General features: G+C 53.4%; 2 protein-coding genes and 1 long non-coding RNA gene across 3 annotated transcripts; 2 read left to right on the forward strand and 1 right to left on the reverse strand.

The window, feature by feature from the left end:
- The first annotated feature begins 5,289 nt into the window (after positions 1-5,289).
- Positions 5,290-102,855, forward strand: DNAH9 (dynein axonemal heavy chain 9). The gene is made up of 75 exons (XM_061577056.1): positions 5,290-5,431; positions 9,221-9,708; positions 13,659-13,852; positions 15,475-15,633; positions 15,954-16,084; positions 16,873-17,084; positions 17,936-18,190; positions 18,958-19,125; positions 20,761-20,877; positions 21,233-21,383; positions 22,591-22,705; positions 23,857-23,925; positions 25,102-25,228; positions 25,816-26,000; positions 27,066-27,217; positions 28,002-28,243; positions 29,868-30,003; positions 30,839-31,038; positions 31,601-31,815; positions 32,239-32,484; positions 32,812-33,034; positions 33,833-33,999; positions 34,948-35,377; positions 36,042-36,296; positions 38,513-38,698; positions 39,600-39,730; positions 40,520-40,646; positions 42,295-42,447; positions 43,598-43,723; positions 44,170-44,409; positions 45,210-45,370; positions 45,747-45,903; positions 47,092-47,196; positions 52,858-53,015; positions 53,606-53,744; positions 54,731-55,018; positions 56,184-56,394; positions 57,632-57,759; positions 57,915-58,023; positions 59,299-59,446; positions 59,732-59,906; positions 61,245-61,418; positions 61,895-62,102; positions 63,098-63,263; positions 63,927-64,029; positions 66,008-66,247; positions 66,642-66,803; positions 67,658-67,854; positions 68,743-68,905; positions 69,817-69,940; positions 70,526-70,668; positions 71,533-71,694; positions 73,074-73,307; positions 73,751-74,011; positions 74,724-74,954; positions 75,965-76,159; positions 77,208-77,327; positions 77,441-77,629; positions 79,386-79,621; positions 80,682-80,804; positions 81,672-81,876; positions 83,292-83,456; positions 84,419-84,559; positions 87,283-87,453; positions 88,498-88,620; positions 90,882-91,075; positions 91,536-91,684; positions 92,556-92,683; positions 93,119-93,349; positions 94,128-94,319; positions 95,322-95,513; positions 96,454-96,624; positions 98,337-98,519; positions 99,176-99,565; positions 100,285-102,855. The coding sequence occupies exons 2-75, from the start codon at positions 9,280-9,282 to the stop codon at positions 100,510-100,512; spliced, it is 13,614 nt and encodes a 4,537-aa protein (XP_061433040.1). The 5' UTR covers positions 5,290-5,431; positions 9,221-9,279; the 3' UTR covers positions 100,513-102,855.
- Positions 102,856-111,469: 8,614 nt separating this feature from the next.
- Positions 111,470-113,792, forward strand: LOC133358761 (uncharacterized). Its single transcript, XR_009757120.1, has 3 exons — positions 111,470-111,671; positions 113,320-113,434; positions 113,679-113,792. It is a non-coding gene; the product is annotated as an uncharacterized LOC133358761 (long non-coding RNA).
- Positions 113,793-117,276: 3,484 nt separating this feature from the next.
- LOC133358694 (uncharacterized) lies at positions 117,277-121,331 on the reverse strand. The gene is made up of 3 exons (XM_061577123.1): positions 121,196-121,331; positions 119,889-120,325; positions 117,277-119,572 (listed from the first exon to the last, which is right to left on the reverse strand). Exons 1-3 carry the CDS (start codon positions 121,308-121,310, stop codon positions 118,673-118,675), a joined length of 1,452 nt encoding a protein of 483 aa, XP_061433107.1. The 5' UTR covers positions 121,311-121,331; the 3' UTR covers positions 117,277-118,672.
- Between the last annotated feature and the right edge of the window lie 5,453 nt (positions 121,332-126,784).

Here is a 126,784-nt window from a genome sequence, read left to right on the forward strand (position 1 = left end):
TCTGGGTCCTCTGGGTTTCCCCCTCCACATTTAGTTGTTTTGGCTGCTAAAAATGCCAACACGATGATAAGCCACTTCGTGGAGCAATCATTTGTGATGGACACACAGCTCAGTGGCGGCCTTACTTGGTTGGCTTAAAAAATTGTTACTAAAATAAAATCCACTTGCCGCAATTGCCATCATACTCACCGCCCTGCGGGGTTATCAAGTGTGGCGAGTTACAGTAAATATGAACTTGGCAAGAGGGCAGTCGTTTTACACGATACGAAATAAAAACGTGAGCTCGATTGACGTGCGGTTGTACACTCTCTGCAGATTATGCAACAGGCGTGGGCCTGAGTGTGGGTGCAGGCCTCATCAAGTAGTAACCTCAGAAGCAACCCTGTGGCATCATCATCATCTTCTTACAGTTAGGTGTTTTCGGTAAAGTCACGTAGGTAAAAATAAAAATGATAATAGAAATAAAATAATAAATCACGACGTTTCGGAGGCAACACAAGTCTCCGTCATCAGATGGGACCGTCACAGCTAAATTTACTGTATCAAGTGAGGAAAAAATCCAAGAGGCAAGCTCTTAAATACAAGTTAAGTGGGAGGGGGCTTATCTGAATGTGAATGGAACAGTGGGGGAGCGGAGCTTGGAGTTGCGGCCGATTGTTGGCTGACAACTAAAAAATACAAAAAAGCAGCACTGTTAAACACTCGGTAAAGTAGAATAGTACCTGTCAAATAATACGGTACAAACATGTGTAGTTAAATCTTTTTCACATAGTTAATAACATCTTTCTAATGATTACTCAGTTTGTACCCATCATCCCGGTTGAAGTGATGTCTGTGTTTGTATATCTGGATGGCCTCGTGCACAAACCTTTCATGGTAGCCAGAAGGTTTGCAGAGCACCTTGGTCTCGGAAAAAACAATATCATGAGAAGCTTCAAATCTAGAATCTTCTTACAGGGCTGCTCGTTGCCACAGGGTGGTGCACTGCTTACTCACCAGGATTTCCAATCGGAGTATCTACATCTAACGATGAAGAAATGAAAGAGGTTGTTTTTTCGTCGTTGTTTTGACTCGACGTGCCCCACCAAGACTGATGCTAACAGCTGTAGAATGTTATTGGGATGCGGAATATGAATGGATTTGTTGTGTTTGTTTAAAATATCAACTCGGAGCAAGCTGAACCCTGCGCCGTATGTCACCGCTGATCAAGGTCAAGAAGCCATCATTGGGCGAAGCTGCTGATGCCAACGCATGGAACTAGATGATGTTTAACGCGGATTTCAGACGCTCTTCAACGCAGCGCTGAGCTGAAACGACGACACCATTATATATACGGGGTGGTATTTCTTGTGATCTCTCATTTACTTGATACAGCTGTCGTGGCTGTGACGGTTCCACCTGAACACGGAGGCTTGTGTTGCTTCCGAAACGTCGTGATTTTTATTTTGTTTTATTTTACTTTTATTAATTTACATTTTTTACCTACGTGACTTTACCGAAAAAACCTAAGAATATGAATCCTTGCAGTCACGAAAGCTTGAAATCTAGATATGATTGAGATTGGTTTTTTTGGGTCAGATCGCATCCTGAGTACAATGTGTATTGTACACCCTCAGCCACCTGACACGGCCAGTTATTTTTTGAAAGTTTACTTTTGTTTTACCAGGTAAGGCTCACTGAGCTATTTAGCTCTTTTTCAGAAGCGGCCTGACCACAAATGATGGCTCAACGAGTTGGCTTATCATCACGTAGGGAATGTATAGCAGCCAAATAGTCTAAATGCACGTTGATTCTAAATGTGGAGGGGAAAATTGGAGTAACCGGAGAGAGAGACACGCAAACTCCAAATATACAGCAGCAGGCGTCAGGGTTGGATCGAACCCACGACCTCCTGGATACCGGGCGAGGTAGTTAACATCTCCTAGCCACCGTGATGATGATGAGAGAGACACGCAAACTCCAAATATACAGCGGGAGGTGTCAGGGTTGGGATCGAACCCACGACCTCCTGGATACCCAGCGAGGTAGTTAACATCTCGCCACCGTGGCACCCTAATGAGGTTAATCAAGTTGTTACGTGCCGAGCAAATGTGGCCAATTTATTACAGCTTCAGCAGCACCATCGGTTTCCAGAAGTGTGAAAACATCCTTCAGTCTTGAGCCTTAAATAGGTGGCGTGATGGCGTGGTCATTTCGCACTTGCACACGTGACATTTTAATTTGTTTGGCCGTGTCAGGTGGTGGAGGGCTCTCAAGGAGATGAACATTTGGTCAGATCATCACGCGGCCTAACCCAAAAAGATCACTTACGAATCAAATGTGGTCGAGCATTTGAGCAAAAGGGAATGTTAAAAGTCATGCAATTTGTCAGCTGCTGTGGAGTTATGCTGGGATAACCGGCTGTGATGTGTGGAATTGGATAATTATGTCTTTTAAAAATTTGGCAGCACAACTTTTTTCTCTTGTATGTAAGGGAAAAAAAATCCACGAGTTATTAATTTGTCAATATCTCAGTTAATCTGCAAATCAGATACATCGCATGCTGATATTCGTGTCTGCTGTACATTAACATTCTTTTTTCTGTGTCACCTTTGATCCCAATCGCAGTTATGGCAACGGGTTACTTATTTATATATAATTCAACTTAACATTTCTTTTTTACAAATTAACAGCACTCGCTTTAATAAACAAAATATTAACGTGCATTGGAAACTAAAGGGATTCCGCGTGTTTCTCACAATCGTGGGTGAGTGCTGCCACCTTCTGGCCTAACCAACTTACTGGCAAAGTTGTCACTAAACTACATTACTGGTAGGAACCTCCTGGTTACACCAGCCCACAGGGGATTATTGTGTCCGTCCGTCGTGCAGGGAGGGGCTGGCTGGGGAGGGGCTGGGTGGGGAGGGGAGGGTGGGTGGGGGGTGGGAGGGGTGGGGCTAGGTGGGGGGGGGCTGGGTGGGGGCTGGGTGGGGAGGGGCTGGTCACTCCGTGGTGCCCTTATAAAACTCAACGTTTAACCTACTCACGCCGGCTTGTGCCTGTCCTCACAGTCGGGCATATTTGCGGAATATACCACGCCGCCGTTGACCCTGGCCATTGACCGAGCAGCCCAACGTTTCTACCAGCTCCCTCCACAGGACTGTGTTGCATAGATACGCGTAGGGAATGGTAGATTTATATTTAAGACAAGACACAGTAGTGCAATTGTGGTCATATGATCAAAACCATGGGCTATAGAATATATCCATACAGACGCATACGAGACTCATTGAGATACAGAGACCCACATATATACACAGGGACCCAATAAAATACATAGCCACTCGTAAGAGACCCATGTAGATACACAAATTACTTCTTTCGCACCGTACGTAGCCAACCGTGCTACACTACAGGCACGCACAAAGACAAAGATCCCCCGTGTAGCCTTAACAGACTGTAGGGGCAAGTGCTGTTTGCGAGCACCTATGAAGGCCGGAACGGTACACGAGGGGGTGGGTGGCCAGCACGACGCCCGACCGCCTTTGTCTCCCTCGTGGCGACGTTTACACACCGCACAAGGTACTCATTTGAGGCTGAGTCGACCTAGGGGAGGCCCAGGACCGGTTCAAATGATCTTCAACTTGTGTTGGCCGTGAGCGGGAATCGAACTCGGGTCGCCAGGTTCGTAGTGCAGCGAAGCGCTAACTGCTACACCACCGCTCCCCATCACACACACACAGACACACACAGATACACTGACACACACAGACACACAGATACACTGACATACACAAACACACAGATACACTGACACACACAGACACACTGACACACAGACAGACATACTGACACACTGACACACACAGACATACTGATACACACAGACACACACACAGACACACCAGACACATACACACTGACTCACTGACACAGAAATACTGACACACAGACGCACACTCTGACACACAGACACACACTGACACACTAACACAGACACACACACTGACTCACTGACACAGAAATAGTGACACACAGACGCACACTCTGACACACAGACACACACTGACACACTAACACACAGACACACTAACACAGACACACGCTGACTCACAGACACATACACACTAACACACAGACACACTAACACACAACAACAACCGCCATTCGCCACTAAGTGGCGTTGACGTCACCACGACGCTTGTGCCAGGCCATGTGCACCTTGAGGCTACCACGTGAAGTGTCGAACGCCCGCTGGCAGGAGGTCACGGGGCAGACCCAGCAGGTGCCACGGGTCGACTGACCGAGATGAGTGGCTGATGCACCACCTGTGCCCCCCACTGTGCCAACTTGCTGTGCTTTAGCCACCCGGCACACAGACGCACACACAGACACACACACAGACACACACACACACAGACACACGCACAGACACACACACAGATACACAGACACACACAGACACACACACAGACACACAGACACACACACAGACACACGCACAGACACACGCACAGACACACACACAGATACACAGACACACACACAGACACACACACAGACACACACACAGACACATACACACACAGACACACGCACAGACACACGCACAGACACACACAGACACACACACACAGACACACACAGACACACGCACAGACACACAGACACACGCACAGACACACACACAGATACACAGACACACACAGACACACGCACAGACACACGCACAGACACACACACAGATACACAGACACACACAGACACACGTGGGTGAGTTCCCTACAGACGCCACCAACCCCCACCACCAAAGCTATTCACCGCGTAACGTTATTCACAGACGACGGTTGGTGGTTGTTGTTCGTGGTTGATGGTTATTGCTGTTGTTGTTGGTGATTGTTGTTGGTTGTTATTAGTGGTGGTTGTTGTTGTTCGTGGTTGATGGTTATTGTTGTTGTTGGTGATTGTTGTTGGTTATTATTAGTTGTGGTTGATGCTGTTGGTTGTTGTTGGTTGTTGGTGGTTATTAGTTGTGGTTGTTGTTGTTCGTGGTTGATGGTTATTATTGTTGTTGGTGATTGTCGTTGGTGGGTTGTTGTAGTAAGTGGTGGTGGTGGTTACTGCTAGTGGTGGCGGTTGGTAGTGGTAGTTGTTAGTTGTTGGTGGTGGTTGGTCGTTGTCGTTGACTGTTGGTGATTGGTGCAAGTTTGTAGGTGGTGGTGGGGGGGGGGTGGTGGGGGGGGAGGTGGTTGCCCGTTGCCATAGCGACTCGCCCGTGAACACAACCCAGTCGCATGCAACAACCCCCACCACGCACAACCCCCTCAGGCCGACCGCCTCTGCTGCCGTTGCCTAGGCCACGGCTGATACAACAACGCTCACTTCAACCACAACCACCACCACCACAACCACCACCACCACTACCACGGCTCCTGCGGAAGAAGTTGTTCAGGTGGGAAGCTGCTTGCTGATGCTGGCTACTCGCTAACAGCACTTGCCCTAACAGTCTGTAAGGCTGTATGGGGGATCTTTGTCTTTGTGTGTGCTACTCGCTAACAGCACTTGCCCTAACAGTCTGTAAGACTGTATGGGGGATCTTTGTCTTTATGTGTGCTACTCGCTAACAGCACTTGCCCCTAGCAGCCTTACAGGCTGTATGGGGGATCTTTGTCTTTGTGTGTGCTACTCGCTAACAGCACTTGCCCTAACAGTCTGTAAGGCTGTATGGGGGATCTTTGTCTTTGTGTGTGCTACTCGCTAACAGCACTTGCCCTAACAGTCTGTAAGGCTGTATGGGGGATCTTTGTCTTTGTGTGTGCTACTCGCTAACAGCACTTGCCCTAACAGTCTGTAAGGCTGTATGGGGGATCTTTGTCTTTGTGTGTGCTACTCGCTAACAGCACTTGCCCTAACAGTCTGTAAGACTGTATGGGGGATCTTTGTCTTTATGTGTGCTACTCGCTAACAGCACTTGCCCCTAGCAGCCTTACAGGCTGTATGGGGGATCTTTGTCTTTGTGTGTGCTACTCGCTCACAGCACTTGCCCTAACAGTCTGTAAGACTGTAGGGGGATCTTTGTCTTTGTGTGCTACTCGCTAACAGCACTTGCCCTAACAGTCTGTAAGGCTGTATGGGGGATCTTTGTCTTTGTGTGCTACTCGCTAACAGCACTTGCCCTAACAGTCTGTAAGGCTGTATGGGGGATCTTTGTCTTTGTGTGTGCTACTCGCTACCAGCACTTGCCCCCACAGTCTAACTAAGACTCTACATCAGCCCTAGCTAAGACTCTACATCAGCCCTAGCTAAGACTCTACATCAGCCCTAGCTAAGACTCTACATCAGCCCTAGCTAGAACTCTACATTAGCCCTAGCTAAGACTCTACATCAGCCCTAGCTAAGACTCTACATTAGCCCTAGCTAAGACTCTACATTAGCCCTAGCTAAGACTCTACATCAGCCCTAACTAAGACTCTACATCAGCCCTAGCTAAGACTCTACATTAGCCCTAGCTAAGACTCTACATCAGCCCTAGCTAAGACTCTACATTAGCCCTAGCTAAGACTCTACATTAGCCCTAGCTAAGACTCTACATCAGCCCTAGCTAAGACTCTACATTAGCCCTAGCTAAGACTCTACATCAGCCCTAGCTAAGACTCTACATTAGCCCTAGCTAGAACTCTACATTAGCCCTAGCTAAGACTCTACATCAGCCCTAGCTAAGACTCTACATTAGCCCTAGCTAAGACTCTACATTAGCCCTAGCTAAGACTCTACATCAGCCCTAGCTAAGCCTCTACATCAGCCCTAGCTAAGACTCTACATCAGCCCTAGCTAAGACTCTACATTAGCCCTAGCTAAGACTCTACATTAGCCCTAGCTAGAACTCTACATTAGCCCTAGCTAAGACTCTACATTAGCCCTAGCTAAGACTCTACATTAGCCCTAGCTAGAACTCTACATTAGCCCTAGCTAAGACTCTACATTAGCCCTAGCTAGAACTCTACATTAGCCCTAGCGAAGACTCTGCATTAGCCCTAAGACTCTACATTAGCCCTAGCTAGAACTCTACATTAGCCCTAGCTAAGACTCTACATCAGCCCTAGCTAAGACTCTACATTAGCCCTAGCTAGAACTCTACATTAGCCCTAGCGAAGACTCTACATTAGCCCTAAGACTCTACATTAGCCCTAGCTAGAACTCTACATTAGCCCTAGCTAAGACTCTACATCAGCCCTAGCTAAGACTCTACATTAGCCCTAGCTAGAACTCTACATTAGCCCTAGCTAGAACTCTACATTAGCCCTAGCTAAGACTCTACATCAGCCCTAGCTAAGACTCTACATCAGCTCTAGCTAAGACTCTACATCAGCCCTAGCTAAGACTCTACATCAGCCCTAGCTAAGACTCTACATCAGCTCTAGCTAAGACTCTACATCAGCTCTAGCTAAGACTCTACATCAGCCCTAGCTAAGACTCTACATCAGCCCTAGCTAAGACTCTACATCAGCTCTAGCTAAGACTCTACATTAGCCCTAGCTAAGACTCTAGCCCTAGCTAAGACTCTACATTAGCCCTAGCTAAGACTCTACATCAGCCCTAGCTAAGACTCTACATCAGCCCTAGCTAAGACTCTACATCAGCCCTAGCTAAGACTCTACATCAGCCCTAGCTAAGACTCTACATTAGCCCTAGCTAAGACTCTACATCAGCCCTAGCTAAGACTCTACATCAGCCCTAGCTAAGACTCTACATCAGCCCTAGCTAAGACTCTACATCAGCCCTAGCTAAGACTCTACATTAGCCCTAGCTAAGACTCTACATTAGCCCTAGCTAAGACTCTACATCAGCCCTAGCTAAGACTCTACATCAGCCCTAGCTAAGACTCTACATCAGCCCTAGCTAAGACTCTACATCAGCCCTAGCTAAGACTCTACATCAGCCCTAGCTAAGACTCTACATTAGCCCCAGCTAAGACTCTACATCAGCCCTAGCTAAGACTCTACATTAGCCCTAGCTAAGACTCTACATCAGCCCTAGCTAAGACTCTACATCAGCCCTAGCTAAGACTCTACATCAGCCCTAGCTAAGACTCTACATCAGCCCTAGCTAAGACTCTACATCAGCCCTAGCTAAGACTCTACATTAGCCCTAGCTAAGACTCTACATCAGCCCTAGCTAAGACTCTACATCAGCCCTAGCTAAGACTCTACATCAGCCCTAGCTAAGACTCTACATTAGCCCTAGCTAAGACTCTACATCAGCCCTAGCTAAGACTCTACATCAGCCCTAGCTAAGACTCTACATCAGCCCTAGCTAAGACTCTACATCAGCCCTAGCTAAGACTCTACATTAGCCCTAGCTAAGACTCTACATCAGCCCTAGCTAAGACTCTACATCAGCCCTAGCTAAGACTCTACATCAGCCCTAGCTAAGACTCTACATCAGCCCTAGCTAAGACTCTACATCAGCCCTAGCTAAGACTCTACATCAGCCCTAGCTAAGACTCTACATCAGCCCTAGCTAAGACTCTACATTAGCCCTAGCTAAGACTCTACATCAGCCCTAGCTAAGACTCTACATCAGCCCTAGCTAAGACTCTACATCAGCCCTAGCTAAGACTCTACATCAGCCCTAGCTAAGACTCTACATTAGCCCTAGCTAAGACTCTACATCAGCCCTAGCTAAGACTCTACATCAGCCCTAGCTAAGACTCTACATCAGCCCTAGCTAAGACTCTACATCAGCCCTAGCTAAGACTCTACATCAGCCCTAGCTAAGACTCTACATCAGCCCTAGCTAAGACTCTACATCAGCCCTAGCTAAGACTCTACATTAGCCATAGCTAAGACTCTACACCAGGGGTGGGCAAACTTTTTCACTCGAGGTCCACAATGGGTTCTAAAATTTGACAGAGGGGCCTGGTCAGGAACAGATGGATGGAGTGTTTGTGTGAACTAATATAAATGAATTACTCAAAGTGCGCCATCTAATTGGGAAATGGGGGCATTATAGGAGGAAGGTAAAATTTAATTTAATAATAATATTTGGACAAGTTCGGCGTGCCGGATTAAAAAGCCCAACGGGTCGTATACGGCCCGCGGGCCGTACTTTGCCATGTCTGCTCTACACTCTACATTAGCGCGCGTGCCAGGCTAGGTGCACCTTGACGCCAGGCACCCTGGAGCGCGTTCGTAAGTCGCACTTTGTTGTTGTTGTTGTTTGTTTGTCAATGTTTTGAAAGACATCAACCGGTCGACAACACCCCCCACCGCCCCGAAACAAGCACGTAAGGCGAGTACGATGGAGGACAGCTCCGGCGACGCCCGCCTGGCCTTCCTCGAGGCGTACACCCTCAAGACGTTCCGCATCAAGGCGGACCGGTGGCAGAAGTGCGTGGCCGTCGAGGACTGCCGGCGTCTCCTGCTCGACTTCCTCGACAACCGAGGAGCCGACCACTCGCCCCTGCTGGTCATCTCGCTCACGCCCGCGGGGCTTCTGCAGCCCTCGTTGGGCTTCCCACCGCCGTCGGGGTCAGCGGCCAAGACGGCTGGGGCCAGCAGCGCGGCGAAAGCGGTCTTTTTCGCCAAGAAGTCGGCGGACACGTCCGGTGGCGGTGGTGGTGGTGGCGGTGGCTTCCCACCCATCTCCGCCGAGACGATCCGCAAGGCGCTGCTGTGCGGAGACCTCAGCTACGCGCCCCTGGAGCAGTTTGCCGCTCTGGTGGAGGAGGTGAGGGGCGAAACGTCGTCCGCTACGTCCGCTCCGCGCGGATCGTTCGGCGTCGATTGTGGTTTTTTTGTGTTACTTGCGGGTTTAGTTTTCGCGTCGCTGTTAACTCCTTTATCAGTAAACATCCCCCTCTACCCACCAATTCAGACCCGGTTGGTCACCCCCCATGCCCCTTTAAACATCGCAACGTTCATCCTGCAAAGTGCCCATCACAAGCGAGAATCACAAATATTATTATTTTTTGCCATATTGAAACGGCTGTAGTACTCCGTATGGATCTAGAAACTGAAGTTCCCTGTACAAGAATGCGGGTAAACCGTGTGGCTTGACAGGTTTGAGTTCGACGGTTAAAGCCCCCCTCCCCATCTCTCTTACCACCCCCCCCCCCCACGGCGTGACACCTTACCCCGTATTCTTGTACAGAGAAATTGACTTTCAGGTCCATACGGAGTGCAGCCGTTTCATGATGGGACTTTGTAGGATTAACGCTGAGATTTGTAGGGGACACGGGGCGACCAATAATGTCTGAATTGGTCTGTAATAAGATAGGCACTGATAAGGGGTTGACAGGTTTGATATACACTACACTATGCACTACGCTACTATACACAATATACTACCATACCGTGTCAACCCACACGGTTTACCCCGTAGTCTTGTACAGGGGAATTGAGCCGTCAGTTCCATACGGCGTACAGCCGTTTCAATACGGGCAAAAAAATAAGAATTGTGTCTATTTGTTTGTGTTTCTCCCTTGTGATGGGACTTTGTAGGATGAACGTTAAGATGTATAAGGGGCACGGGGTGACCAATAAGGTCTGGTTTGGTCTGTAATAAGGTAGGGGCACTGATAAGGGCTTGACAGGTATGCGTAACGAGGGTAAATAACAACAAAAAAGTTAACGAGGTAGTCTGGGGGTGTGGTTATAACTTCCCGAGGGCCTGTCGGTGTTTTTTTTGTTCCACTGAAAGTTGGCGGAGTCCGCTTACTGGTTGCCTTGGACCACCCTCACCGCCGAATTCATTCTGTGGCGGTATTTGGGGAGAGGTCCCCGGGTGAAGGTGGCAGCACCTTGAATGTGCCTATCGCTCCAACGTCACCGCCAGCCGAAAGACGTCCGCGCCTCTGATTAGTACGGTGCGAAAGAAGTTCAACGCGGTACTAACTGGAGAAGCCACTGTAGCTACTCCGAAGCCGCTGGAGATATTAGGAAGCGAATGGAGTTATGCACTTTTAAATCAAGATTGAAAACGAATTTCTTTAGAGCTGCTTTTTGTGTTCCGTTTGTTATCCTTCCCCCCGCACGTCTGAGGAGCACGGTTGGCTACGTATGGTGCGAAAGAAGTTCAACATACGCACACACCAGAGCAGTGGTGGCCAATACCCGGATCGCGAACCACGATCCACAGAAAGATTTGTGTGGCTCTCAGGACAAATCGGGACGAAAAAGCTAACTTAATCAGACAGTTATCGTCACGGCTGGTTAACAAATATAAATTAAATCCCGGACTAAGAATGGATACGTGAAAAACAACAATACATACAAAAAGCGCGATCGAGGCCGCCCACGCTGCCGGAGGACAGGGTAGGAAGGAAGGCCTTGGTGGAGTTGCTGCCCCCGTGACCCAATTCAGTTCAGAAAAGCGGACCGATTTTGATTGATTGATTGCGTACAAATACCATTGGAACCTCATTTGCCAGTAAAAAATATGATAATTGGTTTTTTACCCTTTTATCTGGCAACAAAACTGACACCTTTTTTTTACAAGGAGTCATGTTTGCATAGACCACAATACCTGCAGTCATAATGTTAACAAAAAACATAACTCTGATAATATATGCACTGTTCTTGAAGTTGATTGGTCCACACCCGAGACAGCTTTCCTTAGAACCTAGTCTCACATGGGTTGGACCAGATAGAAGGGTAAAAAACCAATTATCATGCGTACAAATAGATTGTGCGAGTACTTTATGTCTATACCCTGCTGTTATAGTGGTGATTGTTGGTCAATTAGATCTCACCAGAATGGGTCACAGTGCTTGGTGTATTGGCCAGCAATGCACTCGAATGACCTCTGGAGAGGGCCCTGCAGATGGCATTTAATATCACGGTTTAAAAAAAAAATGTGGTAAGGTTTTTGCTGTCCTCTGCCGAACATTATCTCCTGCAGGTATTTTGTCCGCTCTTCCACACTGGCAGTGTACATTACGTGGAAAGCACACGGAAAATCATGGAATTGTCTTAGCCGTGTCGGATTTCTCTGACATGTAGGTAAGGGTTTAGAATTTCAGAATGGCCTCAGTGGAGTTCGTAATAATAGCCGTGTCAGAGACACTAAGAATGCGAGAATCTGGGTTTTATTCACTTGAGATTGATCAAGTTTCTTAAGCGGAGTGAGGTGATAGTCTTAGTTGGTTCACCAATGTGAAGAAATAAGTGTTATAGGTAGACTATAAAAACTAAAATTTTTTTTTTATAAAAAAAACATTCACCAGGTAAGGCGCAATGAGCTAAATAACTTTTTTTCAGAAGCGACATGACTATCGTTAATTGATAGTTCAACGAAGTGGCTTATCGCGTGGACTTTTTATAGCAGCCAAACATTCTAAACGCACGTTGATTCGAAATGTGGAGGGAAAAACCCAAGGACCCGGAGAAAAATTGCCGTGACCACGGGGAGAGAGACACGCAAACTCCATATATATTTTATTTTATACCTACATGACTTTACCGAAAAAAACCAAAGACTATCCATATATACTGGTGTCAAGGCGAGGTAGTTAACATCTTGCCTGGATAGTTCAGTGGATTTCATAGTGGCCGTAACCAGAGACAATCTTTGTTTCAGCCATGAGGCGGTGTTCTCAAGTAAAGTGAGTTTGATGGCTCTCGCTGGGTCATCAGTGCAAACCATCATCACATTAACATTGGTTTGCTGACTTAATTAGGCTCACTCACACCTTAAATGTGTTTTATTGACGCCGTACAACATCAGCATTGTAGATCAAACGTGTTGCTCTTTATTTTTAAGTTCAGCTTTTTACAATCTGTTGTCTGTCTCTTGAGTTCATCATGTTGTTTCCGGTTAGCCTTCAATAACTTCCCTCGGTAAACATAGTCCTGTTATAAAGGACCGTGTGGCAAACTCCGTTGTTGTACCTTACTTCTGTGCTCCCATGTCTGTCTACGCTCCCCGCTTGGTGAAGTATGGTCACACGGCAAGCGCAGGCCCTCATCCTGCAGTGGATTTTGCATTAACGTCTGTACGTGTGAACGTGGGAGAAATGTGCAACAGCTTATGTAAAGAGATAGAATTGTGTGACCGTCAGCCCAATGTCTGCAGCTGTAGCCATTAGCTGCGTGGGTGTCACATGTCATTAAAATAGTAATGCACATTTACATATGAATCAGCTCTATCAGCCCAATTGTTTCGTCTGCCACCAGTAACACTTTTGATGCATCGTATTAACTTACTGGCTACATTATTTGTGCAAATGGTCCCTTTGATGGACATACAGCCGTATTGAATGGCTAAAGTATTAAGTTGGCACCCACAAAGTTTGCCAGTTTGGCAAACGCACAGAACCATTTCTTTTTCCCCTGCGTGTCTCCATCCGTTCACCGAATCAACATCTTCCTATTGGCTCGACGATACATTTGTTAGAGTATACCCCCTCCACCACCCCCAAACCTGGTTCTCCACCCTTGTGACTGTGACCGTGTTTTGTGGCGGCGAAGCGAGAGGCTAGCTTTCGGGTTGAGCCGCGCGTTGTCAGGGCACGGCGGTCCGGCGTTTGCCTCCGCGCGCTGGTTCTTTCCTCGTTCGATCTACTGAAGCTCCCCAGCGAGTGGCAACGAACCGTTCGGACCTCGTGCCGGAGAGGCTTAACGGCGGCGCAACCGCGACAACCGGATCCCCAGGAGTAAATCTCCGACGTCGGCGCGCAGGTGATCGTGCCGATCCTGGGCAACGAGAAAAATCACGGAGGGTGGCCAGCGGTGGTGGCGCAGGACCTGCGGCGGCACCTGGGCAGCCTGCAGAGCAGCGTGTTCGTCGTGTCGGGGCAGGTCAAGGGCAAGACGCTGCTGCCCATCCCGGCCGGTGCCGAGCGTGTGGTTGACGCTGACCGTCCGCTCAAAGAGTGAGTTTCGGATAAAAGCAAAACAGCAACGGCGCTCGCTTAAGTAATGCCCGAGCAACTCAGAGTGGCACGCGTCACGTCTCAAGCGTTCCAGTGCTCTGCTTTTTGGACTTTAGTTTGTTGTCTTTCCACGCACCTCCGATTGAGCACGGTTGGCTATGTGCGGTGCGAAAAAAGTTCAACATACATACATACGACTGTACACTGCATTACTATACACTACTGCAGACTCCGATTAGTACGGTTGGTTACGTACGGTCCGAAAGAAGTTTAACGTGCGCACGTACATACGGGTGAGTCAGCGGTAGAGCAATCCTGGTTGGGGGTTTGACTCAGCCAATCATCCTTCTGGGGTCGATAAAGTGAGTGCCGCTTTGTGGGGAAGTCAAAAGTGATTATCTAATGGATGGACTGGCTCCCGTCATAGGAATGTGCTCACAGGGCTGTGAGAAGGAGAAGTGAGCACCAATGCCTCATTTGAGCAGCATATCACTTTGGCTTGACTAACTTGAGGCCCTTATACCCTGTTCAGTTCCAGGTTCAACGCCTCCCTCCGTCGGTCAGAGCGTTGAGGCTGAGATGCTGGGTTTTGAACACAACGTGATTAAAGCGCTTTTTTCAAAGTGCAGCCGGGAATATTGGCTCGGCTTGGTCACCGACGATTGCATAGAAAAGAACCTCATCATATTGAAGTGGTCTTTTTCACTTAATTACGGATAGATTTCACCACTGATAATTAAAACATATTCTGTTTGACGGCCGCAACGTTGTTGGAAAATTGGCAGGCCGTATGTGTTGGCGTCACGATCCATATTTTTCCAACCATGAAAAGTACTGCACTTGCAAATGTATTATTAACATGATGCCAAATAGTAACATTACCCCCTCCCAGTGCCACGTTATCCTAGTAGCAAAAGTAGCAAATGCTACGGGCCCCGCACTTTCAAGGGCCTCGCGCTAAATGATTTCAAGCTATCAACTCTGGTTCAGTGATTCTGCACTTGCTCTATTACTATAGTACTATAACGCCGTTAACTTTATGAACGACCGGGTGTTTAAGGTGAGCGATTTGTCGTATTATCCAGCTGTATAGCAAATGAAAAATACAATTACTTTACTGTGCAAGTAAAAAATGTACGTGTTTTAATATTTACGTGTTTTTTTAATTTACGGCCCCTTTATAACATATGCTACAGGCCCCGCACTAGGTTAATCCGGCACTGCCCCCTCCTGTGCAACGACCGCAGAATGTAAACTCCAGTGAAACATAACTCCCTTTGCGTTAGCCTTGCTAGCCATTCCCCATTCATTCAATCCATTCATCATCATCATCGTCATCATTTACCGTCATCAATTTTGCTTTAACCGATTTCACGCATCATCACAGATTCACCCATTGTTCCCTCTCATCTATTTCATTCACCATTACATTCATATGCTGTTGTACCGCTGTTAATTCTTCGTAAAGCGCCTTGTTTAAGGCGCCATATTAATTCCGTTAAGCTACGATAAGAATGGCGCGAACACCAAGCGCGCTGAACGATTGCCATTTGTTGAGCCTTAGCCAGCCAAGTTTGTAAAAAAAATCACACGGCGGGTCATGGGCGGTGCCGCGTGCGCAGTGAGGACAGCGTGGACCGCTCGGTGGTGCACGCCATCGAGTCGGTGGTCATCGAGTGGAGCCACCAGATCCAGGAGGTGCTGAAGAAGGACTCATCCAGGCCTCTGATGGAGGGACTCAACCCCAACCCCAGCGCCGAGCTGGAGTTCTGGCAAAGCAGGCGAGTGCAGCGCTCACCGCGTGATTGCTAGCGAATGCAAAGGGGTGAAGGAGCCGCCCTGCAATTCCCTGCTTATGCCACTGCTGCCGGAAGGGTAGAGGTCGCAACTGGGTACCCGATACCCGTACCCTACCCGATACCCGGCTACCCGTACCCGGCCGGGTACGGGTACGGGTAGCCGTTTGCGACCCTGGTGCGGCCGGGTACGGGTACGGGTAAGGAATCAAAACCCGTTTGCGACCTCTGCGGAAGGGCCTCCACAACCGCGAAAAAACCTTCATGGTAAAATGAACGTCCGCTTGCCGACTGCACTCCACCAGATACGCGGACTTGGAGTGCATCCACGAGCAGCTGCAGTCCCGGCGCGTGTGCTCCATGGGCGACCTCTTGGAGAAGACACAGAGCACCTACTTCCCGGCCTTCAAGGCCATGATACAGGACGTGGTCACAGGTGGGAGCCCTGGGTTACATGTCGCCGCGGTGGCGAGATGTTAACTACCTCGCCTGTTATACAGGAGGTCGTGGGTTTGATCCCGACTCTGATTTCTGTTGTGTATTTGAAGTTTGCTGTCTCTCTCTCTCCGTGGTCACGTGGATTTTTCTTGGGGTCCTCCGGTTTTCCTTCCATATTTAAAATCAATGTGTTTCGAGTATTTGGCTGCTATAAATGTCTACATGATGATAAGCCATCTTCTTGGTTCTTTCGGTAAAGTCACGTAGAAGGGAAACAATGAAATAATAAAAATAAACATAATAAAATACAATTCTCACGACGTTTCGGCCACAACGCAAGCAGCTGTCCTCAGGTGAAGACCAGGTCTGTCCGGGAGTCATTCAGACGCTGTCTCCCCGACAGACCTGGTCTTCACCTGAGGACGGCTGCTTGCGTTGTGGCCGAAACGTCGTGAGAATTATTTTATTATGTTTTATTTTTATTATTTTATTACTTCCCTTCTACGTGACTTTACCGAAAGAACCAAGAAGATGAATCCCTGCAGTCACGAAAGCTTTAAAATCATTTTATTATGTTTTATTTTTATTATTTTATTATTTCCCTTCTACGTGACTTTACCGAAAGAACCAAGAAGATGAATCCCTGCAGTCACGAAAGCTTTAAATCGAGATGATAAGCCACTTCGTTGAGCTATAATTTGTTACGGCCAGGTCGCTGGGCCTTACGTGGTAAAATAAAAAAGACAGTTTATCGTTTTGAAAGTTTTCCTCTCCTCCTGCCCACAGCCCTGGAGGAGGCGCGCAACATCAACAGCAACCTGAAGCCACTGAAGCGCACGATGGAGGACGTGGAGGGTGCCGAGCTGAACGAGGCCGGACCGCTGCTGGCTCCGCTGATGCGCGTCGTCGCCCTCGTGTGGCGCAACTCGCGTTTCTACCGAACGCCCGAGCGCATCGTGGTGCTGCTGCAGGAGATTTGCAACCTCCTCATCCAGCAGGTGGGGCGTGGGGACGCGGGGCAGGACCCTCCCCAGAACCCCCCACCCCTCCACCGCGGATATTACTGCGTTCCTTCAGGGGAGGCAACGGTTTGTTTCCGCCGGCGAACGTTTGCTGCGTTAGGCTTCATGGGTAGGGGTTGATCTTCCTGGCTCTTTCGGTAAAGTCACGTAGAAGGGAAATAATAAAGTAATAAAAATAAAACGTAATGAAATACAGACAGACCTGTTCTTCACCTGAGGACGGCTGCTTGCGTTGTGGCCGAAACGTCGTGAGAATTATTTTATTATGTTGTATTTTTATTATTTTATTATTTCCCTTCTACGTGACTTTACCGAAAGAACCAAGAAGATGAATCCCTGTAGTCACGAAAGCTTTAAATCGAAATTTAGGGTAGGGGTTGGTTTTGGGGCGCCACGGTGGCACGATGTTAACTACCTCGCCTGGCATGCAAGGAGGTCGTGGGTTCCATCCAGACCCTGACGCCTGCTGTATATTTGAAGTTTGCGTGTCTCTCTCCCCTTGGTCGCGTGTGTTTCGAGTACTTGCCTGCAATGACATTTCCACGCAAATAAGCCACTTCGTTGGCCTATCACTTGCGACAGGCAGATCGCTGTTGAAAAAGAGCTATACGGCTCAGCAGGCCCTACCTGTTTTATTTTTATTATTTTATTACTTCCCTTCTACGTGACTTTACCGAAAGAACCAAGAAGATGAGGCCCTACCTGGTAAAATAAAAAGTAGTTTATAGCTTTAGCTTAAGCGGTGAACGGCGCAGAGGGTGACGTACCGGCAGGGGCCTTACCTGGTAAAACGAAAAACAACAACAACAAGATATCACTGCGCGTAGGCCCGCACGTTCATCAACGCTGAGGAGGTGCTGAAGGGCGAGGCGGAGGAGAACCTGGCCCGAGTGCGCGAGGCCCTCTCCATCCTGCGCCTCTTCCGCTCCGTCTACGAGGAGGAGAGGGCGGCCCTGCCCTCCCTGCGCAAGGGCAGCGATGACGATGGCGGCGATGACGGCGGCGACGACGGCTGGGATTTCCCGCCCAACGCCGTCTTCTCACGCCTCGACCGCTTCACGGAGAGAGTCACCGACGTGGAGGTGAGATTCCAACATTTCCGTCCTCCCCATCATCTCTAACTTCTCCCGGTGGCGGTGAGAGCCGAGCGCCGAAATCCACGGCGCAAGTGAGCCTGGGGTGGGTCCTGGCAGTCGCCACGTCGTTATTGTGGGGGTAGTTGGGGCTACAGGCGGCGGTGATGGTGGTAGTAGTTGGTAACGGGAAACATCTGTAGCTGCGGACTTGCCTCCTCCATAACAGATCGGCGTCTGTTGTGGAGGAGGCTCGTGAAGGACGCTACTGGGCAGCTGGATGCAATGGTGTGTGTACGTATGTTGATGCTTCTTTCGCGCCGTACGTAGCCAACCGTGCGGGGGAAGGACAACCAGCTAAACATAAAACGCCGTTGATTTTGTGGTTGTGGCGGTCGTGTTGGTGAGAGTGGGCATGGTGGTATGTGTGGGTGAGCGGTAGTGTAACGGTTAGCACGTTACCCTACGAACCCGGCTACCTGAGTACCATTCCCACTCGCGGCCAACACCAAGTGACGATTATCTGAACCGGTCCAGGGCCTCCCCAAGGTCGACTCAGCCTCAAATGAGTACCTGGTGCGGAGTGTAAATATCGCCACTAGGGAGACAAAGGTGGTCGGGCGTGGTGCTGGCCACTCACCCTCTCGTGTGCCGTGCAGGCCTTCATAGGTTCTACTCTCGAACAGTACTTGCCCCAATAGTCTTTGTCTTCGTGGTATGCGTGCGGATGTGTCGATGGTGCATCCACCCCGTCCATTTCCCCGCCACCCTGACAGGAGCTGCTGGTGACGGCCGTGGACATGTTCAAGCTGGAGAAGATTGAGATTGGGGGCCTCCGTGGCCGGGTGTTGAGCCAACGCATCTGCGACATCCACCAGCAGTTCCAGGAGCTGTTTGGGCAGTTTTCCGAGAAAACTTACGACTCCTTGGACGTGACAAACCAGGTTTGCGAATCCGTGGTGGCAAGGAGATGTTAACTACCTCGCCTCGCATGCAGGAGGTCGTGGGTTCGGTCCCGACCCTGACGCCTGCTGCTGTATATTTGGAGTTTGCGTGTCTCTCTCTCTCATCATCATCACGGTGGCTAGGAGATGTTAACTACCTTGCCTGGTATGCAGGAGGTCGTGGGTTCGGTCCCGACCCTGACGCCTGCTGCTGTATATTTGGAGTTTGCGTGTCTCTCTCTCTCATCATCATCACGGTGGCTATGAGATGTTAACTACCTCGCCTGGTATGCAGGAGGTCGTGGGTTCGGTCCCGACCCTGACGCCTGCTGCTGTATATTTGGAGTTTGCGTGTCTCTCTCTCTCATCATCATCACGGTGGCTAGGAGATGTTAACTACCTCGCCTGGTATGCAGGAAGTCGTGGGTTCGATCCTGACCCTGACGCCTGCTGCTGTATATTTGGAGTTTGCGTGTTTTTCTTGTGGTTACGTGGACTTTTTTCGGGGTCCTCCAGTCTTTTTCCCTATACATTTTAGAAAGAACACGCATTTTAGAGTTGTTGGCTGCTATACATTTCCACGTGATAAGCCGCTTGGTTGAGCTATCGTTTGTGGCCAGGCCGCTTCTGAAAAAGAGCTATAAAGTTCAGTGGGCCTTACCTGGTGAAATAAAAAAAAGTTTTTAGTTTAATTCTGGTATTGTTTGTGAGAATCAACGGCGAGCTGAAACGTACGTATGTTGAAGTTCTTTCGCACCGTACGTAGCCAACCGTGCTTATCTGAGGTGCGGGGGAAGGACAACAAACTAAACACAAAAAATCAGTTCTAAGGAACTAAGTTTTCAATCGAGCTCCCAGTGACTTCCTGATATCAGAAGGAAGGATGTTCCAGACGGCCGCAGAAGTGCATATGAAATGATCGCAAATGGCACGCTAAACAACACCTGTGCACGTGACGATTTAATTTACTTAGCCGTACCGAGGGTGGTGGAGGGGTCTTCACACAAACCTGGCCCCACCCTTTGGCCGTGACAACCTACGTGTTTTCGGTTAGACCAGTGTTCTTCACTAATTTTCAGAGGGGGTGTGGGGGCACTTTTGCCGATAAGACATCATCGGTGTGTGCGGGCCACCACACATTTGAAACCATTGGGGGTTTGACAGCACGACGACAATGATAATAGGGGGCATAATGCACGGGCATAATATGACTTTAAACCCCCCGCCCACCTCCTACGCATTTCACAAGTAGTACTAATCCCATATCTGCATTTCCCATAAATATGCTAAATTCCTCTTGATATGCAAATTATTTTGTCAAGGCACTCTTCCCCCTCCAACCCAGCTTAAATAGACGCTCCAAGCCTGGGGTGTTTCATTCAGACTCTGTCTTCTCGACAGACCTGTTCTTCACCTGAGGACGGCTGCTTGCGTTTTGGCCGAAACGTCGTGCGAATTATCCATTCTACGTGACTTTACCGAAAGAACCAAGAAGATGATAGGGGGCGTTTTCACATTTGTGTAAAGTTGGGGGTGTCGCACTAAAGGCCACCAGATGGCCGTCAGTGGCCCGCGGACCTTGCAATGAAGGACCCTGTGTTAGATGTTGTCTCTGACCACGCTGTCCTTGCGCAGGAGTTTGAAAAGGACGTACGGAACTTCAAGATTCAGGTTGAAGACAGCGACCGGCAGCTCGGAGCGATTTTCTGCCAAGCTTTCGCCGACGCACTGAGCGTGGAGCACGCCTTCAAGGTATCTGGCGCACACGCAGCGCCCCGTTTGTCGATCCGCTGCTGGATGACGAGGGCCTCTGTGCGCCTGTGACCTCTCACCATGACCTCCAGGAGCTCTCTTTGGTCAGATTGACGACAATAACCCTACGGCAGCTCGGACGTCAAACAAGATGTACATTTTATTTCATGTCACCCTCCTCCACCCGCCTGCTCTGATGAGTCCGGTGTGCCTGCTTGGTACCGTCGATGCCCATGCTACTACCGCCCGGAAAGGCAGAATGTTGCAATGTATGATGTTATGATAAAAAATTACACGTGAAAGAAATACATTTCATGTCAAGTACTTTGACCTTGGGTGTTGTTTCCCCGCGCAGCTCATTGACATGTTCGGCTCTCTGCTGGAGAGGCCTCTGATTGCGGAAGACGCCAACGTACACCTGCCGCGCCTCGTGACCATGTTCGACCACGACCTGGACAGCGCCAAGGTCATCTACAACCGACACATCGCCACGGAGAAGGACCTGGGTGCGTGCTCCTAGCTCTGCCTGGCGGGCCTTGTGTGCCTCGCCGGCCTCAACGGGCGCTCGCTAACAGCGCTCGTAAAAGCACAGGAGCTCGGCGGATCGTTTACGTTTGCGGGATCCTGAGAGAGGGCAACAGCTTGGGGTCGTTCCATCCAGCAGTGGATTGAGGCGACAGAGAGCACTTGCCCTGGCCGGTCTGTAACAGCTGTGAGGGTGATATTTGTCTTTTGTTGCGTCCGTGCCCTCTGATGCGCTCCAGTCTTTCTCTCGCTGCTGTTCAGTCACTGCCTTGTTTCTCTTTGAACGCTGCCACCATGGTCGTCGCTCTGGTGAACCTCCTCGCCTTTATAACTCCCAGCCACACTGCGTTCAGCCACCACGCGGTGGGATAAAACGCATCTCCTGCTGCCTCTTTTGTCTTAAATGCTCGAATTTGCAACTCCCTCCCGTCCATCATCCCTTATCCACCAAGTGTCCCTAACCTTTCTGCGGTCAAAAAACGACACGTTTGTTCTCGCCCGCTACACAACGATTAGCGCTCTAAGTTGCTCGCCACTTTGCGTCTGCGACGAAGCACGCGCGCAGCCATAGCGGATGGCGTCCGTCGCGTAGTGCGATCCATCTTCATTGTGTTTGTGCCTTGTGGGTTGATTTTTTGTGTTTTCCTTCAATTAGAAATGAAATCAACACACTCGTGAATAACAGTGGCCCTTCCTCACAGCACAGAGAGAGAGAGGGCTGGAGTGAATAGGAGTTGTGTAAAGTATTTAAAACACCTCAAGACAAAGACAAAGATCCCCGTATAGCCTTGAACAGACGGTTGGGGCAAGTGCTGTTCGCGAGTGGCAGCACCTATGAAAGCCGGCACGGCACACGAGCGCGTGGGTGACCAGCACCACGCCAGGCCGCCTTTGTCTCCACGGTGGCGATGTTTGCGCACTGCACCAGGTACTAATTTTAGGCTGAGTCGACCTAGGGAAGGCCCAGGACTGGTTCAGATAATCGTCACTTGGTGTTGGCCGTGAGCGGGAATGGAACCCGGGTTCGTAGGGCAGCGCGCTTACAGCTCGGGGCCTTTATATTCCTCGGAACTGTGCACACACACACTCAGACATATATTAAAAAAACGTTGACTTCTATTATATTGTAGCGTGGCCCTCGCGAAACGAAACGCGATCGAATGAACCCCTCCGACGTTGCACCCGCAGGCCGGCCGCCCGTCAGTAAGAACATGCCCTACGTGGCGGGAGGCCTGCGTTGGGCCCAGCTGCTGGAAGGGAGGATCGAGGTTCCCTACAGGAATTTCAAGCACTTCTCCCACCGGTACGTCACCCTCTGCTCCAGTTCACCGCCTAAATGAAAACTTTCGATTTAAAGCTTTCGTGACTGCAGGGATTCATCTTCTTGGTTCTTTCGGTAAAGTCACGTAGAAGGGAAATAATAAAATAATAAAAAGAAAACATGATAAATGTATTTTATTCCCTTCTACGTGACTTTACCGAAAGAACCAAGAAGATAAACGAAAGTTGTAAACTATTTTTTTTATTTTACCAGGTAAGGCCCGCTGAGCCGTATAGCTCTCACAAATGATAGCTAATCGAAGTGGCTTATCATCACGTGGAAATGTATGGCAGCCGAATAATCTAAAAGCACGTTCATTCTAAATATAGAGGGAAAAACCAAGGGACCCGGCGAAAAATCCACGTGACCACGGGGAGAGAGAGAAAGAGATGTGCGTGGCGGTTGCCTCTGTCCATTTAGCCCCACCACACACGTGGCCTACAAATCGGCTAACCGTGGGTGTACCCATTTCAGCGCGTCAAGTGCCTTGCAGAAATGCGCTTTTTAAAGTCTTAGGTTGTTTATTAGCAGGAGATCATCACGCTTGGGTATAAAGGTAAAGGTGCAGCCCTGCAATTGCTTGATCACGCCACTGCTGATGGACGGGCGTCCACTGCGAGGGAACTCTAGAGGGTGTGTGACCCACTCGTTCTGCTGCGCTGGCCAAATGACTTCGAGGGAGGTGGGAGTTACCCACACTTTACCCCACCACACGTAACTTGCCAACTGGCTGACGGTGGTTAGCCCATTTCTACCGCTGGATGGACAGAGGTAGCGCTGCGATGGGGTGGGTGGGGGGGGGTGGGTTATAAGAAAGATGCTTCCACCCCCCCCCCCCCCCCCATCGTATCAAGTGCCGCACCAGGGTATGGAATCTACTGGACATCTGTGAAACTGCTGGACGTCTTTTGAAAAAGAGCGTCATGGCTCACCAGATTCCTCCAGTATAAACGAATATTCTGAAAAAAAAAATATTTTGAAAAATTCTGAGATGGAATCGAACCGGTGGCACTCTGGACAGCTGGTCCCCCCCCCACCCCCCCACCCCCCCAACCCCCCACCCCCCCGTCGCTGGATGCAAGTCTGACTTGCGGCTCGCTGCCTTGTGCCCCGTTACGCCGGTGCCGGTGCAGGTGCATGGAGACGGTCGAGGCGCACAGCATGATGCAGAAGTACGAGGAGATGATCGAGCTGCTCAATAGGTGAGAGGTGAAATGGGCGTCAACGGCCGAGGCGGACCCCTTTTTAAATCCTTTATATTAAGTTCACTTGCTTGCTTGCTTGCGCCAATCGAGCTGACATTTTGCACACAGACTCGTTGTGCGTGACAATTTCTTTTCGTGAAAAAAAAATTCCAAAATTTTACACTTTTTAGGTAAAAAAAAATTACATTTAATTACCAATTGCTTAATGGTGGCAGGCAATCATCTGACCCATAGGTGGCAGCCATCTCAAGCCAGAGGACGAGAGGACTCTAGCCGCCCGTTTCAAAGACCAATGTGGGCTGGGTTGTGGCCCATTGAACACGCATATAAAGGATTTATAGTGAAAAACTTTGTTTTTCCGGGTTAATTTTTTTGTGCCTTGGCAGGGGAGGTGGAGAACAAACCGGGAGGAATGGCCGTGTGTTCAGATTACTCAACTATAAACTTTCTTTTCTACTTGAGAAGTGAAACTGGCCACAAATTATACAGCTCCGTGAATTGGCTTATTTCTAGATTTGAAATTTTCGTGACTGCAAGGATCCATGCTCTTTGGTTCTGTCGGTTAAAGTCACGTCGGTGAAAAATAAAAATAATAAAATGAAAACAACTAAATTAAATCACGACGTTTCGGAGGCAACACAAGCCTCCGTCATCAGGTGGAACCGTCACAGCAAAATTTGATTTAATTTATTTAAATTTTTTACCTACGTGACTTTACCGAAAAAACCAAACAGTATGAATCCTTGCAGTCATGAAAACTTCAAATCTAGAATTGACCATTTCACCTCGTCCACTCTGTGTTCAACCACCACCACCAACGCCACCGCCACCACCACCGCCACCACCACGACCACCACGGCCGCCACCCTGTAGGTCACCCTGACTTCTCTTTCTGCTTCTTCCATTCCACTTCTCCCCTTTTTGAATTCCCTCTCCCATCGTCTCTGTTGCTCAGTCAAAACGATTTACACCTTCAACGGTGCTGTTTGCTGCCTTGCGTTTTTTTTCTTTCCCCGCCTTCGGGCCTGCCATCGGCGAAAATCTCGAAACTGAGCGAGCCTCACTCGATTCCCATTGCCCTTCCGATGTCGACACGGTGCGCCCCCCGCCGTGCAGCTGTTGAGCCGAAGGAGTTTCGAGCCGACGGTGTCTGTCGGCGCGTGCGCAACTCAGGTACAAGGAGCGTCTCTTTGCCGAGTGGGCCCAGTCCGTGGGCGAGAGGTCGGAATTCAACCTGTCCCAGCCGCTCATCTGCCGGGACCCTGAGACTCGCCTCATATCGGTCAACTTCAACCCTCAGGCATGTGATCCCACACCAGCATGATTGAAAATTTTTTTAGCAAACAAGCGATCGAACTGCCACGCCAGGCCATTAAGGGAGCCTCTGTTTTGTGAGTGGGGGGGGGGGGACCCTCAGTGTCAGCCGTCCCTGCGCAGTACAAGGCGAACGCAGCTGCGGGAATGAATTGGCAAGTAGGGAGCAATGTTGCCATGTGGCTTTGCCCGATTAAGTGATCTTTTAGGTAATCATTGATCACATTCGGCAAATTATGGCTCGTTCCGAGCTGGTGTCTTCCACTTCGAAGCAGGCGGTGCGGGGTACTTTGTCGTTAACCAGGGCGGCCGCTTGGGCTCGAACCCGCGAGCTCCTACCGACAGGACGGCAGGCACGCGACCGCTGGGGTCGCGTCGCCGCCCCTCGCAGAGTGTTGTTGAGGCCCTGCCTCCATTCCGCAGCATAAACAAATGGTGCTTTTTTTGGAAGATTTAATTGCGTACATTACATTTTATTGTTTGTTGCGGTTGCACCCGAATCAAGAGCCGAATGGCTTACAGGGTTATTCCAAATAACTGAAACTGAAAAACTGAAACTGTGTGCCTCCACAGCTGGTGGCCGTGCTGCGGGAGGTGCGGTACCTGGAGTTGTTGGCCCGTGGCGGTGGCGGCGGCAGTGGCGGTGGCAGCGCTGGCAGCGTCGGTGGTAGTTTGGCAGGGGAGCAAGATTTTGGCGGACTCAAGTCCGTGCCGGAGGAGGCGCAGAGACTGTACGCGGGGCGGGAGGATTTGCGGCGGTGAGTTGCGGCCCGATGCCTGTCCAGCGACAGCAAAGAGAAAGATCCCCCGTGTAGCCTTATCAGACTGTTGGGGAAAGTGTTGTCCGCGAGTGGCACCTATGAAGGCCGGCACGGCACGCGAGTGGGATGTGTGGTTAGCAGCATCATGCCCGGCCGCCTTTGTCTCCCGAGTGGCGATGTTTACACACTGCACGAGGTACTCATTTGAGGCTGAGTCTACCTAACGGGAGAGTCAGGAACGGTTCAGATAATCGTGACTTGTGGTGGCCGTGAGCTGGAAATTGAATTTGGGTTTGCCAGGTTCTTCGTGCAGCGCTCTAACTGCTGCACTACCGCTCCCTGCAACAGCATCGAATAGTCAACAAAAAGTCAAATAAGTATGGAGGCGGTGCCCGTCTCAGAACCAGTGGTGGCAATTCCACATTCCTGTGGTAGGGTGAGTCTACCCACAGGACAACCACTGTTCACCTCCCCACAGAGCGGGACTCATTTTGGAGGGACGATGAACTGGCGACCTTCTGACTATGAGCCGCTCGATCTACGGCTGAGCGGCCAGGCTGGTTAGCTGTAGAGCGGTCGTGGTGATCGGTGGGCGCATCGATTCGCGGATCAATTTGCAGATATTTGGGGCAGCGCTAGAGGATAAAAGTTACCTCGAGGAAATAATGATGCCAATTATATTAACCCGGAAAAGCCTCACCGGCGCACATGGTCCAGTTTTCAGGAGGTTCTGCCACTTGCAATCCAGGGGTTTCCACTTTGATCTCCCGGTGTGACGTTTGAAGAAATTAGCGAGTTCATGAAACAACCCCCACCTCTTTCCATCCATTAGGATACACGGATGCACCGCAGTTGGCCGCGTGTGGTGGGGTAACGTGTGGGTAACTGCCACATATTCTTCCGTTGGGATGTCTGGTCAACGTGGAAGAGGAGGTCAAAACACCCTCCAGCAAGCCTCTCTCGTGGCTTGCCTTAGTGGAGGTCCTTCCTCCAGCAGCTGTGTGCGCAAGCACTTGCAGGGCCGCACCTTTACTCTGCCACGTTGGGACGCTCGGGGTGCAGGTGCGTGGAGAGCCTGGAGCTGACGGTCGGCTGGTACAACAAGGTGCTGCGCTCCGTGCTGGAGGTGGAGCTGCCCCTCGTGGCCGGGCAGCTCCAGGAGGTGGATGACAAGTTGGAGCTGGCAGAGGGCACGCTCTGCTGGAAGAGTGAAGGTGCGGCGAGTAGGGGTGGCTGTGTGACGCAGGTGTTCACGCGAGCCGCGGTGGCGAGATGTTAACTACCTCGCCTGGGGATCGTGGGTTCTATCCCAACCCTGACGCCTGCTCCATATTTGGAGTTTGCTTATTCTCTCTCCCCGTGGTCGTGTGGATTATTCTACGGTTCCACCGGTTTTTCCCCTCCACATTTGGAAAGATACGTTGAGAGTATTTGCCTGCTATTAAAGTTTCACGTGATAGACCACTTTGTTGGGGCCATCATTTGCGGGCAGGTGGCTTCTGAAAAAGAGCTACATAGCTCAGTGGGCCTTACCTTGTGAAACAGAAATAGTAAAAAACAAATTTTGTTTATACTCTTTGGTTCTATCTTAATTATGGAGCTTTCGTGACTGCAGGAATTATTCTTTGGTTCTTTCGGTTAAGTCACGTCTAAAGATAAAATAATAAATTAAAAAATTAAAATTCATTTATTATTTTATATTTAGACGTGACTTAACCGAAAGAACCAAAGAATAACTCTTTGGTTCTTTCGGTAAAGTCACGTAGTTGGAAATAAAATGAAACAAATCACGACGTTTCGATCGCAACGCAAGCAATCGTCATCAGGTGGGACAACTGCATCAATAAACAACTGCTGAAGAAGGCGAGAGAGCTGCCGTGGCACGAGGTTATGTAGACTGTATAGGTAGGGGAAATAGTCTGTATTTTAAATCACGGTTTCGGCCACCCGTGATCAAACTGACGCCGCTCCTGTTGCTACGTGTCCACGCGCTGCCAGGCGTGTGGGAGTACATCCAGACGACGCGCGACCTCGTCAAGGGCCTGGAGAGTCGCACGCAGAAGGCCAAGGAGAACGTGGAGGTGGCTTGCGGCCTCATGAAGGCCTGGGTGTCGCCCGTTTTCGAGCGCAAGGAAGGCAAGAGGGAGACGCTCCTCAATCTGGACGATCGCAAGGAGCGGCTGGAGAAACGGTACCAGTCGCTGCGGGACTCGGGCCACAAGATTCACGAGCTCCTCAAGGTACGCGGGTTAACCGAAACTAAAGTGCAGATTTTTGTTGTTGTATTTTACCCTGTAAGGCCCCGCTGAGCTAATCAGCAAAACCCCTGTTATCTACCACCGCTGTTAACGACTGATCGCTTAACAACAGGCCTCCATAGAGGCAGTGTATAGTAGCGTAGTGTATAGTAGTGTCGTGTATAGTGATGTAGTGTATAGTAGTGGATAGTTTAGTGTATAGTAGTGTAGTGTATAGTAGCGTCGTGTATAGTAGTGTAGTGTATAGTGTAGTGTATAATGTAGTGTATAGCAGAGGTGGGACAAAGTCATTGTTATGCAAGTCCAAGTCGAGTCTGAAGTCATCAAATTCATGACTCGAGTCTGACTCGAGTCCAAGTCACATGACTCGAGTCCACATCTCAGAGGTGGGACAAAGTCATTGTTATGCAAGTCCAAGTCGAGTCTGAAGTCATCAAATTCATGACTCGAGTCTGACTCGAGTCCAAGTCACATGACTCGAGTCCACACCTCTGGTGTATAGTGTAGTGTATAGTAGTGGATAGTGTAGTGTATAGTAGTGTATAGTATAGTGTAAAGTAGTGTAGTGTATAGTAGTGTAGTGTTTAGTGTAGTGTATAATGTAGTATATAGTGTAGTGTATAGTAGTGCATAGGGTAGTGTATAGTAGTGTAGTGTATAGCGTAGTGTATAATGTAGTGTATAGTGGTGTCGTGCCTCCATAGAGCCCAACGTCTTTGCTTACCGACCATTGCCCTGTTAACAACCGGCTGTTGTAGGTACAGTAAATATTAATTGATGCATTGATTAACTATGTTTCTTTTAATTTTATGTGCTTATAATGTTGTTTGTATCTTTATGTATTCATATCTATTGTTTAAATATGAAGTTTATTTTTTGGTTGATAAAGTGTAACTTTTGATGCTATCGGAACGAATTAAGCCTTTGACGTGTATTTCCTCTTCTCGCTTAACGACCAAATCACTAAACGACCGGTTTCGTGGAGCCAATTACCGTCGTTAAGAGGGGTTCTATTGTGTGTATATAGAGAGCTCGTTTTCACAAGCGTCCTGGCCATCACGAATGATAGCTCAACGAAGTGGCTTATTGTCACGTGGAAATTTACAGCGGTAAAAAATACTCTCGAATGCACGACGATTCTAAATGTGGAGGGAAAAACCCGTAGAAAAATCCACGTGACCAAGAGGAGAGAGAGAGAGACACACAAACTCCTCCTGCACACCAGGCGAGGCAGATAACAATACTCAACGCATTAATTCAGCATTTCGCTACATGCGGTCATTTATTTGGGCTTGGAGAAAGTGATTCGAAAACTGGGAGGGCCGCAAATTCAAATCGTGCCGTTCGTTCCACGGAGGCCGATGAAACGGATTCCTCCTTGGGCGAAGTCAACGGCCATGGGAATGTGGAATTTTCTCCGTGGGCTAAGCGCTGCGATTAAAGGCCGCGAATTAGGCCGGCGATTTTCCCACCTCCCGTGGAGTCCTGCGGAGCGCGCCGCTAAAAGCCGATGTAGAGCGAGCGACGCCCGCCACCGGGACACACGGGTTTAACGGTGCCCTCCCGCTGCCCGGCCGTCGTGCCCGCGGGGGCCGCTGTCTCTCAGGAGAACCTGGAGCTGCTGCAAGCGGACGCGAGCTCGGAGGAGTGGCAGGCGTACGTGGAGTACGTGGACGAGATGGTGGTGGATGGGTTCTTCACGGCCATCGAGTGCTCGCTCAAGTTCCTCATCGAGAACATGGGTGAGAGAGACTGAAGCTATTCAACTATTGTTTCAACTTAACAGTTAAGGCCCGCAGAGCTGGCCTCGAGCGATAGCTCAACGAAGTGGCTTGTCACGTGGAAATTTATAGCAGCCAGATACTCTAAACGTGTGATGTTGATTCTAAATGTGGAGGGAAAAACCGGAGGACCCGGAGAAAATCCACGCGACCACGGGGGGAGAGAGAGAAAGACACGCAAACTCCAAATATACAGCAGCAGGCGACAGGGTCGGGATAAAACCCATGATCTCCTGTATACCAGGCGAGGTAGTTAACGGTTTAACACGTAGGCTTTCGCGACCAATATTATTCATAATAAACATTTTTGGGTTTAAAGTAGTGAACTATTTGTCTTTTTTCAACGTGACACTTTTTTGCTGATTGGCCGTGTTGGGTGGTGGAGGGTTATGACACATTTATAAATAACGCGATCTAACCCAAGAACGTTTATTATGAGGTAGTTAACATCTCGATTTGAAGCTTTCGTGACTGCAAGGATTCATACTCTTAGTTCTTTCGGTAAAGTCACGTAGATTAGCTGCATCAAGGCTTGATGCAGCTAATCTGGCTGTGACGGTCCCACCTGATGACAGAGACTTGTGTTGCCTCCGAAACGTCGTGATTTTCATTGTTTTATTTTATAATTTTTTATTACATTTTTTACCTACGTGACTTTACCGAAAGAACTAAGAGTGTAGTTAACATCTCACCACCGTGGTGCCCAATATATTGCACGACGATGTAGCATCACCACGTGGCGGTGGGCGGATAGACCCTTTTGTAAACATTGCCACTTGTAAACGTTGTCGCGCAGATGCTCGGACGTGCGGAGCTCCGCTCTTCAAAGTGCGGCTGGAGCTGGTGGCGCCCGAGCTGGTGTTCAGCCCGTCGTTGGACGAGCAGGACAGCGGGGACGGCCTCGCGGACCTGGTGGAGGCGCTGGTGAACGACGTGTACCGCGTCTCGTCGCTGGTGCCGCGCCTCGCCGCGCACAGCAGCTTCCCGCACTACCAGGTGCGAGCGGCGTGGGGCGTCGTGCCAAAGACGTGTCCCCCTTTCCCCCCACCCCCCTCCCCCGCCGCGGTCACCGACGTTCGGCCCCCGCTTCGCGCACGCAGCGCTCAAGACCCTTCCGGTACCAGGGGCTTGAGCGGGTAATTGCGGTGCTGTGCCTTTATCTGTTTGTTTCCTCTTGCTAAGCTCAGCACAGTGTTCGCTTGCTCTTGAAGAGAGAGAGCGACGCAAAGGAAGCGTAAGCAAGCGAGAAGGCAGCCATGCAGTGAGCAGGTGCCAACGATTGCCCACCCAAGCTCTGCTGTCCTGTATTATTAAGATGTGGGAGGAAACCGGCTCACCCGGAGAAAACGCACACGTGCGAGGGGGAAACGCTCTATGACGTACGGACAGAAGTTGGGCGTCCACACTTTTGGCCGTACCGCCTTCTCCTGGCGCCTCCTCGACGCCCACCCGCGCGGGGAAGGGAGTTTCACGACCCTCGTGCGGCGATCCACCAACCCTCGCCGCTGCCCCGGTTAACGATGAGGGGGGGGGGGGCCTCCGCCTTTGTCGTCGACAGGCGGACATGGAGGACATGGTCGACCTGGCCGACATGCGGGACGAGCTGATGCGGCGCGTGCGCACCGCGGCGGCCCGCTGCCTGGAGTACCGCTCGACGCTGGCGACGTACGCGCACCTCTGGGCCGACGACCGGCACGAATACCTGCGCCAGTTCCTGCTCTACGGCCACGCGCTCACCCCCGAGGAGGTGGAGATGCTCGCCACGGCACACACGTGAGTCGACGAGGGTTTTGGCGGCGGGCGGGTAGGATCGTTTACGCGCCGGGGCGACCGTCGCCCGGCCAGGCGCGACGGGAGCGACGATTCGGGCGCAGGTCCACGTACGGCGGTGCGTGGACCTGCGCGTGTAACAATATTGTGTCACCTCTTGACGTTTAAACACTCGGCCCTCCGCTGTGTGCGGACCAACCAAAGGTCACTTGAAGGGACTTCGGAGGTAGCTCTGTTGTCATCCGCTTCCGTGGGCCGCTGCCCTGCGAGAGATCCGGTTGGAACCCACGTCTCGAGACACCAGACTGACATCTTGCATGGGAGGCGGCACGGTAGAAACACTACGCGATGACGACGATGACGAGCAATTGTTGCCGCCGTGGCGCCCCCCCCCCTCTTCCCCGCCCCCCGCCACTCGCGCGGCAGAGCGGCGGATGACGACGAGGGGCACGCGGCGGGCGTGATGGAGCAGCCCCCGACGCTAGCGCAGTTCCGCGAGCAGGTGGACAGCTACGAGCGGCTGCACGAGGAGGCGTCGCGGCTCGAGCCGTCCACCACGGCGGAGGGGTGGCTGCGCGTGGACGCGCGCCCCTTCAAGGCGTCGCTGCTCAACATCATCAAGCGCTGGAGCCTCATGTTCAAGCAGCACCTGGTCGACCACGTCACCAACAGGTGGGTGGAGACGTCGCTTGGCTGTGACTCCCCCGGGTGGCCTTGAGTTTGGCGGCGGCCGCGGTGGTGGTGGTAGCGGCGATGTGTGTGTGTGTACCAAAAAGCAGTTCGAAAGAAATTCGTTTTAAATCTAGATATAAAAGTGCACAAGCCCAGTGGCTTCTCCAGTACGTATGTTGAACTTGTTTTTCACCGTACATAGCCGACACCGCGCTAATCGGCGGTGCGGGAGAACCTGCGTTGGAATCCGGGGTTGGACCGGCCAACCGGAACGAGACTGGGTTCTCGAACGCTGCCTACTCCCCCCCCCCCCCCTTCTCATCGCAGCCTCCTTGGCCTGGAGCAGTTTGTGCAGGAGAAGGAGGAGGGCCTGGGCCAGAAGATAAAGGAGGGCGACTACCACGCCTTGGTGGACGTCATGGGCCACCTGATGGCCGTCAAGGAGCGGCAGGCGAGCACGGACGCAATGTTCGAGCCGCTCAAGGAGACCATCGAGCTCCTCAAGTCGTACGACCAAGAGCTTCCGGACGACGTCTACAGGCAGCTCGAGGTATCGGAAGCGGAATATTTATTTAGACCGCGTGAGGAATCCGGTGAGCTATGAAGCTCTTTCTCACAGGTGTCCAGTCGGGGCCTAGGGGTCAGAGCGTCAATAACGGCAATATCAGCGCCGAGAGACCCGTGGCCGTGGTGTGGCGCTTAACGTTTCCCTTTCTGAGACTGTCCTCTGAATCTGGGAACGTGCGAGCGGTTCAGCGTAGTGGCGTCGTTGTTTTTAAAGACCTTATGCTCACCGCAGAGAACTGTAGCGACACGACCGCGCTCTATGATAGCTGGCGCAAATTTGTGCCCCCACGCCCTCACGCATGGCCTTGTGGGAGCCTCGGTACCAATAAAGTTATCGTACTTTAGTTTTTCGTTCGATTCCGTTCCGACGTTGTACAAATTCGTCGACGTACTTTTGCGACGACGCACGCGTGTGTCATCGGAACGGAATCAGAATAAAAAACTGATGACGTACGTGCACGTACACGTACGTCGTCAGAATGAGAAATAGGGTTCATTGTGCACCCAGCGGTTTTCTGTTCCCGGTGACGGATGCGCGTTGCGTTATATAGTTGTGCATCTGGCAGTTTTTGTTTTAGGAGCTCGCTCCCAGATGAGTCCGGAGTGCAGTCCTCGGCCACCGAGGAGATCAATTGGTAGGCGACAGAGGGGCGGCACTTCGGCTGAGGTGCCCCAGGCTGCCCTGCAAGTTTCCGCAGCCACTAACAACGACCACTTCCCCACCGCTCTCTCTGTGTCTCCCTCCCTCTGCGTGTGTGTGCGTACCGCGCGTCGGCCGCAGGAGCTGCCGGAGAAGTGGACGAACCTGAAGAAGGGCGCGGTGGCCATGAAGCAGCAGGTGGCGCCGCTGCAGGCCGCCGAGGTGGCCGTGCTGCGCAGGAAGTGCGCCGCCTTCGACGTGGAGCAGCACCGCTTCCGCGAGCGCTTCCGAGCGAAGGCGCCGTTCTGGTGAGCGATGGAGGGGGAGGGGGGCCCGGGGGGGGCCCGGGGGGGGGGGGTCCGGGGGGGGCCCGGGGGTTGGGGGGATTCTTCGTACTAAAACTTTTTATTATACTGGGTAAGTATACTGTTATTTTTTCGGTAAAGTCACGTAGGTACAAAAAGGGAAATTAAAATTAATAAAAATAAAATGATAAAAATCACGACGTTTCGGAGGCAACACAAGTCTCCGTCATCAGGTGGGGCCGTCACAGCCTGGATTTGCTGCATCAAGTGAGGCAGGGATTCCAAGATGCAAGTTCTTAAATACAAGTTAAGGGGGAGGAGGGGGGAGGAGCTTATCAGAATGTGGTAGCCAATGAATGGAACGTATTGGGAGGGGGGGGGCGGGGCTAAAAGAGAGGCCCACCGAGTGCGACCTGGCCGTCACAAATGATAGCTCAACTAAGCGGCTCGTCACAGCATGGACATTTATAGCGGAGGCCAAATACTTTTCGATTTAAAGCTTTCGTGACTGCAGGGATTCATCTTCTTGGTTCTTTTGGTAAAGTCACGTAGGAGGGAACTAATAAAATAAGAAAAATTATAAAAAAAAAGTATAAAATGATTTTTATTATTTTGTTATTTCCCTTCTACGTGACTTTACCGAAAGAACCAAGAAGAGGACAAATACTCTAAACGATTCTAAATGTGGAACCAAAAACCGGAGGACCCAGAGAAAAAATCCACACGACCCTACTGGGCAAAACATGCAACCTCCAAATATACAGCAGTCGTTCATGGCCAGGATCGAACCAACGACTTCTTGTATACCTGGCGAGGGAGTTAACATCTTGCCACCGCGTTACTTCCGAGTCGGAGATTGAGCGCTGTCGGGCACGCGAAACGCAAACTTGGTTCCGCCGCGTCGCGCCGAGCCAAGCCGCGACCCTCAAATCCCTGCCCACCCACCCACAGCTATGACTGCGCCAAGCCCTATCCGCTGCTGGACACCTGGAACCGCGACCTGTCCTCCATGGAGGCGTCGCTGGCCAGCCTGGCCGAGTCGGCCGGCCTCTTCGAGGTGGCCGTGCCGGACGCGCGGCAGCTGCGGCAGTGCCGCCGCGAGGCTCGCGCCCTCCGGGAGCTGTGGGACGTGACGGCGCTGGTGCGCTCCAGCGTGGGCGACTGGCGCGACACCAGGTGGCGGCAGCTGGACGTGGACGCGATGGACGCCGAGTGCAAGCGGTTCGCGCGCGACCTCCGTGCGCTCGACAAGGAGACGCGCGCGTGGGACGCCTTCTCGGGCCTCGACTCGGAGGTGAAGAACATGATGACGTCGCTGCGAGCCGTCGCCGAGCTGCAGAACCCAGCGATTCGCGAGCGGCACTGGCAGCAGCTCATGCAGGTGGGTGCGGCTGGGCACTCGGCTACGTACGGGGTGAAAGGATTTTCAACGTACGCAAGCACACGCGTGCACGCGCGTACGCGCGCTCGTAAGACGGACGCACGATTGTCGGGGGGGGGCGGGCACTGGCAGAAAGGTTGAGAACTACCGCACAGTTTGCTGGTACATTCATATTGTTAATTACCTCGCCTGGTATACAGGAGGTCGTGGGTTCAATCCCGATGCTGACGCCTGCTGTATATTTGGAGTTTGCGTGTTTTTCTCTCTCTGGCTCTCATCATCACGGTGGCTATGAGATGTTAACTACCTCGCCTGGTATACAGGAGGTCGTGGGTTCAATCCCGATGCTGATGCCTGCTGCTGTATATTTGGAGTTTGCGTGTTTTCCCTCCCCGTGGTCCCATGGATTTTTCTCCGGGTGCTCCGGTTTTTTCTCTCCACTTCGTTGAGCTATCAATTGTGATGGCCAGGTCGCTTCTGAAAAAGAGCTGCATAGCTCAGTGGGCCTTACCTGGTAAAATAAAAAATAAATTGTTTACTTTAATTTGTCACGTGCTGTCACATCTCATTTGCCTTTTACTTTTACCCATCCCACCCGTATCGTTCTCCCGCGTGTAACTTCTTCGCCCATGTCGCCCCCCCCCGCGCGTCGCGCGGCCCCCAGGCGACGGGCGTGCGCTTCTCGATGGACGAAGACACCACGCTGGCCGACCTGCTGCAGCTGAACCTGCACTCGTTTGAGGACGAGGTGCGCTCCATTGTGGACAAGGCAGTGAAGGAGATGGGCATGGAGAAGGTGCTCCGTGAGCTGCGCTCCACCTGGGGACAGATGAGCTTCGGCTACGAGCCGCACCCGCGCACCGCCGTGCCGCTGCTGCGCTCCGACGAGGAGCTCATCGAGACGCTGGAGGAGAACCAGGTGGGTGGGGGAGGGGGGGGAGGAGCGTTCGTGCGATCGATCGATCGCCCTTTGGTGTTTATCGACGGCTTCACGAATCGTCTTCGCTCACACGGTTTCCGAAGAGCGGATGGTAAATACGGCACGGGTAGTACAGATGGTGAACACGGGACGGGCAGTACAGATGGTAAACACGGCACAGGCAGTACAGACGGTAAACGCGGCACGGGCAGTACAGATGGTGAACACTGCACGGGCAGTACAGACGGTGAACACGGCACGGGCAGTACAGACGAGTCATTGTAAACATGACTATAGAGTCAGTTATGTTTTTAAATCATGATCCAGAGTCGTAGCATTCAATGCGGTGGTTGTTTGGCGTGGCCTTGACCGCTACTTGCCGACTCTGGACACGGAAGGCCTCCATCACCACCCGACACAGCCAGGCACAAACGTGTACAAGCAATTAACGAGCGATTAACGAGCAATTAACTATTGATGAACGAGCAATTAATGAGCAATTAGGGAGCAATTAACAGATAATTAGGGAGTGATTATGGACAAATGAACGAGAAATTAACGAGCAAATAGGGAGTAATTATGGAACAATTAACTGGTAATTAATGCACCACTTATTGTTGTTTCAGCCCAGGGGGAACAATCCTTGCGACGAATTGTAGTGGCTAGGTACGTGGCAATTCGCTTGGGACTGTATCAAGCATTCCTAAGGAAGTGGGAATTAAATTCCGGGCTGTCCACCTTGGCTGGGTGATGCGTGGGACAGTCGCAAGCGGAACGTCGCAGCCGATTGCTAAACGGAATCAAGAGTCTTTATTTATACTGCAAGGAGGAATCTGATGAGCTTTCAAGCAGGTGTCCAGTCGGGGCACAGGGTCAGAAGGCTACAACGAACAATATAAAACACGATAGGAGTGGAAAGTGTAGGAAAGGTGAGCAAATTATGAAAAATAACACATTCCTGCGGAGGGAGCTGGTAGGAACGTTGGGTTGCTCGGTCAATAGCCAGGGTCAACGGCGGCGTGGTGTATTCCGCAAATATGCCCGACTGTGAGGACGAGCACAAGCCGGCGTGAGTAGGTTAAACGTTGAGTTTTATAAGGGCACCACGAGGTGACCAGCCCCTCCCCACCCAGCCCCACCCCTCCCACCCCCCACTCAGCCCCACCAACCCCACCCAGCCCCTCCCCACCCTCCCCACCCAGCCCCACCCTCCCCACCCTCACCCACCCAGCCCCTCCCCACCCTCCCCACCCAGCCCCTCCCCTCCCCACCCTCTCCTCCCCTCCCCACCCAGCCCCTCCCTCCCCACCCAGCCCTTCCCTGCACGACGGACGGACACAATAATCCCCTGTGGGCTGGTGTAACCAGGAGGTTCCTACCAGTAAAAAGATAACGTACATAAAAATAAAAATAAACTATTTTTTATTTTTACCAGGAAAGGCTTTCTGAGCTATTAGCTTCCTTCTCAGAAGCGACGTGGCCACAAATGATAGCTCAACGAAGTGGCTTATTGACATTTGTAGCACTCCTATCGCGTTTTTGTACCGTTTGTTCCAACGTTCTTACCCACCCCTACTGGGCATGCGTAAAGAAGAGCTTTACAGGTCGTCGGATTCCTGCAGGAAAAGTAAATATTCTGATTGTGTGACGTTGATCCTCAATGTGCGGGGGGGGGGGGGGGAAACTCGTAGATTCGGTTGGGGAGGGTCATCCATAAACTTAGCGGTGAGCTGAAAATAAAATAATCCCTTGTTACAGCCATCTCTTTGGCATACTTCAGCGATTGTTTTCGCCGCGGTGGCCTCCACCTGATGAAGGACGCTTGTGTTGCGCCCGAAACGTCGTGATTTCATTCAGTTTTCATTATTTTTTTATTATTTTCACCTACGTGACTTTACCGAAAGAACCAAAGAGTATGAAAATAAAATAATTCGGTTTATCGGGTGTTGGAGGCTTCACAATGACACAGATTCGGTCCGACCGTTACGTGTCCTCGCCCACAAAAAAAAGTCAAATCAATTTCGGCTGCGAAAGCTCTACGCGTCGACGTTTTGAGTTCATCCGCATTATCGCCGGCGTCAACTTTCGAAACGGACAAGCGTCGAGTTTCTCCAAAGCTCAGGAAGGCACCGCTCGGACCGAAACGAAGGCCGTGGCGCGACCGCCCACACGCCTCCTCCTCCGCCTGCCCCCGCCATTCCTTTCTCGCCCCGCAGGTGCAGCTGCAGAACTTGATGACGTCCAAGTACGTGGCGTTCTTCCTGGAGGAGGTGTCGAGCTGGCAGCGGCGCCTCTCCACGGCCGACTCGGTCATCTCCATCTGGCTGGAGGTGCAGCGCACGTGGTCCCACCTCGAGAGCATCTTCATCGGCTCCGAGGACATCCGCTCGCAGCTGCCCGAGGTGTGCGCTTGTTGCGTGTGCGCGTGGTGGGGTTTGGTGGTGTCTGTAGGGAACTCGCTCGCGTGTGTGTCTGTGTGTCTGTGTGTCTGTGTGTCTGTGTTTCTGTGTGTCAGTGTGTGTCAGTGTGTCTGTGTGTCTGTCTGTGTGTCTGTGTCTCAGTGTGTCAGTGTGTCTGTGTGTCTATGTGTCTGTGTCTCAGTGTGTCAGTGTGTCTGTGTGTCAGTGTGTCTGTGTGGCTGTGTGGCTATGTGTGTCTGTGTGTGTGTCAGTGTGTCTGTGTGTCAGTGTGTGTCTGTGTGTGTGTCAGTGTGTCTGTGTGTCAGTGTGTGTCTGTGTGTGTGTCAGTGTGTCTGTGTGTGTGTCTGTATGTCTGTGTGTCAGTGTGTCTGTGCCTCTGTGTGTCAGTGTGTCAGTGTGTCTGTGTGTCAGTGTGTCTGTGTGTCTGTGTGTCAGTGTGTCTGTGTGTGTTGGGGAGCGGTAGTGTAGCGGTTAGCGCTAACGAACCTGGCGACCCGAGTTCGATTCCCGCTCACGGCCAACGCCAGTGACGAATATCTGAACCGGTCCTGGGCCTCCCGTAGGTCGACTCAGTCTCAAATGAGTACCTGGTGCGACGTTTAAACGTCGCCACTAGGTGAGACAAAGGCGGCCGGGCGTGGTGCTGGCCGCCCACCCCCTCGTGTGCTGTGCCGGCCTTTCATAGGTGCTCGCTAACAGCACTTGCCCCAAGAGTCTGTTAAAGTCTATACGGGGGATCTTCGTGGTAAGTTGATACGGGGAGAGGGCGTGTAATGCCGGAGTTCAGAGCAGTCCCGGCTCCAGCTCCTCGTCCGCGGATCGCCGCGCCTTCGCAGCGACGCGGTTCCACTCAACTGAATCTCTCTCCGGCCCCCGATCGCAGGACAGCAAGCGCTTTGAGGGGATCGACGCGGACTTCCGCGAGCGGGCGTACGACACAGAGAAGACCCCCAACGTGGTGGAAGCCACCAACAAGCCGGGGCTGTATGAACAGCTGGAGGACATTCAGGGCAGGTGCGTGCGCGTGCATGTGATTGTGGAGGTAGTGTAGCGGTCAGCGCGCTGCGTTACCAACAGAGGTCGCAAACGGGTTTTGATTCCTTACCCGTACCCGTACCCGGCCGCACCAGGGTCGCAAACGGGTACCCGTACCCTACCCGTACCCTACCCGTACCCGGCCGGGTACGGGTAGGGTATGGGTATCGGGTACCTGATTGCGACCTCTGGGATGAAGCCATGTTGCAGGCGCGGGTGGGTTGATTCTAGGAACTTGAATTGTGAGAAGAGACAAGACGTTGGGAAATGAGTGACAAACGGTTACTCACCAGTGACTCACGGCCTACCCGTACCCGTACCCGGCCGCACCAGGGTCGCAAACGGCTACCCGTACCCATACCCGGCCGGGTACGGGTAGCCGGGTATCGGGTAGGGTACGGTTATCGGGTACCCGGTTGCGACCTCTGCTGAGTACGCATCTCGCGCGTTATCGCCGACTATGCTTTACTCCACATTGTATATTATCCGTTACAACGCGATTTTTCCACGACGCGGTGTTCTTCAGGAGCGCAACTACTACCGCCACTTCATAGGGGAACAGAACGTAACTTTATCGCCGGGCCAGGCCCCGCAGCATCGTCGTTCGCTGCAGCGGCGTCGCACTCAGATCGCCGACGTTCAGCTCGGTTGTCGTCCGTCCTCGCACCACGGCCACGGTCCGATCGCGAGGCCGAGTTGTTGACGACGAATCGTGGGGGGGCGGGCGATCGCGCTCGCTCGTCTCGTTTGCCGTGGCTTTGACCGCAGGCTGGCGCTGTGCGAGAAGGCCCTGGCCGAGTACCTGGACACCAAGCGCCTCGCCTTCCCTCGCTTCTACTTCATCTCGTCGGCCGACCTCTTGGACATTCTCTCCAACGGCACCAACCCTCAGCTGGTGGGAGAACCCAGCAGACCTCCGTAGCCGACCCACGTATAAATGATAATCATGAGTCAAATGCGATTTTTAGTCCACCGTGCCGATATTGTTCAGCGGCGTTTGTCGAAAGCGAGCAAACTCTGCGCCGGTTTCAGGCCTCTGGGTCTCATCAGCAGGGCGAGGCTTGTTGAACGAACGCCGCTGCTTTACCAGATGTTGTTGGCAAGAGGCAATTTCGCCTGGAAGTTAGTTTGTCTCTACGCGAGTCAGTCTGTCGGTCACTGGAGTAGATCTTAAGTTCGTAAGGCCGACCGGCTGGAACCAGGGGCCTATGGTGTTGATGATGAATTTTGTACGACGTTGGCTAAAATGGTCCAGCGGTGGCACGTTCACCGCTTGAGGTTCATGATTCGAATCCGTTAGGCCGCCCTGGTTATTGCTGCAGCATGTGGTATTACCCATGCGATACGCTCCGTTTGCTTCCCATTGGACGTCAATTCGACAAAGAGCCAGGCAATATTCTGTGCCGGCCGTCACGCTACAAATTTAAATAATATAATCACTCAAGCGGGATGACACCCAGCAGTAACATTTTTCCGTAAGGGTCCCCTCTACTTACGAACGAGTTAGGTTCCAGCGGTCTGTTCGTAACGCGATTTGTTCGTAAGTCCAACTTTATTCCCTTCGATTCGAAACATGTTGTACGGCGTGTACACTAAACACGGGGGAATGGCTTTAAAAGTTATATAATCTCCTGTAGATGTAGACGCCACTGGTTCTTCGTGTTCTACAGATGTAAATGCCACTGGTTTTTCACGTTCTGCAGATGTAGATGCCATTTGTTTTTCATGTTCTTTAGATGTAGATGCCACTGGTTCTTCGTGTTCTGCAGATATAGACGCCACTGGTTCTTCACGTTCTGCCGATGTAGATGCCACTGGTTCTTCATGTTCTGCAGATGTAGATGCCACTGGTTCTTTACGTTCTGCATGTGTAGATGCCAATGGTTCTTCACATTCTGCATGTGTAGATGCCACTGGTTCTTCACATTCTGTAGATGTAGATGCCACTGGTTCTTCACGTTCTGCAGATGTAGATGCCACTGGTTCTTCATGTTCTGCAGATGTAGATGCCACTGGTTCTTCACGTTCTGTAGATGTAGATGCCATTTGATTTTCATGCTCTGTAGATGTAGATGCCACTGGTTCTTCATGTTCTGCAGATGTAGATGCCACTGGTTCTTCACGTTCTGCATGTGTAGACGCCACTGGTTCTTCACGTTCTGTAGATGTAGATGTCATTTGATTTTCACGTTCTGTAGATGTAGATGCCGCTGGTTCTTCACGTTCTGTATATTTAGAAACCACAACCGCCATCTATTGCGCGGCGGTTGAACATTCGACTCTCGGTCCAAACAGGCAACTGGACGTACAGGACAGGCTTGTTTGTATCTCTGAAAGTTCGTAAGTCGAATATTCGTAAGTAGAGGGAGTCCCTGCACTATGAAACCGCCGCAGGACTGTGTCTGTGAAAAAACCCCGGCACCTACCTTCGTGCCGATAGCGCCGGGCTTACGAGAACGAATAGCGGGCAAATTCCAAAAGTGCTTTGGATCTATTGTGACTGCGATGAACCCCGCGCGCACGAATGCAACCGACCACCGCAGGTCCAGCGCCACCTGTCGAAGCTCTTTGACAACATGGCCAAGATGGAGTTCGAGAAGGGCCCAGGCGACACGGAGACGAAGATCGGGCTCGGCATGTACAGCAAGGAGGGAGAGTTCGTGGCCTTCAATGCGCCGTGCGACTGCAGCGGCCCGGTACGACACGCTCGCACCTCGCGGCGACAAGGGGCCTGGGTTCCATTCCCGGCTCGGTTACCTTTCTTGTATTCATGGTTCTTTCGGTAAAGTCACGTAGAAGGGAAATAATAAAATAAGATAATTGTTGATAATTGTTTTTTTATCCTTCTTTCTGGCAACAAAACTGACACCTTTTTACAAGGAGTCATGTTTGCATAGACCACAATACCTGCAGTCATAATGCAAACAAAAAACATAACTCTGATAATGTGCACTGTCCTTGTTTGCATTATGACTGCAGGTATTGTGGTCTATGCAAACATGACTCCTTGTAAAAAGGTGTCAGTTTTGTTGCCAGATAGAAGGGTAAAAAACCAATTATCATATTTTTACTGGCAAATGAGGTTCCAATGGTGAAAATAATTGTTTTTTATATTTATATTATTTTATTATTTCCCTTCTACGTGACTTTACCGAAATAACCATGAATATGAATCCCTGCATTCACGAAAGCTTTAAATCAAAATTTAACTACCTTTCTCGTGTATGCAGTTTGCTTGTTCTCCCCCTGCTCTACGTGGGTTTCCTCCTATAGCTCAAATAAAAACCGCACAATGTAACCGTACGTATCTATGTTGAACTTCTTTCGCGCTGTACGTAGCCAACCGTGCTATCCCGAGTGTGCGGGTGAAAGACAACAAACTAAACACAAAAAATCCATTTTAAAGAAATTCGTTTTCAATCTAGATAATTGAAAAATGCACTTCTCCATTGGCTTCCTAGTATCGGAAGGAAGGGCGTGCCAGGTGGCTGCAGAAGCGCTTCTGAACGCGCGCGATTGAGCGATCGTCTTTGTTCGATGGCTAGCAAAATGTAACTATGTATGTATGAATGTTGAACTTCTTTCGCACTGTACGTAGCCAACTTCTAATCGGAGGTGCGGTGGAAAGACAAATTCCTAAACACAAAAAATGAGTTTTCATATCTGGTGTATGTCAAAAATCCAAATTGTAGGACCAGTATCTGCAAACCACCCGATTGGGATTAACAGCATCGTTCCATCGACTGTGGAAAATCTGCAGGACCATCCTGAGGTTTTCCTGGCTAAGCAGGCCGATTCAGCTTAGCAGGCCTATTAAAAAAGTGCCGTGGGACTGTCTTCCTGCAGGTGGAGGTCTGGCTGAACAGGCTGCTGGACAGCATGAGAGACACGGTGCGAAACGAGATGATGGAGGCAGTGGTGGCTTACGAGGAGAAGCCAAGAGAACAGTGGCTCTTCGATTATCCGGCCCAGGTGAGAAACAGTGACTTCCTTCTGATGCAGGTGAGATGCAGTGACTTCCTTCTGATGCAGGTGAGACTCAGTCACTTTCTTCTGATCCAGGTGAGATGCAGTGACTTGCTTCTGATCCAGGTGAGAAACAGTGACTTCCCTCTGATCCAGGTGAGACACTGTGACTTCCTTCTGATGCAGGTGAGAAGCAGTGACTTCCTTCTGATGCAGGTGAGATGCTGTGACTTTCTTCTGATCCAGGTAAGACTCAGTGACTTCCTTCTGATGCAGGTGAGATGCTGTGACTTTCTTCTGATGCAGGTGAGAAGCAGTGACTTCCTTCTGATGCAGGTGAGATGCAGTGACTTCCTTCTGATGCGGGTGAGACGCTGTGACTTCTGATGCGGGTGAGACGCGTTGGTGTCCGACGCGTTGGTTCTGCCCGTGCGTTGTCTCCGCCGGGCCAGGTGGCCCTCACGTGCACACAGATCTGGTGGACGACAGAGGTGGGCATCTCGTTTGCTCGCCTAGAGGAGGGCTACGAGGGCGCGCTCAAGGAGTACTTCAAGAAGCAGGTGGCGCAGCTCAACACCCTCATCTCCATGCTCATCGGGCAGCTGACGCCCGGGGACCGCCAGAAGATCATGACCATCTGCACCATCGATGTGCACGCACGCGACGTCGTCACCAAGATGATCGCGCAGAAGGTCGGGGATGCCTTCTTTTTCTTCTTCCTCCTCCTCATCCTCCTCCCCCCTCCTCCTCCCCGCTCCTCCTCCCCCCCTCCTCCCTCCTCCTCCCTCCTCCTCCTCCTCCTCCTCCTCCTCCTCCCTCCTCCTCCTCCTCCCCTTCCTCCTCCTCGTCCTCCTCCTCTTCCCCCCTCCTCCTCCCTCCTGCCCCTCCTCCTCTTCCTCCCTCCTCCTCCTCCTCCTCCCTCCTCCTCCCTCCTCCTGCCCAAGCTCTGTGGTCCTATATCCCCGTGAGTGTTTGTGAACGGACGGACGGGGGGGGGGTGCGAACGCTGAACCCCGTACAGGCGGAAATAAACCCACTTGCTGTGCTGCCATTGTACCCTGACCATAAGGCAGGGTATGGCCACTTTGATGCCCATGATCACAAGTTTGACCCCCTGCAGCCGCTATGTAAGAAGAGGAATACATCATCGATTCATTAAAGCTGAATATTTTAAGCGATTGCATTTATCATTTTTATGCTAATTCCATGTGTGTGTGGCGTGTGGAGCGGTGGTGTAGAGGTTAGCGCACTACGCTACGAACCCGGCGACCCGAGTTCGACTCCCGCTCACGGCCAACACCGGTGACGATTTTCTTAACCGGTCTTGGACCTCCTCTAGGTCGACTGGGCCTCAAACGAGTGTCTGGTGCAGTGTGTGTAAACATCACCACTGGGGAGACAAAGGCGGCCGGGCGTGGTGCTGGCCAGCCACCCCCCCTCGCTCGCTAACAGCACTTGGCGGGGAGGGTGGGTCTTTGTGCGGTGTGCGCAGGTGGAGAACTCGCAGGCGTTCATTTGGCTGTCGCAGCTGCGTCACCGCTGGGACGACGAGAGGAAGCACTGCTACGCCAACATCTGCGACGCGCAGTTCCTCTACTCCTATGAGTACCTGGGCAACACGCCTCGCCTCGTCATCACACCGCTCACCGACCGGTACGACTCACCGGCAACAAGCCATCGCACAGCTCACCGATCGGTATGAATCACCAGTGTCTAGTCATCGCACAGCTCACCGACCGGTACGACTCACCGGCAACAAGCCATCGCACAGCTCACCGATCGGTATGAATCACCAGTGTCTAGTCATCGCACAGCTCACCGACAGGTACGACTCACCGGCAAAAAGAAATAGATTCAATGTAACCGACGTTTGAAATATGACCTGCAAATGACTTGAAAAATCTTGGCAGGACCCACCTGACAAACGAGTCTTGAGACTCGGTGAGGTTTTCTACCCGAGTAAACAAACGTCCCCTTTTGCCTCTGCGTGTGACCCCCCGACCCCCTCCCCCCTACCTCGCTGTCAAAGGTGCTACATCACGCTGACCCAGTCGCTACACTTGACCATGAGCGGAGCGCCAGCGGGGCCGGCCGGCACCGGCAAGACTGAGACCACCAAGGACTTGGGCCGGGCCCTGGGAATCATGGTCTACGTGTTCAACTGCTCCGAGCAGATGGACTACAAGGCGAGTGGGCAGCGAGCGTCGCGTCGCCGTCGTTTTAAATTCGAGCGCTGACGCAAACGGTTTATTTCGCCCGCGAGAATCATTCCGGAGCGGTTGAGAGCGTCTTGGTTCGTGCGAGTAACTTTTCGTCACGCCGTGCGTCCGATTTGTCGTCATGCTAAAGTCGATGGAGGGCTCATGCTGCTCGAATAAGGAAGTTGGGGGGGGCGGTAGGGCCCCCCTTTTTGGTGTCTGGGATGAGCTTGGGGCCGGTGACGCGGTCAAGCGGTAGCGTACCTTGCCGCCCGTCGTAAGGGGTTCTTGGTTCAATCTTGGCGGCCGCCCTGGTTGTTATTATTGTTGTTGCTACTGTGGGTATTAACAACAAGGAGGTAAAATGTCGATTGAAAGCTTTCGTGAGTGCAGGGATTCATATTCTTGGTTCCTTCGGTAAAGTCATCACGTAGAAGGGAAATAATAAAATAATAAAAGTAATACTATATAATTCTCACGACGTTTCGATTGCAACACAAGCAATCATCATCAGGTGTGAAAACCACGGCAAGAACATTTGAAAAAAGTGGCGTTTGTTTCTTAACGTCAGCACCACGGACAGCAACTGGAATACTGTTAAGAAAAAAACGTGGTGAGATGTTAACTCCCTCGCCCGCTGTACAGGAGGTCGTGGGTTCGAGCCTGACCCTGACACCTGCTGCTGTATATGTGGAGTTTGCGTGTCTCTCTTTCTCTCTCTCCCCGTGGTCGCGTGGAATTTTGTCCGGCTCCTCCGGTTTTTCCCTCCACATTTAGAATCAACGTCACGCGTTCAGAGTGTTTGGCTGCAATGCATTCCCCACGCAATGATGATGATGAGCCACTTTGTTGAGCGATCATTTGCGATCGCCAGGTCGCTTCTCAAAAAGAACTATACAGCTCAGGTGGGGCCTCACCTGGTTAAATAAGAAAATAGTTTAAAGTAGTTTTATAGATGAGACGCGTGATGCGAGGCGCTTTTAGTTAATAATAATAAAATAAAAATTTCGAAAGCGCAATCAAGTAAGCGCCCAGCGGCACAATGCAAATCCATTTTGATTCCTGAAATGTGTGTTTGTTGTTGTTGTTGTCATTGTCGTCGTTGTTGTCGTTGTTGTCGTTGTTGTCGTTGTTGTCGTTCACGATCATTCCTTGCCCCGCGTGTTCCGCGTGCAGTCGTGCGGGAGCATCTACAAGGGGCTGGCTCAGACGGGGGCGTGGGGGTGCTTTGACGAGTTCAACCGCATCTCGGTGGAGGTGCTCTCTGTGGTGGCCGTGCAGGTGAGTGCTCCGGGTTCACTAACTAACTCTCTAACTAAGTCACTAACTAACTAACTAACGATCTAACTAAACACATTCCTGCGGAGGGAGCTGGTAGGAACGTTGGGTTGCTCGATCAATGGCCAGGGTCAACGGCGGCGTGGTGTATTCCGCAAATATGCCCGACTGTGAGGGCGGGCACAAGCCGGCGTGAGTAGGTTAAACGTTGAGTTTTACAAGGGCACCACGGGGTGACCAGCCCCTCCCCACCCAGCGCCACACCTCCCACCCCCCACCCAGCCCCTCCCCACCCTCCCCACCCAGCCCCTCCCCACCCTCCCCACCCAGCCCCTCCCCACCCGCGAAATTTGTGATTCACGAGGGAGGGAATGTATCCCTCGCAAATAACGAGGGAATACTTTACCCAGCAGGCGTCAGGGTCGGGATCGAACGCACGACCTCCTGTACACCAGGCGAGGTAGTTAACATCTCATAGCCACCGTGGTTTCACAGCAAGAGACCCCCCCCCCCTCCCACCGCCTGCCATGTTGGCTCACGGTCGATACGCTCACGCCGTTCTCGCCGCGTTTCGCTCGCGTCTGCCGACACTGCAGGTGAGTGGCCTTGAGCACAGCCAAGTGGGGCTGGAGCACGACGCGTCGATCGAACGGTCGAGGGCCGATGGTCAATATTTTATAATAATAATAATAATAGTTAAAGTTTTTTATTTTATTTTATATATTTACCAGATACGGCCCACTGAACTGTGCAGCACTTGATACACCACCTGAAGACGGAGGCTTGTGTTGCCTCCGAAACGTCGTGTTTTTTTTTTTTACCTACGTGACTTGACCGAAAAAAACAAAGAGTATGTGCAGCTCTCTTTCTGAAGCTCACTGGCCATCACAAACTACAGCCCAACGAAGCGGCTTGTCGTGTGGAAATTTATCGCTGTCCAAATACTCCAAACGCACGACGTCGATTCTAAATGTGGGAGGAAAAATCCTGAGGACCCGGAGAAAAAATCCACGTGACCACGGGGGGAGAGAGACATGCAAACTCCAAGCAGGCGTCAGGGTATGGAGAATGCCTCGCAGAAGTGGGTATCACATAGCTACGCTCGAGTGACATGAAGGTGCAGCCCTGCAATTGCTCGCTCACGCCAACGCTGACGGACGGACCCCCGTGTGAGCGAACTTCAGAGGGGGCATTGGGTCTATCCTTTCACTTCTTTCTAGATTTGAAGCTTTCGAAAGTCACGTAGGTAAAAAATTTAAATTAATAAAAGTAAAATAAAAAATAAAATAAAAATCACGACGTTTCCACCTGAAGATGGAAGCTTGTGTTGCCTCCGAAACGTCGTGATTTTTATTTCATTTTTATTTTACTTTTATTAATTAAAATTAAAATTTTTTACCTATGTGACTTTACCGAAAAAAACCTAAGAATATGAATATCTATCCTTTCACGTTTGACGAGACTTGTTAGAGATCGAGTGCAGGGACCCACAGTTAACCCCACCACACGCGGCCCTGCCGATCGACTTAACTGTGCCGTTATTTCTACGACTGTCAGGACATGGAGTCAAACCGGTGTCCTCTGGATTGCGAGTCCAGTGCTCTGCTGAGCCGCTACACCACTTTTGGCAGTTCCTCGAGAATAAGAGCAACAGAGTTATTTATATATATAAAATAGCTATCACAGAGTTATTACGCATGCCATGCGGGAGGGGCGTGTGGCAGAGGTCGCAAACGGGTTTGATTCCTTACCCGTACCCGGCCGCACCAGGGTCGCAAACGGGTACTCGTACCCGGCTACCCTTACCCGGCCGGGTATCGGGTAGGGTACGGGTACCCGATTGCGACCTCTGGGATGAAGCCATGTTGCAGGCGCGGGTGGGTTGATTCTAGGAACTTGAATTGTGAGAAGAGACAAGACGTTGGGAAATGAGTGACAAACGGTTACTCACCGGTGACTCACGGCCCACCCGTACCCGTACCCGGCCACACCAGGGTCGCAAACGGCTACCCGTACCCGGTCGGGTATGGGTAGCCGGGTATCGGGTAGGGTACGGGTATCGGGTACCCGGTTGCGACCTCTGGCGTGTGGCACAGTTTTGCGCCAGCTGTCGTGGAGTACGGCGGTCTTGTCGCTACAGTTTTCTGCGTTGAGTAACGACGTCTTTAAAAACGACGGCGCTGCTACGCCTCTAAATAAAATGAACGCCGAGCCGCTCGTGCGTTCCGGGATTCAGCGGTGAACGGGACAGGCACACCCTGCGACTCGCTGCAGATGTCTCGGAACGGGAGATGGTTAAGCCCACCGTTGGTCGGTCCACGCGTAAATGAATTCACACGCAGTGGAGCGTGGCAGTCGCAGCGTGAGTCTGGCGACAGGCGACAAGGCCGAGTCCGTTCCCGCTGCTGTTTCCAACCACCTCCGATTAGCACGGTTGGCTACGTACAGTGTGAAGGAAGTTCAGCGTACACACATGCAAGTATTTAAACAAGTATTCTTTCTCCAGCTTCATTTGTTCAAACAGCCGGTTCAGACTTTGTATGTATGTATGTTGAAATTCTTTCACACAGTACGTAGCCAACAGTGCTAATCGGAGGTTGCTGGGGAAGGACAATAAACTAAACACAAAAATCAGTTGAAAATAAATGGGTTTTCAATCTAGATTATTTTAAATTCGCAACGGCAGAGTTCAGCGTAACAAAACCAAAAAATAAAAGATAAATTACATTTCCTGCACAAATGTTTGTCACGAAAATGTTGGTTTTCCAATTTTCCAGATGTCTAATTTACAAGCATTGAATCGACTACATTTGTACCAAAGGTCAGATCTCTAGCCCGTCTACAACATCGGTCCGTTGTACAAGTCACTCTACATATGCCAGACAATCCATCACCGGTGTGGAGCCAAAGCAAAAGGCCCCGTCACAGAGACGACCTCTCTCTTTGTGCCGATGCGTGTTGCTCTCTCTCTGTGCATCTTTATGATGTCTGTCTGCTTATATGTCTGTCTATAGTTTTCTGGTTAGATTTTTGTTGCTATTTCTTTCTGTTATACCTGATGATGATTGCTTGTGTTGCAATCGAAACGTCGTAGTATGCTATTATTTAATTTATTATTTTATCTTTATACGTGACTTTTCCGAAAGAACCAAAGAGTAATTCCTGCAGTCACGAAAGCTCCAACTTAAGAGGGAAGAAAGACCGTTCGTTCGTTCGTTCGCTCGTTTATTTTGTGTACATCAAAGCAACCGAGTCGGATCAGCGACGACCGTTCGTGCGCGTGCGGGGAGCTCAGGTTCGCCCGCGCGAGCGCGACGGTCGGAGAGAAAGTCAAGTGAACTCAACAAGTGCACCCTGTCCCTTTGAGACCGGCACGAACGGGTGCCAACTCAAGTGGCTTGCCAAGCGGTGCCTCTCCGTGCCTCCTTTGTTCGCTGTGGGGGAGCTTGGAGGAGGGCGGCTGTTGCTGCTGCTGCTGCGTAGGCAGGGCGAGTGCGAGGCAGGCTGTGGGGGGGGGGGGGGATAATGTTTGGAGAAGTGACGGAGAGCGGCAGGTCCGGGCAAGTCGAACGGCCCGGCAGCTGCCTGGTAACGGCACTGAGGACATAGAATCCATTCAGGTCTCTCGCCAAGCTTGAGAAGGGCCCGCGGAAGTGGATGTCACCGAGCTACCTCTGAAAATCACTTCAAGTTGACCTCTGGAGAGGGCAGAGGGACTGGTGTTTAAACATCACTCCGGCTCCGCATATGAGAGGAATATTCTTCGTGTGACGGTCAAACTGATATATTAATTCTCAGAGCTGGAGTTTAGCCAAATTAGCCAAACCAAGGTTAATGTTGTTTCGATACCGTTACTGGTGACCTGAGAGATCCCATCACCCCGTACGTATATATGTTGAACTTTTTTCGCACCGTACGTAGTCAATCGTGCTAATCGGGGGTGCGGGGGAAAGACAACAACCTAAACACAGAAAGCAGTTCTGAAGGAATGAGTTTTTAAACTAGATGACTTAAAAGTGCATAGCTTCAGTGGCGTCCTAATATCGGAAGGGAAGAGCGTTCCAGACGGCTGCAGAAGCGCATCTGAAAGCGCCGTGCAATGCAGTGACCTCACGACACTTTAAGCAATGTTGGTTAAAACCCAGACTCGAACCCAGGCTTTTGGTGGTTCTGGTTCATTGCTCCGAGCCATGAGCCACCCCTGCCACCTCTCTCTTAAAGGCTGACGATGCCCTGTGCCCAAAGCGTTCACTTGGACACGGCTGGCAGCTACGGTGACAAGAATGACGCGATGGAAAATTATATTCGTTGTCCGCCCCCCCCCCGTCCTTTTTAAGAGCAGCAATTTTTACGTCTCAGTAAGCATTCAAATAACTTTGATTGTCGTGAAAGATGATAATGCTTCTCCGTTAAGCCGGGGTTTCTCAAGCGTAGCGAGCGAGCGCGTGGATGGTCTGAGGCAGGTGGCCAATGACTACATGAAAGAAAGTTCACGTTTCAGTGTTTAGCTTGCTTTAGCAGGTAGGGCTGTATTCAAGAGGCACAGTCGGCATTTTTTCGTAGGCCCTAGGCCCTTTACTTAGGCCCAAGGCCCCTTTAGTTTTCATAGTTTTTACAAACTAAAGGGCCAACGAAAAAAAGTGTTGACCACGTTCTTTTGTTTGTACGATCAAAAATGTAACCAAGATATCTTCTTGAATAAATACATTTACATAGCAAGGATAGGCACAGCGTTTTAAATGAAATCCGCTTACCCGCGGCACACGGCGCGCTCCCATCGAATGAGGGCACAGACGAAACAATGGAGCGTATCAGCAGTAACGAAATCTATGCGGCGGCTGGATGAAGTACCGTGGTGAAACAAGCGGAGTGACATTGGCGGTAGTCGTGACGTGGGGCAGCAGCAGCACCAACTGTAGGAAGTTGTCGCTAGAGGCCTACGCAACAGAAGTGCCTAGGGGCCTACAATAACCTTAATCCGGCCCTGTTAGAGAACTTAAGCGATCAGGAGCAGTAGAATTTCGAGTAGCTACCTGGTGCATTAGTTTGCCAGTGGAGGGCAGTGATTGCAGTGGGGCTTTGCCTGGTCGGATTGGGATGGTGTCGATTTATTTGTGTGTGTGTTTAGGAGATTTGTTTATCTCTCATGTACTTTGCACTCCTATCGTGTTTGTGTATTGCTTGTTGTTGTCACGTTCTGACCCCGTGCCCCTAATGAACATCTGTGTTAAAGAGCTTTATTGCTCATCAGATTCCTCCAGTCTAAAGAATCCCGATTGAATAATTTGCAGGTAATTTTTCAGAATTCGGATGTTTGGCCAATGCCAGTTACATTGTATGTTTGTTTTAGCTATGGGAGCAAGCCGGGGGACCCAGAGGAAACCCATGCGGAACAGGGGGAGAGAGAGAGAACGTACAAACTCCATACGGGAATGCGCCCAAGACAGGAATTGAACCCAGAGCCTTATTGCTACGAGGCGCGAGCGTTACCACTGCGCCACCGTCCTGGCGGTCTGATGCCAGGGCCGGGTGCGTGACACATGCAGGGCACCGTGATGCCACATTACGAGAGCACCCGTGCTCGTACGCACGTACGTACGTTGAACTTATTTTCGCGCCGTACGCACGCAAGCCAGCCGCGCTAACCGGAGGTGCGGCTCGCAGGTGAAATGCATTCAAGACGCCATTCGGGACAAGAAGAAGAGGTTCAACTTCCAAGGCGAGGAGATCAACCTGGTGCCATCGGTCGGCATCTTCATCACCATGAACCCGGGCTACGCCGGCCGCACCGAGCTGCCCGAGAACCTCAAGGCCCTCTTCAGGTGACCGTGGGAACGGCTGTTGGGCTCCCCCCCCCCCCTCGTGTGACCAGGAGAGTCTCAGTGGGCGAGGGCCAGGCCCCCGGACTGGGCCATTGGAGCAGCAGACCGTAGGGCAAATGCCCATTCCGAGAGTCGGTAGGGGGGCCGGACTGCGTGGGGAAATTACTTCCCCAATATTTTGTCAGCTCTAACGTGTGCGCTTCATTGCTTGTTGACGCTCTCGGTTGGCCTTAAGTCCCATCCACATTATCGTCAGCCCCCTTAAGAAGATTCCTTCTCACCGGCGACCCCATTTGTGTTTTTGGACCCGGCCCCGAACGGGCCCAGTGAGGATCGCACGGCAAAATCACGCTAACACGTCGTCACAGATCGAAACGTCGAGCTTGTTTGCAGTTTGTCATCGCATAACCCACAAAGTAAAAGAAAAAAAAATCAGTCGTGGACAAAGAGACGGTGAAAAAACGAAAAGTGGAGGTCGCCCTGTGTGCCATGCCGGCCTTCATAGGTGTCTACTCGCTAACAGCCCCAACAGTCCGTTAAAGGCTACACGGGGGGGAGGCGATCTTTGTTCTTTTGGCGGTTGTGTGCAGGCCGTGTGCGATGGTGGTGCCGGACTTCGAGCTCATCTGTGAGATCATGCTGGTAGCCGAGGGCTTCATCGAGGCGCGGCTGCTGGCTCGCAAGTTCATCACACTCTACCAGTTGTGCAAGGAGCTGCTCTCCAAGCAGGTGGGCTTCCCGGCCGCGGAACATCGCGGCCATTCATGCGACATAAACTGTTGCACTGGTAGGAACCTCCTGGTTACACCAGCCCACTGGGGATTATTGTGTCCGTCCGTCCATCGTGCAGGGAGGGGTTGGGTGGGGAGGGAGGGGATGGGTGGGGAGGGGAGGGTGGGAGGGGCTGGGTGGGGAGGGTGGGGCTGGGTGGGGAGGGGAGGGTGGGGAGGGGCTGGGTGGGAAGGGTGGGGAGGGGCTGGGTGGGGAGGCACTGGGTGGGGAGGGTGGGGCTGGGTGGGGGGTTGGAGGGGTGGGGCTGGGTGGGGAGGGGCTGGTCACCCCGTGGTGCCCTTATAAAACTTAACGTTTAACCTACTCACGCCTGCTTGTGCCCGCCCTCACAGTCGGGCATATTTGCGGAATACACTATGCCGCCGTTGACCCTGGCCATTGACCGAGCAACCCAACGTTCCTACCAGCTCCCTCCGCAGGAATGTGTTTTATCTATGCTAATGATGGAGCAAGTGCTCTGAGCGAAAGAATTTTAACATACATACGTATGTAACTGCTGCACAACCGCTCCCCACAAAAAAAGACAAAGATGCCACCGTATAGCCGTTACAGGCTGTTTGGGGTAAGTGCTGTTAGCGAGCGAAAAGACAAAGATACCCCCGTAAAGACGTTAAATATTAATCTAGATGTGAAGTTTTCGTGACTGCAGGGATCCATACTCTTTGGTTCTTTCGGTAAAGTCACGTAGGTATAAAATAAAATAAATTAAATCACGACGTTTCGATTGCAACACAAGCAATCATCATCAGGTGGGAAAACCACATCAAGAGAAATGTTTTTTTTTCTGCTGAAGTGGGAGAGAGATGCCGTAGTAAGAGGTTATGTAGGTGTTCCGTTACATATTGTTGGGGCAAGTGGTGTTAGCGAGCACCCACCCAAAACGCACGCACCTATTTCTCCATCTCCCGCTCGCTGTCTCCCAGGACCACTACGACTGGGGCCTGCGCGCGATTAAGTCCGTGCTGGTGGTGGCCGGCTCGCTCAAGCGCAGCGACCCGGACCGCCCCGAGGACCAGGTGCTCATGAGGGCCCTGCGCGACTTCAACGTCCCCAAGATCGTGACGGACGACCTGCCCGTCTTCATGGGCCTCATCGGAGACCTCTTCCCCGCTCTGGACGTCCCTCGCAAGCGCGACCCCGAGTTCGAGCGAGCCGTCAAGGAGTCGGTGCTCGACCTGAAACTTCAGGCGGAGGACAACTTTGTTCTCAAGGTAGCGGAGTTTATTGATTGTTGTTCTTACTCTACTTGTTTGCCCCGTAAGGCCTCGCTGAATCTCAGCAGGGAGAAATATTAAGCGATTTTTATTTTACCAGGTAAGGTTCCACTGAGCTATGTAGATTTTTTTTAGAAGCCACCTGGCTATCACAAATGAAAGCCCAACGAAGTGGTTTTATCATCACGTGGAAATTGATAGCAGCCAAATACTCTACACGCGCATCGAAGTGAAATGGGAGCTACGCAACTTTTAAATCATCGTCTAGATTGACAAACTCATTTGCTTGTTGTCCTTTCCCCAAACCTCTCCTTAGCACGGTTGGCTACGTACGGTACGAAAGAAGTTCAACATGGGCTATTACCTGTTTTTCCACAAATGGTAGCTCAACAAAGTGGCTTGCCGCTTGGAAATTTATCGCAGCCAAATACTCTACACGCGCGTCGATTCTAAATGTGGAGGGAAAAACTGGAGAGAGAGAGAGAGACGCAATCTCCAAATATACAGCAGCAGGCGTCATGGTCGGGATCGAACTGACGATCTCCTGCATACCAGGCGAGGTAGTTAACATCTCACCGTGGCGTAAAGTTAATTCCAAGTATTCAGGTGTCAGGGTCGGGATCGAACCCACGACCTCCTGTATACCAGGCGAGGTAGCTAATAATAATTATTCTATTTGACAATGCTCATCCCATCCCAGGATCGCAATGTGCAAAGCACGAAAAGCAGGAAACAAAAATCAGAACCAGGGGTACAACCGACCAAACTAGAGAGAGGGAAGGCCACTTTAAAGAGATGGCTTTTCAAAGCAGACTTGAACATTATCAGTTTCATCTTCTTGGTTCTTTCGGTAAAGTCACGTAGGCGGAAGAAGAGCACCTCCAACCCAGCTTAAATATACGCTCCAAGCTTGGTGGTGTTTCATTCTTCACCTGAGGACGGCTGCTTGCGTTGTAGCCGAAACATCGTGAGAATTATATTTTATTATGTTATATTTTTATTCTTTTATTATTTTCCTACTACGTGACTTTACCGAAAGAACCAAGAAGATGAATCCCTGCAGTCACGAAAGCTTTAAATCGAAATAAAATCATCAGTTTCCTTCTCGCCACCGCGGGACCCCCGGATTAAAGCGCGACCACCTCCCCGCATGCGCCCGCAGGTAGTGCAGCTGGAGGAGCTGCTGGCGGTGCGGCATTCGGTGTTCGTGGTGGGCGGCGCCGGCACGGGCAAGTCGCAGGTGCTGCGCTCGCTGTACCGCACTTACCAGTTGGCGCGGCGACGTCCCGTCTGGGCCGACCTCAACCCCAAGGCGGTCACCAACGACGAGCTGTTTGGCATCATCAATCCGGCGACCCGCGAGTGGAAAGACGGTATGTCGAAGGTCAAAAATGATCTCGTCGCTTCTGAGTAACCTCTTTGTAACATCATCGGTCGAACACACAATCTTACCCCGCACCTCTGATGAGCACGGTTGTCTATGTGCGTTGCGAAAGAAGTTCGTGAGCTGAACCAATGGCTTGACAATGTGTCGAGGGTCATAGGTTTTTACCCCTTTCAACTGGTACAAAACTGACACCTTTATACAAGGCACCATGTTTGCAATAATCACAACACAAGCAGTCAACATGCAAACAAAAAGAAACAACTCTGATGATGATAATGATATGCACTGTCCTTGAAGTTGATTGGTTCACACCCGAGACAGCTTTTCTTAGAGCCTAGTCTCCATTGGTATTGGACCAGATGACTCCAAAAGGCGTACAACTCAAAGACAGCGCACTATCAGAGTATTGAGAGCTCGGGGTAAGCATTTACACTACGAGATAACGTGGCACGCGATTCTAGGCGTGCGTCGCGAATGTGAGAACCGATTTGCACGCCGGGGGCCCTGACGTGAAACCACCTTGTGTTTTGTCGCTCGTAGCCAAACAGGCTCAGTGGCCGTGAGGCCGCGTGGTTCCGGGAGACGGAGGCACGGCAACGGGCGGTGCGGTCCACAGATAGATACGATCCACTCACCGGACTGAGCCTTTGGATGACATCTATCTGTGTGGAGCTTTTCGGTGTTGTTCCCCTCGCCGACGTGGTGTTTTCTTTTGGGTGCTCCTGGTTTTCTCGCACGTGGAGCCAAACGCTCATGAATCGAATTGGTCAAACACGGGAAGGTAGCAGGGCCCACCTGAACAAGGATGACACGGTGGCGAGATGTTAACTTCCTCGCCTGGTATACAGGAGGTCGTGGGTTCGATCCCGACCCTGACACCTGTATATTTGGAGTTTGCATGTTCTCTCTCTCTCTCCTCGTGGTCGTGTGGGGTTTTCTTCGGGTCTTCCGGGATTTCCCACCGCATTTAGAATCATGTTTTTAAGAGTATTTGGCTGCTATAAATGTCCACATGACGATAACCCACTTCGTTGAGCTATCATTTGTGGCCAGGTTGCTTCTGAAAAAGATCTGTTACGGCTCAGTGGGCCCTTGCCTGGTAAAATATACAGCAGACGTCAGGGTCGGGATCGAACTCACGACCTCCTGTATACGAGGCGAGGTAGTTAACATCTCGCCACCGCGGTACATTCTTGGCTGCCGCCCCCGCCTCCCTCCCCCAGGCCTCTTCTCAACGATCATGCGCGACCTGGCCAACATCTCGCACGACGGGCCCAAGTGGATCGTCCTGGATGGAGACATCGACCCCATGTGGATCGAGTCCCTCAACACGGTGATGGATGACAACAAGGTGAGGCGAGGCCGCACGTGGCGGCTCCGATGGGCTCGGTTGATTTGCACGTATGTACGTCGAACCTTTTTTGCACGGTACATATGATGTCATTTTATTTTAGTCATCGGCCGATGAATGAGTGTGACGGCCACGTGTCCTCGCTTGACCGCCAGGTGCTGACGCTGGCCAGCAACGAGCGGATCCCTCTCAACCCTACGATGCGACTTCTTTTCGAGATCAGCCACCTCCGCACGGCGACGCCAGCCACCGTCTCCCGAGCCGGTGTGTGTCTGTGTGTGCGCGCGTGTATGTGTAGTAGTGGGGAGCGGTGGTGTAGCGGTTAGCGCGCTGCGCTATGAACCTGGCGACCCGGGTTCGATTCCCGCTCACGGCTAACACCAGTGACAATTATCTGAACCGGTCCTGGGCCTCCCCTAGGTCGACTCAGCCTTAAACGAGTACCTGGTGCGGTGTGTAAACATCGCCACTGGGGAGACAAAGGCGGTCGGGCGTGGTGCTGGCCACCCCACCCCCTCGTTCGTGTACCGTTCTGGTCTTCATAGGTGCTCGCTAACAGCACTTGCCCCTACAGTCTGTTAAGGCTATACGGGGGATCTTTGTCTTTGTATGTGTAGTGGGCTCGAATTAGGTGCACACACACACACACAGCTTGGAGGCAACACTATTTATTAAACGGTAAGTAATATAACACCGCACATGAGGTGGTGATCACCTTCCTCAACTCACTAATCACTCTGGAACACGACACAGAGGGGACCAGGCAGGCTGCGGGCTGCCTGGTCCAGGACGACGACCCGGGATTTGAGGACCGATGATGTCGTCTTCACTTCGGAGTTCAACAGCCTCGCTCTGCGTTCACACCACGCTTATATCCGCTCCGGCGTGGCCGGCTCCGCCCAGGCGTGGCCGGCTCTGCCCAGGCCACGCCTCCCTTCCCAGGCCACGCCTCCCTTCCCCCACCTCTGGGAAGGTCTGGGTCCCTCCACCACGTGACCCCCCAGGCACCCCCTTGGGGCCCCCCAGCCCTCGTACGGGCCGACACAGTAGTGACGTCCTATGTCGCTACATATGTACGTGGGAGTGGCGGTGTAGCGGTTAGCGTTACGTTGCGCTACGAAACTGGCGAGCCGGGTTCGGTTTCCGGCTCACGGCCAACACCAGTGACGATTATCTGAACCGGTTCTGGGACTCCCCTAGGTCGACTCAGCCTCAAATGAGTACCTGATGCGGTGCGTAAAAACATCGCCACCAGGGAGACAAAGGCGGCTGAGTGTGGTGCTGGCCACCCACCCCCTCGTGTGCCGTTCTGGCCTTCATAGGTGCTCGCTAACAGTACTTGCCCCGACAGTCTGTCAAGGCTATACGGGGGATCTTTGTCTTGTATTTACGTGTGTATGTTGAACTTCTTTCGCACCATACGTAGCCAACCGTGCTGAACGGAGGTGCCACATGGGCTCTCACCCGGTCGCAACATCCACCCGTCCCTCCCCGTCCGGCGACTCTGTGTGGGCTAACGTCGCCTTGTGACCCTTGCAGGAATCCTCTACATCAACCAGGCGGACCTGGGGTGGAACCCGCCGGTGAGCAGCTGGGTGGACGGGCGGGAGGTGCAGTCTGAGCGGGCCAACCTCAGCATCCTCTTCGACAAATACCTGCCCATGTGCCTGGACACGCTACGCACACGGTAACAAACTAAACAAAGACAGAGGTCTCCTCCCCACCACCCGTATAGCCTCAGTAGAATTTTGGGGAAAGTGCTGTTAGCGAGTAGCACGTATGATGATGATGATGATGACGACGACGACGGGGATGAGGGCTGTGGTGGATTTGTGCCCCCCCGTGAGTTAGTGAGTTGAGCGTCGGTCAACATGGGTTCCTGCAGGACGAACAGGTCTCCCATCGCACTTCTGACACCGCCGCATCGACCGCTGGCGTGCGTGCGTGCGTGCGTGACCCCACCTATTTGCAGGTTCAAGAAGATCATTCCCATTCCGGAGCAGAGCATGGTGCAGATGCTGTGCCACCTGCTGGAGTGCCTGCTCACGCCCACCAACACGCCGCCCGACAGCCCCAAGGAGCTCTACGAGCTCTACTTCGTCTTTGCCACCGTGTGGGCCTTCGGCGGGGCAATGTTTCAGGACCAGGTGAGTTGGGCGTGACGGGGGTGGGGGGGCGGGGAAATGTTTCAGGACCAGGTGAGTTGGGCGTGACGGGGGTGGGGCAGAGGTCGCAACCGGGTACCCGATACCCGTACCCTACCCGATACCCGGCTACCCGTACCCGGCCGGGTACGGGTACCCGTTTGCGAGCCTGATGCGGCCGGGTACGGGTACGGGTAGGCCGTGAGTCACTGGTGAGTAGCCGTTGGTCACTCATTTCGGGTAGGGTACGGGTACGGGTAGGGAACGGGTATCCGTACCCGGCCGGGTACGGGTACCCATTTGCGACCCTGGTGCGGCCGGGTACGGGTACGGGTAAGGAATCAAAACCCGTTTGCGACCTCTGGGGTGGGGGCAATGTTTCAGGACCAGGTGAGTTGGGCGTGACGGGGCGGGAGGGGGTGGGGCCCGGCGCGGAGGCTCGTGCCTCACAGCAGGAAGGTTGCCCCTGGGTTCGATTCCCAGCGCAGGAACCGCCTTTGCGTTCGGAGTTCGTGTGTGTCGTACACCCTGCACCAGCCGACGCAGCCATTTCCGCGCCGAACACTGCTCGAAAGCATTCGTGATCCGCGATGGAGCAGAAACGTCTTCGATTGCAGCTGCTTCTTCCCTAGGCAGGGAGAATTAACGATTCATCGATGCAACGAATTAAGTAGATTCTTTCAAAGATTTAAAAAAACGTGTCTTTTCCCCCCAATGTTATTTATTTTTCGTGATTCGTATGTACGTTGAACTTCTTTCGCACTGTATGCAGCCACCGGGGGTGCAGGGGAAGGACAGCGCAGTGGAAGTTAAAGATTCCAAGACGTTGTTCACGAAAGAGCCGGCGCCACGGTCCAAAATTTGCCAAATTATGAAATGTCCTAGGAAATTATTCAATTGGGATCAGATAGAGACAAGGATCCCCCCCGTACAGCACCTATGTAGCACCTACATGAATGCCGGCACGGCACACAAGGGGGTGGGTGGCCAATACCACGCTCGGCCTCTCCCCAGTGATGATGTTTACTACACACCGCACCAGGTACTCATTTGAATACTGAGTCGACCTCGGGAAGGCCCGTGACCGGTTCAGACAATCGTCACCGGTGTTGGTGGCCGTGAGCGGGAATCGAACTCGGGTCGCCGGGGTTCGTAGCGCAAGCGCGCCATCCGCCGCACCACCTGCCCCTCTCCCACTCAGCAGCAGCAGCAACAACATTGCTCTCCCTCTCGGTGTCCGTGAAAACGTCGGCGATGATCGCCCCTGAGGCTGCGACGAGTGACCGCGCCCAGTGCCCGGACGTTGCCAAGCTGACCTCCCCGAACCCTGCCCCCCCGCAGCTCGTTGACTACCGCATGGAGTTCAGCAAGTGGTGGGTGACCGAGTTCAAGACCATCAAGTTCCCGTCGCAGGGCACCGTCTTCGACTACTACATTGACCCCGAGAGCAAAAAGTTCGAGCAGTGGACAAGACTCATCCCCAAGTTCGAGCTGGATCCGGAGATTCCGCTTCAGGTGAGGCACGGCGGTCGGTCGGTCGGTCGGCAGGTCGCGTGTGGGTACTCCCGCTGCTTGCAAAACGTCTGGCCGCCGTGGGGAGTGGGCCAAAGTTCCATATTTGGGGGGGGGGGGGCCCTCAAGAGACATTTCTTTCAATTATTTTAACTACCAACTACCTCGCCTGGTATGCAGGAGGTCGTGGGTCCGATCCCGACCCTGACGCCTGTTGTATAGGTGGAGTTACTATGTTCTCACTGTCGTCGCGTGGATTTTTCTCCGGGTCCTCCGGTTTTTCCGCTCCCCATTTGGAATCGACGTCACTCGTTCAAAGTATTGATAAGCCACTTCGTTGGGCTATCATTTGTGATGGCCATGTGCGCTTCTACACAGCTCAGGGGGGCCTTACCTGTTAGCGTAAAAAAATGGTCGAGTGTGCTCGGCGGATAAGGAGAAATGTGTCGCTGTTGGTTCGTCGCCGCCGCGTCTCGCAGGCGTGCATGGTGCACACGATGGAGACGATGCGCGTGCGCTTCCTCATGGACCTGCTGATGGAGCGCCGGCGGCCCGTCATGCTGGTGGGCGGAGCCGGCACGGGCAAGTCGGTGCTGGTGGGCGACAAGCTGTCGGCGCTGGACGGAGACGCCTACGCGGTGAAGAACGTGCCCTTCAACTACTACACCACCTCCGCCATGCTGCAGGGTAAGGAGCCCCGGGGCTTCTGCTCCTTTTCCACTGGCACATCCGAGCCGTACCAAGCCCCCGGGGCCGTCGTGGTACCGGAGCGGGGGGTTGCCGCTGAGCGGTTGCCGTGCCGAGCCGGAGCCAAACCACGAAACGCCGGCCGAATCTGGCTGGAGGCCAAGCAGGGCCAGGGGCGTGGCTAATGGATTGACAGGAGGCTCTTGCGTGCACATTTTTAGTCACCCTGAGATTAACACGTAGGCTTTCGCGACCAATATTATTCATAATCAACGTTTTTGGGTTTAGAACGCAGACTGTTTTAAAAGGTTTGAAATGGGTGAAGCCAAACGGTCATAAAGAAGTGGCCGGGGCTGGTGATGTTAATGTGACAAATTAGCATGATGTTAATGTGAGAGATTAGCATGATGTTAATGTGAGAGATTAGCATGAATTTAGTGTGAGAAATGAGCGTGATGTTAATGTGAGAAATTAGCATGCAGCTGTAAGATAGGAGGAGAGTGGCCTCCTGGACGAGGACACGGAAGTGGCTATGTTAATGTGAGAGATTAGCATGATGTTAATGTGAGAGATTAGCATGATGTTAATGTGAGAGATTAGCGTGATGTTAATGTGAGAGATTAGCGTGATGTTAATGTGAGAGATTAGCATGATGTTAATGTGAGAGATTAGCATGATGTTAATGTGAGAAATTAGCGTGATGTTAATGTGAGAGATTAGCATGATGTTAATGTGAGAGATTAGCATGATGTTAATATGAGAAATTAGCATGTAGCTGTAAGATAGGAGGAGAGCGACCTCCTCGACGAGGGAGTGCATCCCAAAGGGTGCAATCCAAAGGGCATGTGAGTATGAGAGTGCAATCCAAAGGGCATGTGAGTATGAGAGTGCAATCCAAAGGGCATAAGAGCATGAGAGTGCAATCCAAAGGGCATGCGAGTACAATAAAGAGGACATGTGAGCATGAGAGTGACACGGCCGTGGCTGCCCCCCAGCCGTGCTGGAGAAGCCGCTGGAGAAGAAAGCGGGCCGTAACTACGGTCCGCCGGGCACCAAGAGGCTGGTCTACTTTGTGGACGACATGAACATGCCCGAGGTGGACGCCTACGGCACGGTGCAACCGCACACGCTCATCCGCCAGCACCTGGACTACAACCACTGGTGAGCGGGGAGGGGGGGGGGAGTAGGTGGAGGTGGAACAGCAACAGCGGCACCCTTGGCCCCTGCGGATTCCGAGCCGGGCCGTTGGGGCTCGCGACGCCGTGGCGCGAGGGTTTGTCGCCTCTTTGCTGGTTCTGTTCCCAGGTAGTCTCTTTCGTGGAAGCAAGTCTGTAAGTCATCCCGGGACATTAAAGTTTTCTTTTCAATTGATAGTAAAATAAGTAAATTTTTATTTAGTAAAATAATTTCTAATCATTATTATAATTATTCATCATCACCATCACGATCACGATCCATGGGGCAGATAGCACGTGAGGTTTCCTCTGTCTCGTGCCGATATGCTGAAGTAGTGCACCACATCGTTCTAGCACCTGATGTCTCTGTTAGGTCTTCATCTCCTGCCGGTTCCTTCCATTTTCCCGAACAATGCGCTTTGCATTTTTCCTGTCCTTTTGACCTCCCGTCGTGCCGGGAGATCAAAACGAACCGGTAGGACGTGGGGGGGGGGGGGGGGGGTAATCTGCGTCGCAAGTTCAGCGTTGCCAACCGTTCCACCACCGTGGCCGCACGGCCCAGCGCCGTGTTCCACGCGCGCCGCCGATCACCGCTGCGTCGCGAGCGTGACGACGGCACGTGACGCGTGCGTCTGCCCCCCGTGCGCAGGTACGACCGTCAGAAGCTGAGCCTCAAGGAGATTCACAACGTGCAGTACGTGGCCTGCATGAATCCCACCGCCGGCAGCTTCACCATCAACTCGCGTCTCCAGGTGCCGTTCCCCCCCCTCCACCCCAGCACCCCCCCCCCCAACCCAATCCCCCCTCCCGATCGCAGACGCTTCTGCCTTAGGCAGGGAGAATTGACGTTTGATCGATGCGCCGAGTAGAGTAGATTCTTGAAAGGAGATATTATTTTTTTACTTTTCCCCCCAATGTTATTTATTTTTAGTGACTTGTACGTATCTTGAACATCTTTTGCACCTTTCGATTTAAAGCTTTCGTGACTGCAGGGATTCATCTTCTTGGTTCTTTCGGTAAAGTCACGTAGAAGGGAGGTAATAAAATAATAAAAATAAAACATAATAAAATAATAATAAAATAATTCTGGATTTATTTTATTATGTTTTATTTTTATTATTTTATTACCTCCCTTCTACGTGACTTTACCGAAAGAACCAAGAAGATCTTTCGCACCGTACGTAGCCAGCCGTGCTATTCGGAGGTGCGGGGGAAGGACAACCAGCTCAACACACAAAGCAGTTCTAAAGAAAGGAGTTTTCAATCTGGATTTAATAGTGCATAGCTTCGGTGTCTTCCCAACGCTAATCTTTCCTGTACTTTGCACTCCTTTTGGTTGTATAGCTTCTTGTGTAACGTTCCGACCCCCATACCCCGACTGGACATTCGAGCTTTACAGATCGTCGGATTCTTCTAGTCTAAAGATTCCCGATTCTAGATTTGAAGTTTTCGTGACTGCAAGGATCCATACTCTTTGGTTCTTTCGGTAAAGTCACGTAGGTAAAAAATTTAAATAAATTAAATCACGACGTTTTGGAGGCAACACAAGCTTTCGTCTTCAGATGGAACCGTCACAGCAAAATTTGATAAAGTGACAAAAAATAAAATAAAAAATAAAATAAATTAACTCACGACGTTTCGGGCGCAACACAAGTGTTCTCCATCAGGTGGGACCACCACAGGCAGAAGCAACTGCTGGAATGGGTAAGAGAGCTGCAGAGAGCTAGATTTTATTGATTTTCTTTTTCTTTTTTTAACTTTTATTATTTCTTACCTACGTGACTTTACCGAAAGAACCAAAGGGTATAGATTCCCGATTCCTGCTTCTGTTATCCCCGATCGTGCAATCGGCGTCGCGTGGTGAGGCGAGGAAAGTCGTGCGTAGAATCTCTCGGAGCGGCGAGTCGGCCCGTGGTGCTGGGGAGAGGGGCGGCATGCTGGACGTCGCCTTGCCGTCACGCGCCAGTTTCGTCCTCGAGACGATGCGGTTTAAAATGTCACCGCTGCGGCTCGCCGAGTCTCGGAATTCTCTCTCTCTTTCGTCGCTAGAGTCCCGCTGAATTGTGATGTTTGGACCACTGCCGTGAATGAGTGAGTGAGTGCGTGTGTGTCCGTGGGCGGCTTCATCAATCGCTGTGTTCTCCCTGTTCCCTGGAGGAACCCCCGAGAGGGAGGGTTCATTCTAGCTCTGCCAGATGGAGTTTGGCCAGAAGGCGTCATAAACGCCTGTCCCTCTGGGGTCTCTAGAGGAGCGATGATCACAACAACGAGCGAAACCTCACTTGGCACAGTAGGGGGTACAGCTGGTGCATCTGCCAGTCATCTCAGTCAGCCAACCCACGGCACCTGGGTCCGTCCCGTAACCTCCTGTCGGCGAGCCTTCGACACTTCACGTGGCCTCAAAGTGCACCTGGCCTGGCACAGGCGTCACGGTGACGTCACCGTCACTTAGTGGCGAATGGCGGGTATTGGTATTGGCTTCATCAATGGGGGGGGAGCGGTGGCACAGCGGTTAGCGCGCTGCTGCGCTACGAACCCAGCAGAGACCCGAGTTCGATTCCTGCTCACGGCCACACGATGCATCTGAACCGGTCCTGGGCCTCCCCTCGGTCGACTCAGCCTCAAATGATGTCCTGGTGCAGTGGTGTGTGAACATCGATGGGATAAACGAGAGAACACCGCACGTCCTTACGTCATTGTCCCCCCCCACCTCCCGCCGACCTCCCGCAGCGCCACTTCTGCGTATTTGCGCTCTCCTTCCCGGGCTCCGAGGCGCTGTCCAGCATCTACAGCTCCATCCTGGGGCAGCACTTGCGCGGCAGCAGCTTCCCTGCGGCCGTGCAGAAGACGGTGCCGGCGCTGGTGGGCCTGGCGCTAGCGCTGCACCAGAAGGTGTCCTCGGCCTTCCTGCCGACGGCCGTCAAGTTCCACTACATCTTCAACCTGCGCGACCTCTCCAACGTTTTCCAGGTGCGCCACGGTTGGCGAGGTGTTAACTTCCTCGCCTGGTATACAGGAGGTCGCGGGTTCGATCCCGACCCCGCTGAGGCCTGTTGTATATTTTGAGTTTGCGTGTCTCTCTCTCTCCCCGTGGTCGCGTGGATTTTTCTACGGGTCCCTCCGGTTTTTCCCCCTCTACATTTAGAATCTGGCTGCTAGAAATGTCCACGTGATGATAAGCCCACTTGGTTGGCTTATCATCTGTGATGGCCAGGTCGCATCTGAAAAAGAGATCTACATAGCTCAGTGGGGCCTTTACCTGCTAAAATTAACAAAAATAGTTTAGTAGTTTTAGTATCGACTCCTGAGCCCCACTGGGCCACGTCTTGCGTAATCGATCTCTTTGCCATGTCCGTGTCGCCAGGGCATCCTATTCTCCACGCCCGAGTGCATCAAGGTGCCCCAGGACCTGATGAAGCTCTACCTGCACGAGTCGAACCGCGTCTACCGGGACAAGATGCTGGACGAGAAGGACTTCCAGAACTTTGACAAGATCCAGGTCGACACCGTCAAGAGGTTCTACGATGTGAGTCGCCGACGGGCGGAAAGCGCTCACCGTCGCGGCCGTCAGCGTGGCGGTCACTCTTTACTGCGAACATTTCGGTGGCGAAATGTTGACTACCTCGCCTGGTATACGGTCGTGGGTTCGATCCCGACCATGACGCCTGCTGCATATTTGAAGTTTGCACTGTCCTTTCTCCCCGTGGTCGCGTGGATTTTTTCTCCGGGTCCTCCGGTTTTTCCCTCGACATTTAGAATCAATGTGCGTTTAGAGTATTTGGGCACTGTAAATTTCCACACGATAAGCCACTTTGTTGAGCTGTTATCTGTGGCCAGGTCGCTTCTGGGCCTTACCTGGTAAAATAAAAAATAGTTTACTTTAGTTTGGCTTTGCGCACGTGTGCAATGCGGGGGGGTCGTGCTGACTCTCGTAAAGGTGATCCAATGAGAATGAAACTTCAGTCTAAAGTTGTGCCGCTGTTAGGGACTCACCCTTTTGGAAAGTGGCCACGCTGATCAAAGCGTCCATCGCCACAAACTTACGCATAAAGCGAATGTCCCAACGCGTTTTCTGCCGACACACGCGCATCGGCTCCCGTACCGTCGATCGATACTTTAATATTTTTTGTTCATTTTTTTTTGCGCTCGTAGTTCATGAAAGTTGGTAAACGGTGAAGCGGGCACGCGTGCCCTACTTTAGATCGGCTCTTGAGCGCGTGGCTCGCTCGCAAACGCTACGAGACGAGGGAGATCGGTGCGGCGGTGGCTCCGCAAACGCCACCGTGCGTGCCACTCGCCCCCCACTCGCCGTCGCTTAAAAGTAAAAAATAAATTCCAAATACGACGCCGTTTTCAATCCCCGCGCTGCCCTCCCTCTAGGACATAGACGAGACCCTGGCGCAGGCGCAGCAGATGAACATCTTCTGCCACTTTGCGAGCGGCGTGGGCGAGCCCAAGTACCTGCCGGCGGCCAGCTGGGAGTCCCTGAACCGCATCCTCGTGGAGGCCCTGGACAACTACAACGAAACCAACGCCGTCATGAGCCTGGTGCTCTTCGAGGACGCCATGGCCCACATGTGCGTGCGTGCGAGTACGCGTGTCTTTGTGAGCGTGGCCGCATGTGCGTGCGTACGTGCGTGGGTTTGTACGCGCGTGTGTATCTTTGCGTGAGTGCGTGCGAGTGCGCGTGTCTTTGTGAGCGTGGCCACATGTGCGTGTGTACGTGCGTGGGTTTGCATGCGTGTGTGTATCTTTGCGTGCGTGCGAGTGCGCGTGTCTTTGTGAACATGCGCGCGTGTATTTTCACGCGCGCATGCTCACAAAGACACCACTGACTTGCGTAGTAAAAAGAATAATTCACACCGTGCTAAGATTGGGATTCTCTCACTTTGACCAAATTCCAGCTCTGAGAATTCTAATGATCGGTTTGACTCGGGACAGGTGGGCAGTTCTGGCCCGTTTCCGTGTGAACAAGACGTCACTTGAAGGGATCTCGAAAGTAGTTCAATGATAGCATTGGAACCTCATTTGCCAGTAAAAAATATGATTATTGTTTTTTTACCCTTCTATCTGGCAACAAAACTGACACCTTTTTTACAAGGAGTCATGTTTGCATAGACCACAATACCTGCAGCCATAATGCAAACAAAAAACACAACTGTCCTTGAAGTTGATTGGTCCACACCCGAGACAGCTTTCCTTAGAGCCTAGTCACACATGGGTTGGACCAGATGACGCCAAAAGGTGCACTATCAATTATTATAGTTCAATGATATCCACTTCCGCGGGCCCTTTTCACACACAGTGGGTTGCATTGCTTCGCAAGAGTTTCCCGAATGGATCCGTGGTCTCGCGTGACGTGACGCCGATCACAGGATCAGGATAAAACATTGGGGGAATAACAAACACCCACCAACAATTCGAAGCTGTTTTTGTGTCCTCGTGCGGTGGACGGGGGGGAGCAGCTGCCGCATAAACCGCATCCTGGAGTCGCCGCGCGGCAACGCGCTGCTGGTCGGCGTCGGGGGCAGCGGGAAGCAGAGCCTCACCCGCCTGGCCGCGTTCATCAGCTCCATCGAGGTCTTCCAGATCACGCTCAAGAAGGGCTACGGCATCCCTGACCTCAAGGTGAGGCTTGCTTCCGCCGGGCCGCCGCCGTTACATCTTTCTCCCAACCTTGCAGCCGGGACAGCGCCGGGGCTTTGCCGAACCAGCCCCGGCACGGCTCAGGAGATGCCCGCTCGGTTATCTTGGTGTGCAATTAACCCCCTTGCCGTTACGAGGCTGTCCGCAAGTCGCAGGGTGGGGTGGGTGTCCCCGTTCGCCGCTGAATCTTGGAACGCGCGAGCGGCTCGCTCGGAGAGGCGGAAGCGGCGGCGCCGCCGTTGCTTTTTGAAGACGTCGTTACTCGCCGCAGGGAACCGTAGCGGCACGGGTGGTCACCGGTGTATTAGAAACACGCATCATGGGACCTCCTTTGCCAGTACCAAAATATGAGAATAGGTTTACAATTGAACTGAGCTATTAGCTTATTTTTTCAGAAGCGACCTGGCCACAAATGAAAGCTCAACGAAGTGGCTTATCACGTGGACATTTATCGCAGCCAAATACTCTAAATGTGTGTTTCTGAGAATACGTTTTCCCCTTTTATCTGGCAACAAAACAGGTGTTGAGATGTTAAAACACCAAACTGAAACCTTTTACAAGGAATCATGTCTGCATTAACCACAATGCTTGTGGTCAGAATGCAAACAAAAAACATACTCTGATAATGTATGCTTTGTCTTTGAAACTGAAAGCTGTCTCTGGTGTGGACCAATCAGTTTCAAAGACAGTGCATATATTATCAAAGTATTTATTCTGCTTGGACTCTGACCACAAGAATTGTGATTAATGCAGACATGATTCCTTGTAAAAAGGTTTCAGTTTTGTTGCCAGAAAAAAGGGGAAAAACCCTATTATTATATTTTGGTACTGGCAAAGGAGGTCTAATGATCAAATTCTCGTTTGCTGTGTGGGTCCTGTCCCGACCCCTGTAGGCCGACCTCGCGAACCTCTACATCAAGGCTGGCGTGAAGAGCCTGAGCACCTTGCTACTGATGACGGACGCCCAGGTGGCCGATGAGAAGTTCCTGGTTCTGGTCAACGACCTCCTGGCCTCGGGTGAGCCTGGGTGACGAGGCCCGATGAATTGCAACTCGCAGCTCTACGGCACGCCTGGCAAAACACATGGGCAGGCTGCAGCGTGTGCAGCGTTCTCTGGCGCGTGACGGTGACGGGGCACTTCAAGATCCGACGCCGTGTATGTCCAGTGCTTGCCGAGCTGCATTGGCTTCCGTTTGCCGAACGATTACGTGATAGTAGAGGTTTTTTTTTTTTGGGTTAGATCGTGTAAATATTTAAATGTGTCATCAGCAATATGGAGATTTTGTCAGGTGCTCTCAGTGTTGCCTTGTGGTGATGTCACGGTTGTTGTGGTGGTGGAAGTGATGATGTGATGCTTTTTGTGGTGGTGATGATGTGACGGTTGTTGTGGTGGTGATGTGACGGTTGTCGTGGTGGTGGAGGTGATGATGTGCCAGTTGTTGTGGTGGTGGCGATGTGATGGTTGTTGTGGTGGTGTAGGCAATGATGTGACGGTTGTTGCGGTGGCGATGATCTGACGGTTGTTGCGGTGGAGGTGGTGATGTGACGGTTTGTTATTGTTGCGGCGGTGGTGGTGGTGGGGCCTGCCTCGCGTGTACGCAGGCGAGATCCCGGACCTGTTCCCCGACGACGAGGTGGAGAACGTCATTAGCAGCGTGCGCAACGAGGTGAAGGCTGCCGGCCTCATGGACACGCGCGAGACCTGCTGGAGGTTCTTCATCGACCGCGTGCGCAGGAACCTCAAGGTGACGGGATGCGGTGGAGTAGCAAAGCTGGTTGTAGGAGGCAGCGCAGGCAATATGGGCGGCAGGGTGGTGACGCACTGTCAACGCTCGTGCCTCACAGCGAGAAGCGCCCAGGGTTCGACACCTGACTTGGGGTGCCTTTTCTATTTGGAGGTGCGGGATCGGACGCGCTTTCCTTTCATCGCTCAAAGAAAACAGTAAAACGTAACCGGTATTGGCCAACCGTCCCGCGATGCAGTGACCGTCTTTGTTCGACGGTTAGCCGAAAATCCATTGCGAGGATGACCGGAGCTCGCGTGATGGTTTATGCTCCCGAACGGGATCAGCAAGGTATTGTGGTTAATTTGTGGCGAGCAATCTTCGTTCGGCAACTGGAAGCCAATGCAGCTCAGCATTGCAGTACCCCATCACGTCACGTGCCAGAGAACGCTGTACACATGGCTGATGCATCTACATCAGCCATGTTTCCCCACGACGGCCTCACTGGGGTGCCGCGGTGGCAAGAGGTTCACTACCTCGCCTGGTATACAGGAGGTCGTGCGTTCCATCCCGACCCTGGCGCCTGCTGTATATTTTGAGTTTTAATGTTTTCCCCGTGGTCGTGTGGATCTTTCTCCGGGTCCTCCGGTTTTCCCCCCCACATTTAGAATAAACGTCACACTTTCAGAGTTCTTTGGCTAATATACATTTACACGCGATGATGATAAGCCACTGCCTTGGTGCTGTCATTTGCGATCGCCATGTCGCTTCTGAAAAAGAGCTATATAGCTCAGTGATGCCTTACTTGGTAAAATTAAAATAGTTTAGTTATAGTTATTTATGAGTCTCAAGACCCCCCCCCCTGCCGCTCCCCCCCCACCGCAGGTGGCGCTGTGCTTCTCTCCCGTGGGGAACAAGCTGCGTGTGCGCGCCCGCAAGTTCCCGGCCGTGGTCAACTGCACGGCCATCGACTGGTTCCACGAGTGGCCGCAGGTGGCACTGGAGTCGGTCAGCCTGCGCTTCCTGCAGGAGACGGAGAGCATCGAGGTGAGCGGAGGGTCCACGCGGAAAGCCCCCAGGGGATGTGGAGCGCCAGCGAGCGTCACACACAAGGGCAGGACACGGCCCCGCTGCTTGATTTTGGTTTTGATTTAAAGCTTTCGTGACTGCAGGGATTCATCTTTCGGTAAAGTCACGTAGAAGGGAATGACGCTGTCTTTCCGACAGCCCTGTTCTTCACCTGAGGACGGCTGCTTGCGTTGTCGCCGAAACAGTCGTGAGAATTGTATTTTATGATGTTTTAATTTAATTATTTTATTATTTCCCTTCTACGTGACTTTACCGAAAGAACCTAGAAGATACTTCATTTTGGTGGCCGCAAATTCGGACTTTTTCTCCCGGGTTGGGTAGGCGGCCTAATTTTTTTAATTTTTTTGACTGAATATATTTCCCCGGTCGCTTGCGGACAAGGAGCAGGCACCTGTGGATTGTGCCGCGGTTGCTTTAATGGCAAAAATATAAAATGAAAAGTACACGCCGTCCGCTTCGCAGTGGATGTTAAGGGTCCTGAGATTTTATTTCAGAAAGAGTAGTAGGCCACGTTCGCCGGTGTCACGTTACCATGATGCCTAATTTGATAAATTGCTCCCAAATCGGTAAGATGGGAAAGTCCACATAGTGACGGCACCCTCCTCCTTTCGGCTGGCTAATCCCTACTTTTTGGTCGACTGCTGTGTTCACCTTGCGCCAGTGGCCACTGAGGGTCTCCTAGGCTGGCCGCGGTGGTGAGATGGTAACTCATACTCTTAGTTCTTTCGGTAAAGTCACGTAGGTAAAAATGAAATAAAAATTTATAAAAATAAAACAATAAAATCACGACGTTTCGGAGGCAACACAAGTCTCCGTCGTCAGATGGGACCATCACAGCCAGATTTGCTTTACCGAAAGAACTAAGAGTATGAATCCTTGCAGTCACGAAAGCTTCAAATCTAGAAGATGGTAACTCCCTCGCCTGGTGTACAGGAGGTCGTGGGTTTTATCCCGACCCTGATGTTTCTTGTATAATTTGGAGCTTGCATGTTTTCTCTCTCCCCGTGGTCGCGTGGATTTTTCACCGGGTCGTCCGGTTTTTTCCGTCCACATTTCAAATCGACGCGCGTTTGGTGTATTGGGCTACCGCTATGAATTTCCACGTGATGATGATGATGAGACAACCAGATCGCTTCTGAAAACGAGCTACGTAGCTCAGTGGGGCCTTAACAGTCAAATAAAAAATAGTTTAGTTTAGACCGCAGCGGGGCGTCGCAACGGTCTAAGATGAGACGCGATTCCAGCCGCTGTGATTCACCGAGGCATTTGAGCGAGCGCCCTCCAAATCCTTATCGTTGCCCTCCCGCCGTCCTTCCTCCCTCTCCGTGTCTCTCCAGCCGAGCGTGCGTGAGTCGGTGAGCAAGTTCATGTCGTTCGTCCACACGAGCGTGAACGAGATGTCGCGGCAGTACCTGGCCAACGAGCGGCGGTACAACTACACGACGCCCAAGTCCTTCCTGGAGCAGATCAAGCTGTACCAGAGCCTGCTGGCGAGCAAGCGAGCGGAGCTCACCGCCAAGATGGAGCGTCTGGAGAATGGCCTGCAGAAGTTGCAGAGCACCTCGGCGCAGGTGCGGCTCCTCTCCGTGACGCTTGTGGACACATGGCCGGCTTCGTGAACCATTTTACCACCGGTTTCTTTCAAATCTCCAACACGACCACGTGAGAGAGAGAGAGAGACGGACACACGCGAACTACAAATATACAACAGGCGCCGTCAGGGTCGGGATGGATCCCGTGACCTACGGCGCATCAGGCGAGGTAGTTGACAACGCACCTGCCCTTCTTGGTGGTTTCTCTGCCGAGCAGCGGCCCCGGCACGGGGTCCACCGGCATCTCGCCACCATGGCGCAAAGCGTTTGGGGGAGGTGGCGGGGGGGGAAACGGTCTCGCCTCTCTTCCCACGCTCGCCGCTCGCTCGGAGTTGCGGAGCGATCTCGCCGCCGTCTGAACTTGGTCGACCGCCCCCCCCCCCCCCCCGACCGCTCTCCCTCCGCCTCGCCCGCGCACGCAGGTGGACGACCTGAAGGCCAAGCTGGCGTCGCAGGAGGTGGAGCTGAAGCAGAAGAACGAGGACGCCGACAAGCTGATCCAGGTGGTGGGCGTCGAGACGGAGAAGGTGTCCCGCGAGAAGGAGATCGCCGACGGCGAGGAGGCCAAGGTGGCCGTGTTCGCCGAGGAGGTGGGCAAGCAGCAGCGCGATTGCGCCGAGGACCTGGCCAAGGCCGAGCCGGCGCTGATCGCCGCGCAGGATGCCCTCAACACCCTCAACAAGGTGCGGCGTCACCGGGGTTTGTTTTTCAGTGAGCGGTTCGGTGCGTTGATGGGCGCTCGGCTTAATCCCGGGGCACCACGGTGTGCGAGATGTTAACTAACTCGCCCGGTATGCAGTAGGTCGTGGGTTCGATCGCGACTCTTGACACCGTTTCTCTCTCTCTCTCCTCGTGGCCGCCTGGATTTCTCTCCGGGTCCTCCGATTTTTCCCTCTGCATTTAGAATCGACGTTTGTACCGCCATGCATTTCCACGTGATGATAAGCCACTTCGTGGGGCTATTATTTGTGATGGCCAGGTCACTTGGTAGGGCTCAGTAGGCCCTACCTGGTGACATAAAAACAACATATAGTTGTTAGTGTTTGTAATCGGCGGCCCCTCGGACGGACGAACGAGTCATTTCAATGAGCGATTTGGCTGATGAACGAGTGATTTGGCTGATGGACAGTTGGAATCATCGAAGGGCAGTTGGGCATTGTCGCCTGTTATCTATATTTTTTCCATTCAAAGAAATACGTGTGATTGACGAGCGTGCCGTTTCTTCGAGGGGCTCGCACTGCGAGCGCCGGGCCCTCCCGCTAACGCCCACGCGGTAAGGTGCGGTGCGGTGCGGAAACGCAGCCTCTTGACACCGGTGAACTTTGACCGTCGCTCGCCCCCCGCACCCCCCCCCCCCCGGGCCATCCCCCCCCCTCCATCCCCCCCATCTCGCAGAACAATCTGACGGAGCTGAAATCGTTCGGCTCCCCGCCCCCGGCCGTGATCAACGTGACGGCGGCCGTGATGGTGCTCATGGCTCCCGGCGGGCGTATCCCCAAGGACCGCAGCTGGAAGGCGGGGAAGATCATGATGGCGAAGGTGGACCAGTTCCTGGACTCGCTCATCCACTTCAACAAGGAGAACATCCATGAGAACTGCCTCAAGGCCATAAGGCCCTACCTGCAGGTGCCCCGTGCACACGCGCCGTGACCTCCACCCACCACCCCCGTGCACACACACCGTGACCTCCACCCACCACCCCCTTACACACACACACACCGTGACCTCCACCCACCACCCCCGTGCACACACACCGTGACCTCCACCCACCACCCCCGTGCACACACACCGTGACCTCCACCCACCACCCCCGTGCACACACACCGTGACCTCCACCCACCACCCCCGTGCACACACACCGTGACCTCCACCCACCACCCCCGTGCACACACACCGTGACCTCCACCCACCACCCCCGTGCACACACACCGTGACCTCCACCCACCACCCCCGTGCACACACACCGTGACCTCCACCCACCACCCCCGTGCACACACACCGTGACCTCCACCCACCACCCCCGTGCACACACACCGTGACCTCCATCCACCACCCCCGTGCACACACACCGTGACCTCCACCCACCACCCCCGTGCACACACACCGTGACCTCCACCCACCACCCCCGTGCACACACACCGTGACCTCCACCCACCACCCCGTGCACACACACCGTGACCTCCACCCACCACCCCCGTGCACACACACCGTGACCTCCACCCACCACCCCCGTGCACACACACCGTGACCTCCACCCACCACCCCCGTGCACACACACCGTGACCTCCACCCACCACCCCCGTGCACACACACCGTGACCTCCACCCACCACCCCCGTGCACACACACCGTGACCTCCACCCACCACCCCCGTGCACACACACCGTGACCTCCACCCACCACCCCCGTGCACACACACCGTGACCTCCACCCACCACCCCCGTGCACACACACCGTGACCTCCACCCACCACCCCCGTGCACACACACCGTGCCCTCCACCCACCACCCCCGTGCACACACACCGTGACCTCCACCCACCACCCCCGTGCACACACACCGTGACCTCCACCCACCACCCCCATACACACACACGCGCACAACGCTTCGTAAAAGTTGGAATCCTTCTCTCTGCCAGGATCCGGCGTTCAATCCCGAGATGATCCAGGCCAAGTCGCTGGCGGCCGGAGGCCTCTGCTCGTGGGTGGTGAACATCGTCCGCTTCTACGAGGTCTACTGCGAGGTGGAGCCCAAGCGACAGGCACTGGGCAAGGCCAACTCTGACCTCGCCGCCGCCCAGGACAAGCTGACGAGCATCAAGGCGAAGATCACCGTGAGTGCCTCCCTCCGCTCTGCTGGCGGCGAAAGGGGCACGGAAGGAGCCCCGGTGTTGCAATGTTGTCTTGGGTGTCGGGTGGGGGGAGGAGTTAAATGATGACTACAGTAGAACCCCTCTTAACGACCACCTCTGTTTATAGTAGTATAGTGTATAGTAGTATAGTGTATAGTAGTGTAGTGTATAGTAGTGTCACGTAGGTAAAAAATGAAATTGAAATTGATAAAAATAAAATAATAAAATAATAAAAATCACGACGTTTTGGAGGCAACACAAGTCTCCGTCATCAGGTGGGACCGTCACAGCCAGATTTGCTGTCACAGGCAGATTTGCTGTATCTATGATACAGATTTGCTGTATCAATCAATGATACAGCAAAAGTATGAAGAGAGATTCGTTTTGAAAACAATGCAGAGTCAAGTAGAGTCGCAGAACTCGAGACTCGAACTCGGGGCACAGCTCTCCGCCCGCGTTTTCGCGTCACGTCTGGGCGTTGGTTCGGCCCGACGTCCGACGTTTCGCTCCACGTGCCGCTGGGAGGCTTCTTTGGATCCCCACGTGCGGAGCGGAAGGTGGCATGTTGGCGGGGGTGGCTCAGAGGTCAGAACCCTGAGTGACCGCGCCGCCCGGAATTGTTGCGTCTCACAACGCAACCCCTATGTGAAACAGAGCAACAGAGGGCAACCGAGTTCACGGTGTAGCCAACATCGTGGCAAGGCGGGCTCCCAAGTACACGTTTGAGGTTTGCCGCAGAGCCGTCCGAGGTTTTTTTGGGCCGGTAATGCACGACGATGGGGCATGGCGTCCGACGCTTTCACGGCACGCGTGCTCGGGTGGGAGGGTCGTGAATTCACTTCCCTAAGGGTTGCTCCCAGCGCGCGGAGCGAAACGTCGGCGGACGTCGTGCCGAGCGGGCGCACGGCGCGACCCGCACGCGCGCGTCGGGAGAGGCCGCTGTCGCGAGCGGGATGGTGCCGTTCGGCCGGGCGGGTGCCGGGCGGGTGCCGGGCGGGCGCTAACCCGCGGACGCCGCCTCCCTCCGCAGGAGCTGAACACGAACCTGGCGAAGCTGACGGCGCAGTTCGAGAAGGCGACGGACGAGAAGCTCAAGTGCCAGGCAGAGGCGGAGAGCACGGCGCTCACCATCTCGCTCGCCAACCGCCTGGTGAGCGGGCGGACGCACGCACGCGCACGCACGCGCCCCGCTTTCCGCGTTCGGTTCGTCGCCCTCCCCCCCCCGAGGAACGCAATGACACCCGTGGGCCTGCTGGCGCGCAGGTCGGTGGCCTGGCCTCGGAGAACGTGCGCTGGGCGGAGGCCGTGGGCTCCTTCCGGCGCCAGGAGCACACGCTGTGCGGGGACGTGCTGCTCGTCACCGCCTTCGTCTCCTACTTTGGCTACTTCACGCGCCGCTACCGCCACGAGCTGATGGAGGGCCAGTGGAAGCCCTTCCTCAGCCAGCTGAAGGTGATGGGGGCTGGAGAATCGGAATATGTATTTGCATTCTACATTTGAAGCTTTCGTGACTGCAAGGATTCATATTCTTAGGTTTTTTCGGTAAAGTCACGTAGGTAAAAAATTAAAATTAATAAAAGTAAAATAAAAATAAAATATAAATCACGACGTTTCGGAGGCAACACAAACGTCGTGATTTTTATTTTATTTTTATATTACTTTTATTAATTTTAATTTTTTACCTACGTGACTTTACCGAAAAAACCTAAGAATATTTATTTGCACTTGCGGGAGGAATTACAATGAGCCTACGAAGCTCTTTTTGCACAGATGTCCAGTAGGGGGGAGCAGGTCAGAACGTTACATACAACAAAGAGGACGATAACAAGATATGAGTGCAAATTATTAAGCAAGGTAATCAAATATCTTAAAAATATATACAAATAAAACTAAGCTATTTTTTTTATCTTACTAGGTTAAGCCCAGCCTGGGGCGGTGGGCGTGGGTTGCCACCTGTGCTGGTTTAACCGGGATAATTCCTCTTGATTGAGTTGGCTGCCAGCATGTTTAGTACATCAGAGGGTGGCAACTCTAGCTGTGGGGTAGCCATAGATGGGCCATCTCCGGGTTCATAATTGATATTTGGGTGAGAACGACGTGTAAGTTAAATGTGCGCATGTATGTTGAACTTCTTTCGCACCTTATACAGCCAGCCGTGCGAATCGGAGGTGCGGGGGAATGACAACAAACTCAACACAAGCAGTTCGAAAGAAATTAGTTTTCAATCTAGATTTAAAAGTGCATTGCTCCAGCGGTTTCCTAATATCGGAAAGGAAGAGCGTTCCAGACGGCCGCAGAAGCGCATTTGAAAGCGCGCGATGCAGTGACAATCTATGCTCGACGGCTAGCCAAAAGCCGCTGCTGCGAGTGTGTGTTGCTAATGTGTGTTGTACACCCTTCACCACCTGACACAGCCAATTCGTGAAGTTGCAACGGTTGTCAGCAATCTACCTGACGATGCTTGTTGTAACTACCGGCGAAACGTCGCACTACCAAATCGTAAAACGCCTGTCGATTGCTCTCAAACACTGGTAGTGCTGCAGCAGCAGTAATGCATTTGGCACATTTTTTCATCACTTGACACGTTTTTAATTGGCCCTGTTGGGTGGAGGAGGTTGTACGACACACAACTTACTTACGCGGCGATCTGACCCCAAATTCAAATATGAATCATAACAGTTGTTGCGAACGCCTGCACCGTGTTAAAGGGGCACCACGGTGGCGAGATGTTAACTACCTCACCTGGTATACAGGAGGTCGTGGCTTCGATCTCGACACTGATGTCTGTATATGTGGAGTTTGCATGTTCTCTCACCCCGTGGTCTTGTATGTTTTGCTCGGGTTCTCCGGCTTTCCCCCTCCACGATTGAAGTATTTGGCTGCTTTAAATGTCCACGCGATGGTAAGCCACTTGGCCTATCATTTGTGATGGCTAGTTACGTTCTGAAAAACAGCTAAACAAATACATCTTGATATAAAGCTTTCGTGACTGCTGCAATTCATACTCTTTGGGTCTTTCGGTAAAGTCACCTAGATAGCAAAATAATAGATCACGACGTTTCGATCGCAACACAGGCAATCGTCTTCTTTACCGAAAGACGCAAAGAGTAGCTATATATATAGTTCAGTGGGCCTCCTTACCTGGGTGAATAAAAAAAATAGTTTGATGGCAACGTAAAAAACGATTTACTTGCATCTGAGCCGCCAGGTTCCCATCCCGATCACGGAGGGGCTTGACCCGCTGTCGATGCTGACGGACGACGCCGACATCGCGGCGTGGCAGAACGAGGGCCTGCCGGCCGACCGCATGTCCACCGAGAACGCGACGGTTCTCACGGGCACGCAGCGCTGGCCCCTCATGGTCGACCCGCAGCTGCAGGGCAGCAAGTGGATCCGCAACAAGTACGGCGATGGCCTGCGGATCGTCCGCATCGGCCAGAGGGGGTGAGTGACCGTGGCCCCAGTGACGACCGCCACGGTGGCGAGGAGATGTTAACTACCTCGCCCGGTGTGCAGGAGGTCGTGGGTTCGATCCCGACCCTGACGATGCCTGCTGTATATTTGGACTTTGCGTGTCTCTCTCTCTCTCTCTCCCCGTGGTCGCGTGGGTTTTTCTCCGGGTCTTCCGGGTTTTTCCTCCACATTTTAGAATCAACATAAGCCACTCCGATTAGTGCGGTTGGCTACGTACGGTGCGAAAGAAGTTCAACATACATACACACTTCATCTTATGAAAACACATTGTCCTGCGGAGGGAGCTGGTAGGAACGTTGGGTTGCTCGGTCAATGGCCAGGGTCAACGGCAGCGTGGTGTATTCCGCAAATATGCCCGACTGTGAGGGCGGGCACAAGCCGGCGTGATTAGGTTAAACGTTGAGTTTTATAAGGGCACCACAGGGTGACCAGCCCCTCCCCACCCAGCCCCACCCCTCCCACCCCCCACCCAGCCCCACCCTCCCCACCCAGCCCCTCCCCACCCCCCCATCCAGCCCCTCCCCACCCTCCCATCCCCACCCAGCCCCACCCTCCCCACCCAGCCCCTCCCCTCCCCACCCAGCCCCTCCCTCCCCACCCAGCCCTTCCCTGCGCGTCGGACGGACACAATAATCCCCTGTGGGCTGGTGTAACCAGGAGGTTCCTACCAGTAAAACAGCTGTATAGCTCAGTGGGCCTTACCTGGTAAATAAAAAAATGTTTAGTTTTTAGTTTAGTTTAGACCACGGCTGCGTACGACCGTGGCTGTGAACACCGAACCGTGAGCCACATAGCCACCTCGTGCCGCCCCCGAATATATTTAACTTTGTGCGAGTTGACGGATCGTTCAGAGAGTCGCGTGCGCGTAGCCACGGCATTGTCCGAGCGATGCGGGATCGAGGTTGGCGGATCGCACAGACGACGAGCATCGCGGTCGGCGTGCACGCGTCTGCACGCCGGCGGCGCTGTCGGCGCGGCCGTGACGCGGGCGACGTCACGACGCCCGTTGCCGCTCCCGCCGCTGTCGCAGGTATCTGGACGTGATCGAGATGGCGCTGTCGGCCGGAGACACGGTGCTCATCGAGAACCTGGAGGAGGCGGTGGACCCCGTGCTGGGGCCGCTGATCGGCAGAGAGACCATCAAGAAGGGCAGGTGCGTTGTTGACTACCTCGACCTCGTGTGCGGGCGGTCGTGGGTTCCATCACGCGGTCTATGGCTCGTGGGCCTCATCCTTGCTTCAGCTTGAGCCATTTGTGTTTTTGGAAGAGAATGGCTCGTCCCTGGATGCCTCTGCGCAACGTAAGTTACTTGAAGTCTCCACTGGAGGGAGGGCTGGCACTGTTTGTGTCAAGGTCGTGTGCATCGTAATCTTTGTGTTGCTCTTAACAGTCGCGTTCATCGCTGTGCGTGTTGCGGTGGGGGACGGTGGCGCAGCAGTTAGCGTGCTGAGCTAGAAACCCGCTCATGGCCACCGACAGTGACGGTTATCTGAAACCAGGTCCTGGGCCCTTCCCCTAGGCTGACTCAGCCTTAAAATTAATACTTGGTGTGTAAACCTCAGCACCGGGGAGACAAAGGCGGCCAGGTATGCTGCTGCATACATAGCTCCAGCGGCTTACTAATATCGGAAGGAAGAACGTTCCAGACGGCCGCCGAAGTCCACCTCAAAGCGCGCGACGTGGCGACCGTCTTTGTTCGATAACTTCATCCAAAAGCTGCCGCCGCTGCTGCTGCTGCTGCTGCGAGGGTGAGCGCACGGGTGACTGAAACCCGACTCTGAACTCACATCCTCAGTGGTGCCAGCTCAGTTGCTCCACCATGATGAGTTTCCCTCCTCGGTCACCGGTGACCGGAGCGCGACCGTCATCGCCGGTTTGCCTGACGGTGGCAGGGCGTCAACCGCGGGGCCTCCGAGTGACGTCGGCTTTCGAACGGCGCGGTTTACTCAGCGCGGCGACGTCTGCCGGCGGTCACCCGCCTGTGGGGCAACCGCCCCTTGCACCTCCCGTCCGCTCGCAGGTACATAAAGATCGGCGACAAGGAGTGCGAGTACAACGCCAACTTCCGGCTCATCCTGCACACGAAGCTGGCCAACCCACACTACCAGCCCGAGATGCAGGCGCAGTGCACGCTCATCAACTTCACGGTGACGCGCGACGGCCTTGAGGACCAGCTGCTGGCCGCCGTCGTCAGCATGGAGCGGCCTGACCTGGAGGAGCTGAAGGTGAGGCCGGCGGCGTCATGACGACGGACGGTGACGACGGCGGTGGCGACGGTGGTGACGGTGACGGTGATCGGTCGGGGGGGGCGGCTGTCGGTACGGATGCTGCTGCAACAACTTTGCTCCCCTCTGCCCCTCCCCCGCGCCTTCGCCAACCTGCACTGACCGTTGTTGCGAAAGTGCAGTATCGGAATATTCATTTTATAAAGCTCTTATTTCGCAGATGGGAGGAATCCGATGGGCTATTAAGGTCTACACTGAGACATCTCCTTTAGCAGTGGCAAAATATAGTAATAGGTTTTTACCCTTTCAACTGGTACAAAAACTGACACCTTTATACAAGGCATCATGTTTGCAATAACCACAACACAAGCAGTCAAAATGCAAACAAAAAGAAACAACTCTGATGATGATAATGATATGCACTGTCCTTGAAGTTGATTGGTCCACACCCGAGACAGCTTTTCTTAGAGCCTAGTCTCCATTGGTGTTGGACCAGATGACGCCTTTTGGCGTCATCTGGCTGCTTGTGTTGTGGTTATTGCAAACATGATGCCTTGTATAAAGGTGTCAGTTTTTGTACCAGTTGAAAGGGTAAAAACCTATTACTCTAATAAGGTCTACTTCACAGATGCCCAGTAGGGCGCACGGGGGGGTCAGAACCTTACAACAAGAAACACAAAACAAAAGCACGAAAGGAGTGCAGAGGTGTGGGAAAGGCAAGCCGTGCTAAACCGCGGACCGACGAAACTCTGTACCCACGCGGTTAGCAAACCGGTATGCCGAAGGAAAACCGTGGACACAAATACCCGCAGGTGCGAAAAACGCAGTTAGTGAGGGATTGCTGTATATTGAAACAACCGCCGTATTGTTTTCATTTGTCCTGATTTCTTTTGGCTTCAATGCTGTGCTCTATATATTTTTAATTTTTGTGACCTTGGTATAACCCTGGCTCAGAGTCGCGCAAATGTGACTCTTCTCCTGGTCCCTTGAGACTGCCTCACTTTCTGAGCCCGTGCCCCTACTGGAGATCTGTGAGAAAGAGCTTCATAGCTTGTCGGATTCCTCCAGGATAAATAAAGATTGTGATTCTGGTTGTATGTGTGTATGTATGTTGAACTTGTTTCACAACATACGTAGTCAACTGTGCTAATCGGAGGTGCGGGGGAATGACAATAAACTAAACACAAAAAGCAGTTTTATGTACATACGTATGTTGAACTTCTTATGCACCGTACGTAGCCAACCGTGTTAATCGGAGGTGTGAGGGAAGGACAACACCGGTTCTAAGAAACGAGTTTTTCGATCCAGAATAAACAAAGCTTCTGATTCTGGTTGAACTGAACCAACTTGGCACTGGACCGACACGCGCGGCGGTGGATTGACGCGTGGGCGTGCTCCGTCTCTCCTCCCCGCAGTCGAACCTGACCAAGCAGCAGAACGACTTCAAGATCACCCTGAAGAACCTGGAGGACAACCTCCTGTCGCGCCTGTCGGCCGCCTCGGGCAACTTCCTGGGCGACACGGCGCTCGTGGAGAACCTGGAGACCACCAAGCGCACGGCGGCCGAGATCGAGGAGAAGGCACGGCCACGCCGGCGGCGCACCGCGAGCGATTCATGCGCGATGTCTGCGCGTGGCAGCGTACTCGAGATGCTACGCGCGGCCGGCGGGTCCCCGCATTGGAGCCTGCCGAGGCAGTCGTAGGCACAGGAGGAGGAGGGGATGGCAGAGGTCGCAAACGGGTTTTGATTCCTTACCCGTACCCGGCCGCATCAGGGTCGCAAACGGGTACCCGTACCCTACTCGATACCCGGCTACCCGTACACGTACCCTACCCGTACCCGGCCGGGTATCGGGTAGGGTACGGGTACCCGATTGCGACCTCTGGGATGAAGCCACGTTGCAGGCGCGGGTGGGTTGATTCTAGGAACTTGAATTGTGAGAAGAGACAAGACGTTGGGAAATGAGTGACAAACGGTTACTCACCAGTGACTCACGGCCTACCCGTACCCGTACCTGGCCGCACCAGGGTCGCAAACGGCTACCCGTACCCGGCCAGGTATGGGTAGCCGGGTATCGTGTAGGGTACGGTTATCGGGTACCTGATTGCGACCTCTGTGGGATGGTTGCGTAGCGCAGCGTCTGCGCTTATCAGCGTACTGATGCCGCTGTTAGGCGGACAGCAGCCTTGCTTTGCAGTCTACGGAGGCAGTCGTAGGCACAGGACGGTCGAGGGCCCGGGCTTACATGGGGGCACGGACGGCTGGGGGTAAGGCACGATAGACATGAGGGAGATTCATTGGATTGTCACCGTCGAGATTATATCATCACGCTCATAAAGATTCGATTTCGAGCCGATGCTTGATGCAGCCCGATTTGTTTTCGTGAACCAAGGGAGCACCTTGAGCTGCTTTTGGGGCCGTGAACTATTGCTTTGCTTTGCTCATACCGAGCTGTACCCCCCCTCCCCTCCCCCCCGCTCTCTCCTCCACATCTGTTCTTCATCATCATCATTGTGATGATCATCGCGATCGACGTAACAGGTCAAGGAGGCCAAGGTGACGGAATTGAAGATCAACGAGGCGCGCGAGCACTACCGGCCGGCGGCGGCGCGGGCTTCCCTCCTCTACTTCATCATGAACGACCTCAACAAGATCCACCCCATGTACCAGTTCTCGCTGAAGGTGAGTTCCGTCGCACTCACTCGAGGTGAGGTCACACGCAAGGTGAGGTCTCACTCCAGGTGAGGTCACACGCAAGATGAGGTCTCACTCACTCGCTCGCTCGCTCTTTCGAGGTGAGTTCCATCTCACTCACTCCAGGTGAGCTCTCACTCACTCCAGGTGAGGTCTCACTCCAGGTGAGGTCTCACTCACTCCAGGTGAGGTCTCACTCCAGGTGAGGTCTCACTCACTCCAGGTGAGGTCTCACTCCAGGTGAGGTCTCACTCACTCCAGGTGAGCTCTCACTCACGCAAGGTGAGGTCTCACTCCAGGTGAGGTCTCACTCCAGGTGAGGTCTCACTTGAGGTGAGGTCTCACTCCAGGTGAGGTCTCACTTGAGGTGAGGTCTCACTTGAGGTGAGGTCTCACTCCAGGTGAGGTCTCACTCCAGGTGAGGTCTCACTTGAGGTGAGGTCTCACTCCAGGTGAGGTCTCACTTGAGGTGAGGTCTCACTCAAGGTGAGGTCTCACTCCAGGTGAGGTCTCACTCAAGGTGAGGTCTCACGCAAGGTGAGGTCACACTCCAGGTGAGGTCTCACGCAAGGTGAGGTCTCACTCCAGGTGAGGTTTCACTCCAGGTGAGGTCTCACTCCAGGTGAGGTCTCACTCCAGGTGAGGTCTCACTCCAGGTGAGGTCTCACTTGAGGTGATGTCTCACTCCAGGTGAGGTCTCACTCACTCCAGGTGATGTCTCACTCCAGGTGAGGTCTCACTCACTCCAGGTGAGGTCTCACTCCAGGTGAGGTCTCACTTGAGGTGAGGTTTCACTCCAGGTGAGGTCTCACTTGAGGTGAGGTCTCACTCAAGGTGAGGTCTCACTCCAGGTGAGGTCTCACTCAAGGTGAGGTCTCACGCAAGGTGAGGTCACACTCCAGGTGAGGTCTCACGCAAGGTGAGGTCTCACTCCAGGTGAGGTTTCACTCCAGGTGAGGTCTCACTCCAGGTGAGGTCTCACTCCAGGTGAGGTCTCACTCCAGGTGAGGTCTCACTTGAGGTGATGTCTCATTCCAGGTGAGGTCTCACTCACTCCAGGTGATGTCTCACTCCAGGTGAGGTCTCACTCACTCCAGGTGAGGTCTCACTCCAGGTGAGGTCTCACTTGAGGTGAGGTTTCACTCCAGGTGAGGTCTCACTCAATGTGAGGTCTCACTCACTCCAGGTGAGGTCTCACTCCAGGTGAGGTCTCACTCCAGGTGAGGTCTCACTTGAGGTGATGTCTCACTCCAGGTGAGGTCTCACTCACTCCAGGTGATGTCTCACTCCAGGTGAGGTCTCACTCACTCCAGGTGAGGTCTCACTCCAGGTGAGGTCTCACTCCAGGTGAGGTCTCACTTGAGGTGAGGTTTCACTCCAGGTGAGGTCTCACTCAATGTGAGGTCACACGCAAGGTGAGGTCACACTCCAGGTGAAGTTTCACTCAATTCCCTTCCTAACGTACATGTTGTTTACGTCGTTTATTGTGATCCTAAGATCACTGTTTCATTGCTTTTATGGCTTTATTTTGGTGATTTTCGAAAAGTATTTTGGTTTGGCCATGTTTGTTTGTTGTAGTACAGAGTTAGACTGATGGCCTTAATCTAAGTTGTCTTGTGGTTGTTGTTGTTTGACTTGCATCCCACTGGGATATTTGCACAGGGTTGGTGTACGGTGATTTTTCTACAATATTTTGCTGTCTTTTCTTGGATTTTCTGTTTGCACTTAGTCACTTTAAGATGTTTTCTTGTTCATGTTTTAGTTTTTTGTTTGTTGCGGTTGCACCCGATTCAAGAGCCGAATGGCTCACAGGGCTATACCTAATAAATGAAACTTTGAAACTTTGAAAACTTTGGTTTAGGGCTACGATTTTGGCTTAGGTTTTGTGTCCTGTTAAATGGGCTTTGAGGTGTCATTCCCTGGCTCACCAGGAGAAGGCAGTACGGGACAGACTGTTTCCCCTTCGCACGCACAGGGGGATTTCTCCGGGAGCTCCGGTTTCCTCCACGTATAAGCACTCATTAATTGGCCGACATCATCTTACTTACTATAGGACCGCAGGAGCTTGGGCAATCATTGGCGCTGGCTTGGTGTCTTCGAGAGCGAGCGAATGCCGTGCAACGTAAGACGTTGACATTGTGATGATGACATTGAACCCTTTTCCGTCCCGTTCACCGCTGAATCTGGGAACACGCGTGCGGTTCGGCGTTAATTTTATTTAGAGAGGCGTAGTAGGGCCGTTGTTTTTAAAGATGTTGTTACCGCAGAGAACCGTAGCGACACAACCGTACTCTGCGACGGCTGGCGTATGTGTATGGGAAAGGGTTCACATGACGTTGGTGGCGATGACGATGATGATGATGACGATTCTCTGTACGGGGAAAGCCTCGCCTAGTCTCAACGAGACGGACGGTGAGCACAGGACGGAGAGGAGCCGGTTGTCAACTGCGATGGCGACCCACCGATGGTGATGCTTTTGATTGCTTTTGATTGGGCGACGGCCAGAGGTCGCAACCGGGTACCCGATACCCGTATCCTACCCGATACCTGGCTACCCGTACCCGGCCGGGTACGGGTACGGGTACCCGTTTGCGACCCTGGTGCGGGCGGGTACGGGTAAGGAATCAAAACCCGTTTGCGACCTCTGGCGACGGCTCGTGACGCGGGCCTAACGTCGAACCGCGTGCGCGCGCGCGTGCCCCCCGGCGCAGGCGTTCAGCGTGGTGTTCCAGATGGCGGTGCAGCGGGCGGCGCCGGACGAGACGCTGAAGCAGCGCGTGGCTAACCTCATGGACAGCATCACCTTCTCCATTTTCCAATACACGACTCGGGGGCTCTTCGAGTGCGACAAGCTGACCTTCACGGCGCAGGTCGCCTTCCAGGTGAGGACCCCCGGTGCGTCGGCGAGACGTTAACTACCTCGCCCGGTGTGCAGGAGGTCGCGGGTTCGATCCCAACCCTGGCGAGACGTTAACTACCTCGCCCGGTGTACAGGAGGTCGTGGGTTCGATCCCAACCCTGGCAAGACGTTAACTACCTCGCCCGGTGTGCAGGAGGTCGTGGGTTCGATCCCAACCCTGGCGAGATGTTAACTACCTCGCCCGGTGTGCAGGAGGTTGTGTGTTCGATCCCAACCCTGGCGAGACGTTAACTACCTCGCCCGGTGTGCAGGAGGTCGTGGGTTCGATCCCAACCCTGGCGAGATGTTAACTAACTCACCCGGTGTGCAGGAGGTCGCGTGTTCGATCCCAACCCTGGCGAAATGTTAACTATCTCGCCCGGTGTGCAGGAGGTCGTGGGTTCGATCCCAAGCCTGGCAACGCTTGTTGTATATTTAAGGTTTGTGTGTCACTCTCCCTCTCTCCCTCGTGGTTGTGTGGATTTTTCTCTGGGCACTCTGGGTTTTCCCTCCACGTTTAGAATCAGCATCACACATTAATGCCAGTAGCACCCCTATAACACTGTACGTTAATTTTATATAAAGGACCAAATCCCACATACGGCCACCACCAAGCAAACGAAAACCCTACTACTACCACCACTACCACCAAGCAAAATCAAAAATGAATGAACAAATTTAAGGAATGGATGTTTCCGCGTGGGTTTCCTCCATCGTCACCGTGATTCCGTCCGGTGTCAATATGTCCGTGTCTTTCTTCTCTTCCCGTAGCTATGATATCACCGGTTTTAGCACAAAGCATCTCAGTTCTTAAAAGAAATGCTGCCAACTACTAAATTGGGACTACGTGTGGCTACATCATCCCCCTCTCTGCGAAAGCTTGGCAGGACCCTCCCGAAAAAAGATTCTTGAGAATCGGCGAGGCTTTGGCCTACTCTTCCACACTGGCCAGATTCCTTGGACGAGGCTGGAGTGCCCACTACTTTACCCCGCCACCCTGATTTGTGCCATCGTTGTCCGCCCACAGGTGCTGCTTACGAACCGTGAGATCATCCCGCAGGAGCTTGACTTCCTCCTGAGATTCCCAGCTCAGCCGGGAGTGACCAGTCCCGTGGACTTCCTGTCAAACCAGTCGTGGGGCGGAATCAAGGTTCGTGTGCAGAGCATTTGTACTGTCGGTATCTGCCCGCGACTTAACCGGGTCCTAAGAGTTGATGGGTCTTCGGCCCAGTAAAACCCAATGACTGCACAAAAAGAACGGTCACATTACATGCTCTTTGGTTTTTGTCGGTAAAGTCACGTAGGTGAAAATAAAAATGTATATTTAAAAAACAAAACAAATTTTTTTTATTTATTAAATATTCTCACCTACGTGACTTTACCGAAAAAACCAAAGAGTATGGATCCTTGCAGTCACGAAAGCTTCAAATCTAGAATTGGTCACATTACATTCGGCTTTTCACTTGTACGTTCTCGTGGATTGCGATGCGGGTATTGCGTCGACCGCACGGCATGCCCAACCACCGCGACGCCAAAGTGCCCCCGATGAACGGGTGACGGTCGCGAACCGGCCGGCCATCGAGTCTGTGCCCACGGGCGACGACGCTCTGCGGTTAGGGGTCGCGAGAGCGAACGTTCTTATCGACCAAATTCTCGCCGACTCGCGGTCGGAAAGTTTAGGACCGTGTTGTCATCGTCGTCGTCGCCATCATCGTCAGGAATGATTTACGTAAAAAAACCCCAAGGGAGTTCGTTGAGGCTAATGCCACGTTTGCATGAGCCACACGACTCAAAGTAGAATCAGAAAATGTAATTATCCTGGAGGAATCCGATGAGCTATGAAGCCCTTTTTCACGGATGTCCTATAAACTCGAGCTTCCGTCGAGGAGCATAGACGCAGTGCAGGACAACGGTGAATTCGGAGGCGCTGCCCTCTGCCTGCAACGTAGCTCGGAAGCGCACGCGGCTGCAACCGACGAAGCAGGCGTGCTAAATTTCGATTCAAAGCTTTCGTGACTGCAGGGATTCATCGTCTTGGTTCTTTCGGTAAAGTCACGTAGAAGGAAAATAATAAAATAATAAAAATAAAACATAATAAAATAATTCTCACGACGTTTTATTTTATTTTGTTTTATTTTTATTATTTTATTATTTTCCTTCTACGTGACTTTACCGAAAGAACCAAGACGATGAAGTGGCGTGCGCACCGTCCGCCTGTCCTGGCGATGTCCAGGCTGTCCCGAGATCGGGCGCGTTGCGGCTGATGTGGTCAAATGCGTGGGCATTAAGCACGATCGTTTCCGTGACGTAATTATCTGTTTCATTGAATATTACCGCGTTGTTTAGATGGAATAATTTGTATAAATAAAAGGCGTTGATTCTTATACGCGCGATTCAGTGCACGTACTTTTATCCTTCAGAGTCAATGTTGGTAATTTAGATGTGTCGGTACGTCCATAAATTAGCAGGCACCGCTCAACGCATTGGCATGCGCGCTTGCTCCTGTGTGAGTGTGTGTGTATGGCACAAGCGTCGTAGTGACGTCACCGCCACTTAGTGGCGAAAGGCGGTTGTTGTTGTTGTGGGGGGCGGTAGTGTAGCGGTTAGCGCTACGCTGCGCTACGAACCTGGCGACCCGGGTTCGATTCTCGCTCACGGCCAACACCACCAGTGACGATTATCTGAACCGGTCCTGGGTCTCCCCTAGGTCGACTCAGCCTCAAATGAGTACCTGGTGCGGTGTGTAAACATCGCCACTGGGGAGACAAAGGCGGTCGGGCGTGGTGCTGGCCACCCACCCCCTCGTGTACCGTTACGGCCTTCATAGGTGCTCGCTAACAGCACTTGCCCCTACAGTCTGTGAAGGCTATACAGGGGATCTTTGGCTTTGTGGGGGGCGGTAGTGTAGTTGTTTGTGCTCTTCGTTACGAACCGAATGCTTGAACTGGTTCCTAGGCCTCCCCTAGGTCGACTCAGCCTAAATGACGTACGTGGTGTATTGTGTAAACATCAGCACTGGGGAGACAGAGGCGGCCGGGCGTGGCTTTGACTACACCATGCCTTCGTGCGCCGTACCTGATCTGGCGAGCAATCGAAACGAAGACAGTCACCGCATTTGCGTGTGATCAGATGCGCTTCTGCGGCCGTCTGGAACACTCTTCCTTCCGATATTAGGAAGCCACTGGAGCGATGCACTTTGAAATCATCTAGATTGAAAACTAATTTTTGTTTAACTACTTTTTGTGTTTAATTAGTTTTTTCCTTACTCCACACCTCCGATTAGCACGGTTGGCTACATCCGGTGCGAAAGAAGTTCAACATACATGCACACCTGCCGTCGTAGGCACTGCTCGCTAACAGCACTCATCCCAACGTGGGCAATCTTTATGCACCGTCCGTGCGCGTGCTCAGGCCCTGTCAAACATGGAGGCGTTCCAGAACCTGGACCGGGATATCGAGGGATCGGCCAAGCGCTGGAAGAAGTTCGTGGAGTCGGAGGCGCCCGAGAAGGAGAAGTTCCCGCAGGAGTGGAAGAACAAGACTGCGCTGCAACGTCTGTGCATGATGCGCTCGCTACGCCCCGACCGCATGACCTACGCCGTGCGGTGAGGGCGCCGCCACCAGGAACCCCCCCCCCCCACCTCCCCCCACCACTCCGAGTGTTAAGCGCGCAGGCGGCAAAGCTGCACCGGGGATGACCGAGTAGGCCCGAGGGCTTGTGCCGGGTCCGCAGGGCTACGGCGAGGACGAGTGGGACCTATCGACTCGTATAGACACCTGCGGATTGCATGGAGACCCATAGACTTACGTAGAGACCCGCAGACTGAAATGAAGACCCGTAGACTTACGTAGAGACCCATAACATTTTTTCGATTTAAAGCTTTCGTGACTGCAGGGATCATCTTCTTGGTTCTTTCGGTAGCGTATATTTAAGCTGGGTTGGAGGGGGAAGAGCGCCTTGACAAGGCCGAAAGAACCAAGAAGATGAGACCCATAACACTTCCAGTCTGTCGAGGCTAACACGGGGGGTGGGGGGACCCTTTGTCTGCTCGCTACTCGGCACAGGGACTTTGTGGAGGAGAAACTGGGCAACAAGTACGTGGCCGGGCGCTCGCTCGACTTTGCCGCCTCCTTCGAGGAGTCGGGTCCGGCCATCCCCATGTTCTTCATCCTCTCACCGGGCGTGGACCCGCTCAAGGACGTGGAGCGGCACGGTGGGTTGCGCACGTGACTTGGTCGGCGGGGGGGGGGGGCACAGCGGAGCCGCTCCTGCCCCCCCCTTTGCGAGATTACCTACTCGCACGGCTCCCCGTGCGGAGTTTGTTTGTTTCTGTCTTCACACTCATCTTCTTTGTTGTTTCGGTAAAGTCATCACGTAGAAGGGAAATAATAAAATAATAAAATTTAATTCTCACGACGTTTCGGCCACAACGCAAGCAGCCGTCCTCAGGTGAAGAACAGGGTTGTCGGAAAGACAGCGTCTGAATGAAACACCACCAACCCAGCTTAAATATACGCTCCAACCCTGGTGGCAAGGTAATTAACATCGCGTGGAAATCTATAGTAGCAGCCAATTAATCTAAATAACCTCAACTTAAATTTCGATTTCAAGCTTTCGGGACTGCAGGGAATTCATATTCTTGGTTCTTTCAGTAAAGTCACGTAGAAGGGAAATAACAAAATAATAAAAATTAAACATAACAAAATGAAATTCTCACGACGTTTCGGCCACAACGCAAGCAGCCGTCCTCAGGTGTCTTTCCGACAGCTCTGTTTCTTCACCTGAGGACGGCTGCTTGCGTTGTGGCCGAACCGTCGTGAGAATTTCATTTTATCATGTTTTATTTTCATTATTTTATTATTTCCCTTCTACGTGACTTTACCGAAAGAACCAAGAATATGACTTCAACTTGTCAGGAACCTCTTGAAACAGACTCTTGAGTCAACAGCGTGTGGCTCGTCCCGCAAGTCTGGACATCTTTGAGAAAGAGCTTTACGGCTCATCGGATTCCTCCTCCAGCGCAAATAAACATTCCGATTCTGAGAATCGGCACCTCGACGCTCCGTCTTCGTGCGCGCGTGCAGGGAAGAAATTGGGGATCACGTTTGACCAGGGCAACTTCCACAACGTCTCGCTGGGCCAGGGCCAGGAGGTGGTGGCCGAACAGGCGCTGGATCTGGCCGCCAGGGAAGGCCACTGGGTCATCCTGCAGGTGAGGGCATGCGCGTGGACGGGCCGGGAGGGCTCGCGGTTGTGTGTTATCTTCTTGGTTCTGTCGGTAAAGTCACGTAGAAGGGAAGTAATAAAATAATAAAAATAAAACACAATAAAATAATTCTCACGACGTTTCGGCTACAACGCAAGCAGCCGTCTTCAGGTGAAGAATGAGACACTGCCAAGCTAGGAGCTTATATATAAGCTGAGTTGGAGGTGGAAGAAGAGCGCCTTAACAAAAGAATATGCATATCAAGAGGAATTTAGCATATTCATGGGTTGTGTGTTATTTGAGGTGGCCGGGTGGCTCGGAGGTCGGGCGGCTGAGCCAGATCTTCTGAGGTCCCGGGATTGAATCTGGGTCTCGGCCACCTTTGGGGTGCCGTGGTGGCTATGAGATGTTAACTACCTCGCCTCGTTCTCCCGCCGGCAGAACATCCACCTGGTGGCCAAGTGGCTGGGCACGCTGGAGAAGAAGCTGGAGCAGCTGGGGGGCGAGTCGAGCTCGCCCCTCTTCCGCGTCTTCGTGAGCGCCGAGCCGGCCTCCTCGGCCGACTCGCACATCATCCCGCAGGGCATCCTGGAGACCTCCATCAAGATCACCAACGAGCCGCCCTCTGGCATGCACGCCAACCTGCACAAGGCCCTGGACAACTTCAACCAGGTGACCGTGACTCCTCCCGTTCGAACGGCGGGCTCTCTTCCGAACGGCATGGCGGGATCTTTAACGACGGGCAGCGTGTTTTACAGTCGGTTCGCCACCCCCATGGGTGTTAACTAGGGTGGCCGACGGGCTCGAACCGCGTACCCATGTGATGAGCGGAAAAAAAAAATCGCACAAACTGCCCCGGCCACGCCGAACGCCCGCGTGGTGCCGCCGATCCGATGAATCCTAGATTGAAAACTGATTTCTTGAGAACTGATTTATTGCGTTTCGTCTGTTGTCCTTCCCACACACGTACGATTAGCGTGGTTGGCTACATACGGTGTGAAAGAAGTTGAACACACACACATACATATGATTGCCTCGATCCGGTGCTGCGGTTGAATTTAAAGCGCCAGCCAGTTTGTCATCGGGGGTGCCTTGCCTCAGCCTCGGCGTCACACGGAAGCGGTGGCGCCACCCGATAACCTCCGGTTGGCGCATCTTCAGTCGGCGGTCGATGATCGACGCGGGCTGTGACCCTTCTCCCCGTGGTCGACCCCCGCCTCCCTCCCCCCCCCCCCGTGATCCCTGGCTCAAACAAATCACGGCAGCCAAGAGCGGCTCACGCGAACGCTGTCGCGAGAGTTCGCGTGTTCCTGCGCGCGGGACGGCCCCGTCACCGCCGACGACGAGCGAGCGAACGGCCGTCGCTGGCGCAGAAGCGCGGGCGGCCCGGGGCGCTAACCTCGTGCGTGCGTGCGGGCGACGCCGTCGTTTCCGTCGCTTCCCCTCGCAGGACACCCTGGAGATGTGCGCGCGGGAAAACGAGTTCAAGAGCATCCTGTTTGCGCTGTGCTACTTCCACGCGGTGGTGGCGGAGCGGCGCAAGTTTGGCGCGCAGGGCTGGAACCGCAGCTACCCGTTCAACACGGGCGACCTCACCATCTCCGTGAACGTCCTCTACAACTACCTGGAGGCCAACTCCAAGGTGGGGCCTTTGTCGCACGGCGGCGGCGGCGGCCAGCGCGCGCGCCCGACGTGGTTCGCTCCGCTCGTTCGTTCCAGGGAAACCCGCACGGAGTCTCCAGGCTCTCCTTTTTGTCCAGGAGGGGTCCTGCCAGGTTTTCCACAGTAGGGGGTGGGGGTGAGGGGGGCGACGTTGCCATTCCAATTGAGTCATTTGAAGGTTTGTTTAAAAAAAAAGATTTTACCAGGGATGGCCCCACTGAGCTATGTAGCACCGAAGTGGCTTATCATCTCGATTTAAAGCTTTCGTGACTGCAGGGATTCATCTTCTTGGTTCCTTCGGTAAAGTCACGTAGAAGGGATATACGCTCCAAGCCTGGTGGTGTTTCATTCAGACGCTGTCTTCCCGACAGACCTGTTCTTCACCTGAGGACGGCTGCTTGCGTTGTGGCCGAAACGTCGTGAGAATTATTTTATTATGTTTTATTTTTATTATTTTATTATTTCCCTTCTACGTGACTTTACCGAAAGAACCAAGAAGATGACTTTTCACCGTCACGTGGAAATTTCTCCGGGTCCCTCCGGTTTTTCCCTCCACATTTGGAATCAACGTCACGCTTTCAGAGTACTTGGCCACTATACATTTCCACGTGGCCACAAGCCACACTTCGTTGAGCTGTCATTTATGAAGGCCTTATCTGGTAAAATAAAAATAGTTAATTGTTTAGTTTGTATCAATGGCGTAGTGACTACACGATCAGCTCAGGGGGGTACGGCAATTGATCAGGTGCCACCCCCCCCCACCCCCAATATTTGATTTGCACAATTTGCGGAAGCCAAACGTCGCTTCTGAAAAGGAGCCGTACAAGCTCAGCGGGCCCTTACCTGGTAAAATAAAAATATATTTTACCGTGAAACGGGGAAGCACCCTCGTGCCAGGCAGCGTTACACACATCCCACGCCTGAGCCCGATTAATTCCTTCCCCGTGCCGCTGGTTTCCTCCCGCCACCGCCCCTGTCGCAGGTGCCCTGGGACGACCTCCGCTACCTGTTTGGGGAGATCATGTACGGCGGCCACATCACCGACGACTGGGACCGGCGTCTGTGCCGCACCTACCTGGAGGAGTACATCCAGCCCGGCATGCTGGACGGCGAGCTGTACCTGGCCCCCGGCTTCCCCATCCCGCCCAACTCCGACTACAACGCCTACCACCAGGTGCGCCGCCCTCTTCACCTGCCGCTCGTCCGCCTCACTCCGCCCCCCCCGTGTCGACCAGCCGGCTACCCGCCAGGTGTCGTCAATCTGATTGGTCACCCACTTTCCTGTCCGATGGGCCTCACGTGTACGTATGTCTGCGCGTTGGCCTTCTACCGCTCCGTGCGTAGCGCAACCGTGCTCATCAATTCTACAAAGTGTGATGCGAATCGTAATTCACCGAAAGAGGAACAACTTCTTCGGGGTAATTTTCTTTTACCCCGATGTTGTCCGCGTTCGCGTCACGTGACGGAGCGTTTGTGCGGATCTCCCGCAGAGTGGAGCAACTTTCCGCGTCAGAAAAGGGCCCGCGGAAGCGGCTAATGCAGAACCACCTCTGAGATTCCTCGAAGTGTCGTCTGCTCGACACGCAGCATTCGCCGCTCGCTCTGTGGCGCAGAGTGCAGTTTGCCGTACGGCGGTCACACGGGATCTTGTGTTACGTGCAGAATCTATTTGTTGTTGTTGTTGTTATCGGAATCAGAATATTTATACCGCAGGACGGAATCCGGTGAGCTATGAAGCTCTTTTGCGACAGATGCCCAGTCGGGGCACGGGGGGTCTGGAAGTTACAACAACAAGCTCAGCGAAGTGGTTTTGCACGTGCAAATTTATAGCGGCCAAATAATCGATATAATATAAACGCACGTTGATAATAAATGTTGAGGAAAAAACTGGAGGAGAAAAATATCCATGCGACCACGGGGAGAGAGAGACACGCAAACTCCAAATATACAGCAGACTTCAGGGGCGGGATCGAACCCCTGACCTCCTGCATACCGGGCGAGGGAGATGACATCTCCTAGCCACCGTGGATTCCTCCTTCACGAATGAATCCTTCCGCTGCTTCTGTTCCTCCGACCCCCTCCCTGCTCCGTGCGCACCGCCGCCCCCTCCTCAGTACATTGACGACACGCTGCCGCCCGAGTCCCCCTACCTCTACGGGCTGCACCCCAACGCGGAGTTTGGCTTCCTGACGCAGACGTCGGAGAAGCTCTTCAAGACGGTGCTCGAGATGCAGCCCAGGGACAGCAGCGGCTCCGAGGGGGGCGGCTCCACCCGCGAGGAGAAGGCACGCACGGCACACACACATGACACACACATGACATACACGCACGGCACACACATGACATACACGCATGGCACACACATGACATACACGCACGGCACACACAAACACGGCACACACATACACACGCACGGCACACACACGACACACACGCACGGCACACGCACACACGGCACACACACACACACGCACGGCATACACACGACACACACGCACGGCACACACACACACGGCAAACGCACACACGGCACACACACACACACACGGCACACACACACACGCACGGCACACACACGACATACACACATGGCACACACACACACACGGCACACACACACACGCACGGCACACACACGACATACACACATGGCACACACACACACACGGCACACACACACACGCACGGCACACACACGACATACACACATGGCACACACACACAGCACACACACGCATGGCACGCACACGACATACACACATGGCACACACGGCACACGGCGCACACACACGGCACACACACACGACATACACACATGGCACACACGGCACACACACACGGCACACACACGGCACACACACACGTGTACAAAGATAAAGATCCCCTAGTATAGCCTCAACAGATTATTGGGGCAAGTGCTATTAGCGAGCACCTATGAAGGCCGAAACGACACACGAGGGGGTGGGTGGTCAGAACTATGTCCGACCACCTTTGTCTCCCTTGTGCAGATGTTTACACACCGCACAAGGTACTAATTTGAGGCCGAGTCGACCTAGGGGAGGCCCAGGACCAGTTCAGATATTCGTCACCGGTGTTGGCCGTGAGCGGGAATCATCGAACTCGGGTCGCCGGGTTCGTAGCGCAGCATGGCGCTGTAACCACGACGCCACCGTGCAGTGCCTGCGTCCACAGAGTTCCCCAAAGCAGGTAGCGAGGGTCGACCCGGCGCAGCGGGAGAGAATTAAAAAGAACGATACAAATATATAAAAATATCCAAGCGAGCAGAGGAGGGGGGGAGTAAACTGGCACGCGTGCACGCACTTACCCTCGTAACGCTCGTCTCATGCGCGTATTTGTGTGTGCCGTGTGTGTGTTGTGTGTGTGCCGTGTGTGTGTTCAGTGTGTGTCTGTGTTCCGTGTGTGTGTGCCGTGTGTGTGCCGTGTGTGTGTTCCGTGTGTGTGTGTGTTCCGTGTGTGTGTGTGTGTGCCATGTGTATGTGTGTCGTGTGAATCTGTGCCGTGTGTGTGTGTGCCGTGTGTGTGTTCTGTGTGTGTGCCATGTGTGTGTGTGTCGTGTGAATCTGCAATGTGTGTGCGCCGTGTGTGTGTGTGTGCGCCGTGTGTGTGTGTGCGCCGTGTGTGCGCCGCGTGTGTGTTCTGTGTCGTGTATGTATGCCGTGTGTGTGTGTGTGTTCCGTGTGTGTGTGTGCCATGTGTATGTATGCCGTGTGTGTGTGTGCCGCGTGTGTGTGTTCCATGTGTGTGTGTGCGCTGTGTGTGTGTGCCGTGTGTGTGTGTTCCGTGTGTGTGTTCTGTATCGTGTATGTATGCCGTGTGTGTGTGTGCCATGTGTGTGTGTTCCGTGTGCGTGTTCCGTGTCGTGTGTATGCCGTGTGTGTGTGTGTTCCGTGTTGTGTATGTATGCCGTGTGTGTGTGTTCCGTGTGTGTGTGTATGCCGTGTGTGTGTGTGTGCGCGTGCCACGTGCGTGTGTGCAGGTGAAGGCCGTGCTGGACGAGATCCTGGAGCGCATGCCGGAGGAGTTTGGCATGACGGAGCTGCTGGCGCGCGCCGAGGACCGCACGCCGTACGTGGTGGTGGCGCTGCAGGAGTGCGAGCGCATGAACCTGCTGACGCGCGAGATCCGCCGCTCGCTGCGCGAGCTCGACCTGGGCCTCAAGGTGAAGGGAGGGGGGGGGGGCCACGGCGAGGGGCCGAGGGGGGGTTTGTAGTCCGCTGCCTTCGCCGGGTCAGAGGTCGTTGGAGGCCCAGCAAGGGTGACCCCGGTGTATTTATAAAAAGAAAACTAGGTTGAAAATTCATTTAATTTAGAACTGCTTTTTGTGTGTTTAGTTTCTTTGTCCTTCCCCCTCCCCCCGCCGCACCTCCCATTAGCAGGGTTGGCTACGTACGGTGCGAAAGAAGTTCAACATGTATACATACAGAAGTTCAACATACATACATACAAACATTCTAGAGGTCCCAAACTACGGACCATTTCATTAGAGCTGCATTTTGCATTTAGTTTGTTGTCCTTCCCAACCGCCGTGATTGAGAGTTACGACCTCACCACGACCCACCCCCCCTCCCTCCCACCCCTCTCCCATTCACTTAAGACTTACCACCCATTTACGAGCCGCAATCAGAGCCCATCAGATTTACGAGAAATTTCCAGAATCATTTTCTGCCCTCGGAGCTCCAGGACCTCTGCGGTGCCGGCCCAGCGCTTTGGCCGCCCCACCCCACAACGAGTCGCGCATGGGTTTGACTCGTTTCCGTGTCCCCCCCCGCCGCCCCCCCCTCGTGCGTACGCGCGCACGCGTCTTCCGTCCCGCAGGGCGAGCTGACGATGACGGGCGACATGGAGGCGCTGCTGACGTCGCTGTTCTTCGACCAAGTGCCCGAGGGGTGGACCCGGCGTGCCTACCCGTCCATGCTGGGCCTGGCGGCGTGGTTCATCGACATGCTGCAGCGCGCGCGCGAGCTCGAGGCGTGGACGAGCGACTTCGCGCTGCCGTCGGCCGTGTGGCTCACGGGGTTCTTCAACCCCCAGTCGTTCCTCACGGCCATCATGCAGTCGGCGGCGCGGCGCAACGAGTGGCCGCTGGACCGCATGGCGCTGAGCTGCGACGTCACGAAGAAGGCGAGGGAGGAGCTGGGCGGGCCGCCTCGCGAGGGCGCCTACATCCACGGCCTCTTCATGGAGGGCGCTCGCTGGGACACGCAGGTGCGTGTGCGCGTGCGAAGTGCGTGTGTGCGTGGAGCGCGTGTGTGCGTGCGTGTGCGCGTCTGGAGCATAGCGGTCAGCGCGCTGCGCTACGAACCCGGCGACCCGAGTTCGATTTCCGCTCATGGCTACCAACACCGGTGAGGATTATCTGAACCGGTCCTCGGCCTCCCCTAGGTCGACTCGGCCTCAAATTAGTACTGTGGTGCGGTGTATAAACATCGCCATGAGGGAGACGAAGGCGGCCGGGCATGGTGCTGGCCACCCACCCCCTCGTGTGCCGTTTCGGCCTTAATAGGTGCTCGCTAACAGCACTTGGCCCAACAGTCCGTTGAGGCTATACGGGGGATATTTGTCTTGTCTGATGTGTGGGGATCCCTCCTGAAGGGACATCTGTACCAGAATCCGAATCGTAATATTTATGTACACTGGAGGAATCCGATGAGCTTTCAAGCTCTTTTTCACAGATGTCCAGCTGGGGCACGGGGTCAGATCGTGTTTACTTAAGCGATGAATCATAATTTTGGTCGCGAACGTCTCCTGCACGTTAAACGTAACTGATATTGGCCGGACGTTTCAATCGTTCAAAACGTGCTTGCAATTGGCGCAAGTCGCAACCGTCCGATGCTGACGCGAGTCGCTGGGTTCACTGCGCCGCTCACCCTCCCCTCTCTCCCCCCGTGACCCGTCCTGTGCCCTCCGACCTCCGCCGCTCGCAGACGGGGATGATAGCGGACGCTCGTCTCAAAGAGCTCCTGCCGCCGCTGCCCGTGGTGTTCCTGCGCGCGGTGCCCAGCGACAAGCAGGACACGCGCAGCGCGTACGCGTGCCCCGTGTACAAGACGCGCCAGCGCGGCCCCACCTTCGTCTGGACCTTCCACCTCAAGACAAGGGACAGCCCCGCCAAGTGGACTTTGGCTGGAGTGGCCCTGCTGCTGCAGTCTTAGCTCGGGAGCTCGGCTTCCCCGGCTAATAGAGATCCCACCCGCCCAATCAGCACCTTATCCACCGAACCACCCACCCGACCCAACCACCCAACCACCAAATCACCCACCCAATCACCCACCTACCCAATCAGCACCTTACCCACCGACCGACCCACCAACCCACCCACCCAATTACCCACCCAATTACCCACCCAATCGCCCACCCACCCAACAACCGAACCACCCACCAAATCACCTACCCAACCACCAAAGCACCCACTCAATCACCCACCTACCCACCGACCTACCCACCAACGCAGCAACCCACCCAATCGCCCACCCAACCACCAAATCATTCACCCACCCACCCACCAACCCAACCAACCACCCAATCACCCACCCACCCAATTATATACCCACTGACCCACCCACCCAATCACCCACCAACTGACCCACCCGCACAATCACCCGCCCACTCTTCGCCCATGATTGGCAGCGGCACACAAGCAAGTAAGAAAAATAATCCTCGGGTTGCCCCGACGTGTTAAGTTGCCGTTGCGATTGGCAGTGGGGGGGGGGCTCTAGACGTAAGCAAGATAAGCAAAAGATTAGGGGGGCCCCCACGCAGCTCACGAAGGGGCGGGCGGGGGGGGGTGGAGTGGGGTGTGCCAAAACCAGCTCAAATTCAGATTTTTTTGTGAAGAAATTTTTTACAAATTATCGCAGCCCTAGCAGCACTCTTCGAGCAAATGTCATTGCGAGAAGTTCATTGACTTCACTGCTCGACGACGATGACCGTGGTAGGAGTTCGCCGGTGGCGGCGCGCCCATCGTGCGATGTTTGTCGCCGTCACCCTGACGCTCCGGCCGCCGCGGCCGTTCGGCAGGCGTGGCCGCAAAGTGGCGACATCCCCCGTCCACCGAGGGATTTGTTTAAACAACGGGGAAAGTCTCGTAAAATCCTCCGCCTGTGTCCACCCAGCAGCGTGGATGAACACGCCACCACCACCGCCGCCGCCGCCGCGATGGCTAGTCGATCCGGCATGGTCGCGTGCGGTGGAGTAAAGTGTGGGTAAATCCTCCTACACCTGTGGCCAGTGTAGAACAGCTGGCGGGAGGGAGGGCTCGTTATGCTCGCCTCCTTATTGTTCGCGATTTGGGGTTGCGGTACAATTCACGACTTGCGTTGTTGTTGTTGTTGTGAATCTCGTGCCCGTAGTGGCCATGTGGGCCGACCGCCTTGCAACGTATCGGGTGAACATTCGCGGGCGTTTGTCACGCTGCTATTGGTCGGTCTTGGCGGTCGTTTGACCGTACTTCACCACACTGGTCAGCGCGCGTTGCTGTATGGGAGGGCTTGCCCAGGACCGGATGAGATATTTCTCACCCCTGACGCGGTGGGGCCCGTGGTCGGGAATTGAACTCAGGTTTGCTGGGTTCATGGCGCTAATTGCTTAGCCACCACTCCGGCTCCCTCTACCACGGCATGCAACGCGAACGAAAACTTTCGTTACTTTTTTACGCACTCGATTCGGCGAATGTATCTCGAGAATAACAATCATCGACTGCGATCGATGGAGCTAAAAAAGCAAGGAGCGCAGTGTAACGGGTGTTGGCAAACATCTAAAAATGCTGAAGCATAAACACTGAAAAATTACTTAATTGGGATCAAAGACAAAGATCCCCCCCCCCCCTCCCTCCTGTTTAGCCTGTAACAGACTGTTGGCGCTGTTGCTGTTAGCGAGCACCTATTAAGGCCGGCACGGCACGCGATGGGGTGGTTGGTGATGTTTTTCCGCACCGCACCAGGTATTCATTTGAGGCGGAGTCGACCTAGGGGAGGCCCAGGACTGGTGCAAATAATCGTCACCGGTGTTGGCCGCGAGCGGGAATTATCGAACGCGTAGCGCTGTAACCGCTTCGCTACTGCCGCTCCCCACAATTTGAGATCACCACACGGCAAAAAATTACTCAGTTGGGATCACACAGCAGTAAAATCAGTCCCTCTTGCGAAACACCTGGCAGGACCCTCCTGCAACAGAAAAAAGAGTCTTGAGACTCAATGTGCCTTTCCTGGGTAAAAAAAAAACCCAGCATGATGCTGTAATCGTGGATCATTTACAAAAAAAAGTCGATGTCTCGTCGTGAGGTCCGCATGGCCGTGGGATGTACCACTGTGTGCCAAGGGAGAAGGGGGGGGGGTGTTTTTGGTGGGGTTGATTTTTGTTGTTGTTGGCTCAAGCCGCGTTGTGTGTACGTCGCATTAGACAGTTGTTTTTGCTGCGTTTGTATTCCAGCCGGAGGTGTTCTGCGCAACGCGTTGCCACGTCCAACGTGTTTCTGCGAAATAAAACGTAATATATTTTACCTGTTCAGTGTCCTTCATTGATGTGTCCGCTGCACTTAGCGGACTCGGATTTCAATCCAGGGAGGTCACTGGTTCGGTTCGATCTTCCGATGCGGAAGTTGAAACTGTGATGCATGTTTCTCAAATCACCTCCTGCCCCCCCCCGAAATGGTTACGCCGCAGTTGAGATGATGGGCACGTGGTTAGGAAGGCCCCACTAAACTCACAGCTTCTTGATTTGAAGCTTTCGTGACTGCAAGGATTCATATTCTTAGGTTTTTTTCGGTAAAGTCACGTAGGCGAAAATTTAAAATTAATAAGAGTAAAATAAATATAAAATAAAAATCACGACGTTTCGGAGGCAACAGACGGAAGCTTGTGTTGCCTCCGAAACGTGATTTTTATTTTATATTTATTTTACTTTTATTAATTTTAATTTTTCACCTACGTGACTTTACCGAAAAAAACCTAAAAATATCGCAGCTTCTTTTTTAGAAGCGACTTGGCGAGCACAAATGATAGCTCAACGAAGGTCAACTATATCACGTGGACATTTATAGCAGCCAAATAACTCTGAACGCGTGGTGATGTTGATTCTAAATGTGGAGGGGGAAAAAACCGGAGCACCCAGAGAAAAAAATTTTCACGGCGATCATGGGGAGAGAGTCACGCAAACCCCAAATATACAGCAGCAGGCGGTCAAGGCTGGGATCGAAACCCACGACCTCCTGTACACCAGGCGAGGTCGTTAACATCTCACCACGGAGAGAGACGCAAACTCCAAATATACAGCAGCAGGCGTCAGGGTCGGGATCGGGATCGAACCCACGACCTGTAGACCAGGCGAGGTAGTTAACATCTCACCACGGAGAGAGCCGCAAACTCCAAATATACAGCAGCAGGCGTCAGGGTCGGGATCGAACTCACGACCTCCTGCATACCAGGCGAGGTAGTTAACATCTCACCGCACGGTGTGTGAAACCTCAGCGCTGGAGAAACAAACATGGCCAGGTATGGTTCTGGGCAACACCACCACCATCGTCTTGTGTGGGCACCGGTGCCGGATGTAGCATGATGTTATAAAGGGGCCATAAATAAATAAATTAAAACTATTAATATTAAAATAAAAAACATTTTACTTGCAGAGTAAAGTAATTGTATTTTTTCATTTGCTATACGGCCAGATAATACGACAAATCGCTAACCATAAAAACCGAGTCGTTCGTAAAAGTTGAAGGGCGGTATAGTACTGTAGGGGTGTCAGGGGAAGGATTCCCACCAATAGGAGGGTTAGTGGGAGGGGTGATCGAGGAGATATAAGGAGAGAACGGGCGGGAAGAGGGGGCCTTTGGCGGGAACGAGATTGGGACGGCCGGGGACAGGTGTGGATGGAAGGAAAGGAATAAAGGACGAGACCCCTGCAATCTGGTGTCGGCTCCCCCTTTACAGTACTATAGTAATATAGCAAGTGCAGAATCATTGAACTGGAATTGATAGCTTGAAAGCATTTAGCGCGGGAGCCCTTGAAAGTGCGGGGCCCGTAGCATATGTAGTTGCTACTTATGTAGCAACTACATATGTAGTACACATGTAGCTACATCTGTAGCTACTTTTGCCACTACGATAATCAAACAACGGACTGCACGCCACGCTGGCCTTAATAGACGCTTGCGAACAGTAGTCTGTGTGGCTGGCTGGTGCGTTTGCAACCCAGAGGGTTGTCGGCACAGTGTTGGATCTATGATGTACTCTGCACAATGAAGCGTTGGCACGGAGGTATCATAAACCCCGATACGTGTACTCTGCCTGATTGCGATGTTGCTTTGCTGATCTAGTTAGGGGCTCGCGACCACGCGCTTAATGGACTCGATGGGGTTCAGCGAATTTCGTTAAATCTCGTGTCATTTGAATCAGTGCAAGTGCTGGCTCAAGCGTTGTAAGTTGGCGGGGGGGGGGGGGGGGACACCGCGCACGTGCTTGGAATTGTTTAATCGTTGGGGGGGGCCCTTTGACCGATCTTGGCCACGCTAGTCAGGAGCAGTAGGAGCAGGAGGAGTAGCAGCAGTAGCAGCAGGATGAGTAGCAGCAGCAGGAGTAGCAGTAGCAGCAGGATGAGTAGGAGTAGGATGAGTAGCAGCAGTAGCAGCAGGATGAGTAGCAGCAGGAGGAGTAGCAGCAGTAGCAGCAGGATGAGTAGGAGCAGGAGGAGTAGCAGCAGTAGCAGCAGGATGAGTAGCAGCAGCAGGAGTAGCAGTAGTAGCAGCAGGATGAGTAGCAGTAGGATGAGTAGCAGCAGTAGCAGCAGGATGAGTAGCAGCAGGATGAGTAGCAGAAGTAGCAGCAGGATGAGTAGCAGCAGCAGGAGTAGCAGCAGTAGCAGCAGGATGAGTAGGAGTAGCAGGAGGGGTATTGCGTCCCGTGTCCAGCCAGCGAGGCTCGTTTCGGCCACGGCGCTTTCCACACGAGTCAGCAGACGCGGGAGCCATCGCTCACCCAACCACAGCTACTGCGAATGACCTCCCCGTTTCTTTATCCTCGTCGTTATTAATATTCTGCTGGGTTACCCTGGGAAGCCGCGGCCAGCCTCAAGACTGCTTCCTTTTTTTGCTTTTTCAGGAGGGTCCTGCGAGATGTTAACTACCTCGCCTGGTGTACAGGAGGTCGTGGGTTCGATCCCGACTCTGACACCTGGATATTTGGAGTTTGCACGTCGCGCGCTCTCTCTCTCCCCGTGTTCGCGTGGATGTTTTCTCCGGGTCGTCCGGTATTTTCCGTCCATATTGAGAATCCACACCACGCGTTTAAGAGTATCTGGCTGCCATGAATGTCCACGTGATGATGATGGTGATGATCAGCCCACTTCGTTGAGCTATCATTTGTGATAGTCAGGTCGCTTCTGAAAAAAAGCTACATCGCTCAGTGGGGGCCTTACCTGGGGTGGGCCTGGGTGGGGAGGGGAGGGTGGGGAGGGGCTGGGTGGGGAGGGTGGGGAGGGGCTGGGTGGGGAGGGTGGGGCTGGGTGGGGGGTGGGAGGGGTGGGGCTGGGTGGGGAGGAGCTGGGTGGGAGGGGTGGGGCTGGGTGGGGAGGGGCTGGTCATCCCGTGGTGCCCTTATAAAACTCAACGTTTTACCTAATCACGCCGGCTTGTGCCCGCCCTCACAGTCGGGCATATTTGCGGAATACACCACGCCGCCGTTGACCCTGGCCATTGACCGAGCAACCCAACGTTCCTACCAGCTCCCTCCGCAGGACAATGTGTTTAGTATCAGTGGTGTAGTGACTACATGATCAGCTCAGGGGGGGGGGGGGGGTGTGGCAATCGGTCAACTGCCCCCCCCCCCCACAATATTTGATTTGCGAAATTTGCGGAAGCTCAAATGTCGTTGCCGCTCAAATTAAATTCAAACATAACACGTGGAACGCAAATGAAAGCGTTCTCAGTCAGGAGGACATTAACTTAGGCCCGCGTTTTAAAGTCCTGTTCTTTTGTTTTATTATCAACACTGTTGTCAAGGGGGGGGGGGGGGGTGCCCACCAACTCGTAGCTTTGTTCATCGAGAGGAGGTGGGGTGGGGGGCCAAGGCACCCCCTGCCTGCCCCCCCCCCCTCCCACCACGAGTTTATGAGTTGTTGTTGTTGTTTGCGGAGGGTGGGCATGGGGTGGTCGGAGAGCAGGGTGGTGGAATAATACTACAACTAATAATCATACTAATACTACTACTAATATAATCATACAAATTATAATATTAATAATACTAGTAAAAATACTACTAATAATACCAATTATAATATTAATACTACTACTAATACTAAGAATACTACCAATAATACGAATAATCATACCAATTATAATATTAATAATACTAATAAAAATGCTAACAATACTACTAATAATACCAAAATAATACTATAATAATAATACTTCTAATAATACTACAACAATAATACTATTATTAATAAATAAACTAATACTATTTGCCCAGCCTCGACTAAGCAGCCCGGGTTTTCAGTGGCGTGTGGATGGGGCGAGATCGTGAAACAAAAGAGAGGAATAGGAGGGAAAGGAGGGGGATGAGGAGGGGGAAGAGGAGGGGGAGGAGGGGAAGGAAGAGGAGGGGGATGAGGAGGGAGAGGAGGGGGAGGATGAGAGAGAGGAGGGAGAGGAGGGGGAGGATGAAAAGGAGAAAAACAGGAAGACGCTGCCGATCATTTTGATTTCATTGCCCCTTTATTACATATCTTAAATAATATTCATACGCAATCATAGTAAGTGTAATCATAATGGTAATAGAACCTAAAAAAAAAGGATTCGGTTGCAACACACATCTCATGAGCGGCTATTATTATTAATATTATAATATTTTTTTTTGGCGTTACAGGCCCTGTGGCAGGCCGGGGCAGGGTGAACGTGGCGAGAAGACACCACGACGGAGCGAGACCTCAAACACGACGCACCGCCACCCCCCGCACCGCACCGCAAGCTCCGAGCTGACGGATTCACGCAGCAGACAAATCGTGAGCGTGGATCACGGTGACCGCCACCGCCACCACCGTTGCCTGCCTGACGAAGTTCTGAGTCTCGGTTCCCTGGGTAGGTGGGTGGGTAGGTGGGTAATTGGGTGGGTTGTTGGGTGGGTACATGGGTAGGTGGGCAGGTAGGTGCGTGGGTAGGTGGGTAGTTGGGTGGGTTATTGAATGGGTACATGGGTAGGTGGGCAGGTAGGTGGGTGGGTAGGCGGGTGGGTACGTGGGTGGGGAGGGGGGTGGGTATTTGGGTCGGTGGGTGAGTAGGTCGGTTGGCACGTGGGTTACGTGAGTAGGTGGGTACGTGGGTGGGTAGGTAGGTAGGTGGGTAGGTAGGTGGGTGGGTACGTGTGCAGGTGGGTATGTGTCAATATACGGTACAACGTCTTCTTCTGCAAAGTATACCGGCAACGCGCACGGACGGGACTGAGCGACAAGGACAAGAAACGAAACCATCCACGCGAGGTCAACCTTTTGCTGTTGTTAAACGAAACCTTCTTAACGCGCAAATTATCGCCGAGTCTCGAAACTTCTTCACCGGGAAGGGGTCCTGCCTGCCACGTTTGAGACGTTTGACCGATCGCAACTGATGAGCGCGCGTCGGTTTCGTGCGGCAGGACAAATACCCAGCTAGTTTTCCCCGAGGAAACCCACCCACACCCACGTCGGGGGGGGGGGGGGGGGTAGGGGCGGACACAGGTGAATTCAACCCACACGCAACTCCAGTGGTTTCGCATCCGAAGCGGGCACCAGAGCTGCGAGGGCACACGTTGCGTGACCCCCCTCCCACCAACCCCCTTCCTCCTTCTACTACCTCCGAAGCTTCTCAAACCTCCAACAGCCGGTGGCGGCCCGCGCGCCCTTCCTTAGCCGCTTCCGAGCAGAGGTCGCAAACGGGTTTTGATTCCTTACCCGTACCCGTACCCGGCCGCACCAGGGTCGCAAAAGGGTACCCGTACCTGGCTGGGTACGGGTAGCCGGGTATCGGGTAGGGTATAGGTGAGTAGGTCGGTTGGCACGTGGGTTATGTGAGTAGGTGGGTACGTGGGTGGGTAGGTGGGTGGGTAGGTAGGTGGGTGGGTACGTAGGAAGGTGGGTGCGTAGGTGTGTAGGTGGTTGGGTAGGTGGGTGGGTGGATACGTGGGTGGGTAGGTGGGTGGGTAGGTAGGTGGGTGGGTAGGTAGGTGGGTGGGTACGTGTGCAGGTGGGTATGTGTCAATTTACGGTACAACGTCTTCTTCTGCAAAGTATACGGGTATCGGGTACCCGATTGCGACCTCTGCTTCCGAGACTCTGCGCGATTGGGATGGTGGGGGGCGCGTTCGGGCTGACCTGGGTTTGCGATGCCACGCGGCGCAGTGTCCGCCGTAAGTGCCCAGACGTTGCACCCGAGTCAAGAGCCGCGTGGCTCAAAGGGCTATGCCTAATAAATGAAACAAAATGAAATAAACGTCTCCTCCGCCGTTCATTGCGCGTGGCGAGCGGCCGGTCACTTGACGGGTGCACCGCAGTGCGAACGCCTTTGCCGTGGGGCATTTGGCAGATATACGCTCCATTATAAAGGTTTTTTGGTGAGATCACGTAAACGTAAATGCGTCGCAACCCTTCACCATCCGGCACGGCCAATCGGTAAAAAAAAATGTGTTAACTAAACGATAATTGGTTTGAAGAGTGAATCCACAACATTTAGAATTTGTGTTGTACGACGTTTCGCTGGTAATTACATCCAGCATCTTGGGGCGATTTACCAGAATCACCCGTGTGGTGGAGAGTTTCGACACGTTTAAACTTACGCGATCTAACCCGAAAACCTTTGATTTGAAGCTTTCATGATTGCAGGAATCCATACTCTTTGGTTCTTTGGGTAAAGTCACATAGGTATAAAATTAATAGATCAAATAATAATCGTGATCTATTATTTTTCTTACCTACGTGACTTTACCGATGGAACCATATAGTAGCGAAAACACGTAGGTATAAAATAAAGTAAACCACGACGTTTCGGGCGCAACACAAGCGTCCGTCGTCAGGTGGAGTATGGATTCCTGCAGTCGCGAAAACTTCAAATCAAGATAATACCAAAAACCTTTATTGTGAATAATACTGGTCGCGAAAGCCTACGTGTTAAAACAGATTTACGCTGCTCGCGTTTAAAAAAAATAAAATCCAAATTATCGCCGGTCTTGTGTGCAGAATGCAATTTTTGGATATTTGTGAAACAATGGGGGGGATTGTAAAATAAAAACGAACAACCCTCAATTGCGAATAAAATTAAAGCCACCAAATTTCTGGGAGGCTCAAACGGGACGCATGGCAGCTGGCAGCTCCGCCTACTTTTACACCACTGGTCCCGCCCACTCAGGTAGCTTCGACCAATCAGGTAGCTCTGCCCGCTCAGGCAGATGCGCCCACTCAGGTAGCTCCGCCCACTTAGCTAGCTCCGCCCACTCATGTAGCTCCACCCAGTCGGGTAGCTCCGCCCACTCGGGTAGCTCTGCCCACTCGGGTAGCTCCGCCCACTCAGTGAGCTCTGCCCACTCAAGTAGCTCCGCCCACTCGGGTAGCTCCGCCCACTCGGGTAGCTCAGCCCGCTCGGGTAGCTCCGCCCACTCAGGTAGCTCCACCCACTCAGGTAGCTCCGCCCACTCAGGTAGCTACGCCTACTCAGGTAGCTCCACCCACTCAGGCAGCTCCGCCCACTCAAGTAGCTCCGCCCCCTCGGGTAGCTCCGCCTACTCAGGTAACTCCGCCCACTCGGGTAGCTCCGCCCACTCGGGTAGATCCGCCCACTCGGGCAGATCTGCCCACTCAGGTAGCTCCGCCCACTCGGGCATCTCCGCCCACTCGGGTAGCTCCGCCCACTCGGGTAGCTCCGCCCACTCGGGCAGCTCCGCCCCCTCGGGTAGCTCCGCCCACTCGGGTAGCCCCGCCCACTCGGGTAGCTCCTCCCCACTGCGCCACATCATGAGCTTCGCACGAGGCCAGATCATTTTGGGGACGAAGTCTCAATTTTCGCAACGACTTCATGGGGGCGAGGGAGCGAGGTTGGTGGGGTGGCACAGGGATGGCCTGTAAGGAACGACTGGTTCTGTCCAGGCCAAACCTGGGCATCGGGTGACTTTCGTATAAAGCTGCCGAAGGTTTTGACGAGCGTGACTTTTGGGTCAAGATCGGTCAGCGGGAATCGAACTCCGGGAAAAGGTTTTGAGTATCCTCCTCTCGACCTTCGCCACTCCGGAAGCCGCCCACCGCTGACGAGCGAACGTGCTGTGTTTTACCACGTCAGAGGCTCCGACTCCCCCTTCTTTTCCCACTGGCACATCCGAGCCGAGACAGCGCGGGTTCCCGCACGGTTACGGGGGGCGGTTTTCCACTGGCCGTTTTTGCCGTGCCGAGCCGTCCGTTCGCTCGCGATGCACGCACACGCGTGCGTGCCTCCGCTCATTCGAACGCGCGCGCGCGCCGCGAGACGTCTCGGCTCGGCTCGGATTCCGTGGCAGTGGAAAATCAACCGGGCGCCGCCATCCCGAGGCCGGGTGGTCATCTCACCCATTCAGCCGCGCCGCCAATGTCCCTCTGCCGTGGGTCAAAAAGGCTTTCCCAAAATTGGCGTAGGTGGGGAAGGGAGGGGGGAGGGGGGGTGTATTTAATATAAAGCAAATTCTTGATTAATATTCATATATATGTACGTATTAATGTATATATTTATATATGAATAATGCCTTATACGTATGCTTGCATGGATCCCGATGAGTGTTCGGCGTGCCAGCTTCAACGGCGGTGTTCGGCGAAGCCGCGCGTGGCATTTAGCCCGTCGCCAGGTCGCTCTGTAACTAAAACAACGTACGCGCCTTTACTACCCCCCCCCGGATAGAGTAAGGTGGGGGGGGGGCGGTGATGAGAGAGTTTTAAATGTACAACGAATGAGCAACGCGGAGGTGGAGAGGTAGGGGGGGAGGGCGTGGATGGGTGGGAAAGCGGTGGGGTTGGAACGCACTCGGACCGCGATGGCTTTTTATTTTTTTTCTCTCCCCCCCCCCCTCTCTCTCTCGATTTTTCGAGGGGATTTTACAAACGAGAGGGTAGAGAGAGAGGGGGGGGGGGGGCGACGGGAAGGTGTCCCGAGTTCTCCTCGTTGGGAGAGTGCGAGAGTCGAAGCTTGTCTTCCCGCACCTCGACTCAAAGGGAAGGACACACGAGGGGAGGGGCACGACAACAGATCGAAGCATCGGTTACGGTCCGTCGGAGCGAGAGGCCTCGGATGGCGTGGACGCGGTTGTTCGGTGGCTCGGGTTCGCAACGACGCGAGGTTGGGGACCCCCACAATCTGACAGCGAAAAAAACACGCAAACCCCCCCCCCCCCCCCCTTTAAAATACACGCGCGGATTTGATTTTTTTTTTGTACTTTTTTTACCCCGGTCAATAAATATTTTTTCGTTTCTAAATAGGTTTTTTTTTGTTGTAAAGCAAATATGTTTGAGTAGTAATAATAATAAGAATAATAATTATTATTTTGTTGAAAATATAAAACATTTCATGGCATGAACACGCCAAAGTAGGGAGATAATAAGAGTTAATGCTGAGATGAGACTTTGTACATCGGTAATATATATTTTTTTCAGTATTTTTTTGGGTTTTTTTTCCAATAGTTTTTATTTACTTTCCAGGTGTGTGACGTAGATGAGAGGCGGTAAACATTAATCTACTTCACAGCTGTCACGTTGGCTCCATTCCAGCGGCAGGTTGCACGCACACACACTCACAGACTCCTACATACACACACAGACTCCTACACACACTCACAGACTCCTACATACACACACAGACTCCTACATACACACACTCACAGACTCCTACAAACACACACTCACAGACTCCTACACACACACTCACAGACTCCTACATACACACACTCACAGACTCCTACATACACACACTCACATACTTCTACATACACACACTCACAGACTCCTACATACACACACTCACAGACTCCTACATACACACACTCACATACTTCTACATACACACACTCACATACTTCTACACACACACACTCACATACTCCTACATACACACACTCACAGACTCCTACATACACACACTCACTGACTCCTACACACACTCACACACATACTCCTACATACACACACTCACAGACTACTACATACCAACACTCACAGACTCCTACATACACACACTTACAGACTCCTACATACACACACTCACAGACTCCCACATACACACACTCACAGACTACTACATACAAACACTCACAGACTCCTACATACACACACTCACATACTCCTACATACACTCACACACACTCACAGACTCCTACCCACACACTCACATACTCCTACATACACACACTCCCAGACTCCTACATACACACACAGACTCCTACATACACACACACAGACTGCTACATACACACACTCACAGACTCCTACATACACACACTCACAGACTCCTACATACACACACTCACTGACTCCTACATACACACACTCACAGACTCCTACATACACACACTCACATACTCCTACATACAGACACTCACAGACTCCTACATACACACACTCACATACTCCTACATACACACACTCACAGACTCCTACACACACACACTCATAGACTCCTACACACACTCACAGAATTCTACACACACACAGACTCCTACATACACACACTCACAGACTCCTACATACACACACACTCACATACTCCTACATACACACACTCACAGACTCCTACACACACTCACACACTCACTCACAGACTCCTACACTCACTCACAGACTCCTACACACACTCACACACAGATTCACTCACACACGCACAGAGCGAGGGCTCCACGATCGTCAAGGTGGGGGAGGGAGGTTTCACTCTCCCACTCTGAGCTCACTACTCTCCAACCCTGAGCCCCCCGGCCCCACCCCCCTCCTCCCCACAGGTCTATTGTGACGTCACCTTCCACCGGAATGGCGCCGCCGCCTTGACAGGCACGGCGACTCGATAAAAAGAAGCGACTTAAAGGTTGAAACTGGATAAAGTTCACGATATCACCGGTAACTAAAATTAATCTTAAACTCACCCACCCATCCCTTCCCTGACCATCCCCCCCCCACCACCACCCACCCTCCCCAGTCCCCCCCCTCCCCATCTCCCAACCCCTCCCCCTACATCACCCTCCCGCCCGCTCCCCACCCTCCCTTCCCCTCCCCATCGACCGTCTTTAAATTGCACAACGCTGCCGATGGTAATGCAGGACACGGGCGCGCGATACCTTGTATTTTACTTCTGTTTTGGCAGAATCCACTGAGTTCGCACGACGGAGGAGGCCAGGGGGGGATCGCGAGCGCACGCTCCAGTGTCGCCGCCACCGCCACCGCCATCGTTGTGCTTCCTTGGAAGACTTCTCCGGAGTGCCGTTCACCGCTCGCACTGGACGGGAACGGGATACCCGGGGACGGAAAGGACGCGTTTGGGGTCCCCAACCGCCGCGGCGTCGATCGGAGCAGCAGCAGTGCAAGGTGGACGGACGCCGGCGTCGTGCGAAACCTCGTCCGTTGTGCGATCGTCGGGTTTCCGATCGACGGTCGTTGTCGTCAGCCCTTCCGCGCGGCGGGGCGTTGAGGGGTTCACCTCCCTCCCCCGGAGACGGTTGCCCCTGGAGACGGTTGCCCCTGGAGACGGTTCCCCCCAGAGACGGTTGCCCCTGGAGACGGTTCCTCCCGGAGACGGTTGCCCCTGGAGACGGTTCCCCCCAGAGACGGTTGCCCCTGGAGACGGTTCCTCCCGGAGACGGTTGCCCCTGGAGACGGTTCCTCCCAGAGACGGTTGCCCCTGGAGGTGGTTCCCCCCGGAGACGGTTTCCCCGGAGACGGTTACCCCTGGATACTGTTCCCCTGGAGACGGGTCCGCAGCAGGAAAACCGCCATCCCTGAAGGACCGTGTTTCGATAATTTGCATTTAGATAATTCCCGTTGTGTTTTGTTATTTTCTTTGTTGCTGTTTGTTCGGCGTTATATGTTTTGTTTGTTCGACGGCATTTGCGACCACCCCCCCCCCCCCCACTTAGCCCCCCCCCCCACGCTCCCCCCCGCCCCTCCCCATGCCCCCCCCCCCATTCTGCCCAAACGAGGCCCTGTAAGGCTGCAGGCAGGCGACGCGTTCATAGAAAAAATAATGATTGTTTTACATTTTTCCCTTCCCCCGTTTGTCTCCTCATATAATTGTCTGTCCGCGCTGTTCTCAAACACCTCTTGACCTCTGTGCTTTGGTCAGATGTACAAATTTCCTCGTCAATTTGTGTTTCTTTATTATTTCCACCCTCCCCCACCTACCCCATTACCCATTACCCGACTCCCACATCCCACCCCCCCAAAAACCCATTCCTTTTCCTATTTTTTCTTTAAATATTCACATTCTTTAGTGCAATTTTGAGGTTGGATGAAGCACTTTGAGAAAGAAAACACGAGAGAGAGAGAGAGGGAGAGAGAATTTACATCGGGTGTGTGGGGGGGATGGGGATCAAAACAGGGAACCCCACTCAGCTCCACTCTACACCCCCCCACCTCCCCCCCCTCCCCCCCCTCTCCCCACACGAGGTGAAGGCAGTCCCTCTTGTGATGCACCGACAAATGTAAAACTCTCCGCGCCGCTGGGACGACGTTTCGACTCCGAGAGGGTCACGGGACGAGCACCCGGGGCCGCAGATAACGCCCTGGGCCGGGATGGGGCAATGATCCTGACTCTGTAGATCCCCTCTCGCCCTCTCTCTCTCGCCCTCTCTCGCTCTCTCACCACCCGGCCACCACTGCCGCCACCGCCGTGACCCCGTTCGCCGGCGGGGCGCTCACAAGGCCGACGGTGCGGCTGCTGTGCCCTCTGCGCTAGCGGCCTCCCCCCTCCTCCTCTTCTTCCTCCTCCGCGGCGTTCACCACGCGGGGGGGGAGGGGTTTCTCATTTTTTGGCAATTTGCGCCGATTCCCCCCCCCCCCCGCACCCGCGGAGGCCGTGGCTGGGGAGAGGTTTTTATTTTTGTGCGCGAATCCAACCCGGGCGGCGCCCTCTCTCCGACGCGTGCCGTCCGGCTGCGGTGTCCGACGTTTCATTTCGCTCCCGCGTTGCTTGTGGCGGGTGGATTCTTCGTGACCTGATTTGGCCACGCAGCAGGGTTTGCCCGCCGCCGATGGTCTCGTTGATTGTTGACGATCCTTGTTGTTGCTGCTGCTGTTGCTTTCTCAGGCAGGGAACCCAACCGATTTCCCGGAGAGTCTCCCAGCAGCAGCAGCAGCAAGCAGCACGTGGAGCGAAACGTCAGACATCGTGCAACCCGAAATCGGACGGAGAGAAAGAGAGAGAGAGAGCTCAAAGCAAGGGAGCGGATTCGTTTCTCTGTTTTCTTTCTGCGGCGCACGATGGATGCGATGAAGATGCCGTTAGTCACAGTGCAACGTAATCTTTGAAGGAGGTCGATCGCTCGCCCGCTCGCGCGCCCGCCAGCCCCCGTGTTCGGCCGACGTGACCCCACATGTCTCCCCGTTGCTGCTGGTGGAGGGGGGCAGGGGGAGGCGGCTCCTCTTTCGCACCCCTCACTCCGACAGAATTTCCAGCCCCCCCCCCTTCCGTTCGGGTTTCGTACGCGCGCGCACGCACGATATCGGCGCCCCCTCCGCTTTGCGTTCCCGGCTCTGCGCGCCACTCCCACTCACTGCCAGGGAGCGGCATCGGCTTTCGGCAGACGGTGGTGGCGGTGGCACCGGCGTTGGCTGCCGCCCGTGCCGCGACGGGAGGGCGGCGGGGCCGCGCTTGGCTAATGCGCAGCCGCGGATTCGGTACCACCGCCACCACCGCCGCTCCACCCCCCCTCCTCCCGTGTGTACAAGACGATAAAATAAACTCCCAGCAAGAGGTAGCTTACTCTGACATCCAATGGATTGGCACGTTCCCCCTCTACTACCACTACATGGTGGTGGTTGTGGTGGTGGTCTCCATCAACCCCATAACACCTGGGCCTGTCCTGTGACCTCTGAAAGCCTCCCACCGCACTTCGCGTGGCCTCGAGGTGCATCTCGCCTGGCACAAGCGCCACTTAGTGGCGAACGGCGGTCGTTGTTTGTTGGTGGTTGTCGGGGGGGTGGGGCGTGGGGGCGTGGTGACGTGGCGTGCGAGCGCGTCACGAGTTCCGGTCGCGGTCGACGTCCGGGCTAGGCGGTGGCAGCCCTTTGCCGTCGCTGTTTTCTTTTTCAAAACTCCCGCCCCCTCGACGCGGTCGAATCCCCTGCGGGGATTCTCGCGAATGCCAGGGGGAGGAAGTGATGCGGGTTGGGGTGGATTGTGGGGGGTGGGGGCAGTTGGGAGGGGGGAGGGGCATGAAAGGCCGAGGCGTTTCCTGTCGATTTCGCGTGGCACGTGGGGAGAAACGTGCGGCCCGACCGGGATTAAACCACGGTTCGTGGGAAGGAGAAAATATAAATATATATATCAACACGCTGAGCTCGTGGGAAACGAGACGCCTCTACACATTAATCATTGGTTTTCATTTCGTCGCCTCTTCGTCTGACCGCCCGCCGCACGGCCGTGGCGGAGTCGTTCGTCCGCTCCTCGCGAATCTCGTTCGTTCGCTCGCTCGCACGGACGCACGCCACCGCACGCCGCCGCACGCCGCTGACCAATACCAAAAACCAAACCAACGCCCCCCCCCTCCTCCACCCAGATGGGGGTTGTAAGAGCGCGGACGGGGGAAAATTCTGCACTCGAAATATTCGAATGTTTAGCGGGCACCGACAGATTCTCTTAGTCTTGCCGGGCAGCCAGGGCAGGGAGGGGGTGATGGGTGGTGGGGGGGGGGGGGGCAGCGGGCTTTGTCAGCTAGGCCGTGCCCCCCCCCCCCACATTACCCACCTACTCCCGCCCCCCCGGGAAGGCCGAACCATCGGGAACCGAATCGCGTTAAAGCACCCGGAGGTGAGGATCTCGACAGTGGAGGGGGGGTTATGGTGGCGGTGGTGGGGGGGGAGCGACCTCTTGACCTCCGGATCGGCAAGTCAAGCCACCGCCGCCATGGCAAAGGCGCTTGTGCCGGTCCCAAATCTGCGTCGCTCGCTTTTTTTGCATTTGTATCGTCGGCCAAAACAAGACAAAAAAGCGGACCTGCAAGGGGAAAACCAAAACCAAATTACCTAGTGGCTAAACAGGCAGGTAAACTAGCCAGTGGGGGGGTTTTTCTCTCGGTTTTAGTTCTTGAATAGCCGCTTACCTTCAGGTTCGCTAGGTAAAGCGAGAATTCCCCTCCCCCCCCCACCGGGCTTGGCATTCCGTTTCGCTATATTCCGTTTCGCTATATTCAAGATTGAGCTGCGCACGCGTTCAGGCACGGGTCAGCGCCCCAAACTTTGAACTCTGAAGGCAGTTTGTAGACTGGTCGTTTGTTTGCCCTCCCTCCCTCCCTCTCTCTCGATCGCTCGCAATGCGTAGTAATAATAATGATGATGATGATAGTCCAGCGGCGATCAACGGATCCGCCGCCATCGCCTAAACCGACCGCATTGCCGAACTGTCCAGGCCAGCGCCGTTTATATTTTTTCGTGGCCCTGAAGTTTCGTTAAAGATTCCTTCATCGGCGCCGCCTCTATGGAAGTTGTTTGAGACGTCCTCTCCCAAAGTAAACCAGGCGTGGTGCGCTCATTTTTTTTGTTAAAATAATTTCGAGTTTACCACGGGACGGAAGGGGGGGTGGTGGTACGGGGAGTGCCGCTCATCGTTCTACCCCCCCCCCCACCCCTCCTCCCGGTAACCAACGGGATACGTCCGTACGTTTAGCGGCGAACCCCGAAATGTAAAACGCGTAGGAAAGCACCCGCGACGGTCGGGGGAAGGAAAGGAAAAAAAGATAAACCCAAAAGCGCCGCAACCTGAAAGTCCGAGCGTCCACTTCTGAAGGAATCGATGGCGGAGTAATCTCATGCATTCAGTACGCCGGTCGGTCTGTGGGTGTATAGGAAAGACGAAAGACAAAATAAAGTCGTTCCGCAGACGTCGCTTCGCCCCCCACCTCCCGCCCTTTCGCGTCGGAGGCTCCACTGGGTCGGGGCGACGGCCACCCCTGTCGCGGTCCCGGGACTCGGGAGAATCCGCGCAGATTTAGGGCCGTGGCCGTGGCCGCCTCGCGGCCGGACGCTGGCGGCGTTGCGACGGAGGAACCCTGTCAGCGTCGGGAGAGAAAAAAACCCCGTACAAAAGAAAACGAGCCGTCCCGGCCACGGCGAGCCAGGAGTAAAAACGGTCGCGACCCGGCGAGGTCACACGGTGACCTCGTTGCGGCTCTTGGTGCCCGCGTGTGGCGGCGTCTGCCACTGCTGCTGCTGCTGCTGCTGCAGCTTCTGCTGCGCCGCCGCGTAGTTCAGCTGCTCCAGCGTCAGGTGGCGGCGCCCGGCGAACGCCTGCCGCTTGGCCGTCGAGCTCGCCATGTTCCAAGTCCGCAGCGTCTCGGCCTGCGTCGGCGGCGGCGCCCGCGGCGGCGGCGGGCCCGGCGCGTCACCGACGCCGCCCCCGAGGCTCTGCCGGCGCGCCAGCCGGTGGGCGGTCGGCGTGGAGCGTGGCGTGTAGGGCAGTGTCGCCGTGTCGTCACGGTCGCCGCGCCGAACCCGCCCCGCCGCCCGGTCCGGCGTGGCGCTGTTCCCCCCGGCGGCCGAGGACGACCCCGACGAGATGACGGAGCGCGGCGGGAGCCGCGGCGGCAGCGCCGGCGGTGTGCCGACGCCATCGCGCTCGTCCGGCGAGCGCCGCCGGTGGCAGTAGCCGCGGCGCGCCCCCTGCGGCGCCGGCGGGTACTCGTAGTCCTCCGACGAGTCGCCGGCGAGCAGGTGGTGGTCGCTGCGGTGGAGCGAGCGGCGGGACAGGCGCTTGCGGCCGAGTCCCGGCGTTGAGCCGCCGTAGCCGTCCGGCGTCTGCGGCATGCCGGAGCGGGAGGCCGTGCCGTAGCGGGGGTCGGGCCGCGGCAAGCCGCCGCCGCCGCCGGCCCCTGTGCGGCGAGCGCCGCCCGGCGTGCCGGGGAAGTCGCGCGGCGTGCGGCGGCCCCCCACGTGGTGCCGGTCGAGCGAGTCCTGCGTGGGGTAGTGCGGCAGCCGCTGCGTCATCTGCCGCGGCTCCTTGTTGAGAGTGGGCGTCGAGCCGTAGATGTCCGTGTGGTACTTCCAGCCCTGGCGCGGACGCGGAGAGAGACGGAGACAGAGAGGGGCAGGGAGGGAGAGAGACAGAGAGTGACAGAGATGGGCAGAGAGGGAGAGAGACAGAGAGTGACAGAGAGGGACAGGGAAAGAGAAAGACAGAGAGGGAGAGAGACAGAGGGAGAGAGCGATGGAGAAAGTAAGGGGGAGAGACAGAGAGACAGGGAGAGAGATACAGAGAGAGATGATACATTACTAGACACTACACACCACAGGCCACGCACTGCCGTGGCAACCCCCTCGGCTATACCGCGCCACGCCGGCGAAACCTGCCGCCGGGAAAGCCCACCTTCTCGGAGCCCGTGCGCCACGTGCCGTAGTGGTGGTAGTGGTGGTGCTGGTGGCGCGGCTGCGTGGAGAAGCCCCGCGGGTCCCTCTGCAGGAACTCGTGGAGGAGCCGCTGCTTGCCCGGGTAGCCGTCGGCCTGCCCGTTGGCCTCGAGGCCGCCGATGCCGACGTACGGCGCGAGAGCGACGTCGGCCAGCGTCGGCGTCGAGCCGTAGGTGCGCACGTGCGCAGCCGCCGCTGCGGCCGCCGCTGACGCCGGCCGCTGCTTGCGGTAGTCCCACTGATCCCAGTGGTCGCGCTCGCGCTGCTCCCACTGCTGCTGCTCGCCGCCGCGTTGCTGCCGGTCGGGGTGCGGCACGCGCAGCGGCAGCGTGCCGCACGAGGCCATCTCCACCAGGTGGTGCTTCTTGGCGTAGTACTCGCTCAGCTCCTTGTCGGCTGCGGGCGGGGACGGTGGTGGGGGAGGTGGGGGGGAGGAGGAGGTGGGGAGGAGGGGGTGGGGGTAGGGGAGGGGGAGGGGAGGAGGGGAGGAAGGGGTGGGGAGGAGGAGGAAGGGGTGGGGAGGAGGGGGAGGAGAGGAGGGGGAGGGGGTGGGGAGGAGGTGGGGGGGAGAGGAGGAGGGGGGTGGGGAGGAGGGGGAGGGGAGAAGGGGGATGGGAGGAGGGGGTGGGGAGAAGGGGGAGAGGAGGAGGGGAGGGAGAAGGGAGGAGGGCAAGAGGGGGAGGGGGTGGTGAGGAGGAGGGGGGAGGAGGGAGGAGGGGGAGGGGAGTTCGACATTGAAACGCGAGTGACGTTTTTGACTGCAATCCGCCGCTCGACTCCGTGTGAGTCTCTGGGCCTGGCCAAGGAACCTCGCTGATTCGGGACTGCTCGTCGAGTTTTCAACTTTGTAGTTTTGTTGTCTCCCCCACAGCCCGGCCGCACCTCTGATTGAGCATCGATCGGCCACATTCGGTGGTGCAGAAAAAGAAATGTCTGCATGCGCACAAAAGACAAAACAACGATCCCTCCGCGTAGACTTAACAGACTGTCGGGGCAAGTGCTGTTAGCGAGCAGCACCTACGTGGGTAGTGATGGTGATGGTGGTGATGGTGGTGGTGATGGTGGTGGTGGTCGTGACGATGGTGGTGGTGATGCTGGTGGTTGTGGCGCTGGTGGTGGCGGCGGTGGTGGTGGTTGTGGTGGCGGTGGTTGTGATGGTGGTGGTGGTGATGGTGGTGGTGATGGCGGTGGTGGTCGTGGCGGTGGTGATGGTGGTGGTGGTGATGCTGGTGATGGTGGTGGCGGTGGTTGTGGTGGGTCACGTGCCGAGCCTCTTGAGCGAGTTGAAGCGCGCCAGCTCTGACTTGGCGGCCGTGAATGACGGCGCGAGGTGCTGGTGCGACTCCGACGGAGCCAGCGGAGTCATGAGCGCCATCGTCATGTGGATGTTGTTGACGCGCGGTTTCTCTGCGGATCGGAGGACGGAGAAAGAGCGGAGAGAGGAGAGAGAGAGAGGAGAGGGGGGTGGGCGGGGGGCACATAAAGCAAAGCGTTGAAAAAAAACGAAATGATGAACGAAGCAAAGTGCCGACTACACCGAGCATCTTCTTGTTTCCTCTGATCGTAACAAACAAGAGAGAGGAGAGAGAGAGGCGAGAGAGAGAGAAAGATGAGAGGGAGACTTTTAAACAACTTTTATTGTCACCAGCAGCCACAGCACTGGAGGCGATTTCGAAACGAAATACACAAAGTCGCCAGCAACACAATGACACAATAAACACACGGGCGCTGTGGCGTTGGATGCGCCGCGCACAACACGAAAAAAAAGCCACGTGGTGATGGTGCTGGTCATCGCGCGCGCCACGGTGACGAGCGAGCGCTTCAGAAGGTGAACACGAGGGGGGTGACGTCCACGCTGATACAGAGAGGGGCTTTTCCGGTTCTCCAGCGTTCGAAGAAGACGCGCACATCACCAACATGTGTGTGGTGCGCGTGTTCCAGCCCGAGCCGCGCCTTGAGCAGGCCTCTAAACACTGTAAGCAGCACAGAGCAGCCGTCAGTGTCACCTTGCAGAATATTTTTTCTCGTCTTGTACACCGCCGTCTTCGCTTGAGCACAAACGAAGTTGACGAGGTCATGGCGTTTGTTAGCCAGGTAAGGCACCACCCCATATACAAAGCTGCTGTTGTAGAAGGGCACCCCCAGTTTCCTGAAGACGTCCCCCAAAAGGCGGAACATTGGGTTGAGCCGCTGGCAGCGTAAGTACCGGTGGGGCAGATCCTCCCTGGCACCGCAGGACATGCACAAGTCTGTTACCCCTGGCGAGATTCGGCTAAGCCACACGGCCGATGGCAACGTGCAGTGTGTCAACCTCCACTGGAGGTCACCGCAGCGTTCGGCTACGGGAGACATTTTCTGTCGCGCTGTTTGTTGCCGGCCATCGGGGACTGATCACTGTTGTTGCAAACAAACAGGAATACGATAAGTGCATTTGAAAAATTCCCGCAAAGCTGGAGGGGGAAAACCACAGGCGCAGAAGGGGAGTCTAAAATTACGAACTAAACAATTTTTTTTATTTTTAAATACTTTATATTAAGTTCGCTTGCTTGCTTGCGTGCTTGCTTGCTTGCTTACGACCGTGCAAATCTTTCGGTCGTTTTTTAACCCACTTCCCGTGATCCAATCGAGCTGACATTTTGCACACAGACTCGTTGTGCGAGACAATTAATGTTCGTGAAAATTTTTTTTCCAAAATGTTACACTGTTTAGGGAAAACAAATTAAATATTTAATTACCAATTGCTTAATACTGGCCGACAATCATCTGACCCATAGGTGGCAGCCATCTCAAGCCAGAGGACGAGAGGACTCTCGCCGCCACGCATATAAAGGATTTATAGTGAAAAACTTTGTTTTTACTCGTTATACTTATTCCAGGTACGGCCGCAATGAAGCTCTATCGTTATTTTTTCAGAAGCGACTTGGTCATCACAGATGAAGGCTCAACGAAGTGGGCTTCTCGTCACCATCGCCGTGTGGGGTTGTATAGCAGCAGCAGCCAAGTAACTGTGAATGCATGACGTTGATTCTAAATGTGGAGGGGAAAAACCGGAGAAAAATCCACGCGACCATGCAGAGAGAGAGACACGGAAACTAAAAAAGATACAGCAGCAGGCGTCAGGGTCGGAATCGAACCCACGACCTCCTGCACACCAGGCGAGGTAGTTAACATCTCACCACGGAGAGAGAGACGCAAACTCCAAATATACAGCAGCAGGCGTCAGGGTCGGAATCGAACCCACGACCTCCTGCACACCAGGCGAGGTAGTTAACATCTCACCACGGAGAGAGAGACGCAAACTCCAAATATACAGCAGCAGGCGTCAGGGTCGGAATCGAACCCACGACCTCCTGTATACCAGGCAAGATAGTTAACATCTCGAGGCGGGGGCCGCGTGTTTTTGGGGTGATCGCCCTGGTAATGTGACAATGACATTAAAGGCCCTTGCTGACAGTTTCACATTGCACGCGGAGTGGAGAGGCCGCGTGTATATTTTCACACGTTTTAGATTTGAATGTCAAGCTTGTAATAGTTTAATTATCTCCCACACTTTTGTTCCCTTTTTAATATAACAAGATTGAATATCGTTTTTTTTACACCACGCAAAAACGCTATGGAGCGTATATATATATGGAAAAAATAATTCCCATCATCGCGGGTTCCACGAAACGCCCGGCGTGTCTCGCCCCACGCCGGGTGTCAGGGACGAGGAAGAACCGGGAAGGAAGAACACGCGTGCGACATGAGCGTGCCGCAAGTGGCGCGGAGATGTTAACTACCTCGCCTGGTATACAGGAGGTCGTGGGTTCGATCCCGGTCCTGACGCCTGCTGTATACTTGGAGTTTGCGTATCTCAACGTGGTGAGATGTTAACTACCTCGCCTGGTATGCAGGAGGTCGTGGGTTCGATCACGACCTTGACGCCTGCTGTATACTTGGAGTTTGCGTATCTCAACGTGGTGAGATGTTAACTACCTCGCCTGGTATACAGGAGGTCGTGGGTTCGATCACGACCTTGACGCCTGCTGTATACTTGGAGTTTGCGTATCTCAACGTGGTAAGATGTTAACTACCTCGCCTGGTATGCAGGAGGTCGTGGGTTCGAACCCGACCCTGATTACATGCTGTATATTTGGAGTTTACGTCTCGCTCCGTGGTGAGATGTTAACTACCTTGCCTGGTATGCGGGAGGTCGTGGGTTCGATAACGGCCCTGACGCCTGCTGCTGTATATTTGGAGTTTGCGTGTCTCTCTCTCTCTCTCTCTCCGTGGTCGCGATGATTTTTCCCCCGGGTCCTTCGGTTTCCCCTACACATTTAGAATCGACATTATGCGTTGAGAGTATTTGGCTGCTATACATTTGCCCCGCTCCGTTGAGCTGCTATCCTTCGTGATAGCCAGCTCGCTTCTGAAAAACATCTCCGTAGCTCAGCGGGGCCTTACCTGGTAAATTAAAATTTGAAAAACTTGTTCATCTTTCGATTTAAAGCTTTCGTGACTGCAGGGATTCATCTTCTTGGTTTTTTCGGTAAAGTCACGTTGAAGGGAAGTAATAAAATAATACAAATTTAACATGATATAATAATTATCACGACGTTTCGGCCACAACGCAAGCAGCCGTCCTCAGGTGAAAACCAGGTCTGTCGAGGCGACAGGACGGCTGCTTGCGTTGTGGCCGAAACGTCGTGAGAATTATATTTTATTATGTTTTATTTTTATTATTTTATTACTTCTACGTGACTTTACCGACAGAACCAAGAAGAACTTGTTCATCGTTTCAAAAATAGCTTCAATTAAAATGCTGCCTCACTTCCATCCCACAGTTCCTGGAAAACGACAAAATCCCGGGCACGTGCGCACGTCGTTTGAGACGATGAGGACCTCTCGAAAGATCCGCACAGATGGAATTCAATTCACAGACTCGACCGTCAATCCGCCGAGCGATGAAGGCTTCAGCCGTGTGGGGCGCTAGGTTGTTGTTGCTGCTGCTGCTGTTGTTGTTGTTGCCCAGAGTAATTGTCCGACGTTTCGCTCGGCGTGCAGGGGAGCTTCCCCAGCTCCGCCCCGCTGGGGGAGCTCAACATTCTTTCGAGGAACAATTCAGTAAAATTTCGATTTAAAGCTTTCGTGACTGCAAAGATTCATCTTCTTTGTTCTTTCGGTAAAGTGGTCACGTAGAAGGGAAATAATAAAGTAATAAAAATAAAACATTAAATCATTCTCACGACGTTTTTTATAATTATTATTTTATTATTTCCCTTCTACGTGACTTTACCGAAAGAACCAAGAAAAAGAACAATTCAGTTGCCAAGGAAGCTCCGGGTCTACGCGGAGCCGAATTGCCGCGCGCGGTGCCCCCCAGCGCGAACATCGTTTGCAGGGCCACGGAAAAAGCCACGCAACGCATTTTTTTTCGCGAATCTCTCGGTCGCTTCGAAGCCGCCGGTTTCGCCGGCTCCCACAGAGCCGCTGTCCTGTCGGGGACTCGTTGGCCGGGGCGATGCTCGAACGGGGCCTTCCGCGTCCGTCTCGTCCCCACCGGCCTAGACTTTTTGCCGCTTCTGAACGGCGAGGGGGAGCGGGGAGGGCGGGGGGCGGTAGGGAGGGAGCCGTCCCACAGCGATCGAAAGCGTCGTGGTGCCGCCTGTCCCTGGCAGAAGATGAACCGAGTTGCCAGGTGCCGAGGCGCTGGTTCCACCCCCCCCCGCTTCATCCTAAGCTGGGGGGGCGGGTGGGGGGGGGGCTCGCGAGCGCTGATGACGGTGGAGCGAGCGAGCCGGGCGGCTTTGATCTTTCCATTTGTGTCGATTGTTCTCCTCGCTTTAAATACAATTATTTTTTTACTTATTTTAAGCAATTTTTTTTCAATTTTACCAGGTAAGGCCAACACTAAGCTACGTAGCTCAAACGCGACCTGGCCATCGCAAGTGATAGCTCAACGAAGTGGCCCATCATCGTTACAGCACGTGGGTTCCTTACAGAGCGTGGGTTCCTTACAGAGCGTGGGTTTCTTGCAGAGCGTGGGTTTCTTGCAGAGCGTGGGTTCTTTAGAGAGCGTGGGTTCCTTACAGAGCGTGGGTTCCTTACAGAGCGTGGGTTTCTTGCAGAGCGTGGGTTTCTTGCAGAGCGTGGGTTCTTTAGAGAGCGTGGGTTCCTTACGGAGCGTGGGTTCCTTACAGAGCGTGGGTTCCTTACAGAGCGTGGGTTTCTTGCAGAGCGTGGGTTCCTTACAGAGCGTGGCTTCCTTACAGAGCGTGGGTTTCTTGCAGAGCGTGGGTTTCTTGCAGAGCGTGGGTTCTTTAGAGAGCGTGGGTTCCTTACGGAGCGTGGGTTCCTTACAGAGCGTGGGTTCCTTACAGAGCGTGGGTTTCTTGCAGAGCGTGGGTTCCTTACAGAGCGTGGGTTCCTTACAGAGCGTGGGTTCCTTACAGAGCGTGGGTTCTTTACAGAGTGTGGGTTCCTTACAGAGCGTGGGTTCCTTACAGAGCGTGGGTTCTTTACAGAGCGTGGGTTCCTTACAGAGCGTGGGTTCCTTACAGAGCGTGGGTTCCTTACAGAGCGTGGGTTCCTTACAGAGCGTGGGTTCCTTACAGAGCGTGGGTTCTTTACAGAGCGTGGGTTCCTTACAGAGCGTGGGTTCCTTACAGAGCGTGGGTTCCTTACAGAGCGTGGGTTCCTTACAGATCGTGGGTTCCTGACAGAGCGTGGGTTCCTTACGGAGCGTGGGTTCTTTACAGAGCGTGGGTTCCTTACAGAGCGTGGGTTCCTTACAGATCGTGGGTTCCTTGCAGAGCGTGGGTTCCTTACAGAGCGTGGGTTCCTTACAGAGAGTGGGTTCTATACAGAGCGTGGGTT

Source organism: Lethenteron reissneri, chromosome 63, assembly GCF_015708825.2.
Source record: "Lethenteron reissneri isolate LAM-NWPU_2019-01 chromosome 63, ASM1570882v1, whole genome shotgun sequence".
In the NCBI taxonomy this organism is placed as follows: Eukaryota; Metazoa; Chordata; class Hyperoartia; order Petromyzontiformes; family Petromyzontidae; genus Lethenteron; species Lethenteron reissneri.

Bases quoted from the DNA above. Each gene is read 5' to 3' on its own strand.
- LOC133358694 (XM_061577123.1), bottom strand. From the start codon at position 121,310: ATGACGATGGCGCTCATGACTCCGCTGGCTCCGTCGGAGTCGCACCAG. The intron at 120,326-121,195 runs GCACGTGACCCA...CCCCGCCCGCAG, and splicing joins CAACTCGCTCAAGAGGCTCG to CCGACAAGGAGCTGAGCGAG. The intron at 119,573-119,888 runs GTGGGCTTTCCC...CGTCCGCGCCAG, and splicing joins GGCGCACGGGCTCCGAGAAG to GGCTGGAAGTACCACACGGA.
- DNAH9 (XM_061577056.1), top strand. From the start codon at position 9,280: ATGGAGGACAGCTCCGGCGACGCCCGCCTGGCCTTCCTCGAGGCGTAC. The intron at 74,955-75,964 runs GTGCCCCGTGCA...TCTCTCTGCCAG, and splicing joins CCATAAGGCCCTACCTGCAG to GATCCGGCGTTCAATCCCGA. The intron at 88,621-90,881 runs GTTCGTGTGCAG...GCGCGTGCTCAG, and splicing joins AGTCGTGGGGCGGAATCAAG to GCCCTGTCAAACATGGAGGC.